Below are 107,373 nucleotides of genomic sequence, written 5' to 3'. Positions count from 1 at the left end.
GCCCCAGCCGTGCCCTGGCTCCTGTCCCTGTCCCAGAGCAGAGATGGGAGCTGCCCCTCGGGAGGAGCTGCAGCCCCGGGGAGCTCTGCCCTCACTCTGCTCCAGCTGAACAACCCCAGAGCCCTGGGCTGCTCCTCACGGGCCCCTCCAGACCCTTCCCCATCCTTTTAACATTTTCCAACAGCTTTAGATGGTTTTTTTTCTTGTGCCCAAACAGCCCCAGGACTCGAGGTGAGGCTGCCCCAGCCCAGAGCAGAGCAGGACAATCCTCTCCATGCCCTGATCCCCACCTCGGGCAGTCTGGGCATTCACCCACCTGTGTAGCAGTAGAGCAGCCCTAAGAGACTTCAACAACCAAATCACACACCCTTAATTCTTTCAAGGAAGAAAAAAGATCTACTTTAAATCTCCAGTGCTGAGATTTGAGGTGATATTTCCAAACTCAGTAATTTATTGAGTTCCAGCAGTGTTTTGATTCCATTACCTTGAGTGCAACATGATGCTTTTAGTAAGAACACTCCTAGAGATTTTTGTTTCACAGATCTGATTCTCCCTTCTGCCTACTTTTAATTGCACTCTTCAAGTCTTACCTTCCCCTTGTCAGAGATTTGTAAATCAGCTGTGGAAAAATTCACCTATCAGCAAACTTGATTTTTAGAAAGCTGCATGGATTGAAGGAAATAGGGCAATAGTCTTGTCTCATTATGAAAAGGTGAAATACTTTTTGAATTAGTCCACCGAGCTATTAGCAGACACAAGAATGTATTGAATCCTCAGTCAGTCCCTGACACTGAACAACACACGTGCAGAAGGTGCAGAGGGAGCAGAGCCCACCTGCCAGGGGCACACCAGAGATGTGACAGCAGTGACACACCAGTGACACACCAGATCACGCCAGTGACACGCCACATCACACCAGTGACACACCACATCACACCAGGGACACACCACATCACACCAAGCCAACCAGTGCAGTGCTCCCACCTTGGGCAAGTGCTTCATGACACACATGACCACAGGCTGTATCGAGGGCATCTTGACCAGGGAAAAGCTCTTCTCTAGGAGATCTTCCAGCTTCTTGTATCTGAAATCATGGAAAAACACGAGACTAGGTACCATGCAGCAGTAAAGGAATAAAGTGGCCACCTCAAAGCCACTGGAACTCAGTCCCTGAGGAAGCCAACTCTCCTTTAGAGAAGTCAGCCATGCACTGCATGGTGCACACAGAACTCCCAGCTCACTGCAAGGAACCAAGGACACTGCTGACAAACCTCTCCTCGACCTTCCCCTCCAAAGCGATGGCAGAGACTCTCTCCAGCAGCTTCTCCCGCAGCTCATCGAACACGGACTGGTGGAACTCGAGCCGGGGGGTGCCGTGCAGGTCCAGGAAGGGCAGGGCATACTGCAGCGAGGGCAGCAGCACCCCGTTCTCCGTCTGCGACACAAGCAGAGGGAACTGACAACGGCACTCGGGATAACAAACAGAGCCAGGAAAAGCCCAGACAGCACTGGGGGCTGTCCCGTGCTCCCTGTCCCCGCACGGCCCGGCCCCGCACGGCCCCTAACGCACCTGGAACTGCTCGATGGCCTTCAGCGGCTCCGTGCAGTTCGTGAGGGTCTCCTTGAGATCCTCGCCGTTGGCCACTCCCAGCTCCTGCAGCCCCGCGTACATGTCGGCCTGGCCGGGCCCGCGGGGCCGCTCCCGTTCCCGGCCCCGATCCCGCCTCAGCTCCCGCCCCGGCTCCGCGCGGTCCGCCCCGGCCGGGCCCCGCGCCGCAGCACCAAGGTTCCGCCGCACCAAGGTTCCGCGGCCGCTGCCCGCGCTGTCCCCGGGCTGCCCGCGGCCAGCGCGGCCCGAGGAGCTCGGTGCGGCTCGGCTGAGCGCCGGGCAGGGCGGACGGGGCTCAGGGAGCTTTGGACAGCGCTCTCAGGCACATGGAATCACAGAAAGGACGGAATGGTTCGGGTTGGAAGGGACCACAGAGGGTCATCCGGGCCCACCGTCCTCTCCAAGCAGGGTCATCGCAGAGCACACGGCACAGGGTCTGGGATATCTCCAGCGAGGGAGACTCTACAGCCTCTCTGGGCTGCCTGTTCACTGCTTGGTCACCCACACAGGAAAGAAATTCTTCCCCATGTTCAGGTGGAATTCCCTGTGTGTCAGTTGCTGCCTCTTGTCCGCTGCTGGGACAGCAGAGTCTGGTCCATGCTCTGACACCGCCCTTAGATACCCATACACATCAGTGAGGTCCCCTCTGGGCTGTCTCTTCTCCAGGCTGAACAGGCCCAGCTCTCTCAGCCTTTCCTTGCAAGAGGAATGTTCCAGAACCTTGACCAGGTGAGCAGCTCTCCACAAGACCTGCTCCAGGAGCTTCCCCATGGTGGGACTCCTGGGGTGTCCTCTGCAGGGCCAGGGGCTGCACTCAGTCCTTGTGGGTCACTTCCAGCTCCGGAATTCTGTGATTCCATGTTCCTATGCAGCAAAACTCGGGGCTCCTGGGGGTGTCTGAGGCTTCCCTCTGGGATCATCATGGGCAGACAGCAATGGAAAGAGGAAACGTCACCAAAAACAGAGAAGTGGAATTTCCCCATTCCTGGTTTGATTTTCAGATCCATGACCAGTCTGTCGACATGAGCAATCAGCCAAATGCCTCAGTGTGAGCAGCCACAGAGTTTTCTTCACAATTTCCATTTGCAGGGATGAGACTTTGTGGCACCGTCAGGAGAAAGCAGGTGTGTGTTTCATAAAGCTTGAGCCTTGGTTATTTTCCATAGGGAGGCTGTCAGGAAGGGAGACTCAAGCCCTCAGAAATAAAGTAAATCCAGTGACAAGCAGTTTCCCCACTTCTAATTTGGAAGCTCACACTGCCAGACGTGGAATACCAAAGGGATGAGTTTTGGCTGCTTTCTGCTCGTTCCCCAGCTGAGTTAAGCCCACGTTTGTGTTTACCTCAGCCCCGCTGCCTGGGGCGGTTTCGAGGTTGCAGCGGTGCCGTTGCACAGCTCGCCCTGCTGTGATCCCTGGGCAGCAGGGATGGAAGGGAAAGCAGAGCAGCCTGACACATCACAGCCAGGCCCACGCTCCCTGTGGTCCCTGTGGCTTGGGGCTGGGCTGAAGTCAGAGCCTGGCCCCGGCCACGCCTTTCTGCTCTTTTTAAAGGTTGTAGAAGCAGCCGGCTCGCTGCTGCACTGCTTCCTCCTTGGGGAGAGGAGAACGCTCTTCATGTCTTGGCGTGAGCTGCTGCCCCCCTGGCTGGTGATCCTAGCGGGACTGACGGGCATCGTGCTGCTCTGTGTCTCCACCAAAGATGTGCCCGTGGCCCCGCTCAGGACCAAGGTAAGGGCTCTCCAAGGGAGGGACAGGCAGCTAAGCTGGGCTGGTTTGTTGCTTTTGACATCATTTTATTATTGAGCTGCTTACAAACTGAGGAGGGAACTGGGACAAGACTGTCAGGACAGGTTGGCATCTTTTAACATGCTGTAGGTTTTCAAACCAGAAACAAGCCCCCCTCCTTTGATTGGTCAGGGAATACAGGCTGGATATGGTCCATGGATCAGTGGAGATGCTCAGGGCAGGCTGAGTGGAGGCAGCCCATGGCAGGAGCTGCCGCAGAGCAACAAGGAACCAGTGGTGTCAGTGCAGGGAAAGAGCTAGGTCCCTCTCAAACATCAGCAGGAATGTGCCCCTGAACTGCTGTTTCTGTCCTAAAAACAAATTGGCTTTCGTGCCTTCTTCTCTTTGGTCCTGTCTTGATTTCAAAGAGCCAGTGTGCTCCTCACAGCTGGGTCAGGTCTGGGGGGATTAATGCCCACCTGCTCTGTCTCTTGATGCTCCCGTTGCTGAGGTGAGCTCAGTGGCACACCATGGTTTCACCCAACAGAAGGAGGCTATCCTGTGTGTTTAGAGATAGCACCCCACCTCCATGTTCCTCTCAAAAACAAAAGTGGATTAAAACCCCCTTATTGCTCCTTGTTCTGTCCTTTCCTGGTGTTGAGCTGGGCATAAATGTGGTGATCCCTCCCCTTCTCCCTTGTTCTCCCAGCAGCAGCCTCTAATTTTCTGAAGGAGGAAAAAAACCCCATGTTTCTCCACCAATGCCATTCCTTTCTTCCTCTTCTGCAGCAGCTGACATGTCCCTGCTAGAAATCCGAGCTGTCACTGGTGTGGGAGGGTGCCAGCAGGCTCGGGCAGGGAGTTCCAGCCTCGTTCCGCATTGCTGCTCCAGCCCAGCCCCGCCAGCCCCTGGCCTGGGTGCCAGGACTGGTGCAACTGGGAGCTCCAGGAGGGCAGCAGGCAGCCAGCCTCACTGAGAGGCTGCAGCCAGCTCAGTCTGGTGCTGAAACCCTTCTGGTGGCATTAACATCAACCTCTCAGGAGGTTTCTCCTCCCACTCAGTCACAGCTCTATTTGTGTGTGAGATCCAGCTTCGACCACGCACTACCATGCAGCTCATGAGTTTCCTTTCTGTCTGGGTAGGAGATATCCCAAACTGGGGTCATATAATAAGAGCAGAGGAGCCCCAAGCCGGCTCTGGAGCTATTTTGGGTGTGGGGATATCCAGAGGTGTGCTGCAGGGTAGTCCAGTGGCCTCCACTTGCTCATCCCCATATACTGGGAGCAGCAAGGCTGGGTCAGCAGCAAACAGACAAACACTGGGGACAAAGAGACAGGGAGCCCTTGGTTTGGGCAATAGCAGAGCTGCCAGGGGACAAGGGGTTGAGCTGGTTATGTCCACTGCTGCTGCTCTTCCTGCCAAGACATCATCTCTGTCTCCGAGGGCTGCTGTGCTGTACAGGGTCTGTGCTGGTTGCTGCAGCTCCCACAGCTCTGCACACATCAGGGCAAACCTAGCCTGTGTCACACCATCACTGCAGTGGGACATCAAAGAGACACAGGAGTCCTGGCCTCCCTGGGACAAGTGAGCTGCAGCCCTCCAATCCCTGCACAAAGCCTGAGCAAACCAATCAGCAGCAGTTCTCCAGAATCCATGGAGAACTCGTACAGTGCCATTCATCTCCCACTGCTTTAGGACCTGTTTTTCCTGAGCTCCAGGTGGCTCAGCTCTCAGGGGAAGCCCTCTGCCTGGTTTCAGGAGCAGCTCCAGCACATGCCACTGTAGGGCTGTTGTATTTCTGGGCGTTTCTCCACTCCTACTGTTCCTCATATATATTCAGAAATGCAGATGATTCCCTGCAAATCCTCATCACCTTCTGGCTTCGCCTGCTCTTTGAATGTAACAAGCAAACTCAAACACTGCAGTGCAGGCCCAGGGGTCACCCAGAATACCTGTATATGCTGGGTAACCCTACAATATCAGTCAGCATGCATTCAGTAGTGGTTTTCAGTAGAATGTTCTGGGGTTTTTCCAGTATGGCATTGTTCTGGATGCTGGCCCATCCCGCACCATCCTCTTCATCTACCAGTGGACAACCATCAAGGCAAACAAGACTGGAGTGATCAGAGGATGCAGTTCCTGTCCTGTGCAAGGTAAGGTGCCCATTTCCTGCTCAGTGGTCTGTGAGACTGCCATGGGATGGATGGAAAAACAGAGACCTGTGCATGGACCAGTGCCATAAATTCCTTGGCTCCTGCACCACCCAGCTGTGCAGGGAAATGGTGAAGCACAAGTTGCTTATTTTCAGCATGGCTCTTCTCCACTGGGCAGATTTAGCCACACACAGCTGGGCATCAGGCACTTGGCAGTAGCAGTGTCAGGATTTTGGGGCTGCTGCAGGCAGGGAAGCATGCAGTGAAGATGTGGTTTGTCCTCATGCCCACATGGATCAGTGGTAGAGCCAAGGTTGCTGGAGCTTCTCACCCAGGAGAGGCAGTGAACAGCAATGGAGACAAATCTGACTGCAGGATGACTCCTGGTATCTTCTGCCTCCTCCTGACTGTGCCCTGGGCAGTGAGTGGGGTAGCTCCAGGACAACAGAGCTGAAAAGACTCCAATTTGCTGTATGGCATTTGATAGCACAAGCATGAGTTCTGCTTGCCTTTAGGTGTCCCATTTCAGAGAATTTGGGGGTTTTCCTCACAAATTTGAATCAGTTTGGCCCTACCAACGCCAGCTGAGAGGGTTTCATGCATTAATGCATGGGGTTTTCCTTCCCTATCTCCTAATCTTGCTTTGATGTTAAAGCCTGATTGTAGTGGGATGGGAAGGACTGAGCCCTCAGCAGCAGTGTGCTGTGGGAGGGCAGCTGCACAGCAAGCAGGGAGCAGGGTTTGTGCCCTTGCAGGCTGTAAAGAACACAAATCACACACAGAAGATGCAAGAAGGGCTCCCTGAAACCTTGTTTGTGTCCCTCATTCAGTGGCTGGGTTAAGCAGCAGCTCTGTGAGGCAGTTTGCTGCCAGCAGCAGCACAAGAGGCCCAGGCAGGTCTGGAGCCCAGGTGTGCATGGCCCTGCCTGCATGGCAGCACAGCCACAGAGAGCAAAGCACCTCCTGAGGGAATCAGGAGGGTGGGGAAAGGAGACTCTTCTTCAAAACCAACGTTTAAGACCCCACTGACTTGCTGGAAAAATGAGTCAAGGCCAGCACACAGCTTCCCTCTGCAGAGCACTGGCTTCCTCTAGGGCAGGGGTGTCTTGCTTGCCAGCAGAGGCTCGGTGGCTGGAGGACAGAGGTGACACATCAGCCTCTGTGTGTCCTTTGCTTATTTCTATAGCAACTAAAGCCACATTTCTTCCTCTGTGGGCTGAGACAGCCTCAGCTGTTGCAGCAGTCATGTGGCTGGTATAGATGTCTCAGCTGCAGAGCTAAGGTAGTCTTAGTGTAATTTGAGATTTTATGCTCATTTTGGTCCCAGTTCCATATTTTAGCAGGATGGATACCTGGAAGACCTCCTTCATTCACCTGTGACAGGTCCTGTCTTAACCATGTCCTAGGATAGCAATCTCTGGGGTAACAGCTCTCAGAGTTCTCCCATAACTTCCCTTGAAATTCCATTCTGTTCCATGGTCCTCAGGTCCAGGAGTCTCCAGCTACTCAGATTCTCCTCAGAAAGCTGGGAAGAGTTTGGAGCCATGTTTGAACTGGGCCCAGAACGAGATCCCAGCAGAGCAGCACAGCCAAACCCCCCTGTACTTGGGAGCCACTGCCAGCATGAGGCAGCTGAAGTGAGTGAATGTTGCAAACCCACACCCAGAGATCAGCACACATCATGGGATCATTCTGTAACAGGCATCTCACCCTGGCTGCTCTGCAGGGTGAGCCATCCCTAATGTGCTAGCCAGGTAAACCTTCCTCAGGCCCTGAGGAGAGGAGCATGGCATGGCTGTGTCTCCATGTGTCACCCCAGGCAGCCATGAAAATGACAGTCCTGCAAGTGCTGCCAGGCTGGTAGTGTCTCCTTCACAATTACACTTTCACAATTAGTGCTTGGGAAAACACCCAACAGTCTGGAAGCTCAAGTGGTTTCAGTTTGTGTGACAGCCCACGTGGGCTTGCAGGAGTGTTTCTTGTCAGCACATTGGAAATGGTGGTGGGAAGGTTCCTCTTATCTCACACACTCTTGTGGACCCTCCTCTCAGTCACACATTACTGGGACATTTGCCTCCTTTTAGACACTGGGGAAAAGTAAGGTCTGGAGGGGACCAGGCCAGTGGGATAGGGCCAGAGGATTTCTTCAGTGACAGAGGGTCCTAAGGTCCTAAATTCTTAAACAGTGGCACAATTGTTTAAACCAGCCCTCTGCTGTTCTTGCCCCCAGTGCCATGTGGGGGGAGAGGGAAGCAGCAGCAGGCATGGGATTGTCACTGTGGCTCTGGGCTACTACCCAAAGTAGGGAGCACAGCAGAAGCCCTGCAGTGTGCCCCCACTGCAGGCAGCTCCTGGCAGGGTCCTGTAACATCAAATGTGCCTTCTTTTTCTTTTGTGTTTAGCCTCACCCATCCCATCCTCTCTGACAGTCTCCTTGCAGCTCTGACTGGCACCCTGAAGTCATCCCCCTTCAACTTCCAAGGAGCACAAATCCTGTCCAGCCCAGAGGAAGAAGCATTCAATTGGGTTGCTGTTAACTACGTCCTGGAGAACTTCTTCAAGGTAAAGGATGATTCTCCCTGGGGCATACAGAGCTGGGCTGAGCAGCTCCTGTTAAGAGACAGCCACAGAGACAAGTGGTGGGATGGGTAAACCCCTGTACTTGATGCTTCAGCACAACTTCCACTGCCTTTCAGAGGAGGCAGCGTAGATCCAGCACCAGCTGGTTGAGGGGAGGAGGTGAGGCCCTGGCACAGGGTGCCCAGAGCAGCTGTGGCTGCTCCATCCCCCATCCCATGAAGTGTCCAAAGCCAGGTAGGACAAGGCTTGGAGCAGCCTGAGCTAGTGGAGGGTGTCCCTGCCCATGGCCGGGGGCTGGAATGAAGTGAGCTTTAATATTCCTCCCAGCCCAAACCATTCTGTGGTTCCATGGTCATAACTAGGCTGAAGAACCAAATCTCTGCTCTGGCCTTCCATGAACACATCCAAGCAGTTGTCCTGTCAGACATGGGGCTTCCTGGTCAGCACATGCAGGATGCTCCTGTGGATGACTTTACATAGCCTGGCCATGGGGCATCACCAAGAACTCCACTGCAGCTGTAGCTCAGTGCCTCTGTCAAACAGGAGTTGCTGTTTGTGCAGTGCTGTGTGATCCCACTGGAGTCCAGCTGTCCCATGGGGAGTCTTGGATGGTAGAGAAGCAGATTCTGTTGCTGCCAAAGCAAAAGCCTCTCCCAGTGAGACACCAGGGAGACCTGCTCTGTATTTAGAAGGAACTTGCTAAACAAAAAGAAAATAATTTCAGTGTTCCTGTTTCACCCATCACTTCTCAAGCCAAAGGGTCTCAAAAAGAACTCAGAGGGCAAGAGAAAGGTGGGTTAGACTGAGTTATTCACCATCAGGGATGTGATAACCAGCAGCAAGCACACACTGGTTAGGAGATTGTCAGACCTGTTGACAGCCTTCTCCCGCAAGGCATAGAGGGTTTACCCCATGTAAAGTCTCCTGCCTGTGCTACAAACTTCAGCATTACCAAAGTCAGTTCTGCAGGACTGCAGGAGATGATACCACAGGGTTCCTCTGACAGAAGGATCACTTTAGAATCAAGGCAGCACTTGAAACCTGTATCTGCCCTCTTGGAAACGTTCCTGCCACTCCCCACCACCCTCTCCACTGTCCCCTTCTCCTGCCTGCTGGGACCATTGCCTAGTGTAGCCAGCCAGGCTGGGCAGCCCTGTTTGTCCCCACAGGCTGTGGGGAAAAATAAAGGCTCTGTGCAGGTGACAGTGTCTGTACACTGGCTCCTTTGTTCCTTCCAAAGCCATTGGTTCAGCATCCTTGTCCTGTGGGCAAAAAGGTGTTGGGCTGTGGGCACCATCGAGCTGCTTTCTCTCTCTGTGCACTAATGCTGCCACTTGGCTGTGACTCAGATGCACAAGTCTCAAGCACTGACCTCTCTTGTTCTTTTTGGGTCAGTATGACTGGCAAGGACAGTTGGTCCCCTCCAGGAAGGGGATGGCAGGAGTCCTGTCCATGGGAAGAACCTCAGCACAGCTCACTTCTGAGCTGGAAGAAGAGAAGCAGGCACCAGAGGAGGGAGTGAGGCTGCAGCTCTATGGGCAGACACGCAGGGTGCACACCCAGCAGTGCCCCTGCCACGGCACGGAGCAGCTCCGCAGCAGGCTGCTCTCTGTGCTCATCCAGGTGGGTGTGAGTGTGAGTGTGAGTGTGTGACTGCTCTCTGTGCTCATCCAGGTGAGTGTGAGTGTGAGTGTGTGTCTGCTCTCTGTGCTCATCCAGGTGAGTGTGAGTGTGAGAGTGAGTGTCTGCTCTCTGTGCTCATCCAGGTGGGTGTGAGTGTGAGTGTCTGCTCTCTCTGCTCATCCAGGTGGGTGTGAGTGTGAGTGTCTGCTCTCTCTGCTCATCCAGGTGAGTGTGAGTGTCTGCTCTCTCTGCTCATCCAGGTGAGTGTGAGTGTCTGCTCTCTCTGCTCATCCAGGTGGGTGTGAGTGTGAGTGTGAGTGTGAGTGTCTGCTCTCTCTGCTCATCCAGGTGGGTGTGAGTGTGAGTGTCTGCTCTCTCTGCTCATCCAGGTGGGTGTGAGTGTGAGCGTGAGTGTCTGCTCTCTGTGCTCATCCAGGTGGGTGTGAGTATGAGTGTCTGCTCTCTGTGCTCATCCAGGTGAGTGTGAGTGTGAGTGTCTGCTCTCTCTGCTCATCCAGGTGGGTGTGAGTGTGAGTGTCTGCTCTCTCTGCTCATCCAGGTGGGTGTGAGTGTGAGTGTCTGCTCTCTGTGCTCATCCAGGTGGGTGTGAGTGTGAGTGTCTGCTCTCTCTGCTCATCCAGGTGGGTGTGAGTGTGAGTGTCTGCTCTCTTTGCTCATCCAGGTGAGTGTGAGTGTCTGCTCTCTCTGCTCATCCAGGTGGGTGTGAGTGTGAGTGTCTGCTCTCTCTGCTCATCCAGGTGAGTGTGAGTGTCTGCTCTCTCTGCTCATCCAGGTGAGTGTGAGTGTCTGCTCTCTCTGCTCATCCAGGTGAGTGTCTCCTCAGGGGCACAACACCACCAAAAGGCAACTGCACAAGGTGTGGGTAAAGTCAATCACTTTAAAGTCAATCCCTCTTTAGTAAAGGCTGTTTGCATACATTAGAAAAAACCCAGTGCATTTGTAAAACTTTCTCTCCCTCCAAGCAGACACACAGGCACCAATTCAAGGGCTTCCTACTTACAGGTTCTATTTGGCTCCTATTTAATGCACACAAGCAAAAAATTGCTCTTCAGAGGTGTCAACATCACCTTCAGGGTGAGGAGAGGCAAGGTTTGCCTTGGCTCCTAGGATCTGCTCCTCCATCCTAGAATGGGAGCACCCAGGAACCAACTGGGACCTTCCATTTGGAGTATTTCCTTTGCTGACTTTAACCCTGAAGCATCTTTAAAAGAGGAATATTTCATTTTGAAAACATGCCAGTGTTTTGGTTCTTCCAAACTTTATTTCACTTGGGGAATGGGGCGGAGGAAAAGAGTAGTATAGGATGGTACAAACTTAAGAATCACCACGGTCCTCATCAAAACTGTGTTTTTCAGGAATTAAGTGCTCCTTGCCCATTCACTTTCCTCCCTATAAACCCCACTTGCTCTTATTTAAGACCTGAATGTCACACATTGGACACCAGCTTCACCACAGTTAGAGTGCTAAATTGCTAGAAATAAGAACCACAGATTCTTGTGGGGCAGAACCATCTGGAAGACAGATCAGAACAGCCTCCTTCTTGCAACTAGAAAGAGCACAGGATGCATGAAATTGTATTTGTGCTCTAAGGGAAGGTGGTATGGCTGGGACTCATCACCTCTCAGCAGGTCCAGTCACTGGCCCTGAGCTCAGCAGGAGCTGGGACCTGGCTGGGCCTCGTGGTTGACTCAATGCCACAAGATTTGGCAGCCTCCCTGCTTGATCTCAGCACTGTGGTGCTTGGGGAAAGCTGTTCCTAACCATGTTACATTCTGTCTTCCTGTGTGAAGCCCTGGGATGCCAATGTCCTGTCTTGCTGCCTCTGTTCTTGTTTCATTCTGCCTCCAGGATCAGAGAAGAGCTAAAACCGTGTCCAATCCCTGCTGGCCCCTCACCTACTCCCAGGAGGTGCAGTGGCAATCGGTGCACACTGGGCCTTGTGCTGCCAGTGATGACACACGGGACATCCCTGGCCCCAAGGAGGTCTTCAACATCACGGGCTCCAGCAATCCCACAGCCTGCATGAACCTCGTGCAAAGCCTGCTCAACTCTTCCTCTTCCTGCAGCTTCTTCAAGCATTCCCTCAGCAGTGGTCTCAAGCCCCTTCAGACCAGGCTTCTGGTGAGTTCTCATTTACACTGGGGTAAGCAACTGGCATGAGGAGCCCATGAAATGGGACAAGTTTGACCATGAATCAATACAGTGAGAATACATCCAGACCATGACACTCCTGCCCTCTCCCCCTCATTGCCACACAGCTGTTCAAACACAGACCACTGGCTTCCCACAGGGACTGTGGGGGAGTTTTTTCATCAGTGTCTCCTCAATGTCTGCTGCTGAGACCAACTCTGGGGCTCCATGGAGCCAGCAGGGAGGGACAGTCAGGAGCTGTGTGCTGAGCAGGTCATCCCACAGCAGGTCTGTGGTAAAGCTGGAGATCCTCTGCCCCTCTCTTACAAACTTCTGCTCATGCTGCACCACAAGCACCCTTCTACCTGAGAACCTGGGCTTAGTGGCCAAAGTCATTGGATTAAGTCAGGAGTAGCTCAAGATCCTAGGACAAGCTGAGTGCATTTCCAGGTAGGGTAACTGGAAATTTCCCCAGCTCCCTGCTCCTGAGTCTCCCATGGACATGGTGCTGAGGAGCATTGGGATCACCTCCCAGTCCTCAGCACTGATGAGGTTACACCATGAATATTGTGCTCAGTTTTGGGCCCCTTGCTGCAAGACGGACATTGAGGAGCTGGAGCAATTCCAGGGAAGGGTCTGGATCCCCAGGAGAGGATGAGGGAGCTGGGAAGGGGCTGAACCTGGAGCAAAGGAGGCTCAGGGGGGCCCTTGTGGCTCTGCACAGCTCCTGACAGGAGGGGACAGCCAGGGGGTCAGGCTGTGTTCCAGGGAACAGGGACAGGAGGAGAGGGAACGGCTCAGGCTGGGCCAGGGCAGGTTTAAATTGGATATTAGGGAAAATTCCTTCACCAAAAAGGTTGTCAAGCCCTGGCATGGGCTGCCCAGGGCAGTGGTGGAATCACCATCCCTGGAGGGATTTAAAAGCTGTGTAGGATGTGGCACTTGGGGACATTGTTTAGTGGTGGGTTTGGCAGTGCTGGGTTAATGGTTGAACTTGATTTTAGACATCTTCTGCAAGCAATATAATTTTTTGATTCTATGACCAGTCTACTTATCCAGGCAGGGCCGGGAAGGCTGCTGGATGCACACTGGGAACAGACCTGTTTCCATGTCCAGACAGCAACAGCTCTGCTCATGTTCCTTGAGCCCTTCCAAGGCACTGGAACCAACCCTGCACACCAAGGGCACCCTGGCAATGCTCACCCACTGCCCCTCACTTGCCTAGGGGCAATTTCTGGTGTGCAGGGCAAGGGCACAGGGCACAGTCCCACCTGATGATTATTTCTGCTGCTGTTGTAGGTGGTTTCTGAGGCCATGGACTTCATGAGAGGAACTGGACCTTCTCCTGACTTGGGTCAGGCTGTCCAGAGGCTGTGTGGGATGTCTGTCAAAGAGGTAACTGTGGAGTTAACTCTGTGTGTAGGGAGGGTGGGAAGCAAGGAAGAGTTTGCTGCAAAAGCCCTCAGGGGTCAGACTGTCAGAGCTGGAACTTACTGGCTCCCTCAGGGAAACACTTGGATTTGTCTGGATTTTGTCGGTTTTGGTTTTTGGTTTTTTGTGGGGCTTTTCTTTGGGTTTTTTTTTTTTTAATTTGAGGAAACAGGCCCCACTTATTTTCCTTCCTCTCAAATCCCAGCTGCTGCTGGTAACACCTGGACCTAATTAAATGAAAAGCCACAAATACCTTTTAGAGTATTTTAAGGAGTAAACAGGAAGGTTGTGTATTCACTCCTGCACATCACCTTGGTCTTTCTGTTATCCTTCTGTCCTTAAGTGCAAGGGACACATCCACTCAGGCTCCCGGGCTGCTCCCATTCCACCTGGAGCCCAAGCCAGAGGGACTTTGTCACTTGTTTCCCCGAGTTGGTGGTTATGAGGTCACCCTCATTTGCATTTACTGATGGAGCATGCAAATGGAGCAATTTCTCCAAGGTTTGATAATGAGCCATAAGCATTCTCTTCTGGAAGGAGGAGAAAGATCCCAATGTTCTAGTTGGGAGAAAGGCTGCAGCATCAGCTGAACCTAATTAGAGAGCAGGGAATCAATCCTACCAAGCAATTCACCGGCAAGGCAACCTGCCTGTCAGTCCTGCTGCTCTTGGATCCGGCTTGGAAAGATGGGAACAAAGTAACAGATGACATGGATTCCTACCCCACAGCCCAGTGAGTGCAGGAAATGTGGTTTCAGTCTGCACAGGACACAAACCCCTCCTCCAGTCCCACAGTCAGCTTCAGAACAGGAAAGGAGATGCTGTAGCAGGCCTGAAATTCAGCTATTGAGTATTTATTTCTTTTATTTTTCTCCCCCATGGTTTCTTTTTTTTTTTTTTTTTTTTGTTTGTTTGATTGTTTGTTTTTTTTTATGGCACCAGCTGATTAGAGAGTCCCAAGCAAACCTGGATACACTTGTTGATTACTGCACTGTGTCTGCCTTCATCTTCCATCTCAGTACACGAGGATACACACTTGACTTTGACCGGCCTGCTTGGACTGCATTCCAGAAGGTCAGTTCCTACAGCACAGTGCTCCCAGTGACCAGGAGGGCTGGTCCCAGCACAGCCAGCCTGTTCCCACATTGATAAACCCTAACCAGCTGGGCTTCTCCAGCAGGACAGTTTTGTAAAATGGATTCACAGTTGTGATAAACAAGAAAACCAGCCAGAGATGACACTTGTCCTCTCTGAAAAACACATGGGTCAAAAATCTTCTCTGGATCAGCACTATCTTTAGGAATCTGTGTTGACAGGGAAGGAAGTACAGCTTGATCTCCACTTAATTCTAAGGACATGCTGCTGGTAACATTTCCTGAGCCAAAAGGTGCTTCCCTACCTTTTTGCAACCACCTTTATACTCATGAGGGTTGATAAATACCTCATCATCATAGAATCCTAGACTGGTTTTGGATTGGAAGGAATCTTAAAGCTCCTCTCATTCCACCCCTACCATGATCAGGGACACCTTCCACTATCTCCAAGCTCCATCCAACCTGGCCTTGGACACTTCCAGGGATGCAGGGGTAGCCACAGCTTCTCTGGGCAACCTGTGCAAGGCCTCATCACCCTCCCAGAGAAGATTTCCTTCCTAGTATCTAACAATCTAACCTAATCTCTAATAAGGCCTGAAATTGCTCCAGGATCTGGAGGCCCTAAGGACAGGGGGATTTGATTCAGGTCATTCCCTTCACAAAAGAAAAGAAAGCCTGTTCCCAGACCTCTTCACAACTGACAATCACAGCCATGGTCCCACTGAGCAGGGCCAAGTAGTGACCATCAGAAAAGGCAAGGTAATGAGGTAGGTCCAGGACCCCCAGGGAGCCCAGCCTTGAAAGACAGAGACAAGCAACCTAAACCATAAGTCTGAGGTTCAACCAGGGCCAGAGAGACAACTGTCCACAATGCAGACTCAAGATCCACTAGAACAACCCGTCAGTAAGCAGAGAACAGCACTCCCCTACAGCACAGCTCAGGAGAGAGGGGGCTGCCCAGGCCAGAGCTTACATGGACTGCCCATGCCCATGGGCAGAGGTGTGGGTAGAAGTGCCATTAAGGCCTGTTGGTGTACTCAGGGCACTCAGAGTGGGAGAGCTCCTCATTGCAAGCCAAATCCTTGGATCAGTCTCAGATAATACATACAAAGCCTTGGGCCCATGCACACAAACACAACTGGGGTCCAGGCCATCTCCTTCTCTTCTGACCTCTCCTTTTTATTTCAATAGATGGGTGACAGATCATCTGGCTGGACTCTTGGGTACCTGCTGAGTCTGACCAGCACCATCCCCCAGGACAGCCCAAGCTTCCTCAAGGGCATCGAGCCAGGGGTCTGGTCCTTGCTCCTGATCCTCTTCGTGGTGCTGCTCATGGGCTCCTTCCTGCGCATCTCCTACCGAGTGATGGCCAAGGAGAGCAGCTCCAGCCACAGGAACAGCAGCGTTTTCGATGACTGATGGTTTTCTGTGACTCAAGACTCTTGTCAGAGCACAGTTAACAGGGTCCAGACAGAAATCACAGAGGTGTAAGTCACTGGAGGATGCAGTGATTTTCCTGCAGGACTCCCAGTAACTTGCTGGTACTTGCACTGCTGTACTTTGAGACAATGGATCCTGCTCCACAGGAAGTCTGTGATTCCTGGTGGATGGCAAGCTATTCATTCTCCAAACAAGAACAGCCTGCATGGCTCTTCCTTAGGCTACAGCTGGGATTACTCATGTCAGACATGAAATGATGCCTCTGAGAAGGCAGGGCCTGAGCTGTTGTGAAGCTAATACTGTATAATCCTGTCAGATCAGAAGATGTGGTGTATGAAAAATGTGCTCTGTCCTCTTCTGTGGCCTCTCAAGAGATGATACCTGCAGTATTGCCATTAGTGAGGGGCATTAAAACACAGCCAGAATATAAGAGCCAACTGCTTCCATGTTCTAGGGAAAATGGAGGTATTTTCTGCCTGGTCTGTCTGTGCTTTCATGTCAGTGATGACAGCCACGTGTCCCTCCCAATGAACACTCCTTGCTGACCAGGAATCCTTCAAAACTGATCCTTCTTAGTCTTGGCCTCTACAAAATGTGCAGAGGATCAAAGGAGAAACAAAGGGCACAGACGCACAGCTGAGTTTGTCTCTCAGCTGAGTCACGGCCACACAGGGTTAAAATTGCCAATTTAAACTCTTTAGCAAGGACTCAAATGAACACATTTAATTTCACATTTGCTAAAGCTGGGCTCACACTGGGCTGAGGCTCACCTGTTTGCTCATTTGCACTGACCTGTTTCTCTTGCTGACTCTGGAAGTGTCTCAGCTGACACTGCCCTTTAGACCAGAGCAGACTCAGGAACAGAAGCTTTCCTAATTGTCACTTTCATATTTCACCATGACCAGAGTTACTTTATGATCTAATAATCAGGATTCCCCTGGGACCTGGCAGTCATTCCAGCTCCTCTGGTCTGTTCTGCACGTCTGAAAGCTGAGGTGCTGTACAAATTCTGAGTTACTGTGAAGAAAAGGGATCGATTCACAAGCACTGTCCTTTGACTAAGGCATTTAGAGCTCTCTTCTCAACTGCTTCAGAGATTTAAAACACACAGACTGTTAAGAGCCTCAGGGACAAGTGTCTCCAAGGCTTTTCAGACCACTTTAAACAGAAATTTAAATGCTCACAGATGCAGTGGTGAGCCTTGCAGGATTTTTAAAGCTACCATGGCACCTAAATCCTTTCAAATCTGATTATTCGTCCCTTGTGCTCCCAACTGATAATATAGGACACACACACCCCATAATATTGGGGTATTCATGCATTTTCAGGTTAATGAAGGTTTGGAACCTGCCAGTCAAGTTTAGAGGGCTGTGGAAACAGACTTAAGCTTCATATTCATTTCTTTGAGTTGCACGTTAGATATTTTTAATTGTATCATGTCATTAAAGATGTTTTAATAGACTGTCTGTGTTATTCTTGGCAAGAGATCAAAGCAGGGGGGTTATTGTGAACACAGAGTGTTTCAGGGAGCAGGATGGGGGTGCTGCTGCTGCCTCTACTCGAGAGCTGTTTTGCTGTGTACTTTTGGGGTACACAATGAGAACCCCTGAAGGCACTTTCTTTCCAGTGAAAGAAGATGATTTCAGATAACCTGACTGCTGGTATTTAGTTGATGAGAGACATGCCTACACCTTTTGATGTGTTCTTTGCTCAAACCATCTGAAGAAGGTAGGAGGCATCCAGTCAAGGTGGCATAGAAAAAATACAGAGGTTATCATGGAGTCAGCAATATCAGGGAAATTCCTGAGACCTCATTCATCCTGCACCTGGAAATGCAGTCCTTAAACAGAGCTCTGGCTCAGTGACCTGACAGCATAGGGGTGAGCTCTGGGATTCCTGGCTCAGATTTGGAACCTGCTGAGGAAGAATCCCACCACTGTCAGAAATGGAAAGAGGCCAGTGAGATGCCAGGAACTCTCGAACTCCAGGTGCTCTGGCCTGTCAGTCACTCCACCTTCTTGAATTGGAATAGAGCACAGGGTCCAAGAGAAAAGGACGTCAGCCAGACCTTCCCCAAGCTCTTGTTTAGAAGCTTTGGGACTTCCACACAGATAATAAGTGAATAATTAGGCAATGAGCTCAGCGTGGCCTCCTGACACTTCACTTTTGCCTTGCACATGCCACTGAATTAAATCCCTGCCCCTTGAGTCACCCTGACAATGAACACTGCTCTGCCATGCAGAAACCCACAACCACTTCTTTTTCTGACAGATAAAAACATTTAGAGATGTTTTTACTACATGATAAGATAGACTGGGATTTTTAAACTGGTGTTTTGGTAATAAAAAAAGGCATAAAATAACAAAATGGGGAACCCATGAGAAGAGACTAATACTGGTAACATATTCCTTCCTCCCAGCTCTCTATAGAGCAGCTTGTTCATGTCAGCCCCACAATAAGTTTGTAGAATAAATCCCCAGATTGCCTGGACAGCCGAAATCTACTTAAAAGGAGATTCTAGATGAACACACTCACTTTGAAACAAAGATGCTTGCAGGCCTTTGGTTACAATTCAACAGTGGAAATGATAAATAATGAGGATTTTCCGTCTGTAAATTCTTTATGTTTATATATAGGGCCCTCGCTTCCCATTCAGGCTGAACCATGGCAGAGATCTTCTGGCAGATAATAAAGTCTGCTCATGTGCAACTGCAGTTCTGCTGCTGTCAGCAAATACCAATAAGAAGGAAATAAAAGTATTAGATTAAAAAATTGACACCAGAAAGCACTTCCTCTGTTTTAGCTTCAGACACACAACAGGGTGACTGATCTGCCCCTGGCTATTAGGGTTTAACTGTCCCTTAGGCATCCCAAACCACTGTGGATTCTCACCAGTACATCCCATCTGAGTTGTCCCAATGAATTCCCATGAATATTGAGGGAAATAGTTTGTTGCCTGCAGTACCCACAGGGCCTGAGTTGTTTCTTTCTTCTCATTCTGACATACCCAGGCTCCCTGTGGTAGGAGAGACCCAAGTTGAGGCCTTGAAATCCACAACCTCTTGTGGAGCAAACCCAGCAGAAGATGAGAGGAATGCCCTCCATAGATAGCTGGGTTTAGTACATTTTCATGTTGTTCTTCTACCCTGTATCTGAGTGTCTTTCCAGAGAAGCAGGAAGACATATGATGTTTATATCCTACCTCATGGACTGTCACTCCTACTTCAAGAGCTAATTCTGAACACACTGAAGAAAAACATGCCTAAAGGAATACTGGGATCATAAAACCTGCAATTTTTGCCACAGCTTTCTTAATATAAAAGTCCTCTCACAATGCCATCAAACCCCGGCAAGTCCCAGTGTTTTGGTGTTTTCTGAGTGCAGACATCAGTGTACACTGAGGTGACCAGGTTCCCCCCATGTGAGATACTCAGAGCCCTCCTGCAGTGGGATGCTGTCAGATCCCAGTTCAAGTCAGATAAATACAGAACAGGAACTGCTGCAGTAGTAGCGTGCAATGCCAGGGATCAGTCACGAGAGGGAGGCTGGCAGAGCACCCCTTGAAAGCCTGAGGAAATCTCTGACACAGGCAGCAGCTTCTCCCACCACAAATGACATCAGTTAGCAGGGAGGCTTCTCCAAGAACACCTCGGGGATGCAGGGGAAAGACACTGCAGTATGGGAACTCTCTGTGTGGGATGTGAAAGCCACTCTGACCAGGGATTTAAGAAGCCATGGCACTGGAAGAAGTCCTCTATGTAGGGAAACAGGCACTAGCATGGAGTATGGATGAAGGCTCTTTTGGAAACAAGAGGGAGAAAGAATAATCCCTACCAGGAAGAGAAGTGCCCTGGGAATGAAGAGGAGCTTTAAGAGAGACAGAGGATGACAAAATCAACTTTGTGTGAAGGAAAGCTTATTTTTGTTCACAGCAGGGGTGTCACCATATGTGTACCTCATGACCGAATTAGTCACCACTTCTTGGTGGAAAGTCTCAGGAGAAACAGATCCTCCACGTGGAAGAAGACAACAGCTATCAGGCTTATCACTGGACAAGGAACAGTGTTCAAAGTTCACAGGCTTCAAACATGAAGGGGATGTAAATGGCCAATTAATGCTGAACATTACAGAAAGTAAAAGCTGGTTTAGCATTACCTTGTCTCACAGTATCATAGAAAATGTGAAACAGTCCTGGAGTGAAAGCTCTGAAGGGACAGACTCAGGGCCTTGTGAATGGAGTTACTCAGTGGAAATCATCAAACCAAATGGAAGGAGCTCTTCTTGCACACCAATCATAGTTAAACCACAGGACTCATGAGGACAGGAAGCTGTTTATGCCATAAGTTTACATGGCTGCAAAAGGTGATTAGATAAATTCCTAATAACCCATTGGGGCTATTAAACAAAAAGTTACTTGCTTGTGGCTAAAGAATTGCCCCAACCACCTGACACATCCATATCTGTTTGCCCTGCTCCTCTTTGGTGACTGCTGCAGAGCATTAGAGACAAGACACTGGCCTGGGTGGGTCTGTGGCTTGATCCCATTCAGTTATTCTGATTTCCCTTAGGCACGAATCCCACAGCTGCACCTCTCACTCACTGGTCTCTGGAAGCAGCCTCTCAACTCCATAACTTCAATATCACAGGAGCAGTAATTTCTGGAAAATGAGACTGTTTATCCTTAGGAGTAACAATCAGATGAGAATAAGAAAACACCTGCACATACCCACGTCTCACTTCAGTGTTACCATAAACCTGGAACAACCCCAACACCAAAACCCTCTGGTTCTGGAGGCAGCTCCCACCCACACTCATCCTCCAGCATCCCTCCCTTAACTCAGAGCTTCAGGTTTTTACCTACAGAAACAATTAGTTCTGTGATTCCTGTCTGGGCTCCTGCCAGCCCCAGGTAGAGGCTCAGTCCCGACTGGATCCTGTTTCAGACACAGGCTGCAATCTCACTGGGTAAGCACCAAGAGAGGAATGACAGTCTCTGTGTGCCTGCCTGCTGAGGGAGGGATCAGCTCTGTACACACACACAGACAACACTTGCTCAGTAAAAAGGGAAGGTAGTATGCAACACTGAAAAGAAAGTCCCTCCCTACTCTGTCCAAACCAGTTGTGTTTACAGTAAAATCTGTTTCCAAGCCAAAAGCAATACAGGTAGTTACAAAGCCAAAACAATTGCAATGAAAAGTTTTTTTAAACCCTAATACCTAATTCAGCAAAACAGAAATGCGATTTTCAACTTGTTTTAACTTCCCTGTGTCTCTCTTTGGGTTACACCCAGGGTCTTTGGCCATGTAACACTGCCCTGATGTTTTTTAGGACCCCTCTTACAGCATTAATTCATGCAGCACTTACAAATGGGATCTGCCCCTAAATGAGGTGAAACCTCCCTGCTTGTCACTTGCAGCAGAGTTTGAGAAGAGCTTTCAAAGTAATCAAATACCAGCCGAGAATGTGGGAGCCACAAACATCCCACCTCAGTGCTGTTCCTTTCTCTGCCCTCCCAGCTGCCTTCCAGCATTCCCTACTCTGGTAAGCTGCAGCCTCTCCACTAAACCAAGGGCCACTAGAAATACACTTCAGCATTTGGCTCAGGCAGGACCATGGAATGTGCAGCTTTTCATCCCAGAATTTGCCTCACACTCAGTATTCCACGCAGAGGTTCACCCTGGGAGGAATGCTCCATGTGAGCCAGGGTTCTGGCACAGACCTGCTGTGGCACTTGCCAGCTCACCTCCTGGCACACACTAATTAATGCTGGCCTGCCACAGCGTTAGAAATACCAGGGCTGACATGGTCAGCAGCTCCAGCAACTCTCCATGGAGATTCCTGACTGTGCTCCTTCTCAGACAAAAGTACTGGCATTTTAATTTAATCTAAAAAATGGAAAAATATTTACGATAGAATTGTCCTTTCCTGTGGATGTGCAGGTAGCTAAGGAACAGAAATATTTACTGACTGGGCTAAAATTAGCAAAACTTAATGTTGCACAAATAATTTGAAATGCCTCTTCCTTAGGTATTCAGGTGGCTGAATCTCCTGGGGAAACCTCTAGAAGCTCAGAGAGCAAAGCTAAGCTGCTCCATAGGGTCCTAGCCCTCCTCCACTGGATTCTGCAGACAGGTATGGGAGCCTTAACCAAGCAGAGCATTTCCACTCTCACATTCCCTCTGGGAATGCTGGGGGTGGCAACAATTGCTCACTCCACACATTACAGAGCAGCTTCCCAAACATGAAAAGCAGTGCAGGCTGGAGTAGAGGCTGTGGGAAGCACAAAGGCTCGGGATTGCTCACTCAGTGAGGACACGGACGGCACTAATGCACAGGCCTTTGCTTTCTGGCCCTGGCTGAAAAAACCCCAAATCTGTACCTGCATTAAATACAGCAGCACTTGTAGCAGAAAACCTCCCCCAAGCCCTGCAGTGGCTCCCCCTCTCCATCTCAGGGCAGGTTTTCCAGGGTTTCCCGAGCACACGTGCCTCTGAACGCTATGCTGAGCACACCTGAAGAGAATTGATGCTGAATGTGCCTCCCCAGACAGCACCACACACAGAACACTCCACATTCCCTGGTTTTAATGAGAAATAAGCCAGGATTATTTTTGTACATTACTCTGAAGAGATGGCATCACATCCTGCAGGAAAAGCTGTCTTGACTGATTAGCACAGCCTTGTGTGAAACCTTGAGCAAGTCTTATCCAGATTCATCCTGGCTGCCTTTAGTACCTAAATGATGCTGCAGTTTTTGGAATTGGTCACCTCAAACACCATCACAGAGAACAGAAAGGTGATATCAGAGGACTCCACTGAGCTGGAGTGGGTGAGCCATCCCTTTCCACTGATTCCAGTGTGAACACTATTTAATAGATGCCTTTAATTAGCAGGACAAATCTGGACCCTAATGCCTCTGCATTAGTCAGCTATCTCAAAGGGAGCTGCATGAACTCCCTGCATTCTGGCTGTGGATGTGAGGGATGAGCCGTGTGTGTCTCACAGACACCCCAGAGGCAGACACACGCCTTTCCCAGGACCCTCTCAGTCACTCCTGATGCCCTGGGGCTGCTCCAAGTGTTCCTGGACTTCTTCCAGCACCTCTGCAGGAATATGTTGTTTATATGCCAGAAATATCGATCATCATCATCTTTGTATTAAGCAACCTACCAGAGGCCATTCAGCCTCCAGCCAAAGCCTTCACGGGGCTTCTATATCCAGCCACCTCCTCCTCACCTGACCCAGGCACAGGATTGGATTATTGTTATCCAGGCACAGATTCCAGGATGTGTACGAGCCGTTTGTGTGTCACACAGAGCTGGCCTGTGTCAGCAGAATTGAGGTCACGGCTGCGTTTGCCTCAGCCCACCCCACGGCAAGGCAGCAGGATGAGACTCCCTGCCTTGGGAGCTCCATTAGGAGCCTCTTTCAAGTTTTTGCTCCAGTATGAAACGAGATGCTGGGACTTGTAGACCCAGCCGGCATCACAATGAATACATACAACCATAAAAAGATTCTGCTGAAACAATAATCAAATATGTTTAATAAAACCGTGACCAGTGGATGCACTGTCTGGGCAAGAATGTGCTCACAAAGCTGGGAGGTAGAATAAGGGACAAGGAAAGGCGAGGGAGGTATTTATCCAGCACAGGGTGTCTGGCTGCGTCATGACAGGGCTGCAGCACCCACTCACAGCCCAGGATGGAGGTGCCCATGTGGGGAAGCCTTGATAAGTAAGCAATGTCTACCTCAGATACCCTAGCAGGCGGGAGGCCCTCACTGGGGCCTTCCCCTCACATCACAGGGGCCTCTACAGAGCTGCCAATGCAGGGCACAGAGCAGCCCTAAGCCCTCACAGCCCCTCACTGTGGGACTCCAGGAACCTCCACACTCCCCTCACAGCAGCCAGGACTCCCCTCTGCCCTCACAGCCCCTCTCACTGCTCTCCATGCCACCACAGCCCCTCAAGCCCTCACACTTCCTTCACAGCCCTCCGAGCCCTTATGGTGCTCCCAAACCCTCACAGATCCTCAGGCCCCCACAGCCTTCTCACAGCTGCCAGACCCTGTGAGCCTTTAGGGTCCCCCGAGCCCTCACAGGAGCCAGGCTCCCGGAGCCCTCAGAGCCCCTCTCAGCCTCACGCTGCCCTCACACGGCCCGCCCCGGCCCCTTCCCGCCACCCGCGCGCGCTGTCGCCATGACAACGCCCGCGCGCGGCCCCGCCGCCCTCGGGCCGGGGCCGCGCGCCAGAAAGTGCTGGAATGTCGCTGCAGCCCGCGCTTGCGCACGCGGGGTCCTTCCCCCACCTGCCGCGGCGCTGCGGCGCCGGCTGAAGCGGGACGGGGGGACGGGCAGGGAAGGAAGGAGGGAGACCTGTATGTGGGAGCGGGGGCGAGGGGCGGGGGGGAAGCGCTAGGGACCCGCGGGGAACCCGCCCTGTCCCGCAGTGAGGAGGAGCCGCGCCTCCGCTGCGCAAAGCGCGCACTTGGGTCCGTGAATGGGCGGCTGCGGCGGCCACCGCCCAGAGCCCGCTGCGGAGTCACTGCGACGGTTACCAGGGCACTTCGTTCTCCGCCAATCAAACGGCGTTAGCTCATCCCCCACGGCCGGCAGCCAATCGGCTTCGACATCAATCATTCAATTGAGCCAATCAGAAACGCCGTGAGCGAGCTGAGGCGGGCACTCGCGGCTCCCGGTTGCTTAACTGTAAAGCCAACAGACAGGAGGGCGGGGCGAGTAGGAGCCGTCGGCTTGAGTGACAGCGACGCAGCCAATTAGATTCTCTCATTTGTGGAGCCTCGCTATAAGCATCCAATCGTTGCTGCGAGTGCTCGCATGGGCGGGGAGAAGAAGGCTGCGCGCGCATTCCGCTGCTATATAAGGGCTGGCGGTTGCCTCACGCAGTCAGAGTCGGTTGGGGAAAATCTGGGGTAGTAGTGAACGCTCGGAGCTGCCGCCATCATGAGAGAGATTGTGCACCTGCAGGCCGGGCAATGCGGGAACCAGATCGGAGCCAAGGTCCGGGCGGGGAAAAAGGGCGCGGGGGAGGGAGGGGAGCGCGCCCGGTCCGGCGTGGCCGCCGCTGACGCGCTTCTCTTCGGCAGTTCTGGGAGGTGATCAGCGACGAACATGGTATCGACCCCACCGGCACCTACCACGGGGACAGCGACCTGCAGCTGGAGCGCATCAATGTCTACTACAATGAGGCCACAGGTAGGGCCCGGACCCGCCCCCCCGTGCTCCCCCCGGCCCCCCCGGCGCGGTAGTCATGGCTCTCCCTGTATTGCAGGCGGCAAGTATGTGCCCCGCGCCGTGCTGGTGGACCTGGAGCCCGGCACCATGGACTCGGTGCGCTCCGGGCCTTTCGGGCAGATATTCAGGCCAGACAACTTCGTGTTCGGTGAGTGCGCGGGGGCGGGAGGAACCGCGGGGTGGGGCGGGCAGGGCACTGCGGGGCTGCCCCGCCGCACATGCTCCGAGGGGATGGTCCGGACGGGGCTAATCCTGGCGTGGAATACCGGGATTGCGGCTGGGAGCAGCTCCGCGGTGGCACCAGAGGTCGTTGCTTTTCGGTTTTTCGTTACCACCTCCGTGCGTGCCGCCGGGAGAAATGGAGTGGCTGCTGTATCATTGATAATTAATGTTTGCCTGTGTCTGGCGAGCCACTGCAGAGGTGCCTGTGTGAAACCACAGCCCCTGCGCTCGATAAGATGAAAGCTTTCATGGAGCCTGATGCTCTTAGGCTTTGCTTGCAAGCAATAAGCAGGAAGCAGTGACCGTAATCTAATATGAAAATGGCTCTTTTCCAGGTCAGAGCGGAGCAGGAAACAACTGGGCAAAGGGCCATTATACGGAAGGTGCTGAATTAGTCGATTCGGTGTTAGATGTTGTAAGGAAGGAGGCAGAAAGCTGTGATTGTCTCCAGGGCTTTCAGCTTACTCACTCCCTGGGTGGTGGCACAGGCTCTGGCATGGGTACCCTTCTCATCAGCAAAATCCGTGAGGAGTACCCAGACCGAATTATGAATACTTTCAGTGTGGTGCCCTCCCCTAAAGTGTCAGATACTGTAGTAGAGCCCTACAACGCCACGCTGTCGGTGCACCAGCTGGTGGAGAACACGGACGAGACGTACTGTATCGATAACGAGGCGCTGTACGACATTTGCTTCAGAACACTGAAGTTAACGACCCCCACCTACGGTGATCTGAACCACCTCGTGTCAGCCACCATGAGCGGTGTCACCACCTGCCTGCGGTTCCCGGGCCAGCTCAACGCTGACCTGCGGAAGCTGGCGGTGAACATGGTTCCCTTCCCACGTCTGCACTTTTTCATGCCTGGTTTTGCCCCGCTCACCAGCCGTGGGAGCCAGCAGTACCGGGCTCTAACCGTGCCAGAGCTCACCCAGCAGATGTTCGATGCCAAGAACATGATGGCGGCGTGTGACCCTCGTCACGGCCGCTATCTGACCGTGGCCGCTGTCTTTAGGGGCCGCATGTCCATGAAAGAGGTGGATGAGCAAATGCTAAACGTTCAGAACAAAAATAGCAGCTATTTTGTTGAATGGATCCCTAATAACGTTAAGACAGCAGTCTGTGACATTCCACCTCGCGGCCTCAAAATGTCTGCCACCTTCATTGGCAACAGCACGGCCATCCAGGAGCTGTTCAAACGCATTTCTGAGCAGTTCACTGCGATGTTCCGCAGAAAGGCCTTCCTGCACTGGTACACGGGCGAGGGCATGGACGAGATGGAGTTCACAGAGGCTGAGAGCAACATGAACGACCTGGTGTCTGAGTACCAGCAGTACCAGGATGCCACAGCTGAGGAGGAGGGAGAGTTCGAGGAGGAGGCTGAGGAGGAGGCCGAGTAAAGCTATGCAGTTGAACACCTGTAAATTTTGTTTAAAGTTGTATGAACTCTCTCATTCAAAAGTTCTGTTTGTGTTGTGTTATTATTGCTGTTTCCGAGTCACTCCCAATGCTGTACAGGCACCATTAAAGCAGTTTTCACAGTGCAAGTCCCCGTCTCCTCTGTTCCCACCGGTACGATTCCCGCGTGCCGTCCCCATAGGTGAGCCCACAGATGTCCTGCAGATCTGGAACAGAAAAACAATAAAACACTGGGGCTTAGCACAAGCACTGTCACCCTGGCCATGGTAATAACCCCCCTTCTGCCCTGCCCTTAGCTAGGTGCCGCCTGCTGTGTCACTGGCACAGTGGCAGTCTGGTGTGGAGACTGGAGACATTCTCTGGTGTTCTGTTACAATCAGGTACTGGTGGAGGGGGGCACATTTAACAGGGAGGGTGGAATTAACTGTGTATCTAAATTTAGGTACCTGCCTGTGGCCTGGTGCAGCCTGGCCTGGCAGGAGCTTTGAGCTGCCTAGCAGTGGTCACAGGAGCTTTGAGCTGCCTGGGCACAAAATGGTGCCACAGAGCTGCCGCCCAGCACTGGGTGTTCCTGCAGCAGCTGAGCTGCGCCCCTGCAGCTCCTCGGCCCTGCAGACCCAGCAGGGAGCCCTGGCCTGGCCCAAGGGTGCTGGGCACACTGTCACAGGTGACACCAAAGCTGTCCCATGCACACAGCTCTGCGGCAGTGAGGTCAGGAATCAGAGGTTTTGATAATCGGTGTTGATGCAGCCTCTGCTTTCTGGGTGAGCTGAACACCTGACAAGTGTCAGGCACTGGTTTGTCTCATGAAAGCCCTGTATTAAGGGCAGGTTTTTACAATGGAACCAATTCATATGTTTGGTGCTGCTTCAGCTGACAAAGCTGTCAAACCAAGGAGCTGGACAGGAGCGAGCAGGCTCCTTCCCTGCTGAAAAAATTCTGTTCAGTTCTAAATTATAACTGCTTTTGTTTAAAGGTTTTCTGCCTTAATTAATTTTCTCCACCCCGAGCCAGACTGGTTGGAGCAGTTAAAACTGTGCTGACTGGTGGCTCCAGAGGCAGGGAAGTGGGAATGTCTGCAGAGCAGGGCCCAGTGTCAGATCTGCACTCAGCATTCTGCTCTCTGGGCTCAACCTCCCCATCAGCCACAGCCCAGCCATGCCTGGAGAGTGGTTTTCTCACTCTTTGCTTTCAATCCTGCCATTTTTCATATCTTCTCCCATTTTCCCCCTCTGCACTGCAGCAAGGACGAGCAGAGAGTCCAGTTCTTCCCAGCTGAGCTCCATGATTTCCCACCCACATTACTGAGCTGTGACCAAACACAGCAAAGCATTAATTGTTGATTTGTTGAGATTTTTTTTAACCTGGTACATTAATGCTTTCAGGTACATGAACACACCTTCCCCTTACACACAAAATTCCTCCAGACCTCTCCTTTTAGGCAGCCCAAGACAGGGCTCAGGCAGGGACCTGTCCTCCTGGCAAATACCATTTCCCTACACTTTCTGTCCTTTCTCAACCCCTTCACACCAACTACCTTTTCCTTTTCATCAGACTCCAAGCTTTTTAGAACCCTTTCCTGCCACGTGACAGGTGGGATGTCAGTGAGCCTGGGAGGGGATGGTGGCTGGAAATGTGAAGCGTGGGAGAGGCTGGCAGTGGGAATGCTGGGCCCTCCTGCAGCCAGGGCATGGCAGAGTTCCAGCACCTCAGCACAGACCAGAAAAAACCCACGTGGAACACCTCAGTGATTGCTCACTGCTCTGCCACTCCAGCCAGTAGCAGCACTTCTTAACCCAGTAATTAGTATTTAGTGACTTTCATTTTCGCTCAGCTGATGAACTTACGTGGTACAAAGCCCATGTAGTTGGGTATGAGTCCAGCACGGCTGTAAATTTTGGTGTCTGGCCAGTGTGTCAGAGGGAACTTCGTGCCCAACGTGTAAGGTGGATTTCTCTCCAAAAGCTGGAAAACAAAACAAAAAAGACCCCACGACAACATGGAACGGTTTATTTTAAAACATACTATTTTTACCAAAGTCATGTGCTTTGACTCTGCATTATATAAAATATTTAAGCCAACATAAAACAATTCCCCTTCCAGTCCTGCTTTCTTCTAATTAAGAGCTACATTGCATTGTCCCTTTTTCCACTCCATAAATTTTTCTCCAGGCAGGTGTTGGCAGCAGTCCCTGCCAGCTCATCCCCCGTGCCCACAGCATGGCCCAGGTGCTGTCCTTGGGATCCCTGCAGACCAGGCTGCAGGGATTTATTCCCTTGGGGATCATCCCCAAGTCTCAAAGCTCCTGCTCTGCTGTCCCTGGAGCTGGTGTTCCTGTGCTGTGGCTGTGTTTGGGCTTGACCCCCTTTGTGTTTCCATAAGTCCCACCAACGGGAATAGCCTGGAATACCCAGGAAGGCTTAGGGAGCGTTAGCTGAAGGAAGAGTGCAAATCATCCCCTGCTCTCTGAGGCCGGACACGGGCGAGGGGCTGGGCAGCAGGATGGGTGTCACAGCTGGTGTCACAGCTCCGCAGCCACAGAAGCCCTAAAGGTGTCCCTGGAGCTGTGCTTGGGATGCGGAGCGGGGATGTGGGTCACGGAGCCCAGCACAGCGCGGGGCCGGGGAGCCCTTTGTGCTGGGATGGAGCCCCGGCTGTGGCTCCTCCAGGGCGTTTTTGCTGCGCCCGCTGCAGGAGTGAGCAGCGATCCGTGGCACATCTGTAACCGAGGACAACAAAGATTTAGGGCAGCAGATTAGTGGCTTGAAGTCAGAAGTCAGAAGCCATCTTAGCTAGAAATGTGGTGTGATCTCCCTTCAGCGCGTCTGCTCCTCGCTGCTGCCGAGCCCGGAGCGCCGCATCCCGCACGGACGGAGCCTCCCCGGGTGGTGCAGGGCATGGCAGGCGTGGCCGAGGGCACAGGGCAGGAAGGATGGCGCACAGCACACTCGGGGATAAATGCCCGGGTTTTGTTCTGTTTGCTCCATTTCAATTCCTAATCACGGCAGCAGGGAAGGAGACGGCAGCCAGCGCTGGGAAATGCAGCTCATCCAAAGCACGGCGCTGCCCAGCCGATTCCTCCGAGCTGCGGACCCTCAGCCCGGGACGCTTTTCCTACATCAGCCCCGTGTGCTCGGGGATGGAGGCACGGCCGTGTGTCCCGGGGAGCAGCAGGGGCTGGGGGGTGTCAGCCAGCCTGGGTTTAATGAGCCGATCCGCTGGAGCAGCGAGGCTGCTGCACCCCGGGCATCCCTCTGCACCCCGAGAATCACACGGCATCCCGGGGATCCCTCTGCACCCCGGGCATCCCTCTGCACCCCGAGAATCACACGGCATCCCAGGGATCCCTCTGCACCCCGGGCATCCCTCTGCACCCCGAGAATCACACGGCATCCCAGGGATCCCTCTGCACCCCGGGGATCCCTCTGCACCCCGAGAATCACACGGCATCCCAGGGATCCCTCTGCACCCCGGGGATCCCTCTGCACCCCGAGAATCACACGGCATCCCGGGGATCCCTCTGCACCCCGAGAATCACACGGCATCCCAGGGATCCCTCTGCACCCCGGGGATCTCTCTGCACCCCAGGCATCCCTCTGCACCCCGGGGATCTCATGGCATCCCAGAGATCCCTCTGCACCCCGGGGATCCCGCTGCATGCAAGGATCTCTCTGCATGCAAGGATCTCACGCCATGCTGGGGGCAGGGAGGGACGTGTAGCTCTGAATGCAAACTACCAACTGCTGCGGGAGGGATCTCGCTTTCCGTGCCCGAGGATTATGTGTCATTGTATGGGAGCTCCTACAGCAAGGGGACAACAGTTTTTCAGGAGGGATATTTCTGCATCCTTCCCAAAAGGAGGAGAAAGAAGGTTGAGATGCCTTTAAGAAAAATTGTGTTAGGAAAGGAAAAAGGCTTACAACCAAATAAATGATATATCACAGGAAGTCACCAGCACTGCCAACCAGACAGAGGAGATGTATTCTATAAAGGAAGTGCAGATAGTTGCATCCTGTATTTCTGCACCCAGAGCAACATTTTTAACAGCCACTCTTGACCCAGCCCTCACTATATTTCCTTAATCCTTTTATGAACTCATTTACCATGCCTTAATGTCTCAAGGAAACAAGTTACAGAATTTAACTGCTGGTGTTTTTTTCAATGTTAACTGCATTTGATTTTGCTTGTACTTTTACCCCAGTTCTAATCCTACTCCTGAAAATTCAGCATCAGCACATCCTCATTTCAATAATCTATAATCTACCTGGCGACGGTCAAATTCCTGCATGGCTTTCTTCACAGACAGCAGGTAGGTCATGCCAACGTTGTCCAGGGAGCAGGGGATGTAGCCAGTGTACCCTTTGGGTGGAGGCAAAAGAGAACATTTTCTGCTTGAGGACATACAAGGATCATTTAAAGATCAGCCACTCTGAGAGTAGAGGAGCCTGGGATGAATATAAAACCTTAAAGTATAGGAAGGAAAAATGAATCTGTTTAAATTGTAAAATTAACTCTTACATGTGAGGTATCTTATCAGAAAGAGGTTTTTTGCCTTATGATTCCCAAGGAGAACACAGTGGCCTGAAACTGATTTTTGTTGGTCTGCATGTGGTATGGAAGAACCATTCCAGTTTCTTAGTCATTTTTTTTACATCTACAGCTCTTCCATGTTTTCTCCCAATTTAATACACATTCAGGGGCTAACAATAGGATGTCCAACCTTTTTTCCTCATTTCCTCTGCCCATCCAACAAATTCCCACAAGAGAAACTTTATAAAGTCTAAAACTACACAAAACCTAGCGAGGTAGAACCTAAAAGCAGCCCAAACTCCCTCTTTCCAAAGGAAAGTTTTGGAGAGGGAAATTTGTCTTCTGCACTCTAAAGCCTGGACACTGTCTCATTTTAACTGGAATATTGTGATCCCTGTGATCCTGTGGTGCAGTGCTGAGTGAAGGATCCCACCTGCTGCAGTTGGATCCTTGAGGGGGATCAGCCCATCACCCATCAGAGCTCTCCTGCTCTGGAATGTTCCCCAGAGCAAGGGGAAGGGGAACTGTGTCCCCTTGTAGGACACAGTATATACCTTTATGGTGGTGCCATACCCCCCTGCGTGTGGATTTGGTGATTCAGGAAAACATCTGATTTCCAGGAGATGGAAAACCACCCAGGCAGGGTGGGGCAGAGCCCAAGGACCAGCTCTCCTCACTACAGCTGCAGGGGACTGAGGTGGGTCCTGAATCCCTCCCACTGCCCATGGGCACAGAGTGACAGCACCCCAAAGGGTGACAGCATCCCAAAGGGTGGCAGCACCCCAGGGTGACAGCATCCCAAAGGGTGACAGCATCCCAAAGGGTGGCAGCATCCCAAAGGGTGACAGCATCCCAAGGGGTGACAGCATCCCAAAGGGTGACAGCATCCCAAAGGGTGACAGCACCCCAGGGTGACAGCATTGCAAAGGGTGACAGCACCCTGGGGTGACAGCACCCCAAAGGGTGGCAGCACTCCAAAGGGTGACAGCACCCCAAAGGGTGACAGCACCCCAGGGTGACAGCATCCCAAAGGGTGACAGCACCCCAAAGGGTGACAGCACCCCGGGGTGACAGCACCCCAAAGGGTGACAGCACCCCAAAGGGTGACAGCATCCCAAAGGGTGACAGCACCCCAAAGGGTGACAGCACCCCAAAGGGTGGCAGCATCCCAAAGGGTGGCAGCATCCCAAAGGGTGACAGCATCCCCAGGGTGACAGCATCCCAAAGAGTGACAGCATCCCAAAGAAAAGCCCTTGCAGGGAGAGCAGCAGGGATATTTTCCATCCCAAGCCAGCTGGAGCCCCTGGGCAATGCTGCTGAGGTTTCCCCTGGGCAGAAGGGTCACATCATTTCCTCAGAGGGCTGCAGGTGCCCTGGCTGGGCTTTACCTAAGGTGGCTTTCTGTCGGATGGCATTGGGGACTGGCAGCACTGGCAAGGTGTAATCTGCTGTGGCAAGCCCTCCTGGCAGTGCCACACCTCCGGTTTCCAGCTGCCTCAAACAAAAAGAGAAGTAAAATCAAACACCAGTAAAACCTGCTTCTCCCCTCAGCTGCACTGCTGAAATCACTGCCAGGACTGGGAATGGCAGCTCCCATTTCCAGTTCCTCCCAGCTTCACTCCAAGAGCTTCCCCAGCCATTTCTGGGAAAGCCAAATTACGAGATGAGCAAGCAGCAGACCCAGAAGGGGTCTGCAAAATCCCCATGGAGAGCAGGGGGAGCTTTGGGCACTGAGCTCCTGTGCAAATCTCTTTCTGAGGGCAAGGAGCAGGAGTTCCCCTTCTTGGGATTTACATCCAAGCCAGCTTTTGACTCCATACGTCAAACCTCTAATCTCTGCCTTCAGAGGATTTGCAGAGCCATGGCTGCAGGAACGTGACAGAGGCTGTCGCTGGCTCCAGAGAAAATTAATGTTTTATTAAAAAATAATAAAAATAATAGTAATTTAAAACAAATGAAAACCAAAACAAACTAAAAAAACCAAACAAAACCCCAAAATAAACCCAAACCCTCCCCACCAAAAAAAAACCCAATAAAGAAAAAAAAAACAAACAAAAAGAACACTATAAAACATGTTGGCTGCTCTGGTTTTGGGAGGAGGGGGAGGAGGAGGAAGGCAGCATGAGGGCTCCAAGAACACCCTAAGGAAGCACAAGCCTGGCTGCCCAGCACAACATAACACAACTTCAGGGATTGGGATTGAAGCCAAACCCACCCAAAGGAGAAATTAAGCCTTTTTGATTGGGAAGCATAATTAATGACCAAAACCATTTCCTGAAGTTGGAGTAGATTTGCTGCTGCTGGAAACATTTGTGTGTCTGATCTTTCTCTACACAAACTCCTAACTTTGTGCCCTTGGCATTTGTTGGATTAACCCCTTTTCTGACCCAGACATGTGTTTTAAAAACTTATTATTCTATTTTCAGTCTTATGTGAAGGGTGAGACAATACAGATGCTATAATTCACAAAACCATCACAATCAGAAGCTTTGAAGCATTTACAGCATAGTGTGGCTAAAGCTAATAAGCCAAAAAACATTTATAGTGTATTGTAATTAAGAAAGTGTATTGTAATTAAGAAATAGTTAGCTTCTAATTGTAATAGCCTAAATCAGAAGCTTTGAAGCATTTACAGCATAGTGTGGCTAAAGCTAATAAGCCAAAAATCCCTTATAGTGTATTGTAATTAAGAAATAGCTTCTAATTGTAACAGCATAAATTATAACATCTGTATTATCTCACCCTGCACATGAGACTGAAAATGGAATAAAAGTTTTTAAAACACCTCTCAGTTACCCCATCTCTTGGTCAGAGAAGGGCACAATCTGGGTCAGAAAAGGGCACAATCTGGGTGAGAAAAGAGCACACAATCTGGGTGAGAAAAGGGCACAATCTGGGTGAGAAAGGGGCATAATCTGGGTGAGAGAAGGGCACAATCTGGGTGAGAAAGGGGCACAATCTGGGTGAGAAAGGGGCACAATCTGAGTGAGAAAGGGGCACAATCTGGGTGAGAGAAAGGGGCACAATCTGGGTGAGAGAAAGGCACAATCTGGGTCAGAAAGGGGCACAATCTGGGTCAGAGAAGGGCACACAATCTGGGTCAGAAAGGGGCACAATCTGGGTGAGAAAGGGGCACAGTCTGGGTGAGAGAAGGGCACAATCTGGGTGAGAAAGGGGCCCACCCCAGCAGGCACTGGCCCCCTGTGCAGTGCCCCACCCCAGCCCCACTCACCGTCGGGCTCCCTGCCCGCTGGCACTGGCACTGCCCGGTCCCCCTGCCCAGCAGCCGCGCCAGGGGTGCCATGGCCAGCTCCCTCTGCATCTGCTCGGCCGCGGGGTGCGGGGCCAGCCCCGGGGGCTGCCAGCCCTGCTGGGCTTCTGGGGGGCTCTGCCAGCCCTGCTGGGCTCCCGGGGGGCACTGCCCAGCCTGGGCACCCACGGGCGGCTGCAGCGGCTCCTCCAGCACCGTGGGCACGGGCGGCGGCCCCAGGGGGATCTCGGGAGGGCTCGTGATGGACTGGTAGGTGACATAACCTGAGGGACAGACACTGAGTTAGGGGACAGGCCCCGAGGGGATGAGGCCCCCGTTGCCCCCCTGCCATGGGAAGGAGCCTGGAGGTCAGCGGGGTAGAAGCAGAAGAGCTCAAGCTGGAAGAGAGCACCAAGATCCACTGCATGCACATCCCATGGCTGTGTCATCAGCCCCATCAATAATCCAGCCTGCACAGAAAACCAGCACAAATCCCAGTTAATAACACTTATTCCAACAGTAAGATATCACCAGCCAAGTTAAAAACCAGAAAAAAGGGAAAATCCCCTCAATCCTTAACTCCACGTGGCCGTGTCAGCCCACCCCAAACAGAGCCCCCTCCAAGGAATTCTTGCTCTGGCACCGTTGCTGCTCATCGAGGAAAGGATCTGCTGTAACACTGGCTGGAAAAACATTCTCTTACATCCAGCAAATGCTAAATATCTCCACTGTGAAGCAGGAACAGAGCCCTGTCATCTGAGACTCTGCAGGGACAGCTGAGCTGGGCAACTTTTCTCTGATTTCCCCTTAAAAATTCCCCCTGAGGTGGCTCCCCTGGTGCCCCAGCCCTGTGGGACCCCCTGGCTCAGGCATTTCTCTGAGCCAGCAGTGAAACCCATTTTCCCCTCCTCTGTAGTTCCAGAGGAGAATCATTCCTCCACCCCACAGCCACCTTTTCCTTCTTGGAAAACTGTTACTGTGTCAGCCTTGTCTTTTTAAAACAAACCAAATTCCTTCCATTTTTGTTCTCACAGACCATTTTTTTGTCCCAGGTCATTACAGCCTTCCTGTGAGCTCCCCTTGGGAGCACATCTGCATCCCAGGGCTGAGCCCAGGGAATGAGGAGCTGTCTTCCAGCAGAGGCTCCATCTGCAGACAGTCTGTTCATCTGCAGTGCTGGATTAGTGTTGGACTCAAGAGGTTTTTCCCAAGCTGAATGATTCCATGATTTCTGCAAATCAGCAAAATCTGTCCTTTTCTGCACAACTATAAATTTCTGGTGGGCATTGAGGTGTGCAATCTGCCCATAACTACATGACAGTGTGTATATATTCTGTATACAACTTTGGAAATATATATAATATGCTCTATGCAACTGAATTATCAGGTGTCCAGGCTGGCATCAAAATAAAGAAAAATCCTTGATTAAAATGATTTTTCAATCCAATGTGCAAATTTTAAAGCAGATTTATTTTTTACTTCACTATTAATAAGAATGTTGAATCTACTCTCTTTCTCCCACAAACCAAAGGAAAAGGAAACTGAGGTTGTTCTGTACTTGGGAAATCCATGTGAGCTCCTTTTTATGACTCTGGGGTTTGCAAACTGATTGATTCTGAAAGGCTGCACAGTGAAGCACAAAATGAAAAGCCAGGAGAGCACAGTGCTTCTGATCTGAGGAAATATCCACATTTTCAGGTCAGGTTCCTGGGGAGGGGCTGCCTGCACAATTGGTCTGTGCCACAACCAGTTGCAGCGTGGATGATGGATAATTCAGCACATCCCTGCCTGATCTCATGGAATCACAGGAGATCCTGAGCTGGGGGGACTGAAGGGATCCCCCAGGGCAGCCCCTGTCCCTGCCCAGACCCCCACCCAGCCCACCCTGGGCATCCCTGGCAGCGCTGTCCAAAGGCTCCTGGAGCTCTGGCAGCCTCGGGGCCGTGCCCATTCCCTGGGCAGCCTGGGCAGTGCCAGCACCCTCTGGGGGAAGAACCTTTCCCTGAGCTCCAGCCTGAGCTGCCCTGGCACAGCCCCAGCCCCAGCCCTGCCCTGGCCACCAGAAGGAAGAGATCCCCAACAGCAGAGCCTGATTGCACTTCCAGCAAGAAAACAGATGGGATTCAGCTGATAGGAACTGTCAAAGTCCTTGGTGCCCATCAATGAGAATTTATCAAAGCCAGACCTTGAGAAAAAGTCTTGAGACCAAGTTTGCTAAAGGAGCCAGAGACCCCACACTGCCACGAGCTCTGTGATCACCATCACACCAAACACCCAGAGGACCCCAGGCAGCCTTGGGCAGGGTTTGGGGCTGCTCAGGCCAGCTGGGCAGCAGGAGCTGCTGGTGACCCACAGCACAGCCAGGGCTGGTTCTTCAGGACCTCACCAAGGAGCAGCAAACACGAGCACCAGCGAGGAGAGAACCAAAATAAAGAGAGAGCAACTCAGCTGGTTCATTGGGTCTGTCCAAGCTGCGTTTTAGAGCAAGGAAATGCAAATTCAGACCTCCAGGAATGAAGCCTGTAAACACCACCTGGGTAGTGCAGGCCTGGGTCCTGGAAAACAGGGCCAGGAGCAGCAGAGAGGCCACAGGTTTGCAAAAGGCTGCACGACACAAATTCCCAGTGAGAACTGAGAGAGCAACACTTGGGTGTGGCCATCCCAGGGAAAGGAAGAGCCAGATCCCTCAGGATTATCCCTGTGTGCAGCCTGGAGGAAACTCACTCCCCTCCTCACAGGGCATCCAAAGAGCCACGGGATGGGACAAATGTGGCAAATGTGTCCCCAAAGGATGGCACGTCCCCAGGGGCTGATCGGGGCAGGGACCTCTGCACAAAGGGCTGGGACCTGGGAGGAAATTCCTGCAAATTCCCAGTGTTGGGAATCCACATGAGCCTGTCTGTGCTTGATGGAGGAGATGAGTTAGCAAAGTGGAAAGGGAAAAGAAGGGAAAGAGGGGGGGAAAAGAGGGAAAAAAGAGGGGAAAAAAGAGGGGGAAAAAAGAGGGGGAAAAAAGAGGGGGGAAAAAAGAAGGGAAAGAGGGGGAAAAGAGGGGAAAAAGAAGGGGAAAAAGAGGGAAAAAAAGAGGGGGAAAAAGAGGGGGAAAAAGAGGGGGAAAAAGAGGGGGAAAAAGAGGGGGAAAAAGAGGGGGAAAAAGAGGGGAAAAAAGAGGGGAAAAAGAGGGGAAAAAAAGAGGAAAAAAAAAAAAGGAAAAAAAGAGGGAAAAGGGAAAGCATAGGAGCCCTTTCTGCTGAGCTGAGGAGGAGCAGCAAGAAGCAGAATCAGGCCAAGCTGTCAGAGCTCAGAGCAGAGTGAGCTGTGTACCAGGCAGATGAGCTAGAAAAGAATCTGAGGTAGGAGACCAGACCTTCCCCAGAAAGATGGGTTTAGCCTGTGGATTTGTGCTGGGTTTGACTGGGATAGAGGGAATTTTCTTTATAGAATGTAATACAGGCCATGGTTTGGATTTGTGAGCAGGCAGCTGTGTGGGGTTTAGTTGCCAGCCAGGGTTAAACCACAGCAGGAATTCTGGAAGAACTGGGGAGTGAGTTAATGACGTGCCATAAAGTAACTTATCTTCATCTGACTGAAGCTAACCTGGGAACTGAAACTCTCCACAACACCAGGATCCCCATCCTCATCAGCTGAGGCCAAAACTGCAGCCCCTCACTCTGCTGCTCTCCAGCTCTCAGAGCTCCTGCACAGAGCTGTGATTGCTCCAAGGAAAATCTCCCATTTCATCCGAGGCCAGGTGGGCACAGAGCCCAGTGCTGGTAATTAACACAGTGCTCATTAGCAGGGTCCATTGCTCACCGGGGTGGTCGATGTGGTAATGGTACTGGAGGAGGTTTTCCCTGTAGTCCAGGGGTGCCAGCAGGGAGCGAGGGCTCTTCCTGACGCTGGGATCTGTCAGCAGCTCGTGGGTGGTTCTGCCATAGGTGTCCCCAAAGGTGAAGGTGAACTGAGGGATGTAGCCCCCGTAGCTGAGGAGGGAACCAGAACAGAGCCATCAGCGAGAGGGCACTGGGGGATGGGCACTGGGGGGGTTAACTGGGGAACCCCAGACTGGGTTGGGCTGGAAGGAGCTTAAAGCCCAACCAGTGCCACCCCTGCCGTGGCAGGGACACCTCCCACTGTCCCAGGTGCTCCCAGCCCTGTCCAGCCTGGCCTTGGGCACTGCCAGGGATCCAGGGGCAGCCCCAGCTGCTCTGGGCACCCTGTGCCAGGGCCTGCCCACCCTGCCAGGGAACAATTCCCAATTCCCAATGTCCCATCCAGCCCTGCCCTCTGGCAGTGCAGATCTGCTGCAGAGTGTCTGTACCAGGGACAGGCCCTGTCCAGAGCCCAGGGAAAGGGGAGGATGGGATGAGCCCGGGGGAGCAGCACAGGGGAGAACCAAGAGCACAGGAGGGAGTGTCTGTGTTTCACATGCATGTTCTCCTCTGGCAGCACAAACTGGCTCATCAGTTCTCAGGCATGTACAGGCACGGGCCCTTGGTTCATGGAGAAACACAGGGAGCAGCACCCGTGGATGTGGATGGGAAAACTCCCAGCCCAGCCTGGGCTTTGGCAGCACCAACATCCACAATCCCCCAGTTAAAATACCATTTCCAGTTCAATGTGCTGCAGTTTAAACTTTGCAGTGCCTCTCTGCTCTGACACACCGTAACTGAGAAAATCCCAGTGTCTCTTGTTCGGTATTGAAACAAAAATCAGAATAATTCCTTTCTCGCACCCCCTCTCTCTGCTCACAGCGAGGGGTGGCCCAGGCTGATGAGCCCACCCAGGCACTGCCTGGCACAAGGTGGGCACAGGGAAGGTGGTCAGTCCCAGGAGCAAACACAGCTCAGTTTTTTTGGGATCTCTCCACTGGGCACTGTGAGTTGTGGCCAAGGACAGGGCAGGTGCTGGAGCTCTGGCTCTGCTCCGAGCCCCCATCAGAAACTCGAGCTGTTCCAGTCTCAGATTCCCTAATGCTGGTGTTATTCCAGCACTGAAGAAAGGTAGAGCAGCCAGGCAATGGACAGAAATATTCCATCAATGAGCCCAGCGTGGATCCGGGACAAAGCCAGATGATGCATGAGGATCATAAGATGATGAGTAAGTCCTTTCCCTTCCAAATAGTTTCAACAGCAGCCAGCAGAGCTGTGCATTAACTCTGGGCAGGTTTCCCCACTCTGCATGCAGGATTCCTCCTGGGGCAGCTCCGTGCCTCGTCCCCAGGGGTTCTCAATGAGTCTTGCAACACGGATGATAAACTGAGCGAGGCACAAATGACACAGCCCAAATAATTACAGGAAGGCTGGAGGGATTTTGATCCTGGACAAAATAATGGCTGGGCTGAGAAAGGGCTCTGTTCCCCTGCAGTTAATCCCGAGGTCACCTGAGCCAGTCGGGATCTGCCACGGAGGGAGATCAAGTGCTGCAGGTAAAACCTGGGGCAGGCTCAGCCCCAGCAGGGCTGGCTGTGCCCCGTGCTGGGGCTTGGTGAGGGATCCCCTTTTGGGGAGCCCTGTTTGGGCTCGGGCTGGTGAGCAGTGAAACCCCTCTGGCCCGAGGCTGAGCCCTCTCACCCTCCCTTGCTCAGCCCTATCTCCTCCATCACCACTCCCAGGCTGCACCAAACCTGCTCTGCCTCCCCGGCCGCCAGCAGAGCTTGGCCCTGGGCCCATCCTGCCTTGTCTGCAAACCCTCCCAGCTGCAGAGCCAGGCTGTGCCCAGCATTCATGGACTGAGCCCCTCTCTGCCCACCCAGACCTTCCCAAGCCATCCCACTCCCTGGGTGGAGGCTCCCCAGTCCCCTTGGGCGCTGTGCTGGCTTTCCCAACCCCTGCTGGGACCATTGCCTGCCCTGAGTGACAACCACTGCTCTGCTGCTCTCCTGGGGTTTGTGGCTTGGCTCCACAGGGGACACCTGGGGACGTCCTGGACACAAACCCTCCTCCTGTGACACCCCAGTGCCGGGCTCTGCTGGTGATGAGCTCCAGAGAGGAGCAGCCCCAGGTGCTGTGCCCATCCTGGGGCTTGGAGCTGCTCCTGAGGGAGCTGCAGGCGGGCAGGGGTGAGCAAGGGAAGGAGTTGGGGCTCTTGTGGCAGCAATTCCAGCCCCAGCTCCCTCCTTGCTGTCCCTGGTCTGTCCCAAGCCGCTGCCAGCACAGCTTTGGTGGCACACAGGGAATGTCACATCAGATGGCCACAGCAATGCAAAAATGAGAAGAAATCCCCAGGCTCAGAGCTTATGGAAGTGGGAAGGCAGAGAGATCAGTAATGGAAAATCCTGCCTGTCACTCCAAGGGGAAGGGCTGGCTGGGTCACCAGCAGCCCTAAGGAAATGTGCTCCACCCTGTCCCTGTGCCTGGGCTCTGCCTCCCCAGACCTGGCTGGCATTCCCTGTGCCAGGGCTCACCTCAGCCCGGGCCAATCCCAGGATTTCACACCCACAGCTGCTTTTCCCTGGGGCCACCCAGCCCTTCCCACCCCCTTTGCACATCCCAGCCCAGGTCTCACCACAGGACCCCACAGAAAAATTCACAGCAAATTCCAAATTCCTCCCATTCACATCTTACCTTCTCCCCTGTACCTCACTGCCTCATTCCCAGGCTTTCTTCCTTCCAAGCCCTTAGAGAAGAGTGTCACAAAGAGCTTTGGGAAGAAATCCAACTACTTATGGAGGAGATCACAAAACTTCCCAGTCTCTGACCCAGCAGCAGGACAGGGCTCCAGCCCAGTGACAGAGGGTGTCAATCTCTACAACCCCTTAGTCAAAGGAGACCTCCAAAAATCCTTGATGCAAATATTGAGACAGTTTGGAGCCAAACCCTGCACAATCACTCTGCTGGCATTTGGCAGCTTAAAGGAAATGGGGAAAAGGGAGGAAAAGAACCACTTTGGCTTTGCTGTCCATGTGCATGGCATGGTCTGTAGCTCTACCCCTCTGCAAGGTGCTGTTTCCCCTGGAGCTCTGTCTGCTTCAGACCATGGATACATGGAATATTGAATAGAGTCTTTAAAAAACCCCAAAACATCCTAAGTCATAAACACTCCCTGATCCCAACCAGAGCCATGTGCATGGGAAATGGATGTTTGGGATGAACTCACCCAGGGATGTGGTAGGGGTTTTGAGGGAAGATGCTGTTTCCCTTGGAGCCTGCCATGATGATGTTACAGCTCGTGCTGGGGAGGGGGGGAAGGAGACACAGCTCAATGCCATCACCAGGGGAGCCTCTGTGATGTCAGCCCCCAGCAGGTTCCACCTGCAGCACAAAACCCCTCAGCCCCTCCTGGACACAGCTCTTCCCTTCCCCACCTGGGCGTTTTGGAGGAGCACAGGAATTTTACAGGATTTGTCAGATTCCCTGAGGGCTCCCAGCCCTGGACCCAGCAGTGCCAGGGACTCCCAGGGGGTGATCCCAGTGCAAACACAGCTCCATGTTCCCAGAGAAACACAGCTCCATGGTCAAACACACAGCTCCATGTTCCCAAACAAACACAGCTCCATGTTCCCAAACAAACACAGCTCCATGTTCCCAAAGAAACACAGCTCCATGTTCCCAGAGAAACACAGCTCCATGGTCAAACACACAGCTCCATGTTCCCAAACAAACACAGCTCCATGTTCCCAAACAAACACAGCTCCATGTTCCCAGACAAACAGCTCCATGGTCACACACACACACAGCTCCATGGTCACACACACACACACACACACAGCTCCATGGTCACACACACACTCAGCTCCATGGTCACACACACACAGCTCCATGGTCACACACACACACAGCTCCATGGTCACACACACACAGCTCCATGGTCACACACACACACACACACACAGCTCCACGGTCACACACACACACACACACACAGCTCCATGGTCACACACACACACACTCAGCTCCATGGTCACACACACACACACAGCTCCATGGTCACACACACACACACACAGCTCCATGGTCACACACACACTCAGCTCCATGGTCACACACACACACACAGCTCCATGGTCACACACACACACACAGCTCCATGGTCACACACACTCAGCTCCATGGTCACACACACACACTCAGCTCCATGGTCACACACACACAGCTCCATGGTCACACACACACACAGCTCCATGGTCACACACACACAGCTCCATGGTCACACACACACACACACACACAGCTCCATGGTCACACACACACACACACACACAGCTCCATGGTCACACACACACACACTCAGCTCCATGGTCACACACACACACACAGCTCCATGGTCACACACACACTCAGCTCCATGGTCACACACACACACACAGCTCCATGGTCACACACACACACACAGCTCCATGGTCACACACACTCAGCTCCATGGTCACACACACACACACAGCTCCATGGTCACACACACACAGCTCCATGGTCACACACACACACACAGCTCCATGGTCACACACACACAGCTCCATGGTCACACACACACACACAGCTCCATGGTCACACACACTCAGCTCCATGGTCACACACACACAGCTCCATGGTCACACACACACACACACAGCTCCATGGTCACACACAGCTCCATGGTCACACACACACAGCTCCATGGTCACACACACACACACACAGCTCCATGGTCACACACACACACACACAGCTCCATGGTCACACACACACACACACACACACACACAGAGCTCCATGGTCACACACACACACACTCAGCTCCATGGTCACACACACACACACAGCTCCATGGTCACACACACACACACTCAGCTCCACGGTCACACACACACACACATTCAGCTCCACGGTCACACACACACTCAGCTCCACGGTCACACACACACACACAGCTCCACGGTCACACACACACACACACACACACACACACAGCTCCATGGTCACACACACACACACAGCTCCACGGTCACACACACACACACACACAGCTCCACGGTCACACACACACACACACACACACACTCAGCTCCATGGTCACACACACACACAGCTCCATGGTCACACACACACACACACACACACACACACACACAGCTCCATGGTCACACACACACACACACACACACACAGAGCTCCATGGTCACACATACACACAGCTCCATGGTCACACACACACACACACAGCTCCATGGTCACACACACACACACACACACACACAGCTCCATGGTCACACACACACACACTCAGCTCCATGGTCACACACACACACACAGCTCCATGGTCACACACACACACACACACACACACACACAGCTCCATGGTCACACACACACACTCAGCTCCATGGTCACACACACACACACACACACACACACACACAGCTCCATGGTCACACACACAGCTCCATGGTCACACACACACACAGCTCCATGGTCACACACACACACACAGCTCCATGGTCACACACACACACACAGCTCCATGGTCACACATACAGGTTTCTGTTCACACACACAGTTCCATGTTCACATCCCTCTCAGGCCCTGCCTGTCCTCTCCCCCCAGGCCACCAGGGACATCAAGTCAGGGGCTCAGGGGTCCCTGGGCTGCAGTGGCAGCTCATCCACCCCCCCTCTGCCTGCTCCCCTCTGCCCTGGCTGTTTGAGGATTCCCTGCTGGTTCCTGCAGGATGAGGGTTGTTCCCATTCCCAGCACCACACGGCCCTGGTGCCTTGCTGGGTCTCTCCCTGCCCACCTAAGGCAGGCCCAGAACAGGGGCTCCTGTTTGCTCAACAGCCCAGGCATGGTTTGGGCTGGAAGGGACCACAAAATTCCCCTTGTTCCACCCCTGCCATGGCAGGGACACCTCCCACTGTCCCAGGTGCTCCCAGCCCTGTCCAGCCTGGCCTTGGGCACTGCCAGGGGTCCAGGGGCAGCCCCAGCTGCTCTGGGCACCCTGTGCCAGGGCCTGCCCACCCTGCCAGGGAGAGATTTCCCAATATCCCATCCAGCCCTGCCCTTCATCTCAAGGCCATTCCTCCTTGTCCTGTCCCTCCATGCCCTCATACACCCCCTGTGCATTGAGTTGATCAGCTCCCAGATCTTTAGGGAGAAAAACATGGAATATTTTCCATGGATCATAGGACTGGTCACTGGTGCAGTTTAAACTTCTAGCATATGAGATGTTTGAATTAAAAATTTAAGTATTTATGAATGTGCTTGGCTTCTAGACATCTCACTGAGCTGAGTGCTCTTCAGCCCTTCAAAAAGTATGTAGTAACTTCTGAAGTTGAAAATTATTAACTTCTTTCTCCCTAAATTTCCCTTCCAGCTGACTGGAATTGCAATTGGAGCTGCAGCCATGCTGCTACTTGAAGTTGTTCTGTTTGTCATATATGGGATAATGAGTAATTATCAAGTACTTACCACGTAAGTTTTAAAACCAGTTTTTCCATCAATCTTGAGTCTTTTTGTGATTTTCTGTGGTAGTTGTTTGCTGTAGAGGTGTGGTTCTTGCAGGACAACAGCTTTAAAGGATGGAGAACTTGTGCTGGTTCCCTTCCCCAGGTGTGAGCCCAGAAGTGTCACATGCAGGACCTGCAGGTTTTGTTTCTTTGGTGTGTGAGCAGTTGGGAATTCTGCAGAGGAATTCAACCCTACTGTGATTTCACTGTCACAGATGGAGAAATGTCTGAATTAGAGGTTTCCTTGAGGAGATGAAAACTGTCCAAGCCTCCTGTCTGTTCAGAGAGCCCTTTATCTCCTCTGGGCTGAGGTGGAGCCCCAGGGCAGCCCTGCCTGGGTCTGGCTTGGCCAGAGCTGGGCAATGAGGGATCCCAGGGTGGTTGAAATCCCCAAGCCTGCCCGCAGGAGCTGTTCTGGAGGCAGCAAAGTGCCCAGGCTGTGCTCAGGTGTTCTCCCAGCTGCTCCAGGTGGTTTCTGATGTGCTGCTTCTGTTGCAGAACAACCTCAGCCCCACGTGCCTCAGTACAGGTTTCGCAAGAGGGACAAGGTGATGTTCTACGGGAGGAAGATCATGAGGAAGGTGAGGGCACCTGGCCCAGGGGAGGGAAGGAAAGACTAAAATCCACTTTGGGAGGGGTAAAATTAGAAACACTTCACTGGCTGAGCCTGGCCCAGGCCCTTCAACCTGTGAATCTCACTGGGATGTTGTGGATGCTTCAGAACTCCTGCAGTGCTGACTGCATTGCTGATGGAGCAGCAGCAGCTTCTCTTTCTGGCCAGACCTCTCCTCTTTGAAAAATATGGAATTGATTAAATGTCCCATAATCCCAGACTGGTTTGGGTTGGAAGTGACCTTAAAGATCATCTTGTTCCACTACCCAGATTGCTCCAAGCCCCATCCAACCTGGCCTTGGGGAAACTTCCAGGGATGGGGCATCCACAGATTCTCTGTTGAATATTTGAAGGTTGTTCTCACCTGTTAAGGTGCCTGATTTCCCTCAAACTTATGTCTGAGAAGATCAAAATGCTGCTTCAACTCCTGCCCTTGGTGCCTAAATTGAGAGATCTGGTATTTTCAGCCTAAAATGCATTTGAGTTTGCCCAAATACCCAAGCTCTGACCAGGGGCAGCCCTGCCCAGCAATGCCAGGGCTGCAGGGTGGGTGGCTCTGCCAGGGGCACAGTGGCTCAGCTCAGAGGGGCAGTGACAGACCAAGAGGCAAAGGCACAGGATGCAAGGGAAGGGCCCACCAGGCACAAGGAAAAAGTTCTCCATGGGCACAGAACAGCTCTGGGACAGGGGCAGGGATGGCATTTCCAAGCTTGGAAATTTTCAAAGCCCGGAGCACCCCAAGGGAACTTTAAAATTAGCTCAGCTTTAAGTGATCAGGTTGGTAAGGGACCTCTAAAGGCTCCTCCCAGCCTAAAGCATCAGATTTTAACACTGAGATGAAGAAGCTGCAGCATTTATTGAAATGCAGCACCAACCAACAACCCCAAGGCCATTGAGGTCCCACAAGTTCAAGGGGATTTGGGGATTTTCCAGCATTTCCAGAAACTCCCTTCAAAACTCTCTTCATTTAATGGTCTGTGGCTGCTCCCTCCAAACCCAGGGGTCACATCCTCCCCAAAGAGCTGCTGAACAACCCCAGCAAAGTGTCAGTTCTCAGGGCAGACACCTGGGTACAAACAAAGAAGTGGAAATTCACTTTTGTCAAGGTTATCATTAGAATTTATTGATATGAGACAAACTTTGTATGTCACCATGTCAATGGAGGAACAGCATGTCCAGATGTCACAGAGCCCACCCAGGGACCCTCCCTGCCCTGGGAGCTCCCAGCTCTGGAGCACAGGAGGCCACACACCCGGCTGGGTGGCACTGGGGACACCTCCTGGGGCAGGAATGCTCCACAAATCCCTTGGCTGAGTGGTTTGCCAGACTGCAGCACCCAGCAGGGCTCTGACTCCAGCAGGGAAGGGCAGCTCACCCCAAGCCCCTCCAGAGTCTCAGGGGAAAAAAGAAAACCTAATAGGGGGTGAGATTCCAGGAATCCCTGCAGGGGGATGAGAGCACTTGGGCCCTCTGGCTCCTCAGCCCTAAAGGGGCTCAGAGGAGCAGCTGGGGTGGGGACACATCCCCAGCAGGACAGCCCAGGCACGGCTGGAGCCTTCCCAAGGAGCAGACACGGCCATGCCACGCTCCAGCCTGGCATCTGCCCATTCAGAAGCAGGGTTTTTCTTTTAGCACAACCATCCCTGTGTTGTAACCACTCAGGCATTCCTCTCTCAGCAGTGCCCTCTCTCAGCACAGTCAGGCTGTCATCCATGCTTGTGGCTATGATGAAAATTATCTTTACAATCTTTACTGGAAATACATTTTATGCTGGATTTGACTTAAAAAAAAAAAGCGCCAAGTGCTGAGCTTTCATCTTCTCCCAGCTTATGAAATATTTGGTTTGGTCCTAAGTATCTTGCTAAATGATTAGAGAGGGAATAGCAGAATATTCCCCAGGCACCTGGTAAATCCACAATGGATTTATTGTAGAAACACACTAAATTCTCTAACTCGCTCCAAATGGATTTCAGAGCCCTCTAAAACCCTCCAGAGAATGAGCTGTTTGTGACAGGACACACAAAAAGCAACCCCAAGTTCAATGAGTGACTGAGAAAAAGGACAGGGGACGTGCCAGCCCAGCCCTGTGACAGGGCAGTGACAGCCTGGCCGTGGCACCAACCTGCTGCACACCTGGAGAGGAAGCTCTGGCTCCAGACACCCACAGGTGTCAGCTGTGTGCTCCTCCTGTCCCTCCTGGGAGCTGTGACAAGTGACAAAGAGGGCTCTGCTCTCAGCCATCCGGTCCCACCCAATCTCAGTTCCCTCTCACACTAACAGCATTGATCTAGAGATCTCATATTGATGGGTAATTATACAGGATTAATTGCACATCAGTCCATTGTGGCTACAAGTTCATTAGGTTAATAACTCTACATAGTGACAGTAGTACAGTATCAGCTACTTCTCAATACAAACTCCCTACCCTAACCTTAATTTGTAGGTCAGAGGAAGACCTTCTAACACAGTGACCTCCCAATAACCTTTAACATTCATTTTAAAATCTTTTTTTCTAGAAAACAAACAAACAAAAAAAAAAAAATCCAGTGTGGGGAAAATGCACATATATAACCAAAGCAGTGCTTAACAACCACAGGAAAACAGAACATCATCTTGGACTCTTGTTTCAGCATCTTCTGTGGACCCTGGCAGTGTCACTCCCAAAGGGTTCCTCAATGCTCCGTCAGTTCCCAAGTCCATTAAACCATTTCCCAGCTCCAGATGTTTCTGGCCTCTCACCATTGTCTGTAGCAAGAGCACACAGAAACACTTGCTCATGTGCACAAGACTTCCATCAGATTCCATGGAAGAGCTCTGGAAGGCTGCAGCCTTTCCTTCCAGAAACCTGTTCTCAAGTGGCAGCACTCTCACCTTCTCTTCCAGCCAGGAGAGAGCTCCAAGTCCCTCCAAGTTTTACTCCTTCCTTCTGCCCAAAGCTGTATGGGTATCCAAGAAAACCCCTCTCACAGTATTCCCAGGAAATGATTCAGAAGAGGAGATGATTTTTCAACCAAATGAGATCCTCTGGTCCTGTGTGTCAGACCATGGCCAAGAGAATGAGCAGCTGCCATGGACGTCCCAACCGAAATAGTCAGGGAGGGGAGCGAGGTGGCCTGACTGTGAGGGACAGGCAAAGAGACCCCAAAGTCACTCTGTTCTCCAGCTTGCCTCTCTCCTGGAGTCAAATGTTTGATTCCATTTGCTCTAGCAGGAACTGGTGGATCATGTCAAAAGTGGGACGATCTTTGATATCCCTGCTCCAGCATTTCAGCATCAGGTCGAAGACAGGGTTAGGACACAGAGGAGTCTGGGACAGATAGATCTGAAAGGAAGAGTCACAGTGCTTCAGGGGGGCTCTCACAAAAGAAATGAACCTTTACTCAAGTAACACCAAGAGACAGTTTCATTCCAGGGTTACAAGACACAGCCACCATGCAGTGTTTGGAATCCCTCCAGCTCCAGTCTGGCAGTGGAGTCTGGACAGAGCCTCTCAAACAGCACCACGGACACTTTGCCAACTTGTCTGATGAGCTGCTCACACAACAAGCCTTTGTGCCCCAGAAAACATGAATGCTTCTGGGGCATTTGTCCTCCGAGAGACAGCAAAACACAAACCAAAACCAAATTTACCACAATAAAATCCAAGTACTTGCAACTCACCGTAGCCAGCCCATGAGGCTTTCTAAGCATCGTGACAGCTTGTTAGCAGAGACAGAAAAAACACCTTTTAGAGCTTCTCTACAGCACAGCCTGGCAGAATCATTTTATTTCTCCCTCTCATTTTTTAGGCTTACTTCTTGTAGGCTCTTGGCTAATCATTAGTATTTGGGAGATGGTGAGTAAACCCCATATCATTTTATTTCCCTTAATTCTCTGGTGCTAAAGGTGAATTTTGGGGAGAACTGTTCTCCACAGCTTTGGGCTGAGGAGATGGAGTGTTCTGCACCATCACTGGTATCTACTGAGGGCAGCAGCAGTGGGGACAAAATGACACAAAAGCCCTTCAGCAGCTGGAGATGGCCAAAGGCTTCTTGACATGTGTGGAGATACTACAGGGAGAGTCCCTGGGAACCACCAACTGCTCCTTCCCACCACAAATCCCTCCTGCTCCCTCATCCCCCAGAGACAATGCTGGTGGGAGAGTGCTGGCAGAGGAAAGGAGCAGCAGGACTGCGTGGGAGGGCCTGGAAAAGCTGAAGACAGGGCAGAGTGAAGTGGTTTAGAACAGGAAATAAACAGGACAGGGCCAAGGGGTTCTTCCAGTGGGAGTCCAAGAGAGGAAAACTGGTGGAGTGAGCCCAGAAAAAGGGAGAGGAGAGGGAAGACAGGTGAGGAGGTGAGTAGGACACAGGTGAGAAGCTGAATAGAACACAGGTGAGAAGCTGAATAGAACACAGCTGAGAAGCTGAGTAGGACACAGGTGAGAAGGTGAGTAGGACACAGGTGAGAAGCTGAGTAGGACACAGGACACAGGTGAGAAGCTGACACAGGTGAGAAGAGGCAGAGACTGCTGCAGCTGAGGTGAGGGTAGCAGGGAGGAACACCCAGCAGGAAGGGAGGGAAGGAGGGAGGAGCTGTTTGTTCCTCACCTGCCTGCCCTGGCTGCGGAAGAACTCGCCCGTGTTCTCGATGACCTGCTCGTCCGTGAGGAGGCTGTAGGGCTGCTCCTTGCACAGCACAAACATCTCCCACAGCGTCACCCCAAAGGCCCACACGTCACTGGCTGTGGTGAACTTGCCCTGTGGACAGAATCACAGAATGATGAGCTTGGAAGAGACCTCTGAGATCATGGAGTCCAACCTGTGCCCTGACACCTCAACCAGACCATAGCACCAAGTGCCATGTCCAGTCTTTTTTTAAACACATCCAGAGATGGTGATTCCACCACCTCCCTGGGAAGAGCATTCCAGGGCTTTATAATTCTTTCAGTAAAAAACTCTTCCCTAATATCCAACCTCTACCTTCTCTGACATAGCTGGGAAGACTCCACAGGCCAAAGACTCCCATCCCTCCTGAGATAGTCTGTTTGCAGCAGAATAAAATAAACTGAGGGAGGGGGGATAATCACTGCCTACCTCTACCCAAAAGACCAGAGCTCACAGAAAAGCCTTTAAAAGGGAAGCAAAGCCCTCAGGGTGAAAGCAGAGTCAGAGCAGGCTCCAGACTCTTAGAGAAAGGCCCAAGATAATTTTAATTTTTGCACATGTAAGAAGCCAGTGACAATATTCTTGCTGTCCCTGTTTTCTGTCTTCAAAAAATGTGCCCAAACTGGCTGTGTTTGGAACAATGTGTTTCTGGAGAAGTAAAAAGACGATTGCTCAGAAAATAACACAAAACACTTGAGGGGCTGGAGGGCCTGTTTGGGCAGAAAACAACCCAGCCCCACTTCACCCAGGCCTATCTGGCAACCCCTGCAGTCTGTCGAGGTTTGGAAGATGTTCACATGGGGAGGATGGGAGTGATTTATGGTTCAGATGCAGCCATAAGCAGGAAAAGAGGGTGAATTTCAGAGAGCTTGAGCCTGGCAGCCTGTATAGCAGAGGTAATTACAATTTTTCTGGGTACTTGGACAGCATGTTGTAAGAAAGTAACTCACCAACTACTACAAGGAAAAAAAAAGCTTAATATTCTCCAGACTGGATGTATTTGGGCTGTGGAACTGGATGTATTTGGGTCTCCTGAGGGGAGACAGCAGGACCCTTAAATGTGGAAAAAACCCCCACAGCCTCAAACCAGACACTTGAAACCCAGGAAGTTTTGTCCCTGCCCCTCTCAGCTTCCCAGCTGGGGGGATAAGCAGAGCAAGGCAACTTCCTTAAAATTCCAGCAGGAATGCCAGGCACTCGTGCCCAGATGAGGCCTGAGGGCTGGGATGCCATCCAGAGAGACCTGGAGAAGCTCGAGCAGTGACCCACAGGAACCTCAGGAGGTTCCAGCAGTGCTGGGGCTGCCCCTGGGTCAGGAGAGCCCCCAGGACCAATCCAGGCTGGGATGAGCAGCTGGAGCAGCCCTGGAGAGGGGCCTGGGGGTGCTGAGAGCTGGAGCTGCCCCAGCCCTGAGCCCCTGCCCTGGGCTGAGCCCAGCGTGGGCAGCAGGGCAGGGGGGATTGTGCCCCTGTGCCCTGTGCCCAGGTGAGAGCCCACCTGCAGAGCTGCCCCAGCCCTGGCCCAGCACAGGGAGGAGCTGGAGCTGCTGCAGAGAGCCAGAGGAGGCTCCAGGGGGATCAGAGGGATGGAGCAGCTCTGCTGGGAGGAGAGGCTGGCACAGCTGGGATTGTTCACCTGCAGAGGAGAAGCTTTGGGGGGACCTCAGTGTGGCCTTGCAGGGCCTGGAGGGGCTGGCAAGAAACATGGAGAGAATTCACAGGGGTCTGCAGTGCCAGGAACAGGGAATGGCTCCCACTGCCAGAGGGCAGGGCTGGGTGGGACATTGGGAATTGGGAATTGTTCCCTGGCAGGGTGGGCAGGCCCTGGCACAGGGTGCCCAGAGCAGCTGGGGCTGTCCCTGGATCCCTGGCAGTGCCCAAGGCCAGGCTGGACAGGGCTGGGAGCAGCCTGGGACAGTGGGAGGTGTCCCTGCCAGGGCAGGGGTGGCACTGGATGAGCTTTAAGCTCCTTCCAACCCAAACTATTCCATGACATTCTGTATTTCCAAGGCCAGGCTCCTTTCCCAGGACATGAGTTATGTCCAACACAACTCCAGGGGTTTCTCACCATGTGCAGCACAGGTGTGGGTGGTGGTTGCCTGGCACAGCTGTGTCACAGGGAAGAGGGAAGGGTGGTTTGTGCAGTGCCTACCAGCAGGATGCTCTCCCAGGCCATCCAGCGGATGGGCAGCACAGCTCTGCCCTGGATCCTGTAGTAATCCCCACTGTAGAGGTTCCTGCTCATGCCAAAGTCTGCAATCTTGATGGTGTGGTTGTTCCCCACCAGGCAGTTACGAGTTGCCAGGTCCCTGTGCACAAAGTTCAGGGATGCCAGGTACTTCATCCCCGAGGCAATCTGGGTGGCCATGTACAGCAGGTTGGAGTGGCTGCAGCAAAGGAAAATACAACAAAGAAAAATCACTGGGGTTCCCCCACACTCAGGACTTTGTTGTATTTGATGTGTTAGTGACATCTTGTTCTATTTTCTGCCAGAACAGTGGAACTAAACTGTCTCATTCCAGCCAAGATCTTGAGCTGACTAAGCAGGAACAGACAGGCTCTTCCTGAAATTCAGTCCTTCACAACCTGACATCCTTTAGATTTTTTTTTTTCTATATCAAACATTAATCTCGAGATTTTCAAAGAGTTTGTGCATCAAAGCACCAACTTTTTCTGGAAAGACATGAAAAATTAAGCTCAGAATCTCATATCTTAAAAACCACTTAGCCTGGTATTTCAAACAACACCACTATCGAATGCTTATGTTAACATAAGTGTGTCACTTCACATTAAAGAGAGTTGACTTGGTTTTAAATATGCTAAACATTACTGAAAATAGAAACAGATGCATTTTCCATCTAATTTAATTTTAATTCCTGCATTAGCTAAATGAATATAGAATTAATAAAGCTGCAGGACACACAGACAGAGTTTGGACCATCAGACTCTCAGCATTCTTCCCACACTACTGCTCTGTGCTACTCAGCCTGTTTCCCACTGCTGCTGCTCAAACCCTTCACACGACCAAGAACACATCTGATAAACTGCTCACAGTTTGTATTTTTTCAGTAAAGGTCAGAAAAAGAGATCTTTGTCACCAGAACACAAAGAAAAAGGAGACTATCATAGAATCATGGAATGGTTTGAGTTGGAAGAGACTTTAAAGATTGTTTTGTTCCACTGCCTGCCATGGGCAGTGACACCTCCCACTATCCCGGGTTATTCCAAGACTCTTCCAACCTGGCTTTGGACACTTCCAGGGTTGGGACAACCACAGCTTCTCTGGGCACCCAGTGCCAGGGCCTCACCATCCTCTGAGTAAAGACTTTCTTCCTAAAATCTAATCTAACCCTGTCCTCTGGCAGTGTAAAACCATTCTCCCTATCCTGTGTATAAAAAAATCCTTCTTCCTACTTTTTTACAGGTTCCAGAGCAGTAACTCTTCCACTCCCCTGTGCCCTGATAACCTGGCTGTTGGCCTGTGGCACAGGAATGGCCTCCAAGATCCCAGGTTTTTCCTTCCCCTGCTCAGCTGTAGTTCCCTCCCTGCCTGGGGCTGCTCTCCCCATCCTTCCCATCCCACCTGAACCCTGGCAGGGTCCCACCAGCAGCTTCCTCCTGGCTCCTGCCCCCTGCTCAGGTCACCTCAATAAAAACCTCTAAGATGGTCTCTGTGACCAGAACAGTTCTGTCAGGGGCACTTCAGGGGAACACAGACCTCCAGAGGCCTCAGGAACAACCCCACACCACAGCAATGGCCAGGCTGCAGGAAGGTCTCTGCTGGGAAGGCACAGCAGATCAAACTGACAGCTTGTTTTGCTGATTTCTCCCAACAAGCCAAGCAGCTTTCTCTTACGTGACACAGGGGATGTTGTTTGAAATGGCAAATTTGCTGTAGATCTCCCTGTGGGACAGGAACTGGTTGAGGTCCCCGTTCTCCATGTACTCGGTGATCATGCACAGCGGGTCCTCCCGCACGCACACGCCCAGCAGCCGGATGATGTTGGGGTTCTTCAGCCTGGACATGATCTTGATCTCCTTCAGGAAATCATTCCTTGTAAAACAGAAAACACCTCTGAATCACCTTGAAAACACCTGAAGCTGTCCCTTTGTCTGAGGACAGCACAAGGGCTGTGATCTCAGCTCAGAGTAATTTACACTTTGCACACACGACTGCGAAACTGGTTCTGAGCTCTCCCAGCTCAGGATCAATGCAGCATTTCAGGCTGACACTGCAGCTTCCCCTACCCCCCACTCCCTGCTGTGTCCTGCTCCTTCCAGAACACATGGAATACACAGCAGTCCCCAGGGTTGCCCTGTGCTTGGGGGGTGTTTGTTTTCTTCCCCAGCTGTTGGCACTGCAGGTGCACTCACCTGGCTGTTTTGTTGACATCTGATCTCAGCATTTTCACTGCCACAAGAACAGGCTGGTGAGTGAATTCTGAGGATGAGACTCCCAGGAATTCCAGCAGGCCATCAGCTTCACAGAGGTGCACCTGCAGGGCAGAGGCAGCTGTAAGAGCACACACAGGCAGAAAACCAGAGGAAAACAGCATCACAGCCAGGTCACTGGTGGGTCACTGCTGGCAGAATGAACCAGGGAATGATCTGGGGATGGTGACACAGCTGTGATCAGAAAGGATCCAAGGGCTGGCCCTAGATCCTGACACAGCATAGCCCATGGCCTAGGAGCCCACAGGGACCAAAGCCAGGTGAGTCCCCACACCCTGGGTTTACTGCACTGCTGCAGCAGCCTGGGCCTGCCCAGTTCACCCAGCACCCACTGGGGATGTTCAGGAAGGCCCCTGAGCCTGGATGTGTCTGCTCTGCACTAAAGCACCTCACACAACCCCAGAACCATGGCCTGGCTGGAGGCATTGCTCAGACTTCACTGAGGAGCATCCAAGAACTACTGCCAGTTATCCAATCCTCAAATTCCAGAGGGGAGAAAAACAAAAAAGGTGAAAAGCGTGTGCATATGCGTCCCTGATATGAACACCTCACCTGTAGGTACACCCAGAAATAAACAGATAAATAATGACTACAGACAATTCAAATTTCTTCCAATAAATTAATGATTAATGATATAAAGTTACTGCCAGGGTTGTACAAGAAGGGGTGACAAGATACTTTAAGAAGTTACCAGAATGTGCATCCAAATGAAGAACTGGGTGAGGTAAGCAGACTGACCTGAGGGTGTGGAGAGGAAAAAGGACTGGAAAAGAGGAGCAGACTGGATGTGTCAGTCAGAGACTTGCAGCAGTAAGGGAATGTAATGGGAGCATGATGAATTTTGTATGAAGAGAGCAGCAAAAACTGATGTCACAAGCCTGGTGAGGGGGAAAAATGAGACAGCAGAGAAAGTGGGACAAACCTGCAGAACAGGAATGAAGGTACAAAGATGCTGCTGCAGTTCCACAGAGAATGAATCTGCTGTGGGAAAGCACAATCATGAGACCTGGGACAGGGAAGAGCCACAGGACTGAGCACAGGTAATTCCAAGGTGATGTGTCACCAGGGAGGGGTGCTGCTGCTTCCTTGGGAGCAGGGAAAACAAACGACTGAGAGGAAGGAAAAGTGGAGGCCTGAAAGGAGCAACGAGCCCTGTTTGTAGGAGCACACAGAGCCAGAGCAGTGGAGCACAGCATGTGATGGCCAGCTGGGGAAAGACTAAGGAGAAGAGGCAGGAAAATGTGGTGCAGCACATTTGCAGAAGAGCCTGTGATACAGGGAAAGGAACAGGCTCTGAATCCATCCTCAAGGAAAAGGGAGATGGGAGAGCCATGTCCAGACACTACAGAGGAGTTATTACAGTTATTACAAAGACAGCATAAGAGGGAAGGAGAAACCAGAAACAAACCAATGAGAAAATCATCTCTGTCCCACTTCTGGAGCACAGAGCAGGATGCAGGCAACAGCAGAAAGGGCTGCACTGGCAGCCAGGTGAGGAGGCTGAAGATGTCAGCACCTCCCCAGAAAACAGTGAGGGGACAGGAAAGGGGCTGGGGTAGGGAAGGTGGGGTGTCAGAATGGAGGAACCACAAAGAGGGGCCCATCACAGAGCAGGAAAGAGTCAGAGAAGGGATGTGCTTGCCAAAGTGTAATAGAGAAGCAGAATTTAGGGCTGTGAGTGAACAAAAGCTGGGAAGAAAAAAGACAGTGGAAAAGTGAGAGCAGAAGAGGGAAAGACCTGCACAGGAAGGAGCTACAGATGGTGTGAAAATGAAGTAGAGAGAGAAGAAAAGGCGATGTGAAAACGTTAACAGCTTGAAAGGAGCTCAAGGAGCCAAGGGAAAGTTTGGCAGATGACAGATGTGTGCATCATTCTGCCTGAGGCTGCTGACAAACTGGGGCTTGAGCAAGCAGCAATGCCACAAAATATCAGGGTGCCACAGTGCTTGGGAAATGTCTGTCTTTGCTTGGGTCAGTGTGCAGAGCACCCCCAGAACCTCCACCTGCAGCCAGGATCCAGCTAGCTGGACTGTGGAGAGTTTCCAAACCCACTTGTCTAAAGGTGGGTGGCAGCCATCAGATGTCCATAAAAGTTGTGAAAGTCTGAATTCCCAACCCTAGGTGGGAATTTACAGAGATATAGATAGAAAACAGAAAAAGTCTGCAAGTTCATCTATGGATGAAGACCCCAGGGGTACCAAGCAGAGCCTCACAGCTGCTCAGTGGCTTGGCCTGGGGGATATCAGCTTTCCCCAAGGGTAATTGTAATTTTAACTAAAAGGGCAAATGTAGGGGCATAGACCATAAGAAAATAAAGATAGTGCAGAAAGGAATCTTACCCCTAAGGAGTTACAGCTGGGCCAATTAGCAAAGATTAGGAATAGGCCTGACTTTAACAGGCCACAGCTGTGACCAGTGAGAAGAAGAGTGCTAGAAAAGAGTGGGGTTGGGTGGTGTTGAGAAGGGAACTGGAGTCACTTGGTTACTTTGTGAAGAAGAAAGAGTCAGTGCTCTGAGCAGCTGCCCACAAGAAACACCAGTAGGTGTGGAACTTTTGCAATAAGATGACAACAGGCAAACACACATTTTAATTTTAACTAAAACCCTGGAATTCTGGAACGCAGAACCCTCGGTCCCACTGAGCACCACCTGAGCAGACTCCTCTGTGCCAGCACCTCCTTGCTGCAGGAGGACGAGCAGCAGAGTGGCTGTACCTCTCCAAACTGTCCTTCCCCCAGCTTCTCCTTGAGGCGCAGCTGCTGCCGGGGGAACTCTCCCACCGAGATGTCCTTCTTGGTCAGCGAGTCCACGGTCAGGGCGGGCACCGCGTACATGTTGTTGCCGGTGACGCCCTGCAGGTGCACGATGTCTGTCTCTGCATAGTGGGGCACGTTGTTCTGGAAGCCTTGGTGAGGGGTGGACTTGGTCAGGTCGGGCTCGGCGTAGTCCCCGCTGCACACTGAGGGGAGCCAGAGACAGGGGGGTCACACCTCACTGCCTCAGAACCAGTAGGGCCCAGTTTCCACTCCTCCCAACCCCACAGCTCTGGGAATTTGCTGCCTTGTGCTGAGGGACACCTACACGGGACATGGGGGAAATAAATTTGTAGAGAATCCGAGACTCACATAGTATGCATCTCTATGCAAACTTGAAAAATACTAACTTAAAAATACCATATGATAAAATGGACATTATTAACAGAGAAATAGAATTAGGAACAAGTTTCAGAAGATAAACTTACAAATAAAACTAGATACTTTAGAGAAATAAAAATAAGAATAAAAAGGATACATTGTACTAAGAACCACCAAGAGCCGTTTTAAATTATTAGCTTTAAAGCATTTACAATATAGTATAGCAAAATACTATATACTAAATACTAATAAATAAATACTAGCAAAATACTATTAGCTTTAAAGCATTTACAATATAGTATAGCAAAATACTATATACTAAATACTAATAAATAAATACTAGCAAAATACTATTAGCTTTAAAGCATTTACAATATAGTATAGCAAAATACTATATACTAAATACTAATAAATAAATACTAGCAAAATACTATATACTAAATACTAATACATAAAATACACTTAAAATCTATTATAATTAGGAAATAGTTACCTTCTAATTATAATTATACCATCTATATTGTCTCACCCTTCACATAAAACTAAAAATAAAATAAAAGCTTTTAAAACACCTCTCAGTTGTCCCATCTCTAAGCCAAAAAAGGGCTTAATCCAACAGGGACACACTGCTCTGTTTTACCCAGAACAATACCTGTGAGCTGCCAGCAAATTCCTGCTCAACACAGCCTGTTCTAGCCAGCCATGGGAGCTACAGGTCCTGCCCAGACAGGGAGGCAAGTCTGAAGCGATTTTCTGTTTCTGATTTATCCCAAGTACAATCAGTTCCCATTACCTGGTGCAGGGATGTTGTTTGCAATGTCAAACTTGCTCTGGATTCCCTCCTGCAACAAGAACTGACGGAGGCTTCCATTTCCCATGTCCCCTGGTAGCAAACTGCTCTCCCTCTTGCAGCTTATTCACATAAATATGGGGTAATGCTTAGAATTAACTCCCTGCAGGGTCACTATTACCCAGAACATTTGTTCTGCTTCAGATTCACACCCTGGCTCAATCCAGTCTCCCTGGGTAGAATAATGCTGGATCTTAGCAACTTGTCAGTGTGAGGAATGCAGCACTGCCCTTCCATTCACTGAGTACTAAACACTGTTGGAAACATTCCCTTCTGTGGGGGTCCAAAAGCTCCTCGGGGGCTGGAAGCCAGGACACCACAGACAATTCCCTGCTCTATTTCCTTCTGGTTTTTCTACAGGAATTTCAGAGCCCTGGCTGCAGGAAAAGGTGCTAAATGTCTTTTCCCAAGAGTGCTGCAGGCAGCATCTCCACAAATGATGTGTGATTGCTCTGACTGCCCAAACCAGCTGCTAAAAAGATGACCTGGGCAATAAATAAACAGCCTGCAAATAAAACAATAAAAGGCCAAACCCTCTAGGGGGACTGCTGCTCCAGCTGTCACAGCTCCATGCCAAGAAGTGCCAGTGTTCCACAACACTGCCTGAGCTCCCTGGGTTATTGCATTGCACAGCAGCCAAAGATGGCACCTTGGACACTGACAAGTGGCACATTTTACAATCTGACAGAAATAATAAAAGAAGAAACACGCAGCTTCTGGAGACTGATGCTATTACCTGAATCTTCTGCACTTTGGGAGAGCTCTGGAAGCTTCTGGAGCAGTGTAGCTGGCTGGTGGTATTCCAAATCCAGTGGGAAAGCACGTTCATAGGTGGGATTTGACTGGTGGATCTGGGTCTGGTTGTTGGCAATGGTGTAGCTGTAGAAGGAGAGGCGGACAGTGGCATCCTCCTCCAGGATTCGACGTGGGGCCTGCAGAGAAGAGGGAAAAAACCAAACCAAAACACTGAGGCAATGCTCACTTGTTAAGTAATGCCTTGGCTGCAACCACAGCAACTTCCAGTAATATCTTGGACAGGGCTGGCATCCTCCCCTGCTGTGAGAGCAGCTTTAGCTACTCCATGGAGCTGTGCTTTTCACATTGTTCTGAGCTCATTAGGGTTAATGATTAGTTCTGAGCTTGTGTCTACAAAATAGCCCCATTGTATTACCTTTTCCAACCTTTTTTGAACATATTGCTTCCAAAGAATGATGATTATAATCATCAGGAGCAGCAGAATAATAGCCACAAGGCAGCCCACGAGGATGGAGGTGTTGGAGTCATCTGCCTTCTCCCCTATCCAGGTGCTGGTTACAGAAGATGTGGTTCCTGCAATCACAGAGAAGGAGAATCTGGGGTTAATGCACCAGAGGTTTCCTGTGCCAGGCAACTTCCTACAGCCTGGTAGAGGAAAGATCTTGGGCAGCTCCCTGAACATTACACCAGCTGTGCTCACATTTTGCTCTTAGCAGAAATTCTCATTTTGGAGGCTCAAAGAGCTAAGAACTGTGAAGAGAACTTCTGCAATCAAAGATTGCTGTGAGCAGAACAGATTCCTGCAGTGGATCTATCCTAGAGCAGACAGTGCTCAGAGCTTCACTGGCTCCACACAAGTCCCCAGCCCATGTTCTGGGGCAGCCCTGGCCAACTGAGGCTCAGGGGACTCTCACATGCTGCCTGTGCACCAGGAACTGATCAGGCCACCCCAGATCTCCAGAAATGGAGGGAAAGACCATGTTAACTGGGATGTTCCTGTGGAATTGCCCAACACCTGAGCCCTTGGCATGGCCAAGGGGCAGAAATCCTTACCCCAGGTGCCCTCAGTAGCGTTGTGCTCCGTTTCCAGGAGCTCCGTGGTGCTCGTGGCTGCCGTGACAAAACTGGGATTCACACTCTCCATGTCTGTGGAAGGAAGGGCAGAGTGTCAGCCCAACAGCCTCCCTGCTCTTGCCAGCAGTCCCTGCAATCCCCAGCAGGAGGGGGCTGCTGTTCAGGCAGCAGAGCAGGAACAGGAGGGGCTGCTGTCTGCAAGGTAAGCAACAAGCAGCACCCAGGGAATTCCTCCCTCAGGAATGTCCTCTCAATACAGCTGATTAAAGGCTTTGCACTAGAAAGCTACAGTCACACCTTTCCCTGTCAGTCCTGGTGGTGTTCCCCAAAATTTTTGTCCTTTTCCCTCCAGAGCCTTTTAAAGCACCTCACAGCATCGACTTCTGCATCACAGCTAAGACTTAAGGAAAAAACAGCAGCCTCTATTTTTTAATAATTTTTTTAAAATAAGTTTTTAATCTGGTAAACTGGATCTCATCATCTCTAGATATACTTGAATTATTCCTAACAAAATATTTGGTAAAAAGAAGAATTAAAAAATCAATGTCATAGCCAGCAGGCAACTGGGCAAGTGGAGGCAGGTACTGGTCTCTTCCCTCTGGTGACAAGTGACAGGACTCAAGGGAATGTCAGGAGCTATGTCAGGGTCAAGCCGGAGCTCAGGGAAAGGTTCTTCCCCCAGAGGGTGCTGGCACTGCCCAGGCTGCCCAGGGAATGGGCACGGCCCCGAGGCTGCCAGAGCTCCAGGAGCCTTTGGACAGCGCTGCCAGGGATGCCCAGGGTGGGGCTGCTGGGGGTCTGGGCAGGGACAGAGGCTGGGCTGGGGGATCCCTTCAGTCCCCCCAGCTCAGGATATTCTGTGATTCCATGAGATCAGGCAGGGATGTGCTGAATTATCCATCATCCACGCTGCAACTGGTTGTGGCACAGGCCAATTGTGCAGGCAGCCCCTCCCCAGGAACCTGACCTGAAAATGTGGATATTTCCTCAGATCAGAAGCACTGTGCTCTCCTGGCTTTTCATTTTGTGCTTCACTGTGCTGCCTTTCAGAATCAATCAGTTTGCAAACCCCAGAGTCATAAGAAGGAGCTCACATAGATTTCCCAAGTACAGAACAACCTCAGTTTCCTTTTCCTTTGGTCTGTGGGGGACAGGGGCTGGACTGGATGATCCTGGTGGGTCCCTTCCAGTTTAGGATACTTTCTGATTCTGTCACAGACATTTTCTGAAAAATCCTTTCTCTTGGATCCTTTTTCCTGAGAAGTGGGAAGCTTCAGCTTCTCCATGTTTTGCTACTTTAGAATGTGATTTGGAGAATTGTTTACCCAGCATGTGAATTGTCTTTACTTGATGCCAAATGACAGCTAGCTGTGTCGAGGTTGTGAGCAGTCACAAGATTTTATTATTCCTTCCTTTCTAGCTTTCTGATGTCTCCTTTCTCTTTCTTTAGTATAGTTTTAATATATCATTTTCTTTGAATATAATATATATCATAAAATAATAAATCAGCCTTCTGAAACATAGAGTCAAGATTCTCATCTCTTCCCTTGTTGAAGTTACCTGCAAATTCCACATGATGCTATCATCTGTTTTAAAAAAACCAAACTGCTCTACAGTGCAAGTTTTGGTTGCCCTGCTTGTGCTTCTGCATCAGCCTGGAAAGCCCCCACTGCACCTTTCAGTGCTGCACAACTCCTCCTGCCCCCTGTGCAGCCCCCAGTGCCACCCCAGTGCCCTGCACTGCCACAGCAGCTCTGCTGCTCCCTGTGCATCCCTGGCTGGGAGCCCTCACCTGACTGGAAGGAGATCTCGCTCATCATCATCCAGGTGTCAGCAAAGTAGAAGCGGCACAGGATGGCCTTGCCCACGCGCTGCTGCAGGGGCACGGTGACAAACCTGGCACTGGGGTTTTTGTCATCCAGCACCGTGGCCACCCCCACGGGCTCGGGCTCCCAGTCTGCGATCAGCCGGGGCTTGAACAGACACTCCACCCTCTGGAAGATCTTCACCCCCTTGGAGAACATGTTGTTGCAGTGCACCTGGGAAGAGGAGAAGGAATCCATCAGAGGGCAGATTTACTGGCACCTAAATCAAGCCCCAAGGGTGTTCCACTCCTGAAAATCTGCCATTCCCAGTGTGTCCTTGTGTGAATGCAGAATGAGTGACTTCTTCCAGTGTGCAATGAGAACTCTGCTCTGAAACAGCTCTGAATTTTACCTGCAAAAGCTACATTAATGGCCAGATCCTGACAGGCTCTTCAAAAGGCCCATATAAAAATCAATCAAGCAAACCTTTGATTGATTAATCAATGGTGAACTTTAGATTAGTATGATTAATCAATTCTGGGTAACCCTTAATCAAGGGTTACTCAAAGTTGATTCGTCCTACTAATCTAAAGCCTTGCAGACCAATTCTCTTTTAACATTTAACCTAAGAAGGGAAAGAAAAAGCACAACTAAACTCTTAGTGTTAAAATGTTGGTATTATTTGAATTGCTTGACATAAGTAGCTGGAATTGTTAGGCCACAAGCTGAACTTTATCTGAACTACATGGCTCTGTTCTGCAAGTCAAAGATGGATTTGAATGAGCCCTGGAGCTAATAATCTGATCATTAATAATAGCAAAGATGGATTGCAGTGAAACTTGCATGTAACAATCTGATCATTAATAATAGTTAGAATAGACAAAGCTGCAGCTTAAATATTACTCAAAGATCAATAGCTGGGGTGGACAGCCCATAGATCCTGGTCTGTGAACTGGAACAACCATGTTAAAAAAAATGAATTACTGAACCCATCAAATTCCCCACAGAAACCAGTCCCAGAGGGCAGTGTGGAAACAATGGCACAGGAGCCACTTGGTAATGAAACAGAGAAGAGCATGGAGAATCCAGACCCTAATACTGCTCTTGGACTCTTCTTCTGTCCCTCCTGGCATGAGGGGTCCCAGGGATTTCTTTGTCCTTGGTCCCTCTTTTGAGGAACCAGCTTGAGCTATGACATATCACAATTGATCTCTGCCATTAGATGAGAATTGTGCCCCAAATTTCTTTGCATGTAGAAACTTTCAGCAGCTGCAGCCTAAGCTAATTCCTTCCAAAAGCCACAAACCAGGACAAACCCAAGCAGATATTCCCTGATCCACCCCTGCTCTGGTTGCACACCTTGAAGACAACTAAGCATCTGAGTTTTAGGGAAACCATCACCTAAGCCTGCATCCATCCCATTCTCCTGGTGGCTCAGCATCAGGTTGAGTCCTGTTATGCTCAGAACCTGCAGAGCTGAAGCTCAGGACCATGAAATCTCAGCACTGTGGCCACTGACCAGGAACCAGAAGAAATAAGGTGACTCAAAGCCTTCAGTATCCCTCAGCCTGCTCTATTCCCACAGCCACAGTGGTCCAACCCTTCCCAGAGACCCCAGGAATGATTTCCAAGTGACTGTGGAGTATTTGCCACTGTGACAGCAGCAATTCCCAAATCCCCTACAGCCTTGAACCCTATTAATTGCTTGGCCTCTGCAAGGTCCTGCAGTGAAGCAGTAATGAGGACAAGGGGCCTGATGAGCAGCAGAAAGACAAAAGGAGGGTATTTGCATATAATTAAGACCAGATGAAGCTTAAACAACATTATTCAATAAGGAGAAACAGTCAGTCATTCATAAGCAGGCAGGAAAGCCTGATGCCTGGAATATACAATTTGTGCCATATTTGGACAGGAGCTGGACGTGTTTCCACCCTGGATTGATACACAGACATTTTCTATTGCAAACATCTCCTACTAAAGTCCAATTTTACAGCCTGCAAGCCTATGCAATGCAGTTGCAACGTTACTAACATTTATTTTTAATAGTTTCTTGGATACTGGGAAAGCCCAGAGGACTGGGATAAAGCTATCAGATAAGAAGATGCAAAAATTATCCACAGACCACTTGGCCTCTACAAAAGAAATGCAAAGCTGAAGGAGGCAACATTCAATAAATAATGAAGATTAATTTATGCTAATCAGAACAGCTTTTTAATTAGATGCTAGATGAAGTAGCTGTTCTTATGATCTGATGTGTTTGGTTTATCAAGATGGTTGTGTGTACAAGACAGATTTTTGGAAGGCATCTGTCCCCAATTAGCATAATGTGGACTTGTGTATTATATTAATTTGATTAAACATTATCGACCAGTAAGTCTTACAAATTTTAAGGTACAAATTCTTCTCTGTTTTTCTAAGAGAAATGCATTCCTAAATCAAAATTATTTGCTGCTTTTTTCAATGACCTGAGGGAGACAGCAGAATCACCAGCAATAAAATAAACTAAATAAGAGGGAGGGAGTTTCCTAAAATAATCTCAAGGACTGACTCAAGTCAGGGTAGTGAACTCAGGGACAAAATTTAAGTGATGCTTTCCACACTGGATTTTTATCCTGGACACTAATAACTTGGAACTGCTTTTTAGCATGATCCCAAAGCCTTAATGACCACTGGCTCCCTCTCTCTTGGCTTGGAGGATTAATATCATCACAAGATTCACAAACAAAGAGGAATCATCCAAAAGCAGGAAATTGGTACCATTCTTTTATGCAATTTGATGGAAAGCCTGCATCCAGATCCAGATACCAAAAAGAGTAATCAGCAAAGAAAGAAAGGACTGGGTGACTGCTCCAAAAATGACCCTTGGTCTCACCAGGAAGGCATTGAGAAGTCTGCCAACTTAGTTTACTGAAGCAAAGATTAAAAGAGTAGTTTAATCATGGTTTAGAAGCACAAGGTTCCTGAGAAGGCAGGACTTTTTTTTTGCCAGCAAAAGCAGGCAAACAGCCAAGGGTTGCAAGTTAAAAATAGACAAAATAAAACCAGAGTAAGTAACCACCAAAACAATTTACTTAAGGATGTGGTGGGTTCTCCTTCATTTGAAATCTCTACAAGAAAAGCCACCAATCCTTTTTAAAAGATCCTGCTGTTTACTACAGACTCAAAGTTCAACTCGTGCTTTTCCTGTGTGTTTAAATAATTTCCCACAGCACAAGTACAGGCTGAGGCATCCAGAGAAATGTTTGGTCAAAATGGAAGCACAGCCACGCTCCTTTACCTCAAGGGTAAGTAAATCCTACATCCTAAATCCATCTCAGCTGCCTAAAAACTGCTTCAGGTGTCTGCTTTTTATTCCTTCAAGCCAAATACTGGGAGGAGAGTCTGAGCTCTGAAGAAGCAAGTGCTCATCTACTTCACTGGAAAACTTGGGATGTCTTCTGCTCAGATTCTGGATTCAGGAGGATACAGGCACTTCCTGCATCCTCCTGCTTTGGGAAGAGTTCTCAAGGCCAGGTTGGATGGGGCTTGGAGCAGCCTGGTCTAGTGGAAGGTGTCCCTGTCCCCTGTGGAGGGAGCAGGCTGAGTTACCTTCATGGAGGTGAAGTTCCGCGGGCGGTCAAACTGGAACTCCATTTGCACGGCGCCCGTGCTGAAGCTCTCGTTCCTCCAGCCCACGTAGTCATAGCCTGGCCACACGCGGTACTGGTGGCTCTGGGTGAAGTCATCCAGCCCCAGCACTCCATCTGTCAGCTGGCCCAGCCCTCCATACAGGTGCCTGGCCAGGGAGAACCAACAGTCAGCCAGAGCTCCAGTGGGAAACCACGTGCATCTTTCAACTGGTACCAGCAAAACTTCCATTTTCCTGCTCTTGACCCATCCTGGGCAAGAACTCGCTCACTGTTCTTATGCAGCACCACCTGGATGTTGTTTGGGCTGGGATTTTAGCATCATTCCCAGCTTGGGAAAAGGCAGAAGTCTTTGCACTGCTGTGAGGGACCAACAGGAAAGCTGAGCTAGAGGCAGAGCCTTGGAGAACAAAAACAGACACTGTGGAAATGACACCATGTGTTCTGCCAACAGAGATGGAGCATCTCACCATGCATGGCAGGAACACTGCTCCACCCTCTGCTGGGGGAACCTGTGGGGAACATCCTGCAGGCAGGCACAGAAAGGCAGGAAAGTGGGAAGTGAGACCATGGGGAGCTCACGAGCCACAGCCAGATCTAAGCAGGACCATTTCTGGCATTGCCCCTGGGAAGAGTGTTACTGGCTCTTTTCAAGGCTGATTGGACTCTTTGCCAGGACCCTGCCTCACCCCACTCCTGTGTGAGGGTGCAGAGCCCCTCACACAGTTTCCCAGCACTGTTCCAGAGTAGAAGATGCCAGTGTGGCACAATTCTGACCCCTCTGCAAGTCCTTGGCTCTGCAAGTCCACCCCAGGTGAGCCCTCCTGTCACTAGAGCACAGGTACAGGTGCCTTTGAACTGCAAACCAGGATTAATAGCTGGAAGAGGCAGATTCCACTTCCAAGCCAGTTAGGCATGTGAACTAGAGGTGAAGTAGTTTCAGAGTCCTGGCTTAGCAGGTTGGGTTTTGTGCTTACATCTGCAGCTCCCTGACACTCCCAGGGATGAGCTGTCCACCAGATCCAGGTTCCTAAGTCAGTGCTGCACAGCTACATGCAACACCTATTCTGTACATAAAACCCTTTTTTTAAAAACATCCAAGCTCTATTGTGTCAGCCCAGCTTGAAAACATCAGATATTAATATATCAAGACATGGTTACCCAGCATTTTCCAACATCCTACAAGCATGAAGAAGTGTTTGGGTGTTGCCATAAGGTAGGAAAATCATACAGAAAGGCTTCATAAAATCAAACCTGCTCTCCTTGTCAGGCTAGTTCTTTGTAAGTCCCTATGTGAAAGCAATCTTAGTGAGAGCAGTTCATTAGCATAACAATCTATTCCTGGATGAAAAACAACTAGTACCTGTATAAACTGTTTTTACAGTGTTAGATAGAAAAATGAAAACTATCTCTCACAAAGAACTTTTCCTGCACATATACACCAGGGGTTTGAGTGACAAATCCATACAGAACAACAACTTGTTACTGACCAATAAAGTAACTGGCAAGAAAGCTTGGAGTCACACACAAGGTCTGTAAAACTGTATCAAAAGGAGTTATGTGAATAAAGAATAGGCTTTTTCCACCATGAAAAAAATGGAGTCCCACATTATTCATTCCAATATTTGGGATACAAGGTACCAGTGACTGGGTGAGTAGGAAAGAATTTGCACAGTGACAGAGAAAGAACAGGACAACTTCTCCCACCTGCGTTCCTGGTAGCCATCGTAGGTCGAGTCATTCAGATAAACAATGGGGAAGCCAGGAGCTGCTATTGTCCCTCCTTCAGGGATGCTGTAGGATGCCAAACCATCTGAAAAAGAAGGCCATGCACCTCAGAAATACAGCAGCAGCAGCCTCCCATCACCTGTGTCCATGTGACATTTCTATATGTGACACAGACCAACAGCAGCAGTTCCAGGGGTCCCCTCTGCACACCTGGGGGGGCAGGGGAGCCCCAGGCTGGGGAGGTACTGTAAATCAAAGGCGACTCCAACAAAGGGGACAGAATGATGAGGAGGACTCCATGGATATCAGAAGGCTAATTAATTACTTCATTATACTATACTATATACATTTCATCTAAACTGCATCTGCCAAGCACTCACTGTGCACACACTGCACAGAATCTCATGGCTGTCACCCAACAGTCCCAACACACACTCACACACACAGCTGGCCCTGACAGGCCAAGGAAACAAAACATCTTCACTTTGGGTAAACAATCTCCATATTGCATTCTAGTTTGGCACAACACAGGCACAGCAAGTGACAACAATTGTGTCTTCCCTTTCTCTGAGGTTCAGAGAGTGTGAATCTCAGAAATGCTTGGGAAGAGTCGTGCCTTGCTTTTCTCTGTGAAGAGAAAGGCGGCACAGGGAGGGGCTCACCGTGCCAGACGCAGCCGTAGAGCTCCACCCGCATGCACACGGTCATGGGCGCCTTGGTGACGGGGATGAGGCGCACGAAGCGCGCGATGATGGGCGGCCGCAGGTCCTTCAGCACCACGTCGTACGTGTCAGTGTTCCCTTCAATCACCTGCAGGACAGAGAGCCTGAGCTGCAACCTCTCTGCTGGAACCCAGGACATGCCTCTGGCTGCCCTGGATGGCTCGAGCCTCTGTCAGGGGGCTCAGAGAGCTTGGCACAGAGCTAAAGACACCTGTACCTTTGATTTTAACCCATGGAGAAAATGACAAACTTTATGTGAAGATTTACTTTATGTGAAGATTTAGGAGAGTTTAAGTGTCACTCTTGTGCTGAGGTTGGAGCAGGAACAGGTGAGAGGCAGGATCACAGAAAAGGCAAAGAAGGCTTTATTCAAAAGAACCACACGGTTTTTATAGAGTGGTACGAGAGAGTCTGTTCTATTGGCTAACCAACAGAAACATCTTTCTCACACACTGTCCTTGAGAGGAATGGAAAAATAAAGCAGAAAAACACTACCTGCAAATTGTTTATAGTCAACAAGTTAGCACATCTTTCTAGCTCTTTAAAACTTCTCACAAGCAGCTGTGAGAAACGCTTGCCGCTTGCCGTTTCTCTCTCTCTGTCCCATGGCATCCACATTCAAGTAGAATGATAGTTTGTTGTGGTGTGATGTCATGGTTTGCCTCAGATACCTCAGATTTCTCCCTGAAGATTTCTTCCCCAGGCGTGTCAATCACCTCTCCTTCCCACACCCTGACCCCTGCTGAGCTCTGTTTGTCAATCCTGGAATTCCAGAAGGGCATCAAGTGATTGGCAGAATTCAGAAGACGCCCTCCACCCCTGGAGGGACATTAGGCCATGCAGGTGTCCTTTGTCCCTTGAGACCTCCCCCCTGGTTGGTGGTCCCCATGTTCCTTCCCTCCTCCTCTCCCTGGGTAAAAGGGTGAGCAACCCACACGGTTCAGGAGTTCTGTAGGAGCTGTTGCTGCATTCAGAGGGCTGTGGGCCAGGATAAAGCTCTGGATCCAAACCCTCCACCAGAACTGACTCCTTTCCTTCACCATCACCTTAAAGCTTCTCTGCCAAGGTAAATCTGAGCTCCTGCCTGCCTGGACTTGGCCCCAAGCTCCCAGCTGCAGTATCCAGCCAGCCCAAAGTGTCTCTGGGGTGAAAACACCACAGCTGCTGCTTTTTGGTTCAGCACCAAGGGCCTGACAAGCTCAGGCACGTCCCATCCAGTTATACTGGTAATTATTCCAATAATAGTTTGTCACAGGATGGAAAAGTAGAATTTTGGGGTTTTTAGAATGGGGGTTCAGAAGCCAAGATGGAGGAATTTGGGTGTGCCTTGTCCTTCCTCTTTCTTCTTCTTAGCCTCCATCTTCTGTGTGATTGTGGCACTTTTGGATTGGTTTGGAGTAGAAAGAGACTAACATAGGTGATAGATATTGGAAAATTATTGTAAATAAAGTACACGTAGTTCTTAGTATAAAAAACTAACACCACCCTGAAGGTGGTCAGTGTGCCACAAACCGACCTGCCAGACAGACCTCAGCAGGTCAGAAAAAAAATATTTGTTTTGTTATGTTTATTTTCTGTACAGATAACAGAAAACAAACAACCTTGAAAACCACAGCCGAGGAATCCTGACTCCTTCTTCAATTGTGGGGTTGGGAAAAAGAGACTTTCCAATACCCTGAGGTCATCTCGACCACAGAGACTCCAAGACCTCTCCCTTTTTATTATTGAAGGGATGGCACCACAGTCAGGCTAAGAATGATTTATTGCTCAGATAAACTTCAGTCTCAGAGGCTGTGAGACTTACAAGAGCAAGCAGTTGGCCATAGCTCAATAGCCACAAGTTCTTCATTACAAGACAATATGCAACTTTCTAATCCAATGGACAGCTGCCACAAAGTTTATTTTGCTTTTCTAACCTATCACCTTTAGTTACTTCAACTGCACTGTGGATACTTTTATCTAGTGGGCTATTATCACACGTACACAGATATGCTTCTATTATAACATCTAAATTCTTAGCTTACTCTCTGCAATTACATCCCTACATTATAAACCCTTCACCATCTTATCAGTACAGTTTCCTACATTATAAACCCTTCCTCTTATCACTACAGTTTCTCACTTAAGGCATATTTTTACTTACTATAACTATGTAGTCATAATTTAAAAAATATAAGTTTATGATTTTTCTACTTAATGTTTCTGTAATTTATTTTTACATCAATCCAGACTTCTTCCAAGGCTGCAGATCAAACCCTTCACTGTCTGTGGAAGTTTCTATCTCTACATTTCCCACACTCCCTGTTGTGGTGCTGGGCAGCAGAGTGGTGCCCCTGTACCCCCTTGTTTGGGATGGGGGAGTTCCCCAGGTGGAATCTGGAATCTGGGGGGAGCTGCTGCTGCTCCTCCCGTGGCTGCTGGGGTGTGAGGGGTGCTGCCACTTCACCTCCTGCCCACTGCAGCCCCCCCCATGCAGCACTGAGGGAGAAGAGAGAGGCAGCTGGGGGTGAAGGTGAGAGGATGTTGTGGAGAGTTCCAGTTACTGGATGAAGCCCCTTCCTTCAAGGGATCCATGGGATCCGGCAGCAGGAGCAGAGCTTGCCCTCATCACCTGCTGGATGTCCTTTCTCCACAAGCCAACACAATTCCAGAGGTGCTGCAGTGTTTGGTGCTGCACAGGAGGCATCTTGGACTGAGGTGTTCAGCATCACCCCAGCCACCTCCTCCTGCAGTGACAGGCAGGGACCCTCAGCCTTCCCCTCAGTGCCACCACTGTCCTGGGAACTCTCCACTGCTTATTTTGACTTCCCCTCCCATCCCACAAACAGCTTTTGTAGCACACACCAAAATGTGAGGGATGGGCAATATAATGGTAATGGCAAACAGCTGATCAAAGGTCTGGGTGAGCAAATAATTCATTAACAAGATAAAAGCTGTCACCAAATACCGCACTGCAGACCCTGCTGGGACTTCCAAAGCACCCTCAGTGCAAGAAAACATCACACCCAGTACCTCTCCAGTCTGGCTTAGGTCTTCAGGCTCCACAAGGCAGCCTGAGGCAGAGTGACCAGGTCAGAGAAGCTGCAGGTGAGAGTCCCAGGGGAAGTTTAACAAAGGTTATGAACACAGCCCCAGCTCTGTGCTCAGGTCTGGAGACAGCATGAGACAACTGTGGTGAGCAGGGAAGCCTCTGAGTGTGGGCTCAGCACATTTCCTACTCTCTAAACTCCTTCCTCCTCAACACCCACACACCAAACGCTGCCACCAGACACCCAGAAACTCTTTAATTCCCTGCCACCCCCTAAAATTTTAAATCCCAAAGCAGGCATCTGCTTGGCAGCTTCCAATTTAGAAACAAGTATCTAAGAGAAGGACACCCATGGGATGTTTGGGATTTGCACTTGAAGAGACACAGTTTTCCTGATTTGGGGGATCAGGTCAGGGGACGTGGACAAAGCAAGAAAACTTCAAACATCCCCTCAGAACAAAAGCACCCTTGCACCAGCTCCACAGCAGAGGAGCTGAGAGTCCTGCCCATCTTCTGAGAGGAGCAAAGGAGGTGATTTAGCACCTCCACATCCTGCAGCTGCTGTTCCTGAGCATGCCCTTACTCAGAGCCAGAAAACCAGACTGTGTGAGAGACAAACCCAGCAGCAGTTTCCAGTCCTGGCCACTGCTGAGCCCAGGGCTCCCCACATCAGGAACAATGCAGTGCTGCTGGAGGAGACCAGAGGATGCACAGCAAGCACAGAACTGAGGCAGAACCCACTGCTCCAGCAGAGCCAGGATGGAGTGGGATGCATTAATGTCTCAGGTTACAAGGTGTAGCTGGGTGTGTGTTCTATCCCCATCTGTCAGAGCTGGGGCAGTTCTCGGCTGTTCCTGGGGCAGTTTTCTTCATCTCCCCCACAGCCAATCCTCCCTCCAGGAGATCTCTGCTGTCCATGGCCACAGTGTCCCTGCAGGGCTGATCAAATTCCATCATCCCATGGGGAGATGCTGTGCCCAGGGCAGGAGCCAAGCATTCCTACCTGGATACAATCTGCCCTGGAACAGCACAGCAGCCTTTGCCCACTGCATTCCCAGAGGAGCAGCTTTCTCCTGCCCTGCATTCCCAGAGGGAGAGCAGGCCCATCTCCAGCAGCCCTGGAGCTGCAGAGGAAAACTCCCCCCTTGTGCAGGATCCTGCTGCAGCAGAACCACAGCTGGCACTGCGGGAGGGCTGAGCCCCCATGGGATGGGGCTGTGCCCCCACCCTGACACACAGGGGACAGGGCATGCTCTGACTCTTGCAGTGGGGGGTTTTTTGTTGTTTTGTACTATTGCATCTGTATTTTAATTTCCCTAGTAAAGAACTGTTACTCCTGTTCCCATATCTTTGCCTGAGAGCCCCTTAATTTCAATATTATAACAATTCAGAAGGAGGGGGTGTGTATTTTCCATTTCAAGGGAGGCTCCTGCCTTCCTTAGCAGACACTTGGCTTTCCAAACTGGTCTTTTCAAACCAGACAATGAAGCAGGAGGAGGAGGATGTGCCCTGCAGCCTCAGGCTCACTCACCCTCCCTCCCTGGCGGTTCCTCCAGGAGATCCAGCGCTCCCCGTTCCGGCTGTAGTCGATGCGGTACGCGCGCGCAAACTCCTTGCCCGTGGCGCGGGCGTGCCGGCCCTGGGTGCCCACCAGGGTGATGAAGAACAGCTTGTGCAGGTCAATCTGCAGGAACTGCACATCTTCAGGCTCCAGCAAACCAGCTGGGCACCAGGCTCCATCCCCCTCTTCCCTCTGTAACCTGAGGGGAAAATGGCACACATTAAAGAGTCAGATTTCCCACGATTAATTGAGGGAACACGCGGAACTTTGAGGATTGGGAGGAAGCAACAAAACCAGCAGTGGTTACCAAATATCTCTGCCCTTTGGGATGAGGTCAGCTGAGACTCAAATCTTACAGGTTTGCCCTATACAGAACAGGTCCTCAGTCCCAGATACCTTTCACTAACTACTTGGAGCAGTTTTTCCCCCAGACATGAATTTCCACATTGATCAGAAACAACCCTGCTGCTCAGCAGGGAAGTGCTGGCTGCTCTGTAACACCTTGCTGCTCGAGTGCATCCTTACTGCTCCTAAACCCCACATGGTAAGGCCTGAACTTCTGCTTGACCACCTCCTACAGCTCTACAAAGCTCAAAAATGAGCCATCTTAAAAATACATTTTAGCAAGAAAAGATCTGTTTGGAATTTTTCTGGGTCATTCCAATGCATATTTCACATTTCCTGCAGTCATCAGAGCTGCTGGTGTAGGATGCTGCTAGGAGAGTGGGAAAAAGGTCTCTGCTCCTAAACTGAACATTGTGAGAGCTGTAGTTGTAACAAATTTATCTGCACACCAAAAATGGGTGGGTTTTTTAGCAACAGGGATTTCTTAGCCAACAGCAAGCCCCTGAATTGCCCTTGGCTTTCAGACAGCAACCCCACCTCCAACTGATGGATCAGTGAGGGCAGCAGGGAAGGTGGTACCCAGGAGGAGACACTAAAGGTCAAGGCTCAGGCCAGAGAAGATTTTTATCTCTGGCTGGTCAGCTGTTTGTGCACGACTTTCTTACACTGGAATAACAAGTAAAGCTCTAAAAAAGGCAGGAAGGGTGACTGAAGTGACAGGGACAGACACCTGCATGGGACAGCTCTGACCTCTAACCACATGAGGTCAGCTTCATGCCTTCCCCCTGTGGACATCCAGCAAGGAGAGGACGGTAACAGATGGCAAGTGATGCACAAAGTGTTTGCAGCACTGGACATAAACCACACTCAGAGGAAAAATCTCCCAGCTTTCAGACCCACAGGCCTGCTCAAACACTATTAAAAACACAGCACACAGCATCACTGCTCTACCACGGACTAAGAAAAAATAATATTTGAGCATTAGGAATGCTCAAATATGATTTTGGAGTGCCTGAATTCATCATAAAAATATAAGTATCATAATCAACCTGAAATTTCTGTCTGACTTGCACCAAAGCTGTAGGAATGTTTGATATCACCACTACAAACCATTCCAAGGAAGATGGCATTTACAACTCCTTTATGAAAAATGAGTAAATAGCTTTGAGAGAAATAAAATGGCCAAAAAAATGAAAAGAAAAGCTTATATTAAAAAACTGTAAGTCTCCTTGACCTACAGTGAAGAAAATAACTGAGCTGCTTGCTTAACAATTCCTTAACTCTGCATTTCCAAGGGTTTTGAGGCAGGGTGAGCACAGCCCATTTCCTCAATAGGATGCTGTTGAAAAGTTCATCCTTGTAAAGGATTTCCTATGATTTAGTTTAAAGCACTCCACGAGAATCCCAGGGGCCCTGTCCCAGGCTGACCTGTAAGTCACAAATCCTTTGGAGATTTATTCACAGAGTGACTGAAAGATGGGCTCAGAGGGAAGCCCTGAGTGCAGCCCCATCCCCTGCTCACAGCAGGGCCAGCTCCAAGGCTGCCCTGTGTTCCTCAAGGCCTGGTACAGCCAAGTCCCCAAACACTGAGACATCACCAGGTCTCTGGGTCCCCCTCCCACCACTACATCCTCATGAAGAGGGATTTTCTCCCCTTAATATTTAACCAGAATTTCCTGTATCACAGCTGTGACCATTGCCATGGCCTCCTGGCCTTTCACTGTGCACTACCCAGATTGAATACAAAAGCAGCAAACAAGGTTTTAAGGGTGGGGGATCTTCTTCCTCCACCACATATTGGGTATCTAGGGGAAAAAAGTGTAAGAATGTGCTCTTTGTTGACAGAGTGACAAAACTATCTTTTGTCTTCTTAAAAAGGAAAAAAGCTCAAAAGTTTTTCTCTTTAATTAGCGAAAAAGACACCTTACAGGACTTAAGGGACTTCACTTTAAACTTCAGGATAGCTAATTAGGCAGGAGCTAAGAACTTTCCCTGAGCAATTTACTAGAAAAAAAAAAGAGAACAAAAAAAAATAATCACCTTTGTGACGTGTTTAACCTCTTGCACCTAGCTTAGTTTTTCTCTGTAAAGAGTTTTGTTATTTTGCCTTTTATTAAAACTTTTCTGTTTCAAACACTACCACAAAAGCCACCCCGCTAACTTCATGCCTTCTAAAGTAGCTGAGCTATCTTAAGTGTGATATAGATCTCCAAAAGCTTATAAGACCTGGCTGGAGGAGACCCTTACACCAAAAAAGGATGAAATTTGCAGTCAGAGGGGAACCCACCGTGCATACTGGGGCCCTGTGGAGTCGTACCACTGGCTGGAAGCAGTGATGTCCTCGTCCCTGATGGTGCCCTCGTGCATCCCCAGGGGATAACGACAGATGGCTGCAAAGGGCAACACAGGCAAGCAAACAACAAAGGTCAGCACTCATCCCTTTTAAAATCACCAGGCAAGTTTAATTAAAAGGCTATCACACCCAGAGAATAAACACAGTAATGCTAAAATGCAAGAAGAATGCAAAAAAAAAAAAAAAAGGATAAAATACATCATAATTATCAAACTGAAATTATAAGGAATGCATTACACTAACAGTATCATTCAGCAGGACCCAGAAAGGCAAAAACTTTACAAAGAAACACTTTAAGAGCATGAAATCCCAAACTATATTATTGTTACTGTTGAATCGTCCCATTTTACAATGGCAAATTATTCATCAATAATGATGAGACAAGAAAAGGAAGCTTTTGTTCAAGATTTTTCTTCCCCTGGAACAAACTGGATGCTTGACTTGTGCTCAAATGGGAACAGGTATGACCCTCACCAGTTCAGATACAGGGGAGAAGTTAAACCTCTATTACAGATGAGAAGTCATGGCAGCATCTGCTCTGTCCTGCCCCTGCAGGCTGCAGCTCCCATCTGCCCCTGAGCCCCTGTCCATCCATCCTGCCTCATCCCAGCCTGTTCCAGCCTCAGCTGGAGCCAGCATTTCACCCAGCATGGGAATGCTCTCAAACCTGGTGCCTCCAGGGAGCACAGACACACCTGGCTCAGGCCATGCATCTCCCACACCAGAACCCTGCAGATGCAGCTGACAAATCCCAGCTGGCCTCGAGGTTCTCTCTCCTGACAGAAATCTTTAAACATGCCCTGGAATATCAGAGATGTTTGGGAAAACTCTCAGTCTGAATGCATTCACTGGCAGCCCCAGGAGCAGTTCTGGCTGCCTCTCCCTCAGGCAGGGCTGCCCTGGGTGTCCTCCTGGGTTCCCAAAATCCCAGATGGGCTGGGTTGGAAGGGACCTTGGAGATATCTCCAGGAGCTGCACTCCAAGGGTCCACCTGGGTCCCTTCCAACTCAGGAGATTCTGGGATTCCATGAAATCCATTCAGCAGGCTCAGAAGCTACAAGACAAGACAGAGGGATGAAAACCACCTTGCTGTTATCACTACACAGAATAAAGCACCTCAGGCTGAGTCACTGCCTGACAGATCTGATGTAGAAATGTTTGCAAACAGAGGGTGGGGCCTCAACAGGGTTTGCCTGCAGCTGTTAGGCACTGGATCAGTGAATGTGTGATGTGCTAAGTATTCCTAAATCACTGGGTAAAGGAGATGGTGAGGTGACAACATTTGCCAATGATACCAGGTTATTTAATATTAAAAACATGCAATATTTTAAAAATTAAATATTTTAATAGTAATAAATATTATTTATTTAATAAATTTTATAGTTAATATCTTTGATATCAATTATTAAAATTATTATATTTTAATCCTTTAATAGTAACTTAATATTTTTTAAAATCGTGGGAATCCCTATAAAAAAACTAGAATTACCACTACAGCACTGCCTGTATTCATGGCCAGATGCCAGGCAGATAAGGAGTAGAGGTCTTGCTCCTTCCCTCTATCATCAAAAGGCAGAGAAGGCAACACAGATGATGAAGGAAAGATGTGCAGCCTCATCTTTACAAAAAGGATTACTGAAATATGACAAAGATAATTTATATTGAACAATAGATATCCTTGCTGTCTCTCAGAACACCAGAACCAGGATGAATCAAAAGGTCAGGTACAAGAGTTCAAAAATAGAATATAAATCCTTAACCTTTTAAACACTGCAATGCCACAGTGTTTCCCATGAGTTCAAAAAAAAAAAACAGCTGAAGAAACTCAGCCACCACAAAGAAATAAACACCAAGCAGAGGCTCTGGAAGCTGCAGTGAGCTGAGGGTATCCCTGGGGTAGAGCTCTGCTGTGTGCCAGCCCAGCCAGAGCCAGAGGGTTGGGGTCTGGCCAGTGAGCTGGGGGGCCCTGCTACCACCCACAACATCCAGCCTGGGGCTGCTCAGGGGCCTGAATTCCCTGGAGGAAACTGCTGGGATCCAGAACCAGGGTGCTGCTGAAAGCCAGCCAGGAGCCCCAGCCAGGGCTCCCACACTGCACAACCAGGTTATGTGGGCAGCCAAACCAGCCCTGGCTGTCCTCCCTCCTACCTGTCCCACCACTGAGCTATGGGTAAATGCACAGACATGTTCCAAAAGGGTGGGGGTCAGCAGAAAGTGCTTTTTTCTGAGAGCAGAAAGTGCTTTTTGTGCTCCTGCAGTGGGAGTCCTGTGTGGTCACACCTTATTTAAAGGTCAGACACACACTGGCCAGCAATGCCAGATGGAGAGCTGCTTGGGGAGGACTCTGGGGGACAGAGTCTTTGTGCAAACCTGCACAAAACCCTTTTGTTCATAACCCCAGGGCTGGCAGCAGAACCCAGAGTGTCCTTGGCATTGAGGGATGAACTCTGAGGGTGGCCACAGTTCTCACCAAAACCAGCAGCACGAGGCTCTCACCAAATGCACCTATTTTGAGCAAAACCATCCTGGGTTCTGTTCAGGTGGCACCAGGACCCTTAACTGGGCACTCAGGGGACCCTGGGGCTCAGAGAGGTGGCCCAGCCTGTCAGGGAAGCCAGACAAGAGGACTCAGCAGGACCCTGCTGCACAGCTCTGGAATCAGCCCCAAAGCAGCCCCTGTGGGTTGTAAGGCAATGAGGATGTGCTTCAGGCTGCTCCTGGAGCAGAGCAGGAGGTCAGGATAAGCCATGGAGCCTGTGGTGTCAGAGCCAGGAGCACCAGCTGGGCCATGGTGCTGGAATCTGTCTGGGAAGAGCAGGGCCAGCCCCAGGCAGAGGCACCAGAGCAGCTGGGGGAGCTGAGAAAGCAAAGCTGCCTGAGGATGTCACAGGCAGAGCTGAGAGGTGTGGGGGGTTATTTAATGATGGAAGATTTCTGCAGCAATCACAGAGCTGTGCTCAGAGCCCAGCCACATCCCTGGAGCTGGTGTGGGAGAGCTGTTCCTGCACCAACCACCATCCAAAGGAACCTGCCCAGGGCTGGCCCTGCTGCCTTCCCTCTCCTCTCTGAGGTTTGACACCAGAACAGATGGCAGCCCCAGCCCCATGCTGGGTGTGTGGTGCAGGGAATGCTGTGCAACAGGGAGCACAGGAATGCTGCTGAGCTCCCACACAGCCCTCACTTCACTTCTGGCTGCTTGCAGCACAACCTCAAACCTCTGCAAACATCCACAGGCCAGAGCAGGGTCAGAGCCAGCCACAAAGGGCTCCAGACAAACAGAGCCAGCCCCAGCAGAGGCAGCACAGGCCCTCAGGGTAGCACTGCTGCCTCACCACACCTTCAGCCAAGCTGGAAAAGGATTAAACTCATTTGTTTCACAGTCTGTCTCCAGCTCAAAACACCTCATTACAGGAATTTTTGAAACCCATTACAGACCATTATCTTACTCATCTCCATCATGGCTGTCTCCTGCCAAGTGCTGTAGGATAAGAGGTCCTGCCCTCCACAGGGACTCAGGCTCATTTCCCTGTCTCCACCCTGTCTTTGTGCCAGGTAAGGTTTACATCTGTCCTCCCACACTTCTCTTTCCAGAATGCCCCTTGCTGGCTGGACAGCTGTGGCTGATGCTTTGCTAACTGGAAATTTCTTTTCCACAGCAAGCACAGAACCTCTGAGCCAGTCTGGAGTGAGGTTTGCTCTGCAGGACTCACAGCCAAAGTGCTGGGGGAAATTCAGAGCCCAAGACAGGCCTGGGTGGGCAGAGAAAGGAGGATGTCCATGTGCCTGGGCCTTCCTGGGACTGGCAGGAGTGTCCCACTCCAGCACAGCTGCCCAGGAATATCTCAGTCCAGAAGACATTTGGGAAATATGTCAGTGATTCTCTCTACATGCAGCCCCCACACTCAGTCCCCACAAGAGGCAAAGAAAGGAGAGAAGGAGCACACAGAAAGAAGGTGGGAGAGGAGTCCCCTCCCAGCCTGGCAGCTCCTACCAGGGTTGACTTCGGCGCCAGAGGGCTCAGGCAGGGAGGCCAGCAGCAGCATGCAGAAGATCATGGTAGCAACTGGAGGTGCTGCACAGGGTCAGACGAGTCCTTCAAAGGCAGCAGCTGCCATCTACATCTCTGAAAGACAAAGCAAAGAGAGAGGATGAGTCCTCCAGAGACGGGACTGCTCTGTGTCATTGCCTCGTGATGGGCTGGGCAATCTTCCCTGCCTTCAAGAGTGCCCTTGACCTCAGCCCTGCTCTGCTCATCACCAGATCAGAGGCTTAGAGAGGAACCAATGATCACTTGAGTGTCCACACCACCCCTAAAGCTCCCAGTGCAATCCATCTGCCAGGCCCTCAGCTGCCATGGCTCCTGGGGGGATGGACGCATCCTTTTAACTGCAATTAAACAAGTCCAGTGCAAAGTCATTTCTCCCTTATCAACACTTCACTTTCCTCACTAAATGAACAAATAGTGAAACTGCAGCTACAAATGAACCTGGGCAGTCCAACCAGGCTCCCCAAGCAGGCTTTATTCACCTAAACCTTGGTACCAAGTAGCCAAGTGGACACCTTGGAACTTGCCACACAAAGGTCCAGAGCAGGGTGAAAATAATCTCTCCCTGCACATCCACACTGCTGCCAGAGGTGCATGTGCACTCAGGTGAGCACACTTCATTTGCTGTTTGGAAACAAGGCCTAAATATTGGCAATTTCATTGGAAAGCCATGATAACACCTAAAGGAACAGGAGGTCAGATCAGCACTTATGTGAATTCTTTGTGCCCACATTCACAAAGAGCCTTGGGAGGCTCCATCCTGGAGGATGCTTTTACAGAAGGCAAGTCAGAAGCTCTGTCTCATAATGGAATGCCAGGAGAAAACAAATCAATAAATGTAAAGTTGCCAGGACCCGAAGCTGTTTGCTCAAGAATCCTTGGAGTTTTAGTAAAAAGGCAACAGTGACTGTTGGGATTTGTTAGTGAAGGAGGAGAGGCGGTAAAAGGGCCCACCATTGTGCCTGTGCGTGCATGCATGCAGGAGCATCAGATGCCATTAGCTCAGAGATTGGTAACAAAAGGCTCTTTTTCCACCCAACATAATTAAACTGTACAAGTCACAGCCCTGAGCTGCCGTGGATACCCAAGGAACACAGCTCCTTAAATCCAAAGGTAAACCTTTGCCTTGGGAAATCCCCCAGCTGCAGATTTCTGAATGCCCAGAAGCTAAATCAGGGTTAGAATCACTGGAGCTTGCCCTGTTTTTATTCTCTTTCTTAAGGATATGCTACTGGCCATTGTCCCTGCTGGATTCCATCAGAAAAGGTGGCTCTGAGCCTGAAAAACTGAGGGCCTTCTTGGGAAGGGAGCCAAACACACAGGCAGGAGGGGGAGCTAATGCTGGGTGGCTGTGCCCAGCCAGGCAACCAAAAAACTCCTTAAAATCACCAGGTCCCTCCTGCTCCAGCCTCCTCCTGGCTCCCTACATGAGCACCCTGGCCAGGGCTGGGAAGGGGCTGTGATCCTGTGGGGAGCCTGCAAAAGCAAAGCACAAGCCCAGATCTCAGCAGGAGGGTCTAGTGACAACAGAAGAGGTTTTGAGCAAGCACCTTGCAGCTGTTTGTGCATCCCAGGTCATCCTTTCCTCCTGGAATGGAAGGAGGTGAATCAAAGTGAATCAAAGCATCCTCAGAAGATGTACAGGGACAAGCAGGAGGAGTGGATGGCATCTCCTAGCATTCCTAAAGGAATTCAATGGGGAAGAAGCAAAGCCAATAATTGGGGCAATATCTGATGCTTGAAGAAATAAGAGGCTGGGAAGTGTGATTTCCATTTTTCTGGCTCCAAAACAATGGTAGAGTTTCTCTCTTTGCCTCTGAGTTAATCTGAGATACCTCAGCCCCAGCAGCCTTCCCCAGGAGCACAGGCAGCTCTGGTTAAGGACCAAACAGAATTTGGTGATGAAACCACTCAGCAGAAAAAATTGCTGCTGAAAACACAGGGCAGACTGCAACTCCCACAGAGAAGAGACTTTGTGTACTCAACTGGAGGGAGACTTTGTAGAGAAGTTCTGGGGCAGAGTTTGAAGACAGGCTTGGTGGATGTTAATTTATGCAGGTGATTTGCTAAGGCGTCCTGGGAGCTCCCAAAGCAGGATCTGCAAAGGGAATTGCAGAGAATTCAGCACTGGGGCAGACAGACCTGCCACAGGACCTGAGAAAGGGACATGTCACCAGCACCAAGGCTTCAACCTTCCTGCAGGAGGTGATGGGAACTCAGCAGAGACCTGTCTGGTGGTGCCCTGGCCATGACCCAGATCAGCTGCACCACAGGGTCAAGTCTGGGATAGATCCTTCCTGGGGGGGCCCAAGCTGAACCAGCCACTTGTTGGATTAAGGGTTTTTTTTGGCCTAGAGCTGGGGCAACTGAAAAGTGTTTTAAAAACTTTTATTCTATTTTTAGTCTCATGTGAAGGGTGATAGAATACAGATGTTATAAGTCATGCTATAACAATCAGAAGTTAATTATTTTGTAATTATATTATAAACATTTCTTAACCTATCAGTTTTAATCACACTATGCTATAAATGCCTTAAAACCAATCATCTAAAATTACCCCTACTAGTGAGTCCTACTACAATACATCTTAATTCTATTTCTCTAAAGTATCTAGCCTTATTTACAAAGACACCCATTGCAACTTGTTTCTAGTTCCATTTCTCTCTCAACAGTATCAGTCTTATTCTATAGCATTTTTAAGTTAATATTTCTCATCTCAAAGTCTACATACAAATACATACTCTGTAAACTTCCTATCAAATTTGAAGAATTTTCTACAAATTCATTTCCCACAGCCACTGACCAGAGCTGCAGCTTGTTGAGGAGGCCCTGGAAGGAGAACAGCAGCTTGGAGACATGTCCCAGGTGACTTCTGAGCTGCATGCTTAAAATTTCACAACAAGGAGCCCTCAAATGGCCAATGACACTACACACAGACTGCACACCCCCATCCTCCCTCCAGAGCCTGGCAAACTGTGTGAGCTTCAGGCTGGCTCCACCAAAGCACACCGGGATCTCTCTCTAACTTGTCCAGGAATAAGGGGAAGGATGCCTGGAAAGCACTGAAATAGGGACTGTTAGGTTGAGGGCCCAAGCCCCACTGCTGGAAGAAGAAAGAAATAAGAGCAGCCCCAGACAGCAGTAAGTGTTCAAATGCCTCCATTTCCATCTGGTCCAAAAGCCCAGCAAAGAAGGATCAAGAGCAGGGCATCATCCACACCCTGCATCGGCACAGCACTCACAGCCCAGCTGGGATGTGCTGCAGGCACTGAGGGGCTCACCTTGAGACAACATGAGGAGATTCCTTTGACAACAGAGTAGTTGTGCTCTGCCCCATCCTCTCAAAAATGACAACAGCCACCAGTGTCACAGCAACTGAATAAATACACCATCAACATCTCCACTATCTCATCTGAACAAGCACCAAAAGGTAAGAGCCCATTTGTTTTATGACACCTTTTGTACAGCCACAGAGCCAGTCACATCATCACCACATTCAGGTGGTTAAATAAGAATGTAAAACATCAGGAGGAAAGAAGGAATGAGGTGTGGGGACAAGGGAAGTCACACAGCAGTGCCCAAGCACCATTTCAGCTCCTGCCACCCAGCCAGCAACCAGCACTGGAGAAAAGATGCAAACTGGGGGGCACAGGTGTAAATGCCACCCTGAGAACCAGGGGCTTCTCAGGACTTGATGGGACCTCTGCAGGTCCACAAAAATATCATGGCTTGGGGGAACTGCAAGCCAGAATTGGAGGATGCAGCCAGAGAGGCCAGTCTGGCCCTCCAGGAGAGGAAAGGAAAGCTCCAGAGCTGATCTAGAGCTCACCTGTCAGCAGCTCTGTGCCTACAAAAGCTGACTTTGAATTGCCCAAAGGGTCTCCAAGACAAGCAGGATGAATCCTCTCTGGATGTGTCTCCATTGCTGACAGAAGAAAAGGCTGGTCTGGACTCGTCCTGTCTCTCCAGTTAGGTACCATGAATTATTTCCAGCAGTGCACCCCTGCCCAGGCACCTCAGCAGCCGGTTCAGGCTCTGCTGGGTTTGTTTTTCCCACCACATTTGGTTCCCAGTGCTGGAGCACCAAAGTGCCTGTCAGTGAGTCCTGGGAGACATGATGTACAGAGGAGCAAACAATGCCATTTCTCAGCTCTCTCACAGCAGCTGCAGTGCTAAGCAGGGTCAGCAAGAGTGGTTTTCACTCTCCAGAGGGTGAAACATTTAGGAGGAGGTTCAGCCCCACTCAGGAGCTCCAGCTGCAGAAATCATTGTTTGAAGAACTACTGATGTTGGTTGGTGCTGAGTCTCAATCTCATCCAGGAGTAGATTGGATTCCCATGTTGCACACTTCCCAGAGCTAGGACACACTGGAATTACTACCAAATACAACCCTCTACTACTAAATACAACCAAGCCATGCTGCTTGTGCAGGAGCCCCATGAAAGACTGCTTGGGAATCATCTTAGTACGGACTTTTCCTGTGTAAATGGTTCAATAATTTTCTTTCAGCTCCATTAGTCCTTTGCTGTACTCATGCCTATCTTCCCACCCCCCCACACACATACACACCAAGTGCCAAAACTACAGCACAAGCCTGAAACCAGTAAAAACAGGATTAGCAACATCCTCTGAGAGGCAAGAAAGTGTTAAACTCTGTTCCCAGGCCCGACTGGATCAAGTTGCTAATTGCTAACAGCTGGCTGCAGGAGAATAAAATCCTGTTACAATCATTGGGAGAGTGGAAAAAAAATCTACTTGTTGAAAAACTCACCAAGAAATGCAAAAGAGGGCACTTTTCCCCAATAAACCCAGCAGATACCATGCCTGAAAAGCCAATCCATGCCTCCACAGAGGAGCAGCTGGCTGTGACCCAGGGCACGGCAAAGGCTCAGCAAGCACAGGAGGGAGCTGTTCTTCAGAGATGAGCATGAGGAAGGTGGGACTTGGAGCTCCTCCAGGCCCTGCTCTCCCTCCAGAGATCCATTACAGAGGTCTGGCATGTTTGCAAGCCTCTCTAGATCCCAACTGAAACAGGCATTTGTTTTAACTGGTTCCTTTGCAGATCATTATCCTGGAGTGGGACCTGAGGGTTTGCTGCAGGAATCCCATTCCAGATGCCCAGAGCCACGCCAAGAAACTCCTCAAGACACGGAGAGTATCACACACAGAGCTCTGTGTGCAACAGGAGGGACTATCCTGAATCAAAGCATCCTCAGAATAGGTCCAGAAACAAGCAGAAGGAGTGGATGGCATCTCCTAGCATTCCTAAAGGAATTCAATGGGGAAGAAGCAAAGCCAATAATTGGGGCAATATCTGATGCTTAAAGAAATAAGAGGCTGGGAAGTGTGATTTCCATTTTTCTGGCTCCAAAACAATGGTAGAGTTTCTCTCTTTGCCTCCGAGTTAATCTGAGACACCTCAGCCCCAGCAGCCTTCCCCAGGAGCACATGCAGCTCTGGTTTGGACCAAACAGAATTTGGTAATGAAAATGCTTAGCAGAAAGAATTCTGATCACTTTTTAAAATGTTCTGCTTAGTTTACAATTCAAATACTGGCACAAGACTGAAGAAACAGAGCAGGGCTGCTGGCCAGAGAACATGGCCACCCACTCCAGCAGAACCACTGGAGGGTGAAGGATGGACCAAGCCATGCTGCTTGTGCAGGAGCCCCGTGAAAATAGGGCAACAAATTTCCTCTCAGGTGAGCTCCAAGTGTGGTGTCTCTCTCCCTGGATTCAATCACCCAGGCAGCAGCGGAGAGGTCTCTATGTGACACGTGGATGGCACCTGGACAAACCAGGTGCCAACAGTGACACTGAACTTCATTGTGTCAGAGTGACAGGGGAGCTGGGCAGGGCCAGCAAGATCCTGGCATGAAGTGCAAGGCTGCAACAGGAGATTTGGGATTTAGGCACCAACAGAGGTGGTCAGAAAGAGGAAAAACCCATTGCAACGTTTGGAACACTGTGGGGGACACTGGGCAGAAATAGTGACACCTCTAAGTGATGTCCAGAGCAGCAACAAGGCTGACAGATTAAAGCAAACAGATTTTAGGTGAAAGAGTTGGGTTAATCGAGATACATGCGAGAAGTAAGTCACAGGAAGAGGGAAACTGAGACAGGAATAGGCTCCAGGATCATCTTGGATGAGGCATTGGGAAACCTGTCACAAGAGACACAAATGTGGGACCAAAAGGACAACATTCAGGAGTGGCACTTGGGGTGGGACAGGGACACCACAGAGCTGAGTCTGAGACAGTGGCAGAAGAATGGGAAGACCAAGGACTGGGTGTACTTTGTGGTTCATGCTCTTGAGAGGGGGTATTGGCCTGCCCTGAGGCTGAGGAGGGGTTGAGCCTTGTTTTCCATGTTATAGCCAAACATCTTAATGGGGTTATGAAGACAGTGACACCTCACTCCTGCTAGATTTTAGGAGAAAAACAGCATTGCAGTCACCCACACCACAGCATGTAACACTGGGAGGAGCTTCTGCCCATGGACTCAAACAGGAGGCAGTGCCTCACTCACAGCCCAGAGAGATGCTGGTGTTTCTGCACAGACCAGTAAATCCTCCAGCTTTTTCCCAATACTTGTCAGCCAGTCCTACAGGAGTAGGGTGTCCTCAGTTTGTGAAACTGCCCAGAGCACTTCTGTCACAAAACCAGACTTGGGGATAAATGAACGTGCATTAAATGTAATTTAATCCATCCAAGTAACAAGGCCAAAATTAGAAACCATTAGAAATATAAAGCCAAATATAAGGAAATGCAAATTCACTGCACCACAAGGTGAATTTTAGCTCAGCTAAACCAAAAACCAAAGCTTCCCTCCCCAATCCAGGGCAGAGGAACTCTGTGCTCACCTCAACCGAGGAACCTGGAAGCTCTTCTCACAACCCAGCCAGACCTGCCAGGGCCCTGCTCAGGACATGGCCATTCCCCAGGAGCCCCCCACCCAGCAGCAGGGGCAGGGGAGCCTCCAGCAACCCTCCAAAATACACATCCCCTCAACTGCAGAGGATCCCAGCTCTAGGCTCCAGTACCGCTGTTTCTGTAGGACAGAAGTGGCAGGAAAACAAGATTGTGCACAAACCAGCAGTTCCAATACCTCCCTTGCCCCTGCCCCAAGCAGCAGTGTCCCTTACTGTCCTTTTCCAGAGCTTCCTTCCCACCCTGACAGGCCCAAAGAACACTGAGCACACTGACATTTTCACTGCTGCTAAACACTGGCATCTCTCTCAAGCTTTTTTCTTTTTTTTTTTTTTAACAATCCTTAAAATACATCAACTAAAAGTCAGCAATAGTTCTCTCAAGACCTGCAGTCTTCCACTGCAAAGTCTCACACAGCAACCATCCCCAGGACATGTTAACCACAGAGATGACAGATGGGGTATTAAGAGCACTCAATCTAAACCACCTCCCTCCCTCCCTGTTCTCAGGGGGCTCCACCATAACCTTTTACTTAACTGTGCTCTAAGTTGCACTCAGAAGGAGATCAGGTTGCTGAGCTGCAGAATTATTTGGGCTGGAGGAGATCCCCAGGAGAGCATCTAATCCCAGCTCCTACTCCAAGCAGGGTTAGCACCAATTTCAGAGCAGCCTGCACAGGGTTTTGTCCAGCTGTGTCTTAAAATCCCCCAAGGATGAAGGCTCCCCCCACCTCTCTGGACAACCTCTCCCACTGCTCAGCTGTCTGAAGAAGGAAAACTTTATCCCTCTTAATCCCAAAGCAGAAACTCCTGTTATCTCATTGGCAAGCACTGTCAATCCTCCTGCTATGCACCTCCTTGATAATCTGCTCTTGGGTATCCCAGAGCCTCCTCTAGTCCCAGCTGAACCCCCTAACTCCACCAGGCTGCTCAGGGAACCAAGATTCAGTATTAATTTGCTTCATATTTTCTCCCAAGTTCCTTCCTAGTGAGGCAGAGGCTCCCTCCAGGCAGTGAAGCAGCTCCAGTCAGATTTTGCCATGACTCCCACTGGCTTGCTCACAGGGAAACCAGGGAATAGCTGAGTTTGTCCCACACTGGTGTCAGAGCACAGCTCCTCACCCTCTGCTTACAGAGTGCAGGGATCACATTCCCCCACTGCTGACTATTTTTGAGGGGTATCAGGTGGCACTTTCTAAATCAGCTCGTTGAACACAGCACTGACCAGCAACAGGGAGACTGAGACTGCCACCCTGGCACAGGGCAGGGCTGGGGACAAGGATAAGAGCCCCCCACAATGCCCAGTGGGTGTTGCTCAGCTCAGAGCCCACCAGCAGCGCTGAGGCAAGCAGGAAAGCATGAAGGACATGCCAGGGATCAGCCCCTGCCCAGGGGACCCAACACAGTCCTGCTCCCAAAGCAAAGCCTCCTCTGCCTCCTGGGAGCAGCAGCCTTTGGGTTGCATCCCTCAGGATCCAGGTTTATGGTGCCAGTGCAGCTACTCTTGGCAACCAGTGCAAGAATCTCATTAAACCCACAATTTGAGGTGTGGGTTTTTGTTTTTTTTTTTCTTTTTGGACATGATCTGCTTTCCATCAGAGCACAGGGATTGCTGAGCATGCTCCTTCTTTAACGTGGCAGAGGTTGGTCTGCACTGCCCGCTGGTTACCTGCTCCCTTCTCCATCTTAAAACACTGCTACAACATTTATGTTTTCACAAACTTCTGGAACTCCTTTGGTCTTCCCAGATTTATTACAAATTGGCAGCCAGGATTCAGAAAGCTGCTTTGGCAATTTGTTTTAAACAAACAGGTTCCAGTGTTGCTCAAGTTTCAAAATACTCTGAAATGTTATCTTGGGTTTAACACCCTCCCTGGTTACCAGTGCAATGGGAGGTATTCTGAGAGAACATCATCCAGCTTCTCCACAAAAAAGGAAGAGCAATGTTTTACTTCTCTGCATTGTTATCAGAAATCAGTTGGGTTTAACTCTTCCCAACAATACAAGCACCATGGATGAAATTTATTTTGTTTTACAGATATTAAAATATTTCTCACTGCCCCATTATATATTTGCTGTGCTTTTTCAGTCATCTTTAGCTTTCCTTATCAACTGCCTACCTTCAAAAATACCACTAACAGGTTCTTATCTACAACCTTTGTTTTGCAAACTGCTCACAGTTGAGCCTATTTAAAAGCTAAAACACGATTACTGGAGGAAGCTCTTTGCAAAACCAGAAGAGAAGCAAACCCTTGCAAAGAGCTGCACGTAGTACCTGAGAACTGCTGATTTTTGCAAGGGTGGAAGCCAAATTCTGAGACAGTTCAGTGAAAGTCAAACCAGAAACAGGATTTTCAAACATCTACTAATTGAGCTGCCCTTCTAGTCTCCCTCAAACCACCACAAATGCTGATATTACTAAAAGCTACATTTTATGAGTTTTGCAATCTCTCTTCATATTTGTAAAAACAAAACTCAGAGCACCTGTAGCTGGCAAAAAGCCCCTGCCCTCTGCCTGAGGAGCACTATGGGCTCTGCTCCAGTGGCACTAAAAATGTTAATAAAAATGGAGAGCCATGCCCTACAGCCACAGGAAGATACCAGACTTGAAGAAGCTTTTCCAGTATCAGAAAGAAGCATAACTTACCATCCTTCACGGCATTCCACAGACTGCAATAACTCCAAATACCAAAATGCTGTGAGTGGGAAGTGCTCCAGCCCTCCCACAGCACCCCAGGAGCCAGAAGGGACAATTCTGGCTGTGACCTCAGTGGGTACCATTTCTCCAGAGGCTGAGCACTACCTCCAGCCAAGGCAGCCCTGTCTGGGTACACACAGCTGTTGCATTTGGCTTCAGCAAACTTTGTTTACGACCCAAAGTGGTTTTAAAGTTTAATTTATGAAGTGCCTGGCAGAGATGGGAGCAGTGAGTGGCAACACTCACACATCACCTGAAACACAGCACCAAGCCTGGAGACTCCAGGGAGGATTTCCAGGCAGCTCCAACCATGTTGCACTGGGTTTGCTATTTACTGGTACAGCTCTGCAAGATAAAATTTAACTTCCCATGTACAGAGATGAAGGTACCATTAATTAAACATTCCAGCAAAATATCTACCACGACTAGAGACAGCTCAGAGAACATCTTTGCTTACCACAATGTATTTCAAGCAATCAAAGCAAATGTTCTGCTTATAAACAAAGGAAAAGCCAAGAACACAGAAAAAAATCTCAAGCAGCATTTCACAGCCTGGGCAAGGCAGAATGACCAATTCTGATTAAATTTTCTCAAGACAACAAAAAACAGAAGCCCACAGAGATGTAATAAGATTTAGCAATTATGCACAAGGCAGGTAGCAGTAGGAAAATCATGGTATTGTTTGAGGCAAAGGCAAGAGTAACAGGAGAGATGAGAAGGGAAAAAAGAAACATGTAAAACAATGATGCCTAAACCAAAAAAAAAGGACCCCATTTACCTCTTTTCCATATTGAAAGTGAACTGAAATTAAAAAACAACAAATTAAAACAGAGGAAATGAAATTCTACAGCATACCATGTGCATTGAGCCTCTGGGACATATTGCCACAGAGCAATGTGGGAGTAATTCAATAAAATATTGGAAGTAGATCTCCATAATAAGAACATCTGCAATTCCATTAACAGAGTGAAAGCACACTGGAGATAAATTTTCCTCTAGCCAGGCATAAGCAAAGCAGTAACTGATGTGAGCAGGGGTTATCTCCTGCACGGGCAGGTTGTTCCACAGCTGGCTGCACTCAGGCTCTGGGGCTTTCCTGGGCCTGTGATAAGATGGGTGCCTGAGTAGGTGGGCTGTGATCCCAGCCAGTTTGGCAAGCTCTGCCTCTGTGGATAGAGATCACATTTCAGTTTTCAGCAGCTTATTGTGCAGCTTCTCAAAAAGAGAAACAACACTGCCCACTTTTTTTTTTTTTTTAGGAGATTATCCTCTGTGACACAGAAAGAGCAGATGAAATTTCAACCAAACCTATTAAAGAAATACCTGTGGAGCAGTGAGCAACCCTGAACACTCTTGGTGGAAACACAGCTATTTTGTAAAGTTCTCAGCACCTGAAGAAATGGGTTTACTGAGGAAATAAATAAGATTTTATCTGGAGGGGCTGCTACCAGAGAGCCCCATGGTTAATCCTAACAATGAGGATTCTCAGGAGCACCCTCCTGCATATTCATAGTCCCATGTTTCAGGGTAAATGGGAGCCTGAGACAGTTTAACAGTGACCAAAACTGCAGTAGGTGCTTCAGGAGGGAACAGGGTCTGTCTCTCTGTGGGAGAAGAGGTGAGAACACAGGAATGCTCCCCCCCAGAACCCGTGGGGCAGGAGCTGCTGGGCTCAGGGCACAGGAGCACCTTCCCTCACTTTCCCACTGCCCACGAGAACTCGCTGCCAGCTCCAGCTTTGCACATCTGCCCCAGCCTCAGCCCTGGCACCTCTCAGAGCTGGAACACTGCCCACACCCCCGAGAGCCCCAGAGACCAGTGCTGCCCAGAACCCAGCCAGCAGCACCTTTGTGCCCACAGAACAGCCTGTGTGCCCCAGGGGTGCCCAGGCACATCCCCGGGGGAATGGCCACGACTGGGAACCCTCCCAGAGCTGTGGGAGGGAAAACAGGCTGCAAAGAGCCACCCTCTCCCTAGCAGGCAGAAAAGCCTTCACCTCCCAGAACAAACCCCCTCCACCACTCCCAGAGAGCCTTCAAAGGCTTTACCAAGGACAGAAACAGGAGGGGAAAGAAGGGAGACCCTGACACCAAGCTGAGAGCCAGGTTAAGCTGCAAGGACCCTACCTGCGTCTGCCAGGGCCTGCTGAGCACAGGGAACAACTGCTACGGCTCTCTGGAGCTCCACAGGTTGAGCCAGGCTGTAGTTTCGACATTCCTTGCAACTTTCCACCAGCACACACATGATATGTTCAAACTTGAGTAACTCCTCCCTCCTCCCTCCCTCTGCACACACAGACAGGCCCAGGAGATGGCCCTGCCTCTATCATCCCAGTTCCTATAGCAACTCCTGACCCAGCAGATGGAAACAGAGCTGTTTTCTAGGCAAATCTGCCTTCTTGGATTCCTCTGCTCTTCCCTGCTGTTGGCCCCTCCTTGCTCCAGTGCTCTCCCTGGGGGCTGCTCCGCTGGCACCTGGCCCAGACTTTGCCTGGAGGAAGGCCAAGCTTTGAATTCATTTAGTAAAACCACAACATAAAGCAGCTCTCCTGCTCAGGAAGCAGGGCCCGTGTAGTCCCAGGGGCAGGCCAGGCTGCAGAGCCAGCCTGCACCTTCTGGTTGAGCACAGCTGCCCGTGCTGGGCAGGAGGATCCCGGCAGGAACATCTCCTCTGCTCATCCTCATCCTCCCCCAGCCTGTGTCATGCAAGAGGAAAGGTAAAAAGAGACAGAACCAGTCATTTATTAGCAAGTCCAGCCAACAGAATTATTATAACCCCAGGCACTTCTCAGATATTTGGACTTCTGCTTCCAAAGCCTTTCCTGGAAGAGGGAGAGCCCAGCCGTGACACCAGGGCTCTCTGTGTGCTCATCACAACTGCTCACCCCACTGCTGTCCTCAGGTCAGGGCCCCACAGGAGTGCAGGTCACCAATGCAGCTGTCTGAGAACAGCACATCACATTCAGTACCCTTTCTCTAAAAATACAGAAACTGAGGGGAAATAAAGAACTCAAACCGGGCTGCGGCATTTCAGGGGAGATAATTACCAAGGGTGACAGTGGGAATGTCATGAGCAGGTGGCTCGGTGGTGACAGGACAAGCAGGACTGCAGCAGGACATGCAGAGCTGAGCACAGGGCCAGCAGGTCTCTGTGAGACCACCCAGACCCAGCACAGGGGCTACAGGCCCTGCACAGCCTTTCCCTGCCCACATGGGCTCTGCTGCCCTGGCCACTGGAGAGCCCTGGGGGGCACAGCAGGATGGGGACACGCTCACATGGCTGAGAAGGGCACTGGGGCTTGAGAGGAACCCTGAGGGCACTGGGCTACACCCCCAGCAGGATCCATGGCAGCACGGGGAGAGCAGAGCGGCAGGAATGTGCTGACCCTGCCTGCTGGGAAATGCAGGTGCCAGCCTGCCTGCTGCGAGGGAGCTGCTCTGCGAGGGAAGGGCTGCAATGTCTCTCTCACACACCTGGCAGGGCCAGGACTCCTCCCATGGCTAGCAGAGCAGGGCTGGGAAGTGATACCAGCACTGTACAGGACTCACAGGGACTCCACAGCAGGAGAGTGAAGAGGGGACAGCAGCCACCCAGCCCATCCTGCAGAACCCCACAGGCTACATCAGCTTCCAGCAGGAATCCCAGCAAAGCCTCAACAGAGCAGCAGGTATTTTGGGTATCCCAAAGGAAGAAAGGAAGCAGACACGAAGCACAACTGTGCCCACACCAAGTCCCAACTGGAAGATGCAGTCAGATGCCACCTTGCTCCCATTTCCCTCCCTACCCCATCCCAGCCACACAACCCACCTCTGGTCTGAGAACAGAAAACTCTTCTTTTTTCCACCTATGGTAATTTTTCCATACATCAGTGAGTTAATCAGCACAGAGGGATGGGATAGTCCCTAAGGCTCCTAAAATGGCTGGGACATGACCAGCAGTAGGGCGGATGTGGGAAGACATCAGATCCCTTTCTGCCTTCTCCAAAGGGATTTTACTCATCCTGATAATGACCCTCCAAGGCACTCTCCTCCCAAAACAAGGATGGCTGCCCTGAGGACACAATGGTACATGGGAACCAAGCTGGACACGGGCCCCTGAGGTAAACTGGGACCAAACAATTCCCTTTGCAAGACACAGGGCAGACTGTGGCAGCAGGAAACGCTGGACATTCAGGAACAGGGAGTCCAGGAGTGGCATCAATAAAGGCATCAAAGGAGATGCATATCACACAAACAACATCAAGGGTTTAGAAAAAGTTCTCAATTTCCCTGTGGTGCTGGGAAGAGCAATGGCTCAACTCACAAACAGATCTGAGAAGCTCCTTTCCCTGGGGAAGGACATTGCTGTGGAGGCACAAAACACTGCTGGAAAACTGCTGAGCTTGCAGTCAGACTCACTTGAGCAGCTCAGCACAGAAAAAGGCTCTCTGCTGGATGCCCTCTGAGATGTAACTTGATCCCACAGTACACATCCACTAATCAATCGAGGGATAAAGCAAAGCAGAAAACAGCCTTTTTTTTTTTTCTGGAATGAGCCCAAATATGCACAATAACAGATCCCACTCAGAGCTATTGCAAACTCAAGTGCTTGGGAGAGTTTTGCATCTCACATCGCAGAGGGAGCATACTTCTGCAATAGCATCATTGCTTCTCAAATTGGGTATTTGAGAGACTTCCTAATGACCTCATAGCAGCACATGTGACCACTAAGTCATCTTCTCAAAGGACCAGGAATAACATCAACAGACCCTGTTTTGGTTGTGCACAGGACAGCTTTCCTCAGCACAAGCAGGTTCCTGAACAGCAAGGGAGCAGAAAGGAGCAGGACCCAGCTCAGGCCAGAGCTGGCATCGTGATTGTTTCTCCAAAAGATTCTGTTTGGCCTTGGAAAAGATCCATCCAATTAACAGATGAAGACCCATTAGCACATACTAAATTCCACATATAAATTTAGACACAAAAGCTTGCTTACCCCAGTGCAGGCCAAATTCGTTGGGTTTAAGGCATCTATATGATAATGTAAATCCCTGAAGTATTCCAAACACATTCCAAGAGATAAGAGGTGAACTCACAAAACATGAAATAATGTCTTGAAAGGGTTTCCAATTTTTTTTTCTCCCAGTGCTTAAAAATAACCTGTTATGCCAAACAGCAAAGCAGGAATTAGGAATCTGTGGGAGATGAACTGGTGATCTGGTCACATTGGGATGGGGAAGTTGCCTTTTGCTGACCCCAAGCCACCCCCAGTCAGGTGGCACTGGGAGAAATAAATGAGTGAACTCCTGTAATTATGTTAACACTGAGGTGAAGGCAACTACACAGAGAGTTCAAGCCAGACTGATGGCCTAGAACACCTGAGGAGATTCCTCCTCTGTTCCCAGCACAAGGCTCCTGCAGAGGAAAAGTGACAAAATCCCACTGTGGAGATGTCAGGAGACCTGCACCAGACAACTTCCCCACTTACCAACAGTGATATGGGAACACACATCCAAGCAAGAATAAGGAACATCATCAAACAGCACCCAAGAGCTTTCTCTGCCAGGTGTCTCCTGCAGCAGCAGCACAACAGGTCCACAAAACCTCCTATCCCTGCCCAGGGGCTCTGCTTCATGGGCCTCCCACCCAGCCCAGCTGTGGCAGGACCTCCACCTGCCTTATCCCAGGAAGGCTCCAGCAGGAGCAGGTGATCCTGTGAGCACCAACAGCTCCTGTCACACAGGACCAGCTCAGCACCCAAGTGGCCTTGGGCTAAACACAGACACAGCTGAGGAACACGGGACAGCCCCACTACAGAGGCTGGACCTGCACAGTGTTAAAGGTTTTTATTCTTTCTGTGAGTGGTGGTGAAAGCCAACTCCTGCCTTCACCTTTCCAGGAACTTTTGATGGAACACAGAAGCCTGCTGTGGAAGTGCTCTGTTTACACCCTGCAGCCCTGTCCTGTCTTTACCAGAGTGAGTGTGTTCACTCCCACCACCCCATGAAACATCTGTTCAGCCCAGCCCTGCTGGAATCATCCTTCCACTGCAAAGAAACCCACTTCCAGCCATAAGCCTGGGAAAAGAGGGAAGTGGGGCAGAGCTTGGCGTGATGAGGAGGGCAAGTCTGAGACATGACATATTCCAAGAAATACTGACAAACCACCTCCACACACCAGGTGCTGACTAGAGCTGCTCTGCAGGGCACCAGAAAGCTCAGAGCTGACAAGACAGAGCATGCGGTGACATTACAGACACCTGATGTGGGACACACCCATCCCAAGGGGTGCAAAACAAGGGCTCCAAGGGGAGCACTTACCTTCCACTACATTCCATGCACCCTGTGCCAAGGGAGATTTCTTGCTTTGAAGGGAGATGATCAGAGTCCTCAAGAGGGCAAGTACCAGAGCAGAACTTCTTTACCTCTCAGTCACTTCCCAAATCACCAGGACAACCTCTGGCCCAGCCATGGGACAGATACCTCCTCATGTCCCCAGCTGATAAAGTTCTGCAGCTGTGCCAAGCTCTCTCTTTCTGGGCACACAGGCAGCTGCTCAGCAAAGCCCTATCCTGCTGGGACTGAGAAGCAGAGGCCTCATGCCACCACAGCTCCCCCTCCCAGGAGCCAGAATGACTGGGGAGGTGGCAACAGAGGAACAACAACTCTTCCCTAGCTTTTCAGAGCTTTAATGTTACCAGGAAAGCTCCAAACAGGAGCAGCCTCCCATTTGCCCCAAAGGTGAGGGTGAGGAGGGCCAACCCCAGGTCAGAAGCAGGGCAGTGAGCTCAGCTCAGCCTCAGTTGCTGCAGTGACAAAGGCCCAGAGCACACGTCACAGAGCACTGAGCTGCTGGCACAGGGCAGTGCTCAGCAAGGACGCACTTGTAAACACTCCCTGGCCATCGCCGCTGACGCAACCACGGGAAAGGGGCAGAGAAAACCACTATGTGCAAACAGACATCCCTCCCTATCCCTGGACACCAGGACCAGCCCAAGCAGGACATCCCCAGCCTTTCTCTTGTCTGCCTGTGGAGCCAAAAACCCTCCAGCGTCCTGCTGCAGATGAGAATCACTGCCACATCAAGGAAGGGCTCAACTCCCATAAACCAGAAAAAAAACTCTGGGGTTTTGACCCCTAATCCCTGGAAGCAGATGGTATTTTCAGCAGGCACATGGCCTTTTTCAAAGCTGGCCTTTCTTCTTGAAGCACTAGTATCTAACATCCTGAGCATTATCTTCACATGTTCCTCCCCACCACGGCAGCAGGCATCTCTTTCTTCCCATCACCCCTGTCAAGAGTTTGGAGCAAGCACATGGTGTAAGGTGTTCTGACAAGCAGAGCTACACAGGTCCTGGGACTGCTGGGGACAAAGTCCTGCTGTCTCTCTTACAGTGATACTTCCCCACACCTCTCTCACAGAAGTTTCCCAGATAAATCTGTGTTGTCATATCACATCTCAAAACTACAAGCTTGGGGATCTGAGGAGACCAATGTCTGAGTAGTGATTCCAGATCCAGCTCAAAAAGAAAAAGCTAATCAGCATCCTTCACCAGAGATTTTATAGCAGACACATGGAAAACAACAGCAGAAAAACCAAAGCAAACCATAAGCACTGGCTTCATCAGTAAGCTTCATCAAGGAGAACAGCACGAGGGAAGGGAGAGGTTCAGCACCAGCCATGTCATTTTCCCAGCAAGGGACACCAAACCAACTGAACCATGGAATGGGCAGAGCACAGCTCGTGGCAGCAATGCCACTTCAGCTCCTCCCCTGCAGCACACAAAGACATACCTATGCAAAAACAAGTGGTGCATGGAAAAACTGGTGGTAACAAAAGAGCTATCAGCTATCAGCCTGCTGCTGACACCCCTGCAGCCCTGTACAGCTGCTGCTCCACGACCCTCTGGCCACACAACCCCAAACCTGACCTCTGCACTTTGGACCAGAGTGAGCACATGGAGAGCAGCTGACAACAGTGATCCCCACATTTCTGTGATTCCTCAGCAAGGACCCTCATCTTCAAATAACCAGAGCACGCAGAAGCCCATGCTCCCAGCCCCTCTGGCTGCCCTTTCTGGCACAGAAACAAAAGGCAGGAGCAGTTCAGATGTGCAAGATACCAAAAGGCCCCATAGAACTGAGAATTGTAACCTACCCAAGGACACTGCTGCTCACTCACAACACCAGATTCATCCTATACAAGGACTGGTTTGCACTCCAACAGGAACACAACACGAATCTGCAGAGCAGATGGCAGTGCCAACATCAGGACCAGACCACAGGAGCTCTCCTTTTCAGTTCCCCTGAAGCATTCATATAATTCCTGTTGCAAGAGGGGATGCACAGTCCAGGGATCCAGAGCTGAGTCTAGCAAAGAGGCCTTGGCTAGGGAAGCTTCCACCTCCTCAGCAGCTCTTTCCATCTCAGCCATTTCCCTTCCAAGCAAGGCTTCCTGGCCTGAGCAAGCACGAGGGGTGTTGCAATCCACAGTTCTGTCTGAAGAAATCCAGCCCAGCCCAGTCACAGCAGCAGGCCTGGTCTGGCCTGACTATGTGCCATCCCTGGACACCCACTGTGTCCAGAAGCTCATGGCATGTTGGAAGGCAAGTTTGCTCCTCACATGTAGATGGCTGCTCTGCTCCCTTTCACATGCAGGACCACGATGGGTAACTCAGATGTGCACACACTCATCCCATGGGAGTTTTTCTGAAGTAAATGCAGCAGACTCTGGGGAAAATCCTCTCCCTCCCATGGCAAGGGGCTGAGGAGGGTGGATAAAAGGCAACTGTGTGCCTTGTGCATGTGTGGCCTCCATCTGGGCAGCATTGATCCCACACTTTGCCTTGGGGCAAGGGATGCTCAGGGGTACTCATCCTGTGCCTCCTGACAAACAGAATTCCAATGGGAAAACACCCATGAGCTCATTGCAGCAACAGGACATGTCCTACAGGCACTGTTCCACCTGCAATTCCCCATGCAAACACAGGAAAACCACCTGACAGCATCCCTGCCTTTTCCTCAGAAACACCACGAGGGTCTGCTCATGTTTCCCATGTTAGCAAGGAACAGGATTCAGATCCATTACACATTACATTAACCCTACTGGGACATTTCCCACAGCTCACTCAAATGTTTTCAAACCTGCAGCATGAGGTCATTCCAACCTAAATGCATAATCCACTCTCCAAGGTGGTTCACTAGGTATAACTTCCAAGCAAAAGCAAACAAAAGCTGATCTGGTGTGATACCCTGCTCCATCCCCAACATGTTCAAGACTTGGCCAGACAAAACCATGGCTGAGCTGATCACTCACATGCTGGAGACAGTCCCACTTCAAGCAGGAGGTCAGGGCAGAGCTCTCCAGATATGCTTTCACCCAGTGCTTCCATCATTCTGTGTGAGCAAATGAGAAGAGGCAGAGTAATTACTGCCAGCAAGGAAGGCTTGCATCAAGTTTCTCTGGAGTAATCCTTCTAGATAATATTAAAAGCTTGGTTAGCAGAGATGTCAGCACTGACACAATGAGGACTAATTCTGTCCTGGCAGGAGTACTGAGTGCCAGGATCTGAGCCTTGATGTACTGCACAGGTCTCAAACAGGGTCAGCACACTGCGTCACTGCCCTTGCACAAATTAACACCCACCACAACAGAGGCCTTTTTGGAAATTTAACTTCAGCCATGCATTCAAATATAATAGTCTGCAATAATCCAAGAACACAGATTAAAAGCCAGACAGCCAATAGCTCTCAAGACATTAGAAGCAACTAGAAAATTCATTTCCCACTATAAGTCTTTACTCTAGGGAGGTCTTAACAGTACTGCTGCTATTTGGTGTCCTTCCAGTGCTGGGAGAAGGCCAAAAAATGCCGTAGCAGAGACTGAACCACACTAATGGGTGGGTTCAGTACTTGGGAAGAAGGCAGAGTGTCTACATGAAGTGCAGTCTGGAGGGTGATGGGGAAGCAGCTGCTGGCACTGAGATGAAAGAGGGTTGCTGGTCAGCAGAGGAACTGCCATCAGTGCTGTTCCCTCCAGATGTCCACCCATGGTATCCACACATGACACTGGCCAGCAAATCTCATTTTCTAAATGTAAAGAGTAAAGCCCTGTCCAGGTTGCCCCAGAACATAAAAGAAACATATGACTGCTGCTAGCCAAGTATGCAGACAGAAGGCATCAAACCCATGGAAAGAGGAAGGACACTTTGTGAAATTACTGGAATAATATCCATCACAACCTAGAGAAATGCAAAACACATACACTTAAAAACAAAAAGTCCCCAGGATGAATTCACAGCATTGGGACCTTCACTCAGGGAAAAGTGAAGGAGCTCTGTATGGCAGCTCTGCTGGTCTCATTTGTTGCCCTCAGCCCAAACAACAACGGGGCATTGGAGGCACATTCCCAGCACCCCCAGCTCATCTCCACTACAAATGCAGAAATGAAAGATAAACATTCCCGGAAAATCACATTACCCAGCATGAAGAGATGACAGCTTGTCAGGAGCAGCAGAAACAGACTGAGCTCAGTGGAAGGAGTCATCATAGGCTGACATCTTCCTATTTGGAGAATACTGATATGCCAGCTATTTCTGCTACAGTATTTAATTATTTAATTTTTTTATACCTTTTGACAGGCAGAAACAAACAAGCACAAGTGAAATAACATAACAGTAATCGAGATGGACAACAAAACCTGACACTTGGCTAGTTTAGCCTCCTCAATGGGAGGGTAACACAAATGAGGGACACCACGACTGAATGCACCAAAAACATGCCCAAAATCTCTTTCTTCAAGGGAAAATAAGAGCTGCAAAGGCAGTGTGCTCTGCAGGCTCCATCTCTGTATTTGCTTGCTCTTGAGCAGCTCTTCGTTACTGATGGGTGGGACATTTTAACACCTTAAATGCTATTCCCAGAGAAACTGAACTAAGTCCTCATTTTCACAGCACAAATTCATCTGGTTGGAAGAAAATACCCCGCCCTATTCCTCTGGCCTCCAAACTGCAGCTGGCAGCCTCAGGACACAGGACAGTCCTGGGGAAGAAACACAACTGTTTACTGTGTTTGTCTGTCCCTCCTCCCTCCCCCCTGGGCACACAGGAGCTGATCATCCCCGTGCCATCTCCTGACAGGAGCTGACTTGTTCCAGGTTCATTTCTCACCACAGTTCTGCATTGCAGAGCTCTGCAGACAGATCTGGGCACAGCACTCGAACATCAAGAAAGAAAAGTCACATCAGGTCAGGAGAGCATCATCCACGCTGGGAGCATTTCCAAGCAAACACCCAAAGCTGCTGCATTAGGAGAAGACAGGCCCCAAATCCAAATTTTGGAATGACTCCACCCAGTTTAATTCCTTGGTCATGCATTCTGCAAGCATTAGCTCTGAGTGGGCTGGGGTTCTAACAGCTCCACACTTGAAGCTTCATGGACAAAACAAGGTTTAGGCAGCACTTTTCAGAGAACAGATCATCACCTCCCACATGTACCCTGCCAGGTCTGGGATGACCATCAGCCAGGCTCCAGGAGGACAGACCCAGCAGGATCCCATCCAGGAGCAGAGTGAAGGGTGAAATGGTTAAGCTGCTACAAAAAATATACAGTCTCACTACCATCCATCAGAGCAACAAATGTTCTACCAGTCCTTTCCATCAAAAAAAAAGGGATTATTAGCCAGTAAGGGCATGCAACCAAAGCAATTTGTGTTCACAACTATTTTACCTAAAGAACAAAATAATACCACATAAAAAGCAGACATTCAGTGTGTGTAGTACTTGCATTAGTACACACTCTCAAGGAAGCCAAATGAAGTTTGGTAATCTACATACAGGAGTTTTCCACTTTCACGTGCTTGACTTTCTACCTGTGTGAAATTAAACATTGGAAGAAGCTCCTGATAAACTCCCATGGGACAAACATGCTTAGATGACAGGGAAAGAAATACCATGAAGCCTGTGCTGCTCTGTAAATTCTACTTTCAATTATTTGTTTCAAAAGGAAAGCTCACAGGAGTGACTGAGAGGACACTACAAGCAGAACATGGCTATGGAGTAGTAAGAGGTTTTAACTCATCTTGCCTTATGCATGCCTGTCTTCAAGTTGCATAAAACGCTGATAGATTTAAAGTTTGGTATTTGAAGATTTCCCTTCCCAGTCTGACTCCATTGTTAATTTTTTTAAAGATTGGGATCAAGTGGCTCTGGCTCCTACTTCCACAGCCAATAAAAACTCCACCCACCCCCAATCCATTTTTGCATAATTAATGCCTTTGTGATTGCAATAAGTGATTTTAGGCACAAAGAGGCTCTGGCATCAGAAAGGCACCTTCCTACCTTGCCTGTGAGAACAGGTTGTACTTTAAACTACTGGCAACAAAAGTTCCCCATGCTGGGAACACCACCCAATATCACCTCAGAACAGCTTTGCTTAATTTTCAACACTCTCAAATGATGGCTGTGATTACTTTGGAAGAGTAACCCAGTTGCCATCAAGAGGAATGGAAACCAGCATCTCTTCTGAGAGTGAGAGCAGAGATTGCTGGGATCCTCTGCAGCAGAACACTACCATCAAGTCTTCCCTGTTCACAATGTTCTCATGCATTAACAGAAAAAACACCATCAATTCTACATAAATTCCTTTGCTGAAGCCAGCAGCAAAACGTCTGTGGAATTAAGGCAGATGAGAGCCTTTCCTCACTTGGGCTTCTCCCAACCCCACACACACTAAAGAGAGAAACAGAGCTCAGGAAAGATGAAATACTTCCTTGCCATCATCTCCTGTTGCTGTCCAAGCAGCAAGCCCCAGCACTTGGGAGCATCCCTGGGTATTTTGTGTGCTCAGAAAGCTCCTGTTGGAGCACAAAGCCACCCTGAGCTGGCCCTGTCACAGCCTCTGGGGCTCTGTGTGTGCCATGAGGACACCGGGCATGTGACTCGCGTGTTAAAACTTTCTGGCTCACCAGTCGAAGTTCAGATTCTTTCCCTGCAAAACACACTGCATGATCTCATCTGCAAGCAATCAGCCTGAGAAATCAGCTTGTTAAAGGAAGCTTCTAGGAAAGGAGAGAAGTCTCTGGAGGATTTGGGGGCCTATATGATTTTAACCACTTTGTTAAACCCCAGCTGCTCTTCTCCCCATTGGGGTCACACAACCAAGAAACCATTTCTCCTCCACAACTCCAGACAGGACAGTTTGCCAACACCTAACTGCAGCATCCTCTTTGCATTGTCCACAGCCTGAAAACACTCACATTTTCAAGCAAAACTCATTGCAAGCAGGCACTGAAAGAGTGCAAGGACAAACTCAGAGCAGCATCCAGAAAAGCAATTCATTAAACATGCAATAATGATCATCTCAATGTGTAAACCAGAATATCCTCTGAATTTCTGGATGTGTATTTCAGCATTTCCTCACAGTTCTCACAGGGACCCAAGACATGCACCAGAGGACAGGAATAACCAGTACAGTGTGAGCTCTGCAGAGGAGTAAGGAACAAGCAATAAACTCCCTGGAATGCCAGCTTTGTCCTGAGATTGCTCAAAGTGATGTAACAGAATTTTACCAGAGTGTCTGGAGATGCTGCAGGAGCCCTACATGCTCCCTGTGCCACAACATGCCCAGATGGCAACACCTTTCCTGCCCAGTGAAAACCCTGAGGAAACAGCACTGCAGAGTGTAGGACAAAGCACAGCATTAGGTTTCCAGCTGCACTCCCAGTTTGGCTCTCCAGGGCACTGTGGTGAGCAGAATGAGTCCTGTGCTCGCACACTCGGTCACATTTGCATCCCCTGAGCTCCCAGAAGCAGGACCACCGCTCGCACTCAGCAGGGAGGGAGGGAAGATCAGAGCAGCATCCTGCCTTCTTCACTTCCTTCCATGCTGTCACACCCTGCCTCAGCTGCTCTCAGCAGCATCTCCCAGGCAACCCTTTCCCAGCTGCCCCTCGCTGGTCATTCAAGTGCTTTGAAAGACTTTCCTTAAAATTCTTGCATAGAAATCACTGTTTAATGTTCAGCACGAACACAGGAGGCAGGGGGGGAAGCCAGCCTGTGTCTAACAAAGGACTGCAGGACTGAGCCCTTGGCTCTTTGCAGCTGTGGATTATTCCAAATGAAGCGATTATTCACCGCTTCCAGCACCTATTTTCAGTGCAACTTGCAGAAGTAACTGCTCTGAAACAAACAGAAGGCAACAAAGATCAGACAACACATATTTATTAACATGAGTGCAGAGGGAAAAGTTAATCACACTGGGCTCTCCCTCACTTTGGAGGCTTACAAAAGCTACTTTATATACAAAAAGTAGCTTCTGTAAAGAATTTACTTTATATAAGGATTAGGAACACCTCAGCCCACAGTTGTTGAAGCTGCTGTGCAAATCAGGGTAAGGGACTTATGCAGGATCACAGTCAGGCTGCAACTTTTTTGGTCAATGGTGGCACCCTCTAGCTCCAAACGACACTATGAAACTCACAGCAATTTGAATAACTGCCTTGAAAAAAATCTTTATACTTTGTGTCTTTAAGAAACACATAGCTCTGACTGCAAACATTCAGGCTAAACAAAATGTTATGAGGGAAAAAAAGTATTCTTCAAGCTTTTCACTCCCCAGCCAAATTCCTAATTTTACCAAATTAAGAGCAGACAACCCCCTTCATCCCAACCCCAAACTGATGTCCACTACTAAAATCAAGATACAGGACAACTGCCCCCAAATTCCTAGAAAACCACAGCTCAGAAAATTCAAAGTATAAAGGGAGGGGGGTAATACTGAAGGGCTCAGCTGCTGGCTCCTCTGGTGCAGCTCCTCAACCAAATCATGAAAGAAGAAGAAAAAGGAGACTTTCCAGCTCAAGTTCCAAGTCCTTTTTAAAAATCAGTTTATAACCACTAAAATAAACACAGTAAGAACAACTGTGCAGTAACTGGGAACCTGCAAAAACAGCTGCAGTTTAAGAGCAGTTTAGGCAATGTCTGGCAAACACCAGCAGATACAACAGCCCAGGAGGATGGCAGCACACTGGGGAATGAAACAGGGAATTTCACCCACAGCTCATCGAGGAACTGCATGAAGTTCACCCACACTGGGCAGAAGCAGCTATTCTGTGCTGTTTACTGCTATGGTGAGCATTTGCCCCCTGTTAGAACTGTTTCTCTCCCAAATTCCAACCTCCTCTTGGCTTCTGCCCCATGCTGCCTCAACCCAGCCAGGAGTTTCCCAATGCACCTGATACCTGGGTGGGCACACTGCTCTCCTGTCCCAAAAACTTTCTGCTGGTGCCTCCAGGGCACAGACCCCCACTGCACCCAACCTCCCCAGGAAACTGCCAGCTTGAAGGGAAGGAAGGGCAAGAAACCCAGAACAAGCAGACTTCTCCAAGACACCATGACTTGAATATTCTAAGTCAGTTCAGGACATCTCCAGAACAGCAACCACAGCAGATGGTGCAAAAGGACAGCACCAAGCAGCACCTCTGAAAGAAATCCATCCAGAGCCCTACTGACATCTCAACTTTGAGCTCCCCAGCAGATCTCCACAGATTTGGACATTATGACTTTCTTTAGAACTGAAGATGCAATTCTCCACTCGGTGTTATCCGAGGAGCCACAAGCTTTGAACATCCTCCTTCGCTGCAGAGCTGACAGTTTTCAATTACAGCCAGTTGGAGTTGTTCTTGGCTCTCCACCCCTCACCACAGACCTGTGCTCTCCATGGCCAGGCTTCTCAGTGTGCACATAAAGCAAATTCAGGAAAGATGCAACAAATAAAAACCTTCCTGGACACTGACTGGAATTGGAAAGACAAAAACTCCTAGCACAGGCAAGGAGACAGCTCTGGGGAAGGAGGAGATGACCTGGGCCATTTCCAGGGGAGGAAAAGCACAGGGACCCTCAGGTCTCGCTCTTGGTGTGACAAAGGGTAAAGCTTCTAATGTACATTAGATATGAGAAAGCAGGTTTTTTGAAATGAGGGGGCTGAAGCCCTGGCACAGGTCGCTCAGAGAAGCTGTGGCTGCCCCACCCCTGGAATCGTCCAAGGCCAGGTTAGATGGGCTTGGAGCAACCTGGGACTGTTGAATATATTCCTACTCACTGCAGGAGGGTTGGACTAGAAGAGCTTCAAAGATCCTTTCCAACTCAAACTCAGTGGCTCTAAGATGCTGCAAATGTCAGACTGCAGCCTGCGAGCATCAGAAGGATAGAGATCATTTGCTCCCAGCAAAAGAAAGCTCACACCACCTGATACCTGCCCAGGGGACAAGCACACACCTGGATAATAGATTTAAGGCTTCTTAAAATACAATTACTTTCCTAATTATACACCAGAGACCAGAACCCACAGGCTGAGCAAGCCACGAGCAGCACTGCAGCTAATTCACAGAGAGCTCCTCTTGATTTCCACAGCCCACATTACCCAGACATCAGACTGAATGGACATCGGAGCCTTTCTAATTTTATAGTCCACAGAGACAAGGCAGGAACGGCTGATGGAAGAGCAGCAAGGCCTCTGCCCACACACACCACTGCTGCTGGCTCTGCAACTGCAGAGCTGCTTCTACATTTTTTTTAAAGACTTTTTTTTTTTTAATGGAGTCAGCTGAAGGGAAAATGAAGAGCTCGGCATTTTAAACCAAAGCATTTCAAAATGCTTGTTTATCTTTCAGCCTCAAAAGAAGAGAAATAAAGTGAAACAAAATCTCAGTCATTCCCTCCTAAGTTTTTCCTCTCTGCCTCCAACAAAGCAAAGTGCCCTGAGCTCCACTTGATCACTTTTTCTTTTCTTTCCCCTTTGGCTTAAAACATTTCAATTAGAGAAGCTGACACAAAACAGTCACGAATTCTCTTATTTTATCTTTTCCCCATCTTACTTCTCCATTAAAGAGTATCTAGAAGGCAGAGCAGCAGACAGTGCATCCAACACAAAAAAAAAAAAAAAAAAAAAGGATGGGGAAACACACCAACGAATAATCAGTGGCATAAACCAACAACGGCTACAATAAAATTTTAAAAGCAAAGTATTCACACAGAGGTCTGCTTAAAGAATAAAAAAATGGAAAGCTCTTTTTTTTCCACATGCAGAAAAACCCCAGGCAAGCGAGCCATGAGGCAGCACGAGTGCCCAACTCTCAAAGTTGTGAGGAAGAACCAGATCCCGGGACCCGAGCCGAACAAACCCGCCCGGACCGCACCGAGGTTTCATCCCACGGCGCGCAGCCCCGGCAGCCGCCGGCGGGGCAGCGGAACCGGCCCGGCCGCGGGTCCGGCTGCGGGGCGGAGCGGGACGGGGGGACCCGCACCCCGCCGGGAAGCCCCGGGCGGGGCGGAGAGGCCGAACAAAGCCCCGCACTCGCTTTTCTTCGCGGGGCTCCCGGGCACGTCCCCGCCTGAGCCCCGCGCGGTCCCGGGCAGCGCCCCCACAGCTTCGGGGGCTCCGCGGGGACCGAGCCCGGCGCGGCCGCCCACAGCCCGGGGCACCCCGGGGACCCCGGCCCGGCCCCTCCCGGCCCAGTGGGGACACCGCCCCGGCACCCACCGAGCCCCGGAGCGGGTCCGCGGTACCCTCGGCACACCGGGAGCCCCGCGAGGCTTCAGCGAGCGGCGCCCCGGGGGCGGCCCCGCGCTCCGACCGCGGCGGGACCGCAGCGGCCGCACCGCCCCCGCTCCGTCCCGCGGAGAGCCGCGCCGAGAGCCGGGCTGGGAGCCGGGCAGGGCGGGGCGGCCCCGGCGCTTACCTGGGGCAGGGCAGGCCGGGCGGCGGCGGCGCGGGCTCGCGGCCCCTTCCGGCGGGCGGGCGGGCGGGGGCGGCCGCGGGCGCCGCGCTCTTAAAGCGGCCGCGCCGGGCCGGGGCCGCCGGGAGGCGTCGCTACGGCAACGGGACAGCGGGGCGGGAGCGCGGCTGGGCCGGCCGGGCACCCGCTGGTCCTTGGGCCTTGGAGCCCTTCCCTGTGCCCTGAGCGCCGGGCTGGGCAGCCGTGTGTGTCCTTGTGCATCAGAGTCCTTTCATGTCCCCCGAGTGGCAGGACTCTGAGCTACCAGCGCTGCCACCCATGTGCCCTGTGCTGAAGGACTGAGCACCCACATCCCCTGTGCCCCGGAGTCCTTCCATGTCCCCTGTGCCCCAGGGCTGTGCAGCCATGTC

At 50.3% G+C, this 107,373-nt stretch overlaps 5 protein-coding genes across 7 annotated transcripts in view; 2 read left to right on the top strand and 3 right to left on the bottom strand.

Moving 5' to 3' along the window:
* NELFB (negative elongation factor complex member B) overlaps positions 1-1,744 on the bottom strand; it is an 11,221-nt gene extending 9,477 nt beyond the window's left edge. Inside the window, exons 1-3 of the mRNA XM_084219952.1 lie at positions 1,571-1,744; positions 1,272-1,435; positions 985-1,084 (exon numbers count right to left, since the gene is read on the bottom strand). Coding sequence (XP_084076078.1) covers positions 985-1,084; positions 1,272-1,435; positions 1,571-1,672 — 366 coding nt within the window. The 5' untranslated portion in view covers positions 1,673-1,744. The remainder of the gene's footprint in view (positions 1-984; positions 1,085-1,271; positions 1,436-1,570) is intronic.
* Positions 1,745-3,223: 1,479 nt separating this feature from the next.
* Positions 3,224-15,785, top strand: LOC311161938 (ectonucleoside triphosphate diphosphohydrolase 2-like; the record flags this gene model as incomplete). The annotated part of the gene is made up of 9 exons (XM_084219967.1): positions 3,224-3,337; positions 5,371-5,488; positions 6,975-7,125; positions 7,891-8,050; positions 9,464-9,691; positions 11,561-11,833; positions 13,142-13,237; positions 14,215-14,346; positions 15,558-15,785. The coding sequence occupies 9 exons, from the start codon at positions 3,224-3,226 to the stop codon at positions 15,783-15,785; spliced, it is 1,500 nt and encodes a 499-aa protein (XP_084076093.1).
* An 8,917-nt stretch (positions 15,786-24,702) lies between these two features.
* LOC311161837 (tubulin beta-4B chain) lies at positions 24,703-26,816 on the top strand. The gene is made up of 4 exons (XM_084219750.1): positions 24,703-24,823; positions 24,910-25,018; positions 25,095-25,205; positions 25,615-26,816. Exons 1-4 carry the CDS (start codon positions 24,767-24,769, stop codon positions 26,673-26,675), a joined length of 1,338 nt encoding a protein of 445 aa, XP_084075876.1. The 5' UTR covers positions 24,703-24,766; the 3' UTR covers positions 26,676-26,816.
* On the bottom strand, positions 26,812-42,158 carry CIMIP2A (ciliary microtubule inner protein 2A; the record flags this gene model as incomplete). Its single annotated transcript, XM_084219851.1, has 11 exons — positions 26,812-26,900; positions 28,542-28,659; positions 30,959-31,053; positions 31,658-31,801; positions 32,613-32,719; positions 34,021-34,049; positions 34,457-34,582; positions 34,664-34,758; positions 38,288-38,457; positions 41,573-41,647; positions 42,127-42,158. 11 exons carry the CDS (start codon positions 42,156-42,158, stop codon positions 26,812-26,814), a joined length of 1,080 nt encoding a protein of 359 aa, XP_084075977.1.
* A 4,462-nt stretch (positions 42,159-46,620) lies between these two features.
* On the bottom strand, positions 46,621-107,023 carry LOC311161713 (discoidin domain-containing receptor 2-like). 3 transcript variants are annotated; one of them, XM_084219524.1, is made up of 17 exons: positions 106,967-107,023; positions 79,578-79,709; positions 75,521-75,623; positions 72,859-73,087; positions 68,240-68,387; positions 67,557-67,662; positions 65,812-65,998; positions 62,211-62,457; positions 60,398-60,490; positions 59,760-59,917; positions 59,325-59,520; positions 57,319-57,563; positions 54,527-54,648; positions 54,009-54,206; positions 52,305-52,539; positions 50,097-50,246; positions 46,621-48,829 (listed from the first exon to the last, which is right to left on the bottom strand). In XM_084219524.1, exons 2-17 carry the CDS (start codon positions 79,639-79,641, stop codon positions 48,689-48,691), a joined length of 2,622 nt encoding a protein of 873 aa, XP_084075650.1. In that variant the 5' UTR covers positions 79,642-79,709; positions 106,967-107,023; the 3' UTR covers positions 46,621-48,688. The 3 variants fall into 3 exon arrangements, with proteins under 3 accessions (XP_084075650.1, XP_084075651.1, XP_084075652.1); XM_084219525.1 differs by lacking the exon at positions 106,967-107,023 and adding an exon at positions 98,547-98,590; XM_084219526.1 differs by lacking the exon at positions 106,967-107,023 and adding an exon at positions 91,383-91,478.
* Positions 107,024-107,373: the final 350 nt, after the last annotated feature.

This window comes from Fringilla coelebs (assembly GCF_963513975.1).
Source record: "Fringilla coelebs genome assembly, chromosome: 21".
Taxonomy (NCBI): Eukaryota; Metazoa; Chordata; class Aves; order Passeriformes; family Fringillidae; genus Fringilla; species Fringilla coelebs.
Note: the sequence above shows the minus strand (reverse complement) of the source record. Positions and strands in the feature narration are given on the sequence as shown.

What these genes read in the sequence shown, in the direction of transcription:
- LOC311161837 (XM_084219750.1), top strand. Translation starts at nt 24,767, where the DNA reads ATGAGAGAGATTGTGCACCTGCAGGCCGGGCAATGCGGGAACCAGATC. An exon ending in GGAACCAGATCGGAGCCAAG is followed by an intron (nt 24,824 to 24,909) that starts GTCCGGGCGGGG and finishes TCTCTTCGGCAG; the next exon opens with TTCTGGGAGGTGATCAGCGA. An exon ending in CTACTACAATGAGGCCACAG is followed by an intron (nt 25,019 to 25,094) that starts GTAGGGCCCGGA and finishes CCTGTATTGCAG; the next exon opens with GCGGCAAGTATGTGCCCCGC.
- LOC311161713 (XM_084219524.1), bottom strand. Translation starts at nt 79,641, where the DNA reads ATGATCTTCTGCATGCTGCTGCTGGCCTCCCTGCCTGAGCCCTCTGGC. An exon ending in GATGGCTACCAGGAACGCAG is followed by an intron (nt 65,999 to 67,556) that starts GTGGGAGAAGTT and finishes CTCCCTGGCCAG; the next exon opens with GCACCTGTATGGAGGGCTGG. An exon ending in CGCTACTGAGGGCACCTGGG is followed by an intron (nt 59,918 to 60,397) that starts GTAAGGATTTCT and finishes CTGTGATTGCAG; the next exon opens with GAACCACATCTTCTGTAACC.